Genomic DNA, 141,015 nt, shown 5'->3' on the forward strand with positions numbered 1-141,015 from the left:
CCCATTCCCTCCCTCCCCCACTCATCCAGTTTGACCCTCACTCTCACTCTTCTTCTCCCCCACAGCACTCCACCCAACCTCATCCCTCCCTGACTCACCTCAAGTCCCATTGACATAAACAAAAATGTCAGCACAACCCACTCCAACCGGTTTGGCTTAGATGTGCAGCCTGTCATGGGGACAGAGATTGGTTTAAGCGGATGCTTGGACACATGCAGATAATGAATATCCACAGTTATAATGTATACAGAGACAGTCCCATGTATGGGATCATGAACACATAGAGCTAAGATGGAGAGATAGATACAGTGTGTTATGGTTGTTTATGTCTCAGTTTTCTCCTGATTGAGAGCAGGTCCCATGTGTTATATGTGTCTGTCACCTCCCCTGAACCTGACACAAAGTGGAAGGTACGTGTGGAAGTAAGCACGCAGTGGATGCCATGCACACAAATACACATGCTAAAGATGCCACTGTGGCTTGAATTGTTCCCATTCTTAGGGCTCAGTATGTGGGTAGGAGGAGAGTAGGTAGTGAGGCTCGAGGGAAATGGGGATTCATTGTAGAAGAAAGAATTGGACCCAGAATACCAGGCATTGCTTTTTTCGTAATGGGGTCTAAACCCAGGAATACACTGAGCTATATCCCCAGTCCTTTCTATTTTTTATTTTGAGAGAAGGTCTCACTAAATTACCCAGGCTGGCCTTGAATTTATGATCCTCCTGTTTAGCATTCCAAGTTGGTGGGATTATAGGCCTGTGCTACCATGCCTGGCCAGGCACTGGTTTTGAAAATCTTCCCCAACTTATATTTTCTTCTAGTGTTTGCTTTGGAATGTGCCTTCTCCAGTCTTCATCCCTGAAGAAGGTAAGAAGGCCTAAGTATGAGGCATATTCTCCAGAAGCATGGCCCTTGTAAGATGTGCAGGATTGAGGGAATGAGGGGACAAAGAGTCTTAGAGATCCCCACCTCAATCAAAGTCCTGGGAGCTCTCTGACTCTGGTGCTCCCCCTCAGGCCTGGTAGCATCCTTTCCCCAATTCAAGGTTTCCTCTGGTGTTTACTAGAACCTGACCATTACCTTAATACAACTTCTGGAAAGTTCTGTTCCTCTTCAGTGCTCCATAAGGCAAGAGTTGGGGGTGAGTGATTAAGGGTCCCAATCAGGGGCTGAGATATCCTGACTGGTAGCATTTTGGAAGAAGGAATATATTGTGAATGGAAAGGGTGCAGGACACTGAATACCCAGCTTGTGATCTAACTGCTTTCTCACCCCATACCTCAGTTTCTACTATGGTTTCCTATACCTGGAGGGGTGAATCCGTGGGAAGTAAAGGAACTCCTCTGAAAGCATGTGATAGGATCCAAGGTGTGATAATTATAATTATAATACAGGATGCTCCCCCTCCCATTCCCCCTGGCTCTACTCCACCCCTGCCACACTGGATCTCAAAGCAGCATCAGGGTGGGGCTGTTCCCCTGGCACAGGTGGGGACCAGAGTCCTGAAGAGGGGAAGGGGTTTGCCAAGGTGGAGGTGGAAAGAAACTGGGGAGTTTTGGCATCGAGCCTGGCCTTTGAATCTGTTTCTGACCTGCAGGAAATAGCCCTTGAAAAAGAGATCACTGCCATGGTCATTGCTGAGAACAGGGATCCAGAGCCAGAGATGGGATCATAGTCCAGAGGCAGGATTAAAGTCCAGGTCACATCCCAGGTTCAACATGGTAACTATGGTGAGTTCGGATCTCCACTTTCTGACTCAACCTCACTACCTTCTCTATACTGACATTTATTTATTCAGAAATGCATGCCTTCAACAAAGATGCATTCAGTTCCCATTAAGTGCTATGAATTGTCCTGGTATGGATGACTGAGACAAGATTATAAAACAGGCTTGACTTTCAAGGAGTTCACAAACTACAACTCTCATCCTGTCCCTTCATTTAACATATTTACTAAATCCCTGGCACACAGCAGGCTTCAATCAATGTTTCTTGAACTAAAGCTTACAATTTAGTTCAGGAGATAAGATGTGCACAAATTATGAGCACATAAGCTATAATAAAGAGACTAACAGAGGATGAGAAAGAATAGAAGAGAGAAAGATTAATTTTGGGTGGGAGGAACTGAGAAGACTTCACGGGAGATGTGGCATTTAAGGTCAGTTTTGAGAGAGAAATAAGATTTGACAAGTAAGGGGCTAGGGGTGTAGCTCAGTAGTTGACTGCTCCCAGGTGCAAGGCTCTGGGTTCATCCTCTCTCCCTTCTAAAAAAAAAATAAATAAACAAACAAACTTTTTTTTGACAGGTAGAGTTGGTGGGATAGTGGTGGTAAATATTCTACATGAAATGACTCCTTTTCCTTACTGCTTCATGGTTCCTCCTTTCTGCCCCTCTCCAGGCAGAAGGACCCTTCTGTAAGATTTTAACTCACATTTTTTCTTCTTCCATGCCTAGCTCTTTATTTACCAGTTAAAAACTGTATGTGTGTGTATGTATGTATGTGTGTGTGTGTGTGTGTGTGTGTATATATATATATATATATATATATATATATATATATATATATATATGTATTTTCCCCCCAATCTGCCAGAATCTTGCTTCTCTCCTTCACTAAGTTTTCAGAGGGTTCAGAATGTGCTCCTTTCCTCTGGCTATCCTTGGTAGGTTAATAAGGTTTTGTTTCACATGGTGGTCACTTTTTTCCATCCAGAATATAAAACACATGGTCAGACAAGTATGAGTATACTTATCAGAGGACAGGGACAGAGTGTTTGAAATCAAGATGGTCCTTTCCAAGTCCAGACATGTGTCTTTCCCCATGACCATGGGGTAAAATAGGAAAAGTGGCCAGGCATGGTGGTGCATGTCTGTAATCCCAATTACTCCGAGGCTGATGCAGGAGGATTGAAAGTTCAAGGCCAACTTGGACAATTTAGCAAGATCTTGTATCAAAATAGAAATAAAAAGGCCTGGGGGAAGATAGTTCATTTGGTAGAATGCCTCTGGGTTCAGTCCTCAGTACCACCAAAATAAATAAATAAACAAACAAACAAACGGAAAATGGTCATAGAGAGGGTATTTTACAACTTTCTCTCAAGTTGTCCTGATATACTTTTGGAAATCCTAGCCTAGTCACAAGGTGTTAAAGCTGAGAAAAGGCCCTGAGAGGAAAGCCAGGAATCCATAGGGCTAATTCTTTGGTCAGTGCCTTGGCTCCTCCCATATAGGGATGAGGTCAGAGGGGACCACTTAAATTATTTCTCTGGGATCTCTCTCTCTTTCTCAAGAATTGATCCCATGGTCACTTTATCACTGAGCTAAATCTCCAATCCTTTTCAAATTTTAAGACAGGGTCTTAAAACTTGGTCTCACCAAGTTTCCCAGGCTGGCCTCAAACTTTGAATCCTCATGCCTCAGTCTCCCAAGTCACTAGGATTACAGGCGTGGTGCCACCACACCCAGCTCTCAAAGTGGGCAAATTAGATAGAGGTGTCTCAGCAAAACATGACACTAAGTTGTGTGTCCTCTGCCAAGTCCCTTCCCTTCTCTGGACCTCATCTGAAGAATGTTTTCTCATCTGAAGAATGAAATAAATTTATGGACCTGCAAGCCAGGATCCTTTTCTGTTCTGATATTTTTCTTCTCTGATTCTATAGCTTCAAAGCTGAGCCCCTCCAGGAGTTGGGGAACTGTCAATTTTGGGAACTGTCACTTTGGGGAACTGCTCCCAGCAGTCAGCAAGCCTGCCTGGGGTGTGAGATGCCACCCACAAGGGCCTTGCCCCTGTTCATCCTGGCTAGGCCCGCACCTCCACCCTAGTCCCTCCCTTCGCAGCCCCTTCTGTGCACTCACAGGTAAAGCCCGGAGCTGAGGATGGGACCCCACCGCCCCCACCCAGGTTCTTCCCTCCTATCCTCCCTCCCTGGCGCCCATTAGCTAGCCCAGGCCGTGGGGGCGGTGGCTGCTGAGTCTCCGTGCCAGGCCCAGCCCCCGGAGACGCACCTGTTCTGACCTGCTGAGCAGGTTCCCAGGTTTCTGCCGTCGTTGTTGGCCACAGCGTGGGAAGCAGCTCTGGGGGAGCTCTGAGCTCCCGATTACGGCTTCTCAGGGGTAGCCACGGCTAGGTGGGTAGAAGCGGGCTGGGTCTCCTAGTGGAGACCCAAGTCGGATAGGCAGGTGCATCAGTGCCTGGGGACTTTGTAGCTTCCTGTCGACTGGGTCGTGTGCCTTATCCAGCTCTAGACCCGGCTCCCAGGGAGAACTCGGTGGAACTTCAAAATCGCTGGGCAGGTCCTCCTTTCAACCAATGCCCCTGTCCCTGGGAGCCGAGATGTGGGGGCCTGAAGGTTGGCTGTTGCTGCTGTTCCTGGCATCATTTACAGGTAGGACTTACCTGATCCATCAGGACTCTTATTTCTGAGCCCAACCTGGCACAGGCATGCACACACAAACACATAAACACACATGCATGCATTCATACAAACATTCTCTTTCCTTGGACTTGGGACAGAAGAGCCCATCTCCAGCTGCCAGGAATGCCCCCAGAAGAACCAATGTAGCTCTCTGTCCCCTGGTGAGGTCACTGTGTCTGGGGTCCCTGATTACCTCTGCCAAAACCTTACCTAGGCCTGAGCTGTGTCTAGGGGAAATAGATATGGTGACTCAGTGCAGGTGGGCAGGGAGGTGGAACTGCTGAGGACCCTGATCACCCCAGGGCTTCCTGGAAGCTCTTTGGCCTATCCTCTAGACTCCAAAGCTGGGGCTGACTCAGAGCTCAGCTGTCTCAGCAATCATCAGGTGCAGGAAGCCTGATGTCCAGGGAGCATTTCTTTCTCCTTCTCTTGTCTTTGTGATATTCTAGGGTACCAGGATTGGGGTGTCTGTTGGGGGACTATAGAGAAGCTGAGCTATCTTTTCACTCTGGCCCCTCTCTTTCCCTCGGCACACATACTGTTAAGTGTCAGGGTGACAATAGTGGCTATTTAAAGGGCTTCAGGGTCTAGGATAGGGGACCTTCTAGATAGGGTGTGGTCTCCTTTTGTTCATTTCCTGTGCCCCTGTTTTCTCAGATGTCTTATGCTGTTCCTCACAGCATACAAATATAATATACATGCAGCAGATATGAATTATCAGAGTTTATAATATTCAGAGTGGGAGTGTGTGTCGTGCGTGTGCATGCGCAAATTGCGATACCATAGATTGTTCCCAGGGTAAGAGGTAACTGAGAAATCTTTGTACTTGGGAAGATGGGGCCCTACCTGGAGAGGGCAGTTGAATCCTCAGCCTTAAGAGTAGTAATGAGGGAGTCTCAGTTGTCCAAAAGCCTCTCTGGCTGTGATTCCCATTCCCAGCTCCAACTGATGCTCTATGGAGAAGGTTAAGGCCTGGATTGCTGGATTGGTAGGGTTGGGGGCTGCTCTGGCTTTGGTCTTATAATGGAAGGTCATTGGCCCAGCCTCCAATTTCAGAATACTGAGTTCCAACCCCTGCTGCTCCCCCATCCTTGTGTCTTAATTTGCAACTTCAAGACAACCTTCCTCACTTGCTCAGGCCAAGAGGGTGGGGCCTCATTGCTGGGGCTAGGGAACCCAGCAGGCACTTTCCTGTAGGATCTACCCACACCTAAAGAATGGAGTCATGCTGTCTCAGGACTTGGAAGGGATCAAAGAGATCTACCACTCCAACTCCCTCATTTTACAGATGGGAAAACTGAGAGAAATAGATAGGGAAATGAGATCTACAAGATTACTCAGTGTCAGAAATATAACCAGGGTTAGTATCTTGGTCTCCTGACTCCTTGTTCACTAAAGAAAAGTACAATCAAATGTACACTGGGTACAGCTGAGGTTCTAGATGCTGGAGAAGCACTGGTGAATAAGACATGACCCCTACCTTCCTTTCCACGACACACAGCTTAATGTTCTTTCAAAGAGAACCCCATCTAGTTGGGAAATTGCCCCTGTCCTCACCCAGTGCCTTGATGTGAGCTGCTCAGGATATGGTACCTAAGGAGACCACTCTGCTGCTGCTTCTATAACCTCCTCAGGGCTATTGTTAACGCTCAGGGCTGATGACTCAGAACCCCCTAGTCTTAGCCTGAAAGCAGGTGTTCCCTCTCCATTGCCATCCCCATTCTACCTCTTTTGTGTGTTGACATCTCCTTAGTGCCCCTAGGAGCCTGGAGGGCTTCATGTTTCTGAATTAACCTTGGATTGGGAAATCAGAAGCCTTGGATTCCGATCCCATTTCTGCTATTAATTTGCCGAGTGATCATGAGCAACTAAGAAACTTAAATTCAGTGGGCCTAGAGCTAGGAATGGATGATCTCTGCAGATCTTCCAATTCTGAAATGCAATGACTCTGTAATTGTCCAACTCTTAGCTGGAGGGTGGGGGGTGCTGGGGTGTTGGAAGAGTTGCCCAGTCTGACTATAAAAATAGAAGGGGCAAAGGGTCTTTGCTGCATCTCTACTGGGGACCTAGAGGACCTTTCCCTAGGATATTTTCTTAGCCTTACTGCAAATTTACGCCCCCTCCCCAACTCCTGGGCCTGTAGAGCTCTGAGCCCCAGGGCCCTGCCCCACCCTTGACAGGGAGAGGAGCCCAGGCTTGGGAGGCGCCTCCAACACCACAGCTCTTTGTCTTTCCTTAATGGGATGAGTTTCCGGGTGCGTTCCCTCCCTCCTCCTTCCCCCATCTCCTGTCTTGGTGTTAAGGGGCCCAAATCTGGGAGATACCCTTCAATAAACTCCAGGTCCCCACCTTTTGTCTGGACCCAGAGGGCCCTGTAGGACCAGAGAATGAATGATTCTTTGAATTCTGAGGTCTGTCTTCAGAGGGTTAGGATGAGTTCTCTGTCTGAGGTTAGTTTCCTAGAAAGGGAGGTGCCCTGTCTCTGCTTTTCTATTCCTGTTTACAAAGGGGGGCAGGCCCTTTCCTGTAGGATCTACCCAAACCCAGAGAAGCCAGAAAGGGAAGCTTGCTTCCCCACCCAAGTGGCAAGAACTGGGAGAATCCCAGGGAAGCCCTTGGCCCCAGTGACCTTGGTTCCACCCTAGAGTTTAAGGGGACTGGGCTAAGGAGACCCCAGCAACAGAGCTTAGAGTCCATGGTTTCATCTTCTGTATTCTAGCCTCAGAATCTTGGGGTACTCTGGGCAATGTGAATGGGAGTTAGCCACAGTGTAGAGCAAGCCCAGTGAGGAGAAAATGCCTGGGCTTTCTGGCCTCCAGAACTTGTCCTTGTACTGACCACAGAGTCTGGCAGAGAGAAGGGATGGAGGTTAAATTAAGAAACTTGAGTGAGGAGGGAAGGGGATAATGGAGACTTGGGGTCTTTGGGTCTAGATCTGGGATGGAGATATATATATATATATATATATATATATATATATATATATATATATATATATATTTGGTACTGGGGATTGAACCCAGGTTTGCTTTTGTTTGGGGGGGGGGTACCAGGGATTTAACTCAGGGACACTTGACAACTGAGCCACATCCCCAGCCCTGTTTTTTGTATTTTATTTAGAGACAGGGTCTCATTGAGTTGCTTTAGCACCTTGCTTTTGCTGAGGCTGGCTTTGAATTCATGATCCTCCTGTCTCAGCTGGGATTACAGGCATGCACCACTGTGCCCAGCATACCCCCAGCTTTTTTATTTTTTATCTCATTAAGTTACTAAGGTTTTGCTAAGTTGCTGAGGCTGGCCTCGAACTTGGGATGATAATAATCTAAAACAAGAGAAATTCAAAATGGTGAACTGTCCACTGTACCTCCTAGAAGAAGGATATAGAGAGGATGATTGGGATAGGATCCTTTTTACTGAAACAGGCAGCCAACAGGGAGCCCCCCAGCCTCAGGAGCGTTCTCTATAGTTTTCTGACTGCCCTCCATTTCCCTCTAAAACTGGTGTGTCTGGGGAGCTGGGGTGGAGGCTGTGAGTTGGGGTGGGGCAGAGCTGGCCTTGGCTGGGAGGGGGCAGAGGTGGGGGGGGCAAGGATCTCAGGAGTTTGAGAGAAGCCGAATTCTGGGTCTCCCACCCACAGTGTGGCTGTTGTGGTGACGCAGCAGGGCTCAGACTCTGGCTCCGGGGGGGTTTAGGGGACTTATCTGTGCTGGGAGCTGTGTCTGGGCCAGAGACAGCTGCCTCTAGGCCTGTCCTCTCCCATTGTTCTCCTCTCTCTGTGATTGGTGTGCCCCCCTCCCCAGACACTAATCTGCAGGTGGGCGCTTTGCCCGGGGTTGGGAAGCTCTCACTAAGCCAGGGGGCTTAGGACAATGGGGGGTAAGGAGGGAGGTAGATGGGCGGGAGTCTTCTTGTTTTCAAAGTTTCTTAGCACAAGGCCAAGGTTAAGGGGGAAGGGAGGACCAAGAGTGGCTTGCTGGATTGTTTATATCATCTGTCCTGGATCGGGGCTTCGGTGCTTCCCTCCCAGGTCTTTTCTACCAAACTCACCCACATTCTCCAGGTCTCTCTGGTGGAGCTAGAGTTGTGGGGTTAGGGCAGGGAAGAGTTAACAAAGAAGAATGAGACCCTAGACAGTTTGGACCCCTCCCTCTAGCCTCAGGCAGATCTCCCCCCTTCTCACCAAACCCACACCAGACAGCCCTTACCCCGGGGCCTGGGGCTGGAGCTGGTTTTTCAGGTGGTGGCAGCAGCAGAGCTCAGACAAGAGATTCCCAGGGAGAGGCCTCGCTGGGGGGCCAGAGGTGCTGAGGGAAGCCCAGGGGGCAACAAGGGTGAGAGTCCCTTTAGTAGGAACCTGAGGAACAAGGGAGAGGGAGCTTTTGTTTTGTTCTTGTTGGGAAGGCTTGGAGGTAATTTCCCAATACCTAGAGGGACAGTGACCTCATCTCTGGGTACCTTCAGCTTGAACCTGAGATGAATCTGTCCTCAAGTCTCAGGGTGAGGGGGGGCGGGGGGCAACACTTGAGACAGGTCACACAGCAAAGGCTTAGAATCACACACCGCTGACCAAGGGCAGCTGAGACAGATGCGGAAACCAAGATAAGCAACATCAAAATATTTACTATGTGTGCAGAGTTCTGCAGGACAGGAAAACCTGACAGGCATATAGGGTATGAGATGCACATGTAATGAATGGTGCACGCACATATGTTTGCTTGCCCACGAATGCAAAACTCTTCCCTCTGGGCATAGAAAAGTAACTATATAGAACCCCTTGAAGATAAGACATGAATACATATATGTGTGAAATACCCCCAAATTCATGAAAGGACATAACCTCACAGATGTGCGAGCTCTATAGAAAGATTGGCCAGGCAAAGTATTCGGACACAAAAGACTCACACTTAGCCAAATGTGGTGGTGTATGCTATAATCCCAGTGATTTGGGAAGCTGAAGCAGAAACTAAGTTTGAGGTCAGCCTGGGCAACTTTGTGAGAACCTGTCTCAAAATAAAAAAAGGTTTGAGGTATACATCAGTGGTAGAGTACCCCTGGGTTCAATCCCTAGTATTGAAAAGAAAAAAAATACTTTTTTCCCTTTTTCTCATAGACCCACCTCTAGGACCCCTGTGTGCACCCCTATTTGTTCCAACAGAGGATATTGATAAATATAGGCCCCTCATAAAGAAAAGATCTCTTCCCCAAAGATGCTGCTGTGGTTGGGTATGTGAGGTATCAGCCTCAGTTTCCCCTTTGATCAGAGGCCAGGCCTCACACAGAAAGGAAAGTTGGGATCTAGGCAAAACGTGGGGTGCAGCCAGCTAGCCCAAGCCAGGAATGGAGGACCTTGTCTGGGAGCGGGCGGGGTACACAGAGGGCAGGGCCCCAAAGAGGCCCGAAGGGGCCTGGCCAGGGGTGGGGGAGGCTGAGGGCAGGGATCCCGTCTGGCCAGTTGGGCCTGTTCTCTTCCTTGCGCAAGGTGGTGGTGGCTGTGGCTAGGCCTGCTGCTGTGTGGCGGCTTCTGAGTCACCAAGGCTCCTGACCAGCGTCCTGGTGCTCCTGGGAGGCAAGGAGGGGAGGGTCGGGGAGGAGTGCCCAGCTAGCTAGAGTCCACTAGCCTCAGCAAACAATTTGCAGCAGAAGGGTCTGTGGGCTTGGCCTGGCCTGGCCACCACATGCCCGCAGGGTGACCTCACCAGGCAGGCCGTGTGTCTCCTTGGGTCTGGTGACATCATCATGCTGACGCCAGGCAGGCACTGGGTGGGGAAGAGGAGGAGGCAGTCCTGGCCTGCCCTGGCCTGAGCTCCTGAGCTCCTGAGTCCATTAAGCCCAGGACAAGGACTCTAGGGCCCGAGTTCATTTTTTTTTTTTTTTCCCTTCTTTTGCAGCTTAGGGGATGGATGGAAGGTAGTTGGAGGAGAGAGTTGCCTCAGCCTGAGATGTTCCTATTAAATTGTGGATTTAGGACCATGGGAGGGTGGGTGCTGCAGGAGAGATCCAGAAGGGACTTTCTTGTTTCATTGGGTTTTCATTCTGCAAAGCTTGAGCTTGTTTTGGGGGGTGGAGCTCTTGGACTCACAGGTCTAAGGGACATGGAGGACTTGGGCTCATGTATGTGTTCTGCCCTAGAAGGTGATTTTTTGCGGGGTGGAATATGAGGGGGAAGATGATTGGCAGATACAGGGATGGGGATGGGATATATGCCATCTGACATCATCCCAGAAACGATCTTTAGAGAAAATTGAATGTTTCAATGGGGCAGGCCTTAGGATCCCTGTGACCTACATGGTCACCAGTATTTGAGGCAGAGAGTATTCCAGGGAGCCTCTATCCCAAGCCTGACCCCAGTTCTTCTTTTGCAGTCCTCCTTCTCTCTCCAGTGCCAGAAAGGAGGTGCCTGGGAGGGGTGCAGGTGGTTAGCTGGACTCCCAGGCTGGGCTGGGTGGGACCAAAATAAGCTTAGGCAGGTCAGGGCCCTGGTATCTGGCCCTTCAAGTCTGTCCCGTCTGGTCTGGGCCCTCCCAACTCCCAGCAGAGTCTTCCCTCCCTCTTCTCCTGCCAGCAGGACCGTAGGACCCCTTTTTCTGCCTCATTGGAAACCTCTCGTCCACTCAATGTTTCACTGTCTCCCTCCATGTCTGCCTCCCTTCCCTCTTCCTCTGTCTAGTCCAGAGGTGCTCCCTTTGTCTATGACCCAAATAACCAGCCAATCCTTATCCTGACTCCACCCCAAGGTTGCCATGACAATGCCCTCCCTGCCGGGACCAACCAAGGACTGTACTCATCCTACCCTTTCTTTCTCTGCCCTTGTCTCTCACTCATCCATTTTCCCATTCACTCATTCATCCAGTTGGTCAGTTAATAAACTTTCATCGAGCACCAGTTATGTGTCTGGCATGAAGACCACATGAACACAAAATCAGAAACCATATTTCCATATGTGATGTGTGGTCCAGTTTCTGCTCTGTAGGAGCTCAATCTGGTGGGGGAGGCAGACAAGAAAACAGCAAATGCAATCTATGGGATACAGTTAGGACAGGGGGAAAAGCGAAGAATTAGGAGAGTACGAAGGAAGGACATCCAAGGCTGCCTGGGGTAGGGCTGGGGAGGGACGACTCCAGGAGGAAGTGATGCCTAAGCAGAGTCTTAAAGCATGAGTAGGAGTCCTCCAGACAATGATGAGTAGGAGCTACCAGACACAGGGAGGAGGGCATTCCAGGCAGGGGTACAGTATGAGCAAAGGTGAGGATCAACAGGGTGTGTGGGGTGCTGGGCAGAAGCAGCGACTATAACTCGTTGGGAGTTGCTGGAATATACGTCTAAGTCAGGGAGCTCTTGCCACACCAGAGCACCCTTCTGACCCAGCCCTTGGTCCCGTGTTTCACATTTCATTCCACAACTCACACATTTATTTCTTCCCAACCATGAGCTTCTCCAGGCCCTGCCTCTTTCATAAGGTATTCATTCTGGAAATTCTGTTGTCATTGAGTCTCTCCTCTCCCTCATCTCTCTTTTTGGTCAATGATCAATCCAATCCCTGTCAAATTTCCCTCCAGGAACTGTTTGCTCTTTCCTGCCCCAGCAACACCATCCCAGGACAGCAGCTGTCTTTGGTCTGCCTACTCTCTGGTCCAACTGCACATCACCTCTTACCTTGCACTACTCACAGGGCTAAGGAACCTTCAGTGACTCCCCGTCTACTCTTGACCAAATCTAAATTCCTTTGCCTGGCATGGAAGGTTCTGGGCAATTTAGCCCCACCCTACCCCAGCCATATTTTCCACTCCTGTTCAACATACACACCCTAATTTAGGTTGGGTCCTCTCCTCTGCTTCCTGAAACCAGCCAGCCTTGCCACTACTTCTTCACTCACCTTGATCTTTTACTTGAAATGCCTTTCTAGGTCTCTCTCCCTGCTAATCCTATGCAACTCATCCATGAGGCCCTCCCCCATGACTCAAGCCCACAGTGACTGCCTCATCATACAACTGGCCTGCAACACACCACTAGGCACCAAATCAGAAACAATCATGGCATATTTCCATGAGTATCTCTTCTTCCTAAACAGACCTCTGGTTTCATGAGGGTAGGGAATGGATCTTTATTTGCAAGTTTATATGATGAATATCTGATTCCAAAGACTTCTTCAAGTGCTTCATACTGCTGCCCATCGATGTGCACAACACTACTCCTTCATCTCTGGTCCTAATTCTGCCTCACCAATCTGACCCTATTGCTATGTATCTGTCCTGACCTCATCTTTCTGGGCCTCTGACCTGGGCCGTGTCTTTGGTGACTTGCTCATTTTTGCCTCTGAGACTTGGTTCATGCCATTCCTCCCACTTGGAATACCTTCTACTCTCTGAGAATCCAGTTTCTCACCTTCAAGCCATGAAAAGAAAATTCCAAAGGGCCTCGCTGGATGAACTCTTCTCACCCTACCTGCTCCAGCCAGACACCAATGGTTCTGGACTCTTGCTGTGGCTCTCTGCCACACTTCCTGAAAGCATTCACTTTTACTTAGGTGGTAGGTTTAGTCTCCTGTGAAAGCTCGCTGGTGACTTTCCCTGTTTCTGTGTGCACAAATTCCATTTCCCTGAGGACTAGGAGCTCCCCGAGGGCAGGGGCTGGGTCTCTGGTCCTATTAAAGCCTCCCACCTTACAATTGCTCAGGATACAATCCTAGGCTACAAGAGGGTGTGAGTCTTCCATAAATTGTCTGTGTGGCCTTAGGCAAGTCACTTCCTCTCTCTGGGTCTCAGTTTCCTCATCTGTTAAATGGCGATAATAACGCCTACCTCTTGGGAATGTTTTGTGGATCTAATGAGGTAATGAACTGAATGCGCTTTGCAAGCATAAAATGCTCCAGGAGTTCCAGGAGTTCCGGCCGCTTTGGCTGTCATTATCATTATGATTGTGTTCCCTTGACTCTGGCTGCACCCCTAATCCTGTGTGCTCCTGTCTGCCTCCTGCAGGCCAGTGCCCCGCGGGTGTGCTGGAGACCACGGACTTGGTCACCGTTGTGCTGGGCCAGGACGCAAAGCTGCCCTGCTTCTACCGAGGGGAACCCGACGAGAAGGTGGGGCAGGTAGCATGGGCTCGGGTGGACGCGAACGAGGGTGCCCAGGAGCTGGCGCTACTGAACTCCAAATATGGGCTACACACAAGCTCAGCCTACGAGGGTCGCGTGGAACAACCACCCCCGCCACGGGACCCCCTGGACGGCTCAGTGCTCCTGCGCAACGCAGTGCAAGCAGATGAGGGCGAGTACGAGTGTCGGGTCAGCACCTTCCCTTCTGGCAGCTTCCAGGCGCGGCTGCGGCTCCGAGTGCTGGGTAAGTGGTTCCAGCTGGGCATGGCGGGGGCTGCTGTGTGTGTGCAGAAGCACCAGACGCCCAGACTCAGGGTCAAGGAGGGCAGAAGCTGGAGGCAGGAGGAATAGAGACGGGACCACAAAGACAGATGGGCCTGGGCTGGTGGCCAGGCCTATAATCCTAGCGACTTGGGAGGATGAGGCAGAGGGATGGAAAGTTCGAGGCCAGTCTGGGCAATTTAGTGAGATCTGTCTCAAAATTAAAAATAAAAGGGCTGGGGATGTAGTTCAGTGGTAGAGGGCTCCTGGGTTCAAGTCCCACAACAGGGGAGTGGGGACCAGTGATAGACAGGGCAACTGCGAAACAGGAATAAAAACATAGGATACTCTGGGGTGAGGGAGAACCATCCTTTTTATTCCTCCACCCAGTTCAGAAATTCTTTCCAAGTAACTCCCAAACCTGGGGAAGAATCCATTTTGGGGAAGTTCTTCCTTCTGATAACCTGAAATTGCCCTCTGTGTTATTTTGCCTGCTAGAGCAATGTAACACCTGGCCTTTCAAGGAATTGAAGACCGTTGTTAAGGACCTCCACCCAAATCTGCTCTTCTCCGAGCTACACTTACTGGTTCCTACCACCATTTCACTAAAGACACTGATTCAAAGCCTCCCTTGCCATCCTGGGCTCCATGGTTTTAAAATGTGAGGCCCAGATGTGGACAAGAGAGCCAGCTCTGGTATGGCCATGCATAACCAGGAGGAACCTTCAGTGAATGTGGTCTGAGAGCACAATTGCCTTTTAAACCACTATTGTGGGCACTTGTGGTCAACCTGGACCTATGGTCAGATTAAGTCTTTACCATTCTATGCTTGGGTTTTTAACATTTTGAAGCTAAAATTAAAGGTCTTTATATAGTTTTCCTTTATCCACATAGAAGGTAGTAACTCCAGCCTTGGTGTAGAAAATCTGAGTGTGAATCTAGACTTCATCACCTAAGACCTTGAGCAAGTCATTTAACTTCTCTGAGCTTTAGTTTCCTCACCTGAAAAATAAGGATGCTAATACCTATCTCATTCGCTAGTTGACAGAATTAAATGAGATAACATTTGTAAAGTGTTTAGCATAATAATTGACACACAGTAAGTATTTACTAAATGGTGGCTATTATTATTATTAGATAGTGTCTAGTTAGTTTTTAAATTACTTCATTATTTTTATTTAAAAAATGACCCATCTCATTGTAAAAAAATTCAAACAATGGAGAAAGATACAGTCACTTAAAATTCTACCACTTATCTGGTGTACTTGTTAGTGAAATAAGAGAAAAACTAGGGAGCTGAGTGTGGTGGCATATGCCCATAATTCTAATGAGTTGGAAGACTGAGGTAGGGGGATTATGAGTTTCAGGTTAGCCTGGTCAACTTAGTGAGAACCTGTCTCAAATTTTTTCCCTTCCTTTTTTTTTAAAAAATATATATATATTTTTAGTTGCAGTTGGGATCCAATACCTTTATTTTATTTATTTATTTTTATATGGTGCTGAGGATCGAACCCAGTGCCTTGCATGTGCTAGTTGAGTGCTCTACCACTGAGCCAGAACCCCAGCCCCTCAAAATTAAAAAAAAAAAAAATTAAAAAGGGACTGAGGATGTAGTTTAGTGCTATAGCACCCCTAGTTTCAATCCCCAGCACTGGGGTGGGGTAGAAAAGGAAAAAAGAAAAAGAAGACGAAGGAAGAGGGGGCGGGCAGCCTAAAGTTTGCAATGGTGCAAGACTACAGTGGGATGGAGTGGGGCTGGGGCCTCCTGAGAGGGCTTGTGCAGACCCGGGAACTCTGCCTTCATCCATCCACAGTGCCTCCCCTGCCCTCACTGATTCCTGGTCCACCGCTAGAAGAGGGCCAGGGCCTGACGTTGGCAGCCTCCTGCACAGCTGAGGGGAGCCCAGCCCCACAAGTGTCCTGGGACACAGAGGTCAAAGGCACACCATCCAGCCGCTCCTTCACGCACTCTCGCTCTGCTGCTGTCACTTCAGAGTTCCATCTGGTGCCTAGCCGTAGCATGAATGGGCAGCCACTTACCTGCGTGGTGTCTCACCCTGGCTTGCTCCAGGACCAAAGGATCACCCACACCCTCCAAGTGGCTTGTGAGTACTTAGATGCTTGGGTAGACAGGTCTCATGGGTTATAAAAGGGTTGGTGAGACACTGTGAGATCCCCCAAGTCCCTCCAGGCTGGCCAGCCTGGGTCCTGAGGCTATAATGTGTAAAAGTTGAAAGGTAGAAGACCTGGAGTCCAATGCCAGATAACGTTGGTGAATCACTGAGATCTCTCTGAGCTTGTGTCCTTATCTTTACAGAGGAGATTGCCTTGCTTTGCATCTTTGTTGGGAGAATCAAATATAAACATGGAATTGAAAGCACTTTGCAAAATATACATTTTAGGGTTTGGAGGCAGATTTGGGAAAGCTCTCGTTCTGTTTACCAGCTGTTATTTAATCTTGTTAGGCTTCATTTTCTTCATCAGTGAAATGAGTATAATTATACCAACTTTATGGGATTTTGATGAAAATTAGCAACCACGAAGCAAAGCATTTCACACAGAGCTCAAAGTATAGGAAAGCTCAGGAAACAGCAGAGACTGTATTCCCAGCAGTATACATCAAGTCTCTGGGCAGAGGTGGGAGGGACCATTTTCAGCTCCAGCTGCTCTTACATTTGGCACAAAGTAGGTCCTCAACAAATGTTTGTTAAAGAAATGATTGAACCAGGCACAGTGGCACATGCCTGTAATAACAGCAACTCAAGAGGCTGAGGCAGGAGGATCACAAGTTTGAGGCCAGCCTGGGCAACTCAGCAAGACCCTACCTCAAAATAAAAAAAAATAAAAATGAGCTGAGGATGTAGTTCAGTGGTAGAGCAGTCCTTGGTTCAAGCCTCAGTACTAAAAAAGAAAGAAAGGAAAGGATAAACTAGTATGATTGTAGGATTGTAGTATTGTTAAACCTTCAAAGACTCTAATAGCATTTATTGAGCAAGTGGCTAGCACTTTGCTAGGCACCTCGGGAGATCCAGAAAAAGTGTGACACTTGAGGAACTTATTGGCTCATAACTCAGGTAAAGCAATATAGACTCTGAGCTTAGGAGAGGGAACCATGTGGCCAGGAGCTGTGGGCCAAGTGTGGTGCAGCTAGGTTTGGAAGCACATGAGTAGGATGGAAAAAGTCAAGGGGAGGCTATTCCAGGCAGGGTGGGGCAGGGGGCAGGGCCCTTCTAGGAATCCCATGATTAAAGGCATCATTCCCATGCTTTTTCCTCCCACCTCCCATTCCAGTCCTTGCTGAGGCCTCTGTCAGGGGCCTTGAGGACCAAAAGCTGTGGCATGTTGGCAGAGAAGGAGCTATGCTCAAGTGCCTGAGTGAAGGACAGCCCCCTCCCTCATACAACTGGACACGGTAAGAGGACTTACCATGGTGAGGACTAGGCTTGGGGCTAGGGTCATCCCCTCCCAGGGCCAGCACATGCTCATTATGGGCTGGAATCATATATTCAAACTTATGATAAGCTAGGGCGCATGTTCAGACCTATACAAGAATATGCATGGTCACCAAATATTGTTGGCTTGTTCCAGGGCTTCTAGGATACATGGTCATTGGTAGAAAATAAAATGGATAAATTCTTGGCTCTTTTCCCCTAACTTTTAACTTGTGAAATACAGCATAATATTAGGGATAGGGCTGTAGCTCAGTGGTAGAGCACTTGCCTAGCATGCATGAGTCACTGGTTTCTATCTCTAGCACTGGAAAACACACACACACAAGCCCATGGTATTAAATATTAATATTTTATAAATTTAGGTGAGTGCATAAAGTGCATGAGATGAAGAAGACAGCTGGATGTAACTATTGTTACACCAACACTCATTCCTATCATTGCCACAATATTGCCAGTACCTCAAAAACACCCTCCCACTTTCTCCAGCTCCCTCAAGAGTCCTGGTTTTTATTCCAGGGTCTGAGATGTCCAGAGACCAGAAAGAGATAGCGTGCACACATGTGTGATACCATAACAGATATGTTCTCACATGTGGGCGTATGAGCGATGCATGCTTTGTGCCTGGCACTAGGTTTGCGTGCCCACTATGCATCACAGGTGTTGGAGCCCTCAGTCACATTTTCCAAGTACCCCTGAGCCCAACTAGGGCTGCAGTGTCCTATGGTGTGGACTTTATAGCATGTGTGCCTGGTACCCAGTGCTGGATGACGTGATACCTATGGGAGAATGTGGGATGGCACGCGTGTGGATCTTCCCTGAGTGTGTGTGGGGGGTGCCCGGGTCAGGCTGGGCGGCAGGGAGAGGGGCCTCTGCCTAGACCTGCCTAGGGGAGGGCGGGGCACCGTGGGAACAGCCGGCGGCTCTGGGTGACGTCATGGGGGAGGGGGGGTGAGAGCTGTCTGGACATGCTGGGTGGTGGCAGCCTCAACCCGCCCTAGAAGGCACCCTTCAGCTTTCCTATCCTCCAGGCTGGATGGGCCTCTGCCCAGTGGGGTACGAGCAGAAGGGGACACTCTTGGCTTTCCCCCACTGACCACTGAGCATAGTGGCATCTACGTCTGCCATGTTAGCAATGAGCTTTCCTCGAGGGATTCTCAGGTCACTGTGGATATTCTTGGTAAGCATGGGGGTGGGGAATGGTTGGAGAAGAGAAAAGGGACCTGGGCCTAGGGCAAGGGGAGGGTTGGGGGTAGTAACAGGAAGCAAAAGAAAGAATTGGGGAAAGTATTTATTTAGGGGGACAGGATGGTTTTTGCAGAGGGTCTAGCTGAGTGGGTGATTGTGGATGTGGTATATGAGGGTGGTGTGTGAGGGCATTGGGGTCATGGTGGTTCGAGGATATGGGCATGCACTTCAGACAATGGCCTGTCTCCAGCAGACCCTCAGGACCCAGGGCAACAGGTGGATCTAGTGTCAGCATCCGTGGTGGTGGTGGGTGTAATCGCTGCCCTCTTGTTCTGCCTTCTGGTGGTGGTGGTGATACTCATGTCCCGATACCATCGGCGCAAGGCCCAGCAGATGACCCAGAAATAGTGAGTACTGGCTCTCCTTGGTGGGTAGAATTAAGCTGGGAATGAAAAGGAAGCAAGCAGAAGGTGGGACAGAACAGAGGAAAGAAAGGAGACTGAGTAGCCAGACATCTGGGGAGCTTATGGACCAGAAGTGGACAGTCTTTAGGAGGTGAGAGGGGCTTGAGGGGCCTGGACCACAGCTGGGTGGTGGGAGCTGTTTGGCCTGAGTGAGGATCAGAGACATGCAACTATGTGCACTTGCTCACACACAGGGCACACATGCTCTGCTGCCACACTGCCACCTGCAGCCACACACTCATACCTGCAGGGCTGGCAGAGCATCCACACCATGCAGCCGGGTCTCACATAGACACCTAGCTAGGCTCACCTTGGGTGGCCTGTTGCTACCCTCAGTTCCTGACAAGGGGGTGTCTTTCCCAGTGAGGAGGAACTGACCCTGACCAGGGAGAACTCCATCCGGAGGCTGCACTCTCATCACACAGACCCCAGGAGCCAGGTGTGTGCCAAGGTGGGGTGTGTGCATAGGGGTGGCTTGTGTCTGGGTGTCTATGCAGACCAGGAGCACAGTCCTCCACCAGTCTGGCTGTGACTTGGCTGGGCTGGGCTGTGGATGGGGTTGGGGAGTGTCACTTCTTTGGGACTGGGAAGACTCCTTGTAAGGCCCCCTTCACCATTAGCCTGGGGGTTGCTCTGGGAATCTACCACTAGTTCTGGGTCCAGGGTGGGGTTGGGATGGCAGTGGGGAAATGAGGTTGTATCAGAGAGGGAATGGACCTGTGGGGTTGGGGGAAGGGTGATTAGGGAGGAGGCTGGTGGGAGGACAAGTGGTGAAAAGGCTGAGGGGAGGAGGCTGAGCTCTCTTTTAACTCCTCCCCCATGTCTGGGCCCTGCAGCCGGAGGAGAGTGTAGGGCTGAGAGCCGAGGGCCACCCCGATAGTCTCAAGGACAACAGTAGCTGCTCTGTGATGGTGAGGCCCCCGGCCCCACCGGTGTTCCCACCACTCTCCTCAGGCCCCTCTCCTGGCCCCAAATGTGGTGCGTTAGCAGTCCCCTTACCAGTCCCTCGCGCCTCAGCCCTGGCTCATATGTGGCCCAACCCCGAATCTGTGTTGTGCCTTCATACTCCCTCTCCCCTTCCCTTCCCCGTGCCTAACATTTGTTCCTGGCCCCTGATCTCAGAGCCCCTGTACCTGTGGGACAGTCGTTACCCCCGCTTTGCCTGACCTCTTATCCCACCGTGACCCAACCATCCCCCATTGTATCTGAATGCCCTGCTTTGGTTCCTGACTTGACCTCTGCCCTTGGTCTCCAGAGTGAAGAGCCAGAAGGCCGCAGTTACTCCACACTGACCACAGTGCGGGAGATTGAAACTCAGACCGAATTGCTATCTCCAGGCTCTGGAAGGGCAGAGGAAGAGGAAGATCGAGATGAAGGCATCAAACAGGCCATGAACCATTTTGTTCAGGAGAATGGGACCCTGCGGGCCAAGCCCACGGGCAATGGCATCTACATCAATGGTCGGGGACACCTGGTCTGACCCAGGTCTGCCTCCCTCCCCTAGGCCTGGCTCCTTCTGCTGACATGGGGGATTTTAACTCATCTCAGGGGGGCCTCCTTAAATGCCCCAATCTCTTGAGGAAGATGCTCCCCACCCCACTGACTGCTCCATGTTTTCCTCCAATCCTCCTGTTTATTGGGAGGGCTCCATTGGTTGAGTCTCTCCCACTGTGTGTGCAGGTCACTGTGTGTGTGTGATTTTGTGTTTGTGTGAGCATTCACGGTATGTGGAGGGATGATTGTCTATGGTTATATATTGTGCTGTCATGTTAAAGTCCAAGTGGACAGTGATGTGTGTGCCACAGGATTTGGGTGGCTGTGTGGGGAGTGATGTCAAGGTTTGGTTTATGTGTGATGTGACTGTGTGACCTCTGCCTGCAAATGCAGGTGTTTTCCTCAGACCCCAGAGCAGTATTAATGATGCAGAGGTTGGAGGTGAGAGGTGGAGACTATGGGTCAGATCCAGGTGTGCGGGCATAGCTGGAGCTGGAATCTGGCCTCTGAAGTGGGGGAGCTGGGTTCCCACCACTCTGGAGCCACCGGGCAAGTGTGAAGTGGCTGCCCAGGGGTCTGCCAGAGGTTTGAACTGTTACACGGAAGAAGCCCTCTGCCCTCTGGTGGCCTGTGGGCCTGCTGCATGTACATACTTTCTGTAAATAAACTCACAGGGAGCTTTCAGAGCGCTACTCCAGTTCCCGTGTAAGAGAAAGAGAAAAAAAAATTAAAAACCTTTTGATTTATCTGCATGTTTGTTACTGGGATTGCTTACTGGGAGGCCAGCCAAATTAGGAATTCAGCAAAGCTGGACCTCACTCAGACCCTACTCAGTGGGCTAATTTCTGTGATTGTGAAAGGTGATTCTAGGGCATCTTCACCTAGGCAGTCCCTGTAGAGGGAGCCTGACGGCTGGTGACATCTGGAATTGGGGTGTGAGCCTGGTGGCTACTGGCTAAGGGAGAACAAGAAAGTCTTCTTGATCCAAACAGCCCCTCACCTTTTCCCCTAGCCCCATTCCGTTTTTTTAGTTGTATTCACAGTTGTTTGTGGTCCCTTTTAGTATCCCACCCTGGAGTAGTGGAGAGAGGGTAGTTCTTATAGATGGGGGAGGGTGAATGTTCAGGTGAGGGGAAGGAGGCGCCAGGGGTGAGAATGACTCCTTTTCCCAGGGGTTTCTGGGTCGTTGATTCAGGGCTCTTTTGGCAGTTTCTCTGAGTGGGGTTTGGGGTTAGATGTTTATATTTATTTGGCCTCAAACCGAATAGCAAGATTTAGGGCTATGGATGTGGCTCAATGGTAGAGTAGCTTGCTTAGTATGCCTGAGACTGAGGGTTCAATTCTTAGCACTAAAAAAAATAAAGAGAGAGAGAGAGGCCGGGGGTGGGGTGGGGGGGGAAGAAGAGGGAGAGAGAATACTGAGAACTAGTGCCTGTGTGGCTTGAACTCTGCTGGATTTCTGGACCAAAGGAGAGGCTCCCAGCCTCTGTTAGCCCAGTTGGCCCAGGACTTTGTGGACCCCAAAGATCTGGTATCCTAGTATGTACATTTTGTGTAAATATGTGCATATTTGTACATAAAATGATATTCTGTTTTAAAATAAACAGATAAAACCTGTTCTGTCTGATTTCTGTCTTTTGCCTTGAACCATAAAAGCCCTCAGCGCTTGATCCCTGTGTCAGTACCAAGTAGGGCAGGAACCTGGATACCTGTAGCTGGGAGGGAAAGGGCAGAGAATGGCTTCCACAAGGCCTCCAATCATCTCTGAGGGTCCCCAGGTTGGAGAGTAGAGCTAAGAACCCCTTCTGGGAGAGTCAGTGTCTTAGTTCAAAAACCTTTCTTGTACTGGAGACTTAAAACAACAGTTGTGTAAAATAGACAGTGGTGTACCCTTTTGACAGATAAAGAAACTGAAACCCAAGTTAAATGAACTCCACAGACTGTTAGAGCTGAAAGGATAATTTAAAGATCATCTAGTCTGTGCCCTTTATTATCATATGTGTGGAAACTGAGACTCAGAGAAATAATGTGGCTTGGCTGAGGTGTGAGGCCTGTCAAAGTGGAGCCTGGGAATGCTCCCTCCTGGGTGTACTTCTCAGGCCCTGTACCACCTTCCTCCTAGGCAAACCTCAGGTCTCCACGATGGACCCAAGGATTCTGGTCTCTAGGGGTGTCAGTCACCTGCTCATGCCCTAGGCGCCATCACCCCACCCCAGGGCTCTGACGTCACCTCTCCTTGACCAATGGGTGAAGTTCCAGCAATGGGTGAGGATGTGAGTGTCAGCTACCTCCCCCACCCCAGGCCCTGTGGTTGCAAAGATGCTCTAACAGGAAGCGGGTTTGAGGAGCTGCACAGCTTCCTGCCCCCCCAACCCCCCTGCCAGAGCTGCTCAGAGCGAGGAGGGCGAGTGCCTGGCTGGGCCACGAGACACAGCTTTGTGCCAGGGTCCTGGCAACTTCCCCTTCCACAGCTACTTCCTTGTGGCTGGGGACCCAGAGGCGAGAGCTGCTGCCCGTTGCCCAGGCCACCCTCCACCTCCAGTTTGGAGCCCTGCCCCCCTGGGGCTGGGCCAAACCCAGTGGCCAGCTGGGATCCCATGGGGGACTGGTAGGGCAAAGGTCTTGGGGGACAGAGGTGGCTGGGACAGAGCCCTCCGGCCATGAAGTCTCGACAGAAAGGAAAGAAGAAAGGCAGTTCAAAGGAGCGAGTGTTTGGGTGTGACTTGCAGGAGCACCTGCAGCACTCAGGCCAGGAGGGTAAGGAGGCCAACTTGGAGATGTGGGTGGGTGGGTGGGAGGATAGGCAGCAAGCGTCTTCAACCTGAACTGGTCTGAAGGGAAGGAGCTGCTTCTGGGTGCTCCTAGAGAAGGGGGCGGCAGCCCAGGGTCATCACCCAAGACACCTATGAAGAGGGAAGACAGGAAATGTGAGGCAGAGAAGGCAAAGTGATGCCTTGGTGTAAAATTTCAGGGAGGATTAAACATTAGCACCAAAGGAGCAGTGAGAGGAGAGGACAGAGAGTTTGGAAAGTCAGGAGAGGTGGACAAAACAGAGATGAGAGGATGCCAACCAAGGACAGACAGGGTCAGAAGAGGAGTGGCGGAAGGGACAGTGGATGGTTTTGGGTCTGAATGAAAGGAGACAGGAGAAAGGCCCACAGAAAGTACGAAGAAAGCACTTGAGGAGGATTAGGGCCTCCTAACTGGAGAAGAGCATCCAGGGACAAGGACCTGGTCCTTTGAAATATTGTTGGGCCACAGGAGGGTATTGGGTGGGGATGGCCTCCTTTTTGGGGGGACTCCTTCTTTAGTCTTTGCAGTTCTCTGGTTTGCCCTGTACAAAGGAGAAACAGGTTCAAGGTGGAGGACAAGGGGAGAAGTGGCTGAAATGAGGAACACCAGAAGAGTGAGAGAGTTAGCTTCAGGCCTGCTTTGAAGCTGGGGTTGGAAGTTGCAAGGGAGGGTAGGTGTGGGGACTGTCGATGGGGCTCACCCATCTTCTTCTCTAAGTTTCCCTGGAGTAGGTTTGGAAGCCAGGAGGCCCAGGGATAACACTAGGATCACCTCTGTGCCTGGCATGAAGTAGCACTAAAAACCATTTCTTAACTTGAAGAAATAAACCAAGGTATACAGCTGCCCAGCCTGACTTACAGAGAAGGGCACGATTCTTTCCCCCTACCGCACCCCACCCCACCCCAATCTGTCATTTCCTCTTTGTCCCCTTCTCTGCTTTGGCTGTAGCCTCTGCAGTTGAGGGAGGGTGATGGTGGTTCCCAGCTCATTTCCTGCTCTTAGCCCCGCCCTTGTGTCCCCAGACACCTCCTTCCCCTTTTCTCCTCCCCAAAGGGCCCCAACTAACTTGGCCTTGGTTAAGGGAAAACCCAGGCCCCAAGGAGGAGTATTAAACAGCTGAGGCCCGCTTGTCTGCACCTTCCTCTTCTCATGGGGCAGAATGAGTACAGCAAAGCTCCCAGCGTTCTCCTTTGCAAGGATTCCCCTCTAGAGTGATGATTCTTGCCAAGGACCTCATAATTTAATTAGGCATGATGTTCTCCCAGCTCTCCGCAAACTCTCAGTATGACCTCCTCATCCTGCCACGGTCCTTTCCTGTGGTTCTCATCACCAATCCTATCTTGAAACACTGAACCCACAGAGAGCCTAGACCCCATTCCTGTAACCCTACTGGCCTCCATCTGCATTCCCAGCAGGGAAAGAGCAACTGTCCAGAGGGGATAAACATATAGCTTCTGCATTCGGATCTCAGGTGAATTCCAGAGCAGGTGAGAAGCACCTCAAGAGTAGAGAGATCTTGGGCACCAGAGAAGTAGTAGCAGCCCCTTCCGCTCCCTCAGCTCTTCGTGACATAGAGAGGTGAAAGGACAGCTGGGTGCGGTGGCACACGTCTGTAATCCTAGCTTGGAAAGCTGAAGTAGGATGATGGAGAGTTCAAAGCCAGCCTCAGCAAAAGGAGGCGTTAAGCAATTTAGTGAGACCCTGTCTCTAAATAAAACACAAAACTGAGCTGGGGATGTGGCTCAGTGGTCAAGTGCCCCTGAATTCAATCCCTGGTACCTGTTCTCTCCACTAAAAAAAAGTGGAATGACAGAAAGAAGCTGGCTTCTCAACAAAAGACCCGTCAAAAAATGATGGCCCAGACCAGGGAAATCTGCTTCTGGTGAATTGATCCACTCTCTGATGGTCTTGGTTTCCTCTCGTCTCAGCTCTCTCTCAGTTCTTTGCCCCCAAATGGGTTTCTTTATTCCCAACCTATATGCATTGAGTTTTTCCTTTTCCTAATCTTTATCTCTTTGGTACCTTGTTCAGATTTCAGATTTGCCAGGTCCCTAAGATTCAGGCCCTCTTCTTTGACACAACCCCCATATCCTTGATATCTCCATCCCTTTGACATCATCACCCCAATGTTATCTCTAACTTCTATCTCTGACCTCATCGCTGATCACAATCTCTTCAAGTCCCTCATCTCTCTGGCCCTGTATCTCCTCCCTCATCTCCTGACCCATTTCCTTTATGGCTCATAACTCCATAACTTCTTAGTTTCTTCTTCTTCTTCTTCTTTTTTTTTGGTAATGGGGATGGAACCCAGGACCTCCTTCCTGCAAGCTAGTCAAGCACTCTCCCACTGAGCTACATCCCAAGTCCACTCCTTAGTCTCTTGCATGCTCTTGGGGGCATTCTCTGAAGATTCAAAATCAACCAAGAAGAACAGGGTAGGAAAGACCTAGTTTGGCCATTGTTCATGTGAGAAGGACCTGGGGTTTAAGTGATAGTAGAGTAATTAACAGAGTAATTCATAAATACTCCATCCTGAAGGCATGGATGGTTAAAGGTAGGGCCGGTACTACAGTGAGGCCGGAGAGGTGATAAAGGCACTTAAGGAAGGAAGTGCTCCACTCTTAGGGGCAAGTGCCTCCGGTGCTTCATTCTTAAGGAGGTATCCACTCTCAGGACTGTGCAGGACCACTATCAGCACTTGCACTGTCTTGGATGAGCACTTCCTTAAATTTTGTACCCTCGATGATTCCATTGTCATATCCAATCCCTGGCTGTGGTGGGAAGGAGTCTGAAGGGTCTGAAAACCAGGTCATGTGAGGAGCGTTGAAAGATAATGGTTGATGGATTTATTGACCATTTCCTTCATCCCATATTTCTACCATACTTTGTTCCACAAAGAGCTTGGAATGACTTCCAAGACTCAACACAGGATAAATAAATACCTGAAGCATTTGGATTGAAGGGAAAACAAGAAGATCAGCACCCAGATATATGTATCAGCTGGTTCTATATGGTTCTTAGAGGTGGACTCTGAGCCTCCTCATGGCTAAAGACTTGCAAAGCCCATAAGAAAAAAGAATAGTTGGGCTAGGAGAAACACGGTTTTATTGTGTGTGTGTGTGTGTGTGATTTTTTTTGTATTTTTTTTTCTTACAGTGACAAGTTAGAAAGATTTCTATGAAAAGTCCTAGTTAATAGGATCCAATGTTTTTGTCATAGGCAATATTCTTTATTTTCAAGGGATGTTAATGATTCTTATAACTGATTAATTTATTGAGTCATTTAACAAACATCTATTGAGTTCCTATTCTGTTCATTACTGTGCTAGATACTGGGAAGATGCTCCCATTTTCCAGAATGCACAGATCCAAATAAACTAACAAAAACTAATTATAACAAAGTACAATAACCACTATAATACAGATATGAGCAAAGGACTGTAGGAACTGTACATATAAGAAAAGCGTTCAAAATTAGGGGTAATGTTTTGTTCTTATTTTGTCCTCCTAGGGATTGAACTCAGGGCCTCACATGTGCTAGAGCCCTACTATTAAGGTATACCCCCCAGGCCTGTGTTGTTTCTGAGACAGGGTCTAGCTATATTGCCTAGACTCGCCCAAATTTCTGGTCCCAAGTGATCCTCCTTAACTTTCTGAGTAGCTGGGATTACATGCATGTGCCATTATGGAGGTGGCTAGGAGGTGATTTTGAAATGTGTTTTAAGGGATGCATAGGTGTTTTCTGGACAGAGTCAGAGGGGAGGATATTTCCAGGAAGAGAATAACATAAGTGTCTTTGTCAATTTTGTATTACTATCACAAAATACCTGGGCTGGGAACTTACAAAGTAAAAAGGTCCATTTGTCTCATGATTATGGTGGCTGGAAGATTCAAACAGCATGGTGCCAGCATCTTGGTAAGGGCCCCCAAACTGTATCATAATATGGTAGAGAAGTGGAAAGGGAACTGGCTATATGCAGAAAGGCCAAGTGTGGGGGTGTCCTTGGTTATAACTGCCTTATAACTACCTGCTCTTTCTCTCTCTTTTTTTCCTTTTTGGAGCTGGGGATTGAACCCAGGGCTTTGTGCCCAAGGCAAGCACTCTACCAATTGAGGCCCTAAGAAACATAGCTAGACTAATCTCAAAATAAAAAATTAAGGGCTGGGATATAGTTCTGTTGAGAACTAATCCAGTCACACAAGACTTAACCCACTCCCAAGATACACTATTGATCCATTCATGAGAGTTGATTCCCCATGATTTAATTACCATTTGCTAGGTTCCACATTTTAAATGTTCCACCACCTCAAATGACAAGAGTGGAGACAAACCTTCTAGCATAAGACCCTTTGCATGACAAACCATATTTAAACCATAAGCAGTAATTACCAAGACTTTTAAATTTATTAGCAAAGGGCTGGATGATAGTGTTTATCATTGGATCTGAGAATGGAGAGGTGACTAGACCTAGTTTGTGAAAGGTCTTATATACCAGGCTGAAGAGTTCACATTTTATTCTGTATCCTAAGGTAAGCAATGGGTACTTGAGTGGGGTGGGGCAGGGTGCAGGTAGCAAGAGCAGTGAAGTGCTTTGGAAAGATAACTGGCTTCTAGTGCACATTAGACCGATAAACTGTTCATCACCACTTTCACGCAGATATACGTAAGAACCCACTATGAGAAGTGCAGAGCCAATTGAGGGGAACAGAGTGTCAAAAATAATTATAAGACCATATGACTAAAGCTATATTGAAAGCCCACACCAAGAGCTTATAGAGCTGCCAAGAAGAAAATAATTAGTTCTGCCTGGGTGGGAGGGGGCTTTTTAGGAGGAGGGTGGATCTTGTGGGATTGGGATTCAACAAAAGTCTCTTGAGGACCTATAACATCTGACACCATGCTAGAGAATATGAGGAATACAAAATGGATCATATGTAGATCTTGTCCTTAAGGAGTTACAGTATAGTGACAAGGTCACTGTTGAGAATTCAACTTACTATGCTTTTGGATTTGAATTCTGGCTTTATCTGGGTGCTGCTGGGTACTGGTTATTTCTTTGATCCTCAGTTTTCTTATCTGTAAAACAGGGAATAGAGGGCCTGATTTACAAGACCAAGTGACAGCACACATGAAGCAGAGCATTGCTTGACACACAATTGCTTCTCTCCTGCACTGGTCTATTAGAAACGTGGTCACTATTTCATGTACTTTCCTATGACAGAACTAATAACCCTGAACTTTCTTTGTTTTTTCAATATTTTATTAGTTGTTGATGGACATTTATTTATTTATATGTGGTGCTGAGAATTGAACCCAGTGCCTCACACATGCTAGGCAAGTGCTCTACCATTGAGCACAACCCCAGCCCCTAATCCTGAACTTTCTTACTATAAGGGATACTTCAGAATAATTTCCATCAAACTGGGGCATGTTGGTAGTCCAAGCTACTTGGGAGGCTGAGGCAGGAGGATGGCTTGAGTCCAGGAGTTTGAAGCAACATAGTAAGGTTCTGGTCTTCAAAAATAGATTAGATAGATAGATAGACAGATAGATAACAACAACAATCTTCATCAGCTCTGTTCCATTTTGTTTGGGACAACTAATGACCTTTCATCTTGTACAGAATGCCACATCAATGTACTTTCACCACCAGTCTTTTGCTTTCCCACCCCTACTAACCAGATTGCTGCCCCTTTAAAAATTCGGGAGCAGCATTTGTAATTACAAGAGAGAGAAATTTCAATTCAAAAAGGGTAGAAATGAAAGGAATAGGCAGTATGGAGAGGTGGTGAACTCTCCTTCACTGGAGGGGTGTATGCTGAGGCTCTGGACCAATGGGCTGAGGACTGTTGAGAGGTTGGCATGTTGGAGTTGAAGAATGTAGGATTTTGCTGACAAGCTTTAACTACATGAACTTTGCTTTTAATTTCCTCAAAACCCTTTCCCTGATGCTTCTGTTTCTTAACCCCACCCCCTTTACAATCTCTGGCCTCCTAGATTTTATTTATTTATTTAGTACAGGGAATTAAATTTTTTTATTTATTTAGTACAGGGAATTGTATCCAAGGGTCATTTACCACTGAGCTACATCCCTTGCCCTTTTAAATTTTTATTTTAAGATGGGATCTTGTTAAGTTGCCCAGGCTAGCCTCAAACTTTCAATCCTCCTGCCTCTGCCTCCTGAGTAGCTGGGATTACAACTTTCTGATTTTTCTTTCTCTGCCTATCTGTGTCCCCAGTGCCTCAGGTGTTAAAGAGCTGTGCAGAATTCGTGGAGGAGTATGGAGTGGTGGATGGGATCTACCGTCTCTCAGGGGTCTCCTCCAACATCCAGAAGCTCCGGTGAGTCAGAAAAGTAAAAGGGCTCTGTGGCCAGGAGGCCAGGGAGCCAGAGCCCCTGCAAAGAGCTGCTGGGGAGAGCAGAGAAGAGGGGTGAGGGAGAGTGGGGAGAAGGAAGCATAAATGCTAAGTACTGTTATAGGGAGAAGCTCTAAGGTATACACACACACACACACACAATTTCCCCTTCCACATAAATATACAATTCCTACATACACCCACTCAACTTTTTATAAGAATTTAGAGGGGCTGGGGTTGTGGCTCATCAGTAGATTTCTTGCTTAGCATATGTGAGGCACTGGGTTCAATCTTCAGTACCATATATAAATAAATAAAATAAAGGTGTTGTATTCATCTACAACTGATTTTTTAAAATTAGATATAATTAACATATCATCAAATTTACCATTTAAAAAGGTACATTTCAGCTGGATGCAATAGTGCATACCTGTAATCCCTGTGACTTGGGACACAGAGGCAGGAGGATCAGAAGTTCCAAGTCAGGCTAGGCAACTTAGCGAGCGAGACTCTGTCTCAAAGTAAAAAATAAAGAGGGCGGCAAATGTAGCTCAGTGGTAAAGTGCCTCTGGGTTCAATCCCCAGAACTAGAAAAAAAAAAAAAAGTACAATTCAGTGGTTTTTAGCGTATTCACAACATCTCATAACCATCTAATTCCAGAATATTTCATCATCCCTAAAAGAAACCTTATACCCATTGGCAGTCACACCACATTCACCCTTCACTGAGCCAGTAGCAACTTGCTTTCTGTCTCTATGGATTTGCTTCTATTGGACATTTTATATAAATAAAATGATTCATTATGTGTCTTTGTATGTCTGGTTCTTCAAGGTTTCAAGGTTCATGTATATGGTAGAATGTACCAGTGCTTCATTCCTTCATATGGTTGAACACTTTCCCATTGTGTGTGTGTGTGTGTGTGTGTGTGTTTTGGGGGGTGGTACTGGGGATTGAACTCTCAGGTGCTTAACCACTGAGATACATCCCCAGCCCTTTTTATTTTATTTATTTTTTTATTTTGAGAAAGGGTCTTGCTAAGTTGCTTAGGGCCTCACTAAGTTGCTGAGACTGGCCTCCAACTTGTGGTCCCCTGGCCTCAGCCTTCTGATCACTGGGATTATAGGCTTATACCATGTCCCATTGTATAGTTATCTCACATTTTCTTCATCAGCTCATATTTTTGACCATATGAATAATTCTGCAGTAAACATGTACAGTTTGGCATGGACATATGCTTTCGGTTCTTTTGAGTCTATAGTAATTTTGTGTTGAATTTTGTTTTCTGGTTTTGAACTGGGACTTGAACTCAGGGTTGCTTTACCACTGAGTTATAGTCCCAGTCCTTTTTATTTTATTTTTTTAAAATTTTTAGACAGGGTCTCACTATGTTGGTGAGAGTCTGGCTAAATTGCCCACCCTGACCTCAAACTTGCAATCCTCCTGCCTCAGCCTCCCAAATTGCTGGAATCACAGGTCTGCAACATCATGCCCTGCTCCATGTTGAACTTTTTAAATAACTGTTTTTATAGCAGATGTATCATTTTACATTCCCACCAACAAAGCACAAAAGTTCCAATTTCTCCACATCCCTGCCAACATTTGTTACTGTGTCTTTTTTATTATAATCATTTTGGTGGGTGTGAACTAATATTTCATTGTGATTATATTTGTATTTCCCTAGTAGCTCATGAGTTGATGTCTTTTCATATGCTTAGTGGCCATTTATATTTCTTCTTTGGAGAAATGGCTACCTAAAACTTGGTCTGTTTTTTTAAATTGTGTTATTTATTTATTTGTTTGTTTGCTTATTTATTTTTGTGTGGTATTTGGGATTGAACCCAGGTCTTCATATGTACTATGCAAACACTTTACCACTGGGCTACATCTTCAGCATGCTTTTTAAAAAAATTAATAACTTTATTTTACATATTTATGTAAAATAAAGTTATTAATTTAAAAAAAACTTTTATTTTATGTGATGCTGAGGTTCAGACCCAGTGCCTCACATGTGCTAGGCAAGTGCTCTACCATTGAGCCACAAACCCAGCCCTCCTTAGTCCATTTTATCTTTTATTTTGAAACAGGGTCTCACTGGTTTCACAGGCTGGCCTTGAACTTGCAATCCTCCTTCCTTGGCCTCCTGAGTAGCTGGGACTATAGGCCTGTGCCAATGTACCCAACTTCAGTTAATTGATCAATTATTTTTTATAAATTAATTTGGGTACTAGGGATTGAAGCAAGGGGCACTCTACCACTGAGATCATCCCTAGCCCTTTAAATTTATTTATTTATTTTTAAATTTTGAGACAGGGTCTCTCTAAATTACCCAGGCTAACTTTGAACTTATGATTTCTCCTATCTCCCTCTTGAATCACTGGGATTACAGCTGTGCACCATCATGCCCAACTTTGAGTTTTTAAAAAATCATTAAGCCAATCTTAGTGGTACATGCTGTAATCCCAGCAATTCCGGGGGCTGAGGCAGGAAAATTGTAAATTCAAGGATTGCCTGGGCAATTTAGCGAGACCTTGTCTCAAAATAAAAAATAAAAAGGGCTACAAATATAGCTCAGTGGTAAGGTGCCTTTGGATTCAATCACAGTACCAAATAAAATAAAATAAAATCTTGGATCCATAAGAATAATTTTTATGTTTTGAATACTAGACCTTTATCAGATAAAAGATTTGTAAATATTTTCTCCCATCTGTGGATGGTCTTCACTTTTTTTTTCCAGTGCTGGTGATGGTACCCAGGGTTCACTTTCTTTTTTTTTTTTTTTTTTTTTTTTTTTTAATTTTTTATTGTGGGTTGTTCAAAACATTACAAATTTCTTGACATATCATATTCCACACTTTGATTCAAGTGGGTTATGAACTCCCACCTTCACCCCATACACAGATTGCAGAATCACATCAGTTACACATCCATTGATTTACAAATTGCCATACTAGTGTCTGTTGTGCTCCACTGCCTTTCCCATCCTCCACCCTCCCCCCTCCCCACCTCTCCCCTCCCCTCCCCTCCTCTCTCTCTACCTCCTCCACTGTATAACCCTGAGGGTCTCCTTCCATTACCACTTTCTTTTTTTTTCTTTTTTGGTACCAGGGATTGAACTCAGGGACACTTGGCCACTGACCCACAACCCCAGCCTTATTTTGTATATTATTTAGAGGCAGGGTCTCACTGAGTTGCTTTAGCACCTCACTTTTGCTGAGGCTGGCTTTGAACTCATGATCCTCCTGCATCAGGCTCCCCAGCCACTGGGATTACAGGTGTGCACCACTGCACCATGTTTCTTTCTAACAGTTACACCCATTCATTTTTTTTTTTAGTTTTAGGTGGACACAATATCTTTATTTTATATTTATGTGGTGCTGAGAATCGAACCCAGTGCCTCACGCATGCTAGGCGAGCACGCTACCACTTGAACCACATCCCCAGCCCCCACACCCATTCATTTTTAACCAGGAGTACACAGTTAAGTCTACTACCCACATCTACTGACTCCTACGTACCCCTACATTGCTACTCACATACACTGTGACATCTGACTGTCCCTGTTCTTGCACAAATCCACTTACCCATCCACATACCTGTCTTCACCTCCCATCTACACATCAACATGTACTATATATACAGTGCCTCATACTTGCTGCTCCCCAACCTTCTTCCTCCTTGTCCCACAAATATTGACCCATGACCCTGCCTGGAGCTCATCTCTATAGCTTCCACCTCTCCCCACATTACCCCTCATCCCTACCACTCCTGACCACTCTGCACCTCCCCAGGCAGGAATTTGAGGCAGAACGGAAGCCAGACTTGCGGCGGGATGTTTATCTCCAGGACATTCACTGTGTCTCCTCCTTGTGCAAGGCCTATTTCAGAGAATTGCCAGATCCCCTGCTTACCTACCGGCTCTATGACAAGTTTGCTGTGAGTTGGGAGGCAGGGTGGGTGGAAGACAGGGCTCAGGGACATATGCTTTGTCTTCGGCATCCCAGTGTGTCATGAGCCAACCAGAGTCCTAGTGATCCAGAGTGACAGAGACCACAGTAGAGCATTTTTTTGGGGGGAAAAGATACTTTCTTTTCAAATCTCTGAGCTCCTGCTACTTCTGTCCTCCCCACCCTCTTCTCTTAATTCTCTCCTCCACTGTGCCTTTTCCCCAAGGCCTGTGGACTGCACATAGCATTGTGGTAAGACTTGGGGAGGTAGAGGTCACATTGTCAGAGCTGGAAGACCCTTGGAAAGCACCTACAACAGAGCTTCCCTATACTTAGGAGAAGAAGAACACTTTGTAGAAGTCAAAACTTCTTCAGGGATGTCCCTCCCTTTATTGTAATTGTATGTGGAACATCTTTTGAATGAGAAAACACATGATAAGAACATATTTCTGAATTGAGTAACACTTTAAAAATAAGCTGCACTTTATTGTGCCTAAAAACATCGAGAGACCCTGTTCAGGCCGCAACACCCTGCTCAGACCACACAGGATAGACTGGGTGACTGTGGGCCTTCCTCAACACCAGGACAACTCTGTAGTCCCTGGGGGCACACAGAGCATAGGACCATGGAAATATCCCCATGCCAGAGTTTTACTGATGAGAAGGTTGAGGCAGGAAGCAGTAGTGGTTTCCCAAGTTCTCAAAACTATTTAAGTAGCATAACCAAGATTCGGTTACTGTCTTTGTGGGCCTCAAATTCTGAGCTCTTTCTAGGATGTAAAGGTGCCTTGGTAAATTGGGGTGGGGGCAGTGTGTAGTGCAGCACAGCTTATTTCTGAGTTTGGCTTTCTGGGTCACTGACTATTGTTTCTTCCACCCTTCTCTCCGCATCAGGAGGCTGTGGCCGTGCAATTAGAGCCCGAGCGCTTGATCAAGATTCTAGAGGTGCTTCGAGAACTCCCTGTCCCAAACTGCAGGTGTGTGGGTCTCTACCCCCGATGCCCGGGGTCCTGACTTGCCCCTGACAGCCCACTCTCTCTCTCTATTAGAGCCTTGATTTGTCCCTCTCAGGTCCCAGGTGCCAGCTTTGAGCCCTGCCCTGGGTTCCCTGTGTGATCCCTACCCTCCTTTCTGCAGGACACTGGAGTTTCTTATGCGGCACTTGGTGCACATGGCTTCATTCAGCGCCCAGACCAACATGCACGCCCGCAACCTGGCCATCGTGTGGGCCCCCAACCTGCTGAGGTGGGCACACTGTGAGCAGCCTGTGGGGTTCCTGGGAGAGAATAGCTTCAGAGTGGCTGCTCCCAGGATTGGGTGTGGCTGTGTGTGGAAAGTAGAGTAGGGTGTGGAGTCTCAAGGAGGCCAGAGAGAAAGGACAGATCAGAATTACATTAGGTGGGTGGATGCAGTGGCGCACACCTGCAGTCCCAGCAGCTTGGGAGGCTGAGGCAGAAAGATTGCAAGTTCAAAAGCCAGCCTCAGCAACTTAGGGAGGCTCTAAGCAACTAGCAAGACCCTGTCTCAAAATAAAAACAATAAAAGGGGCTAGGGACATGGTTCAGGACATGGTTAAGAACCCCTGGGATCAATACCTGGTTCCACAAAACAACATCAACAAAAAATTTAAAAAATTAAAAAAAAAATTTACATTGAGTGGGATGGATCCCACCCATATAAGCCCCTTTTCTGAGATCAAGTAAAGTCCATAATGGCAAGACCTTTGTGTTTGTGTTTTCTTATACTATAGCGTTGAGTTTAGGGACTGAAATATGATAGGCCCTTGCCAAATGTTTATTAAGCAAATCTTAGAGACTATTGGAGAACTGGCCTGCTTATCACTATGGTACAAGGCATTATGAATTATAGTACTTCCTGTAGTTTGCCTTGTACCACAAGCAAGGAAGTATTCAAAGAAAGTAAGATTAAGGCCGGGCATGGTGGCACAGGCCTGTAATCTCAGCTACTTGGGAGACTGAACAGGAGGATTAATAGTTTGAGGCCAGACTGAGCAATTTAGCAAGACTCTATCTCAAAATAAATAATAAAGGACTGGGGATGTATTTCAATGGTAGAATACCCCCGGGTGCAATCCCTGGTACTGGGAAAGAAAGAGAAGGAAAAAAAAAAGAGAAAAAAATAAAGAAGGAAAAAAAGAAGGAAGAAAGTAGAGAATAGTTTTAAGTCTAAGAAGGCTTCCTGGAGGAAGTGGCATTTGATGCTTGAATCACCATATGGCTTAAGAGATGGAGATGGGGTTAGGGGAAAAAAGGGAGGGAGTATAAGGTATTTCACGGAGAATCTGGGTGGTAAAATATGGTGGCATTAGAGGAAGAATAACTCCACACCTTCATAGGTCTAAGGACATAGAGGCCTCAGGCTTCAATGGGACAGCAGCCTTCATGGAGGTGCGGGTACAATCCATCGTTGTCGAGTTCATCCTCACGCACGTGGACCAGCTCTTCGGGGGTGCTGCCCTTTCTGGTCAGTGTCCTTTCTGCCCACCATGTATCACCATTCTCTATCTAGTGAATGATGTCAGAGTTATTAAAAGTATTGAAGATCAACTATTTTGCCAGGCACAGGGGCACACACCTGTAATCCCAGTAGCTCAGGAGGCTGAGGCAGGAGGATTGTGAGTTCAAAGCCAGCTTCAGCAACGGCGAGGCACTAAACAACTCAGTGAGACCCTGTCTCTAAATAAAATACAAAATAGGACCAGGGATGTGGCTCAGTGGCCAAGTGCCCCTAAGTTTAATCCCTGGTACCTCCCCACACAAAAAAAGATCAATTAGTTCAGTTTTCCCATTTCGCAGGTGGGAAAAAAATGAATCTCTTAGAGAAATGTTGGTATTGGTCAGATGGAGAAGATCCTGAAGAGACGATAGTGCAGTTAGGATTTGAGCAACCCTCTTCTGTTGTTGGCCCAGGACATAGTTTGACCTCTGAACCACCATCCCGACTCCTAAAACTACTGATGGTTCATACTCACCCCGCAATCCACCAGGCCAATGTCCTGGGATTTCTTGGCCCTCTTTGTTCATGAGGACATCCTCTTGCATATCTTGCCATGAAAGAACTATATCCAGGGGCCTCTGAATATACCCCTACCCTGGTAGTTGGTTAGGGGAAATGAAGGGCTGGGTACTGAGGTCTCTCTTGGCTCTCTTCTTGGCTGGCCAATTATTTTTCTTTTCCTAGGTGGTGAAGTGGAAAGTGGATGGCAATGTCTTCCAGGGGCTCGGGCATCAGGTAGCCCCGAGGACCTCATGCCCAGGAGTCTACCCTACCACCTGCCTAGTGTCCTACAGGCTGGTGATGGACCCCCCCAGATTCGGCCCTACCATACTATTATTGAGATAGCAGAGCACAAGTAAGGCCTCCTCCCTGGGCCCTCCTCCTTTGTACTGGTCACCAGGTTTCCACCCCTGATTATGTCTCCATTATCTTTAGGAGGAAAGGGTCTTTGAAAGTCAGGAAGTGGAGGTCTATCTTCAACCTGGGTCGCTCTGGCCACGAGACAAAGCGTAAACTTCCACGGGGGACTGAGGACAGGGGTAAGTCTGGGGATTTTGAGGGAGCTCTGTCAAGGTTGTGTCAGGCACTGGCTCTATGCATGTACCTGTCTTGCAGAGGACAAATCCAATAAGGGGACACTGCGGCCAGCCAAAAGCATGGATTCACTGAGCGCTGCAGCTGGGGCCAGTGATGGTGAGTGTGGTTGTGCACTCTTGTGGGTGTACTTGTGTGTGCTGTGTGAGCAGCAGCACAGGCCTGAGTGCATCTATAAGTGTGGCCAACAGTATTCACTAATTAATGAGTGCCTGTATAGTGATAGATGTCAAGTTTACATGGTGAGCTTATTGCTTAATCTGTGGGTGTGCTCGTGAGTGTACTCAAAGGGACCATGTGAAGTGTGTGTGTTTGTGTATGTGTGTGTGTGTGTGTTAGTGATGACCATTGACTGTTATCTGCAGGAAGGGAAGGGAGTCCCTAGGTATATTTTGATGGGGCAACCTTTGACTCACTGGCTGGGTGGAGGGTTTGCAGTAGTGGCCAATGGAAGCTGGGCCTGGTACCTTCCAGATTTTTCTGCCTCTTAAAGTCCAAGAAAGCAGAGCATTCTCCAGAGTCTTCCAGAAGTGGCTAGGCCCCTTGGAGCTGAGACTGTTGCCTACCTGGCTTTCTTTCTCTTTCACAGAACCGGAGGGGCTGGTGGGTCCCAGCAGTCCCCGGCCAAGCCCACTGCTGTCTGAGAGCTTGGAGAATGATTCCATGGAGACGGTAGAGGGTGAACAGGAGCCTGAGGCAGAGGCACCAGGTAGCACAAACTCTGAGCCAGGCACACCACGAGCTGGACGGTCAGCCATTCGGGCTGGGGGCAGCAGCCGTGCAGAGCGCTGTGCTGGTGTCCACATCTCAGACCCCTACAATGTCAACCTCCCACTGCACATCACCTCCATCCTCAACGTGCCTCCAAACATCATCTCTAACGTATCCTTGGCCAGGCTCACCCGTGGTCTTGAGTGCCCTGCTCTACAGCCCCGGCCAACCCCTGCCTCTGGCCCTGGCCCTGGCCCTGGCCTTGGCCCTGGACCCCCAGGTAAGGACCCAGGGATTTTTCAGGATCAGAAAGGGGACTAGAACTTTAGGCTGAAGTTCTGATACTTAGGATTCACCTTGGAAAAGGCAGAGGCTTCAGCCCTTAGGTTGGTTGCCTTTGGCTGCCTCTGTGGATTTAGAGTTTAGGAATTCAGTAATATTATCAAGTTGTATGAAATCCATGGACAGGGTATCCCTGGAAGCCTTAAGACACTGATATACCCAAGAATGGAGGTCTGTGTTGGACACATAAAGCATGGATTTTAATACAAGTGTAGAAATATATGATAGATGATGGTAATGATCATAGTAACATTAATACTAACAGCTAACATTTATTAAGGGTTAATTATATATTAGGGTTGTGTTAGGTACCTTGTGGACATTAACTCCTTTGATTTCTCATTTATATCTAGGTATTATTGTTATCCTTATAGTAGTGATACCTGAGACTATGGTTAAGCAATTTGCAGTTGATTTAGGTAGCAAGAGGCAGGGCTGGGATTTGATCCTTGCTCTGAATCCACTTCCTAAGGTATCACTGATAAGAAGTCCTGAGGCAGCACAGGAGAGGGTAAGGACATGGGCTATAGAGTTAAGTAGATGTGGGTTCATATTTTTGCCATACTACTTATTAGCTATGTGATGTTGGACAAATAGTTTAATCTCTGAGACTCAGTTTCATCATATGTAAAAGAGGACAGTACCCTACGTAATTGTTTTGTACAGAAAGTAAGACAACATATCGTAAAACAGAAAGCAGTGCTTGGCACCTGGTAGGGGCTTAATATAGCTATAAGCCAATATCCCAGTAGTTAGGGATATTGGTCATAAATACTGTGAAGTGCCTCCATTGGGAGTTTCAAACTTCTACTATATCAATGCTAGGAAGATCCACATTGGAAATGGCCAGGGCTGTTCTTGAATTTTGTATTCCTGGAACTACCTCTTCCTCAACAGATGAGAAGTCGGAGGCAAGTCCAGCCCCCAGTCCCCCGGCTGACTCAGGCCCTGAGGACATGACTCCTGCCCTGGAGGATTCCCTGTCCCAGGAGGTGCAAGATTCCTTCTCCTTCCTAGAGGACTCAAGCAGCTCAGAGCCTGAGTGGGTGGGGGCGGAGGATGGGGAGGTGGCCAAGGCAGGAGCAGCAGGAGCAGCCTTCTCCCCTGGGGAGGACGACCCTGGGATGGGCTACCTGGAGGAGCTCCTGGGAGTTGGGCCTCAGGTAAGGAGGAACCATACTGGGGTTGGGGATGGTATGAAGTTCAGAGGGTGGACAGGGCTGCCTGGTCCTGAGTCACAATGTTGTGCCTACAGGTGGAGGAATTCTCTGTGGAGCCACCCCTCGATGACCTGTCTCTGGATGAGGCACAGTATGTCCTGGCTCCCAGCTGCTGTTCCCTGGATTCTTCTGGCCCCAGGCCTGAACTGGAGGAGGAAAATGGGGAAGAAGTCTTTTTGAGTGCTTATGATGACCTAAGTCCTCTTCTGAAACCTAATCCCCAAAACTGGGAGGGTGCAGGAAATCTGGAGGAAGAGGCAAAAGAGTGTGGAAGTCAAGATTCCGAAAAGGCTGAAGAAGAGCAGACATGCTGGGAAACTGGGAAAGACAAGAAGGCTGAGCCTGGAAGCACATTTGGCACCAGGGAAGAGGCTGAGGGGAGTCCAGAGACTGAGATGGAGGTTGATAAGGCTGGTGAGGAAGGAGAGGAGGCTGATGGAAGCCAAGAGATGATAAGTTTGGAAAAAGAGAGTGGGGAAGAGACAGAAGCCAAGGGAAAGAATTCTAAAGGTCAGAAAGAGGTTGAAAGTACCAAGGAAGCTAAGGGTGTGGAGGAACAAAGAGAAGAACAAGAGAAAGACAAGGAGAAGAAAAGAGAGATTGAGAGAGAAGAAGAGGCCAAGCAAGAAGGAGAGGGAGCCCCAGCAGAATCTGGAAGGGACTCAGAGAACAGGGATCAGGAACAACTGATTTCTGAGGGGAGCTGGGAAGTTGTACACAAACAGGAGGCTGAGGGAGGCAGAGAGGATGAAGTCAAAAGACAGAGGGGGAATGGGAACCACAAGGTAAGAGAAGACCAAAGACGTGGTGAAGATAGCAGAAGTTCAGAAGCATCAGTTGATGGAGGAGATGGGGAGGTTATTAGGGAGCGGGAGAGTGGGGACGGAGAGGCGGAGGGAGAACAGAAGGATGGAGGTGATCATTTAAAAGAAGGGACCCTCTTTGAAGGGCCAGTTATAGAATCTCTGGATGTTGATAGTACCAAAGAGGGCAACGCCCAGTCTTCTGAGATGGAACAGGCAGCCTTGCAGCCACCCCTGCTAGAGGGGATGGAGACTCAGGGACAGCCTTGTTCAGAAGGCTGTGATGTATGCCCCTGTGTCCTTAACTCAGCTGGAGGTGTGGGCATGCGCCTGGCTTCTACCCTGGTTCAGGTCCAACAGGTCCGCTCTGTGCCTGTAGTGCCCCCCAAACCACAGTTTGCCAAGACGCCCAGTGCAATGTGTAGCAAAATCCATGTGGCACCTGCAAATCCATGTCCAAGGCCTGGTCGGCTTGATGGGACACCGGGGGAAAGGGCTTGGGGGTCTCAAGCTTCCCGAGCCTCTTGGAGAAATGGAGGCAGTCTTTCCTTTGATGCTGCTGTGGCACTGGCTCGGGACCGCCAGAGGACTGAGGCTCAAGGAGTTCGTCGGACCCAGACCTGTACTGGGGGTGGGGATTATAGCATCATTCCCAGAAGCTCCCCCTGTAGCTTGGTCTCTGACCATTCCCCTCGGCCCCTTAGCTGTCTAGGACTCCCACCTGAAGGCTCTGAAGGGTCTGGGCCCCCAAGTCGGTTTAGTCTGCCCCCTAGAGAACCCCAGCTCCCTGACACCCTTACATCCCCCCAGCGTCGATCATATGCATTTGAAACACAGGCTAACCCTGGAAAAGGTAAGGGACTGTGATTAGAATCCGACCATTGGACAAAGGAGGCTAGTAAGTTATCTTGAATCCCTGGTATCCCTCACTAGCTGTCTCTTCTGCTGCCTGAGCAGCTATAGTACCCCACTCTATCATAGGCTTTGGTTCTCCAGCTACTCTCTTTAATGACTATGGGAGGCACTGCCTTGATGATTTTACCTGAGCTTGTCTCAGACAGAAAGCACTATCTCTTAGAAGAGAGTCCCAAGAAAGTAAGATCCTCCTCTCACAAAGTATGTCCACTGACCAAAGGAACATAGGGCATAGAGAAAACTTAGAGGCTTCTTAAAAGTGAAGAATGAAGGGGGAATTCCAGTCAAATGGCTGCCCTCTTCTGAGGCTATGTTCATGGAATCCCAGTGTAGAAGCAGGAAACACAAGGCCAGGTCAGAGCCTTCCATACACAAACACTTCTAGAATTGCCCATCCCTACTTTGCTCCTAGACCCTTGGTTACCTCCTAATCCTCTTGGTTCCATATTAGGAGGAAGCTATCCAAGCAACTCTCTGAAGTCCTCAGTGTTTGTTGGAAGCACTGGACCGGCTCTCAGCCTCCAATCACCTTGCAAGAGACAATCCTGTAAAGATCTCCTTGCCTGGGCTGGGGATGTGGCTCAAGCAGTAGCGCGCTCGCCTGGCATGCATGCGGCCTGGGTTTGATCCTCAGCACCACATACAAAGATGTTGTGTCCACCGATAACTAAAAACTAAATATTAAAATTCTCTCTTAAAAAAAAAAAGAAAGATGTATTCTTACATTAAAAAAAAAAAAAAATCTCCCTGCCCTTTTTTCCTTTGGAATAACTTCCTTCCATTTTAGGAAAGGGGAAAGTTGTCACTCAGGTCTAGGAATTGCATGTCCATACACTCTAGTAGGTGAATAAAATAAAAATTGTATTTTTACATTTAAAGAGTGTGAGGACTCTTATCTTTTTTTAAAGTCTTGGGCGATAGATATATTTTCACTTATTTGGTCAAACGTCTCTTTTTTTCTTGTTTGGGTGCTCCTCCTCAGCTGTTGTCATGGAGACCTGTGGCTGGAAACTAGAGCTGGGTTCATGGTGGTCAGGAAATGAGGAAGAGAAACTTACATTTACATAATATTCATTTTATGCCAGGAACTCGGCTAGATGTGTACTCCTAAAAATATTGCCTTTAATTTTATTTAATCCACATAACAATTCTGTAGAGTTGGTACTGGCAGTTGGTACTGGTACTCCATTTTTCCGATAAAGAAACTAAGGCTGGGGGAAAAAAGACAGTTAGTGTAGGTTATAAATGATTGGGTCAAAAAGATGGGGGCTGAGTCAGGAGGAAATAAAATGTTAATTCCTTCAAGACATTTCCCATCCTCCACCTATTCCCTAGGTGACCTGCCTCCAGGGAACTGTTCCTCCCTACAAGTTGTTGTTAATGAATGAAAGCCCCTCTGGGTAGCTCCCTCTCCGGCACTCCACCTTTGGCCCACCTCTGGTCACTAGTCAGGTATGCAGGACCTTTGGCATGCAGGATAGTGGGAGGAGAGGCCATGAGAACGAAGGAATTCTAAAATGTACTCAAGGGACCAGACACCTAGCTTTGGGGCCGGTTCTCTGCGGAGAAATCTGTTCTATTCTTTAAATAAAACTTGCTTTCTGTGCTTCTCTCGGTGTTTCCTGAGTGTTCAATTCAATATCTGGGGAAATAGGACTGAAGACCTGCTTGATGCTCATCGAGGACATCAAAACTAAAGCTCATTTTACGTCAAAATACTTGCCAAAGATGTCAGGTAATAAGTGGCAGGGATGGGTTTGTCTGGCTCCAGTTTCCATCATACTACACAACTCCAAATCCTTTTAAAGAGTACATCACGAATGAGAAGAATGGGAATCAAGATTATTCTCACAGTGTGAACCTCGAAAAACTCGAAACCCTGGAATGCCTGAGTGACTGCTGACGCTAATACAAAAAAGTATGCCAAGATTTACATATGTCCTGATACATCCTCATCTCCGGTTGGAAACACTTCGAAATGATGCCCTGATCCAAGATGGCCTCCCAAATAACCCCTGTGAAAGATGGCGCCTCCCTCCGACGTTCTTCCCTGGATCTCAGCTGGCCCCTCACTCCCATTCACTCTAACTTAAAAGGCCCTGCCTCGCACAAAATTGGAAGTACAAGTTAGTCAATTTTCTCTGATTATTTCCCAGAGTCGCTAGGATTTCAGCGAATCCTCCATAACATTACCTCTTTAGGACCCCATACACCTACGCAGCCCTCAGCCCTCACCAAGATGAAGGAACGGAAGTGGGGCGGCCCAGAGGCTAGGAGTAGGCTGGGCGGGTTGAGGAGACACTTCCGCCCCTCACTAACATGGCCGCAGGCGGGGAGTGCGCATGAGCAGCTGTCTATGGAGCTACCCGAGTGGGGAGAGCGAGAACGCTGTCGGGAGAAATCGGCGGCTGAAGCGGCCTTGGCGGGTGAGTGCAGGACCCCACAAGAGCCTGGAGATGGGGTGGACCAGCAGGGAGGGGCGGTTTTGGTTTTATTTCAGTTTATCAGGTTGGGGGACTCCCGGGGAGGAAGCCTTTGTTTTGGGGGAGGGGGCCGTGTCTGGTCCTGCTTTGTGGGCCGAATTGCTCCCCGCCCCAGGCACGCACGTCCCCGCCCTCCTGCGCTGCCCATCTGGGAGCCGCAGCTGCGGGTGCCAGGTCCCCGAGTCCCTGGCGCCCTTTCCTGCCTTCTCTGCCCAGGACCTGGGTCGCCGGGCGAGCGCCGCGGGTCTGGCCGTGTCACCGCGCGAATCCCCTGGCTCGCGCCCAGAGGGTGCTCAGCTCCGTAAGCGCCTACTGGTTGGTGGGCCTGCAGGGAAACGACTCGTTCTGTGGCAGCGTCTAGGCTCCTGAATTCTTTCGGGATTCTCCCCCACACCCTCTTTGTGTAAAGACTTAGCAAGGGCTCTTGATGGGCCCTCCTTGCCTGAGCGTGCAAGCCACAACGTCCTTTGCTGATTTCCGTGTCACATATTCTTAACGCTCAGGAAATGCTTCCGGATGTCCAACTAAGATTTGAATAAGTTGCCCGACCCCGGTGCTGTGTGCCCTCGGAGGCTGTCTCTGGCTGACAGCTGTAGGCGATTAGAGTGTTCTGCCCTCTCATTACCTGCTCCTGCAGTCAGCGCAGCAAACCTGAGAGAGAGGTACTTCCTCCCCAGTTTTGAGGTTGGAGACCTTGATGGTCCCAAAACACTTATGCTACTTCCCTTTAGGGACTGGGATCTCCTTGCAGCGTTACTTCTTACAGTTTCACTTTCAGTTCCTTTTTTTTTTTTTTTTAATTTTTTTTATTGTTGTTGTTGTTACTCTTTTCTTTGTACGCGAGCTTTTTATCCGCTACAGATTTTCCTGCGATAGGAAAGGTTGGAGGACCTTATGGATAGAGAATTTACAAAAATATTGCCCCTTTCGTGTTGGGATTATTTTTCTTCTTTGTACTGTGTAGCTGTTTCTGGAGGCATCTGTCTCCTCAGTCCTTTGTTTTTTTCTATCCTCTGGCTGGGTGTCAGGGTCCTAAGGCAGGCACCTTCTAGATGGATTCCTCCCCCATTGTGTTTTCTCCTTCGGAATCCTGAGCTTTGAGTTTTTTCTCTTTTTTGCTGAGGCTCAGTGGATATGGAGTTGTCATAGCAACATTTTAGCAACTGTGTTGCACTACCGGAAGGCTTGATGAATAAAATAGAGGAGGTTTGGATATGACATACTTGGGCTTTAGGACCTCTAACAGATGCTGTAAATCTGGACACCCCTAAACAAGAACCCTGTCAATGGAATGCTACCTAAGGGCCAAGTCTGGGTTTTTATTTACCTTTTTTTTTTTTGAGAGGGGTGGTGGTGCTGAGGATTGAACCCAGGGGTATTTTACCACTGACCTACATCCCCAGCCTTTTTATTTTATTTATTTATTTGGGGGCAAGGTCTAAGTTGCTTCTGGCCTCACTATGTTAATGAGACTGGCCTTGAATTTGGTGATCTTCCTCAACCTTCGCAATGAGTTGCTGGGAATGCACCACCACCTGGCTATCCCAGTCCTTTTTGTTATTTATATTAGACAGAATCTTGCTAAATTGCTGAGACTGGCCTTCAACGTGTTTTCCTCCTGCCCCAGCCTCACCAATGGCTGGGATTACGGGTGAGCACCACCATGCCTGGCCCATGTCTAGGTTGGTTTGTTTTTTGGTACTAAGGGGCACTTAATCACTGAGCTACATCCCCAGGCCTTTTTAATTTTTAATTTGGAGATAGGGTCTCACTAAGCTGCTTAGGGCCGCTGCTAAGTTGTTGAGGCTGACTTTGAACTCTTCATCTTCTTGCCTCAGCCTCCCCAGCCAGTGGGATTACAGGCCTGTGCCACCATACTGGGTTTTGTAGTTAGGGATGGTTTTCAAAGGGCAGTGGCTTCAGGTTTTACTTCCTAAATTTGAAGTTTCTTGCTATCTAGTCTGTCTGCGAGTTGTGAAGTATCAGTGTCCATGACTCTGTGTGTTTTATTTATTTATTTTATTTCTTATTTCTTGTACTGGTGATTAAACCCAGGGACACTTTACCACTGAGCTATGTCTCTAGCCCTTTAAAATTTTAATTTTGAGATTTTAAATTTTAATTTTGAGTCTCACTTAGTTGCTTAGGGCCTCACTAATTTGCTGAGGCTGGCCTCAAACTTGTGATCTTCCTGTCTCAGCCTCCTGAGTTGCTGGGATTACAGGCATGCTCCACTGGGTCTGGAGATCCTGGTTTTTTTTTTTTTTATAGTGATTGTCTAAACATGGCCCTTCCTAATCCCCATGAAGCTGCTGTTATGGCAGATCTTTATAGCTTTATTAGTAATCCATAATACCTTTACTAAGAATCCATTCAAATATATGTTTTCCAGAATAATTATCCCCTCTCCACCAGGTGCTGGAGTGATAATAGAGGGATGAGGAACACAATTTGTAGAGTTATTTTTTCCAATCACTACAGTTCAGTCCTCAGCTTCAGAATGGGGGAAGTCAGTTGTCCCTTGCAGATGATTGGGTTATTTTCTTGGCTTTGTCTTTGAGGATCTAGAACTAGGCAAGCTGTTCAGTTTCCCGGACTCACTGTGAACTTCATGATATCTACCAGGACTTAGCACTCAGGGAGATACGAAGACCTTCAAAAAGGGACCAGCTCCTCGGATGTACTCCCTCACAGAGAGATGAAGGGGTGAGTGAAGAAGAGGTAGGGTCTGATATGAGAGAGATGCAAAATGTCTAAGAGTACTGTCTCTGGAGGTCAGCCTGACCTGGATTCAAGTCCCAGCTCCATCTCCTACCAGCTGTGTGATTCAGTTTCCCCATCTATAAAATGGAAGTAATGGTACCTACCTCATAGTGCTCTTATTAGTATTAAATAAGCTCATGCATGTTAAGTGCTTAGCTTAGGAACTGTACATAGTAAACACTTAGACTAACTTGTATTCTAACCTAACCCATCTATTGGTAATACCAGTGAGTTTGGGAGTCATATGTTACTGTGCCAGTGAGCTTCTCATTCACTTCTTCCCTTTGTCCTTTCACCACAATCAGGCAGCAGAAAACAGCTGAAACAGAAGAGGGGACAGTGCAGATTCAGGAAGGTGAGTGTTACAACTAGGACCAAGACCAAGGTCATAGACTTTCTCCATCCCCCACTAGCCTATCTTCTGTATATCTTCTTCCTTTCTTTTCTTAAAAAAAAAAAAAAAATTTTGTAGTTGTTAATGGACCTTTATTTTATTCATTCATTTATATTCGGTGCTGAGAATTGTACCCAATACCTCACACATGCTAGGCAAGTGCTCTACCACTGAGCCACAATCTTCTATCTTCTTTCTTCTTAAGGACATTCAAGTAGAACAGAGGGAGAAAGGCAGTTAACTCACAGACTTTCCTTCATTCTTTTAATTCAGGTGCAGTGGCTACAGGGGAGGACCCAACCAGTGTGGCTATCGCTAGCATCCAGTCAGCTGCCACCTTCCCTGACCCCAACGTCAAGTACGTCTTCCGAACTGAGAATGGGGGCCAGGTAAGGGAGGGGGCCAGGTGGCTGCAGGTGTTACCTGGGGTTGGGGTTGAGGGAGGTAATCAAACATCTTGGGGAGACGTGACTTGGAGGAGGAGGTGAAAATGTAGACTCTTGGGGGTGGTGGTGATAAAAGGTCTAGAGGAGAAATTATTATAGGAAAGGGGAATGATGAAACCTCAGTATAGAGAAAGAAGAGAGGACAGCTGAATCTATGTCTCTGAAGGGTTTTTGTTTTGGGGCTTTGTCCAAGGGAAGCTTTATGAAGGATCCTGAGATTCCAAGTGCTTATTCTTCTGTCTTCCCTTCCTACCCTTCCCCCTTCCTCTCTGCTTCTAGGTGATGTACAGGGTGATCCAGGTGTCTGAGGGGCAGCTGGATGGCCAGACTGAGGGCACTGGAGCCATTAGTGGCTACCCTGCCACCCAATCCATGACCCAGGTACACGGGGATGGGCTGGGGATGGGCTAAATCTCTGAGTAATAAGAGGAAGAAGGGAACTAATAGATTGGAGGTGAAACCAGGAACAGTGAGACATCTCAGACTGCTTTGACTGAAGGCACTAGGCTTTCCCTTTCTAGATGTTTCGCCTTCCCTCTTCAAGGGATAAAGCTACAGAGTGGTATAGGGGGAAGAAATATCTGATTGTCACTGGACTCTGTTCTTTTGCTCCCCTTTCCAGGCGGTGATCCAGGGTGCTTTCACGAGTGATGATGCAGTTGATACAGAGGGGACAGCTGCCGAGACACATTATACTTACTTTCCCAGCACTGCCGTGGGTGATGGGGCAGGGGGCACCACATCGGGGAGTACAGCTGCTGTCGTTACTACCCAGGGCTCAGAGGCACTACTGGGGCAGGCAACCCCTCCCGGCACTGGTGAGATATTGCATGAGGATGCTAGATGGCAGGGCCAGGAAGGGCTGGGGGACATGGCTGGGGCAGTGGACCTTTATTCATAACCCTTAGTAAAGACTAAGACCTGGCCAGACAGAGAATTTGGGGCTGATCTGCTAGCAGGAAGGAGCATGTTCTTTTCAGAGAAGGGTCCCAGGGCCTTGTTGAACTTTCTAGTTCCAAGTCCTGGCAGAACCTGCCCCGCATCTTCACAGGTCAATTCTTTGTGATGATGTCACCACAAGAAGTATTACAGGGAGGAAGCCAGCGCTCAATTGCCCCCAGGACCCACCCTTATTCCCCGTGAGTGACCCATTTCTTCTCAGTTACCATGAATAGTCTTAATACCCACTGTAATTTGTATAAGTCCTTACCCCAAACTCAAATCTTATTTTTAAATTTCTTTTGTCCTTCCCTCACTCTGATCATCCTGCTCTGTTGTCAGGAAATCAGAAGCTCCCCGGACAACCCGGGATGAGAAACGCAGAGCTCAGCATAATGAAGGTAGGTGCTGTGTTCCAGATGTGAAGCCAGGAACTTGTCTAATTGGGCTAGGGACTTGCAAGGAAAGAAGGAATCAGTGCAAGTGCCAGAGTCCTGGGGCAACCCAGCAGACCTCTGTTATGCACTATAAACAAGTACAAGGGGCAGGTCCCCTAGTTTAGTATGTCTGATGCTATCTGAGGGGAGGAAGGGTTGGTCATTTTATCCTGGGGCTTGTGAGTGTTCACTGAGTCACTGTGTCCTCCACTTTGACCCACAGTGGAGCGCCGCCGCCGAGACAAGATCAACAACTGGATTGTGCAGCTGTCCAAGATCATCCCAGACTGCTCTATGGAGAGCACCAAGTCTGGCCAGGTCATGGAAGGACCCTGGTAGTGGATGGGAGGCCTGAATTCTGTCTCCTGGTATTATTTCCAGAAATAGTAGAGTGTGGGGCATACACTTTTCATTCACTCTTCATATCTTTCTCTAAGGTCCCTACATCCATGGGAGATGCTATATCACCATCCTGAGGGGAAAATAAAGTCCAAAGTGTGAATGTTGTTTTGGAAAGCATAATGCTAGATGTCTTAAATCCTAAGTCCTCATTTTGTTGACTTTGTCTTGCAGAGTAAAGGTGGAATTCTATCCAAAGCCTGTGATTATATCCAGGAGCTTCGGCAGAGTAACCACAGGTTGTCTGAAGAATTGCAGGGGTTAGATCAACTGCAGCTGGACAATGATGTACTTCGACAGCAGGTCAGACTCCTAATCCCAGTATTACCCACTAGGCCCCTATAGCCCACTGACCCAGTTTGGGACTCTGTACTTAATTCTCCATTGACAGCACTTCACATTTTCCTCCTCACCAGTGGATGTCTAATTTCAGGGGCTTGGTAGTGTCAACTTTTCTACCCATTTCCTTGACTGCCTTCTTTCCATGTTAGGTGGAAGACCTTAAAAACAAGAATCTGCTGCTACGAGCTCAATTGCGGCACCACGGATTAGAGGTCGTCATCAAGAATGACAGCAACTAACTATGGGGATTCAGGGGCTTTGGGCCCAAGAACTGCAGATAGCCCAGGAGCGACAGGCTTATCCCGTGTCCCTTTCCTTCACTGCCCACTTCTGGCATGGGACTCTGGGGAGTTCAAAAGGCGTGTCTTTGAACTGAGGGCCTGTGGTATGGCAGCCTGCAGTAGTGTGAAACACACATTGTGAACATGCACTGACAGCCTTGCCTACCCCTACCATGCAGCCCCTGGGTCCTCATGCTCCTCTTGCACAATGCATGTGCTGTCTCCAAGCTGGATACTGGACATACTAAACTGGGGGGCTTGCCCTGTGCTTAGAGTACTCAGCAGAGGGTCTGCTGACAAGTGATACTCTGGCTTGCCCCAGGACTCTGGCACTTCCGTTGGTTCTTCCTTTCCCCGGAACTGAGGTTCTAGATGTGGACCTGCCACTCTGGGGAACAGACTTAATGAAGAAATGGGGAAGGTTGCTTAGCAGTGTCTACTGTCCCACAAAGAAACTGGCCAACAAGCAGCTAAGGCCTGTGTAGAAGTCTCTGAAGCCAGGGAGAATAACAGGCAGGGGCCCACTTGGGGTCTTTCCCCTTGTGGGGGTGTTCCCCCCCCTTTTTTAAGATAAAATTGTTCGGAGCCACAGTTGTCTCTTTTTTCTCCTTTTGTGGGCCCCAAATCAAAAGGGAGGGGGCACATTACCCTTTGACCAATAAGGGCTGTGCCAACTTTAGGGTGGGGTGCCATTCCTATACTCATTACCCTGAGTTGTGTTACCTGTGCCAGATCGGGTGTTGTTTCCGGCTCACCCTGGCAATAGCAGATTTCTCCTGTGGGATGTTGAGAGGCACCACGAACAGGTGCTGTGGGGACTGTGCGGGAGGCGGTGCCTTGCTTCCGGTTCCGGTCTGGGCTCTGGGAGGAAGGGAGAGATGCTGCCCACGGCGAGGGGGCGGGCTGGGGCCACATTCCTGCAACTGGTAATCGCTGTCCGCACCATGGCTGGAGGTACCTGTGAGGGAGCCTGGGATGTCCAGTTCTATCTGTGGCCCTTGGGAGTGTGTGAGGCCCCCAGGGTGGAGGTGTATGTGGAGGGAGAAGTGAAGGGGCACCAGAGAGGTTAGGGTGCTGCTAGGGGAGGGGGTATTGAGGCACCCATTCTTCATAGTCCTCCTCTGAAGGTGCGTGTGCCCTCTTCTTCAGCGTCCACGGTCTCGGTCTCGCTTCCTGAACTCCGGTCACTCCTAACATCAGGCCGGGCCCGGCTCTTCGATGTGAGATCTCGGGAGGAGGCTGCAGCGGGAACCATCCCAGGGGCAGTCAACATCCCGGGTATGGGATTGGAGGAGACAGCCCAGAAGGGTCTTAGCTAGTGGGATCTCAGAATGGCGTGGGGAAGGCAAAATACAGAGGCGGGGTGAGGGGAATCCTACATTTCCCTAAGCTGCCCTCAGCTTCCCACAGAGAAGGGCTGATTGGAGGCGGATCCTGGCAGTGGAACTGGCCTATCCAGTTTGAGGGGAGAGCAGAGGGTAAGGAGAGGGGCAAACCAGCTTCTATATGCTTGACCTCCCTGAAGCTAGATGCCTAAGTCTACCTGCTCCTCCTGGCTGCACACACACACACACACACACACACACCCAGGATTCAGGAAGTGACTCTCACTCACAGGTCATTTGGCAAATTTCCTTAAGGGTAAGCTGTTTCTTGACTTTGACAGGGTGGGAGGTGGCCACCATATATTGGTTTGGGGCCTGGAGATTTTGTTCCATCACCAGCTCTTCTTGCCTGATTTCTGACCCTGAGAATCAAGACTTGCTTTCCATTTATTCTCTGGACTCCTCTCCCAGTGTCCGAGTTGGAAAGTGCCCTGCAGATGGAGCCAGCTGTATTCAAAGCATTGTACCGCACTGAGAAGCCAAAGCAAGAAGATGAGAATCTTGTTTTTTTCTGTCAAATGGGAAAACGGGGCTTCCAGGCCACACAGCTGGCCCGGCGCCTTGGATACACAGGGTATGGGCATGGGCAACGTGTGGCTTGCTAGCTGGGAAGTGATTGGGGACTGCCTATTGGGCCTGTCCTTCCCTTACCCCTCTTTGTTTCCACAGGGCTCGAAACTATGCTGGGGCCTATAAGGAATGGTTGGAGAAAGAGGGTTAGGCAGAACCCTTATCTCTCCCTCCCACCTTAACAAAGGGTGATGAAGGAGATGACTTGCTGGGCTAGGCAACTCCTTTTAGTGCTTTGCACACAGAAACATTAATAAAGAACATTTTATCAAGTATTGGAAGTACTTAATTTGTTAGGCAGGCAGAAAATGGGTCTGGCTGGGTGTGGTGGTACATGCCTGTAATACCAACTACTTGAGAGGCTAAGGCAGGAGAACTGCAAATTCAAAGCCAGTAGGCAATTTATTGAGATCCTGTGGTTTGAAAGAAAGAAAGAGTGACTGGGTTCAATCCCCAGTACAGTATGGCAAAAAAGAAAGAAAATGGTTCTAATATTAATCTACACCTCAATTCAGTGCTGGATCATTTATCTTTCCAGCATTTATTTACCTGGCCTTACCCCCAAATTCTAGCAGTTGCCTGGGTAACTATAATTCTCCTTCTAGAACAGTTGTTTTTAGGGTGTACATGGCCTAGAAACTTAAAAAAAAAAAAGCTTGGTCTGGGGGTAATGTCTTGTGCCTATGTCCCATCCTATCAGAAACCTGAGACAGTAGGACTATTTGAGCCCAGCAGGGCCACCCTGAACAACAGAGCAAGACCTCATCTAAAAAAAAAAAAAAAAAAAGGCCGGATGTGGTGGCTCATGCCTGTAATCCCAGTAGACGGCTGCTTGGGAGACTGAGATAGGAGGATCACCAGTTATTTGAAGTCAGCCTTAGCAAAACGAGGCCCTAAGCAACTCAGTGAGACCCTGTCTCTAAATAAAAAATAAAAATAGGGCTGGGGATGTGGCTCAGTGGTTGAGTGCCCCTGAGTTCATTCCTGGTATCCCCCTCCCACCCAAAATAAAATTGGGCCCAACCCCAGATTATGTTGGTGGGGTGGGACCTGGGCATTTGTGGATTTTTTTTTTTTTTTTTAGCTCCTCTGATGAATCTAATATGCAGTAAGAAACTAGTTATCACTGCTCTTTATACCAGAGGTCCACAAACTAATAACTCCAGCTATCCATATTGCTGTGATCATTCCTTTTTGAATTGTTTATGGCTACTTTTGTGCAAAACCGGCAGAATAATGACAGAAACTGTATATCCTTCAAAGCCTAAAATTTTTACTCTTAAGCCCTTTATAGGAAAAGTTTGCCTACTATTGCTCGTGAGCCCCAACATCACTTTCTTCAGACTTTGTTTTAGAGTTCAGGAAATGAAAAGCAATTCCAGGCCTTTGGGTAAAAGAGAATTGATGATACCCTTTATCCCTATATTTATGTGTCATATACGTGTTACAGATATGAGGAGCCCTTCCTTTGCCACCCCAAACAATTCCCTGATTTTTGTCAACGCTGTTCTGATTCCAACTAAATTTTGCTAAATTTAGTTGATTAAAAAACAAACAAACAAACAAACAAAAAACCTGAAATGGCAAATACTTACTGAAACTAAATTCAACACAATGCAGCAAGCATCTAACTTCCCTTTAATATGGTGCATATACTTTGATGCATATCTTTTGAGGCTTTTTTGGTTTTGTTTTGGTACTGGGGATTGAACCTAAGGGTACTTTACCACTGCATTCCATCTGCAGTCCTTTTATTTATTTTTAATTTTGAGACAGGATTTTGCTAAGTGGCTTTGAACTTGCAACCCTCCTGCCTCAGCTTCCTGAGTAGCTGGGATCACAGGCATGTGCCTCTGTGCCTGGCTCCTTGAGACCTTTCAATGGCAGAGTTTTTTTCCCCCTAAGTTTGATTTTTTAAAATTTTATTCTTTTATCTGTGGAAGAGAAGGTTGGGCCAGAGGTGGATTCAATTTTCTGTTTTTTCAAGTTTCTGAGAAAATTCCTTCCTACATTTCTTACATTCTTTGCTTTTTTTTTTTTTTTTTTCTCACCTTCTTTTCCTCTTCCCTTCTGCTTTCTGGATTATTGCCAGCCCTCCTACATCTTTTCTCTCACCGTCCACATTATAAAATCCTCATTCATCTGGACTCCCCAACTTCTCGGCCTCAGAGCTATCCTACTTTCTCCCTGAGCTAATCTGAGTTTAGCCAGACATTGTTGGGTCAGAAGTTAAAGTTGAAAGGGCAAATTGTGTCATTTATTCTTTCCTCAAATAACCAAATCCCTTTGGGAAGTTTCTCCTGTGGTCCAATTCCCTCTCTGAGTCATAACTATTCTTGTTTCTTTTTTCCCCTCCCTCAATCTTTGTGATAGATTATAGCATTTCCTCATTACTGTTATTACTGAGGCATAATTTATCTATAATAAAATGCACAGTTCTTAAGTGTTTAATTCATTGAGTTTGGGGTATGCTCCCTTGTAACCATTTCCCTAAATAAGATTTATTTACTTTTTAATATTTATTTTAGTTGTAGTTGGGCACAATACCTTTATTTTAATTATTTTATATGTGTGCTGACGATTGAACCCAGGGCCTCGAATGTGCAAGGCAAGCACTCTACCACTGAGCCACCACCCAGCCCACCCCTAAATAAGATTTAGAACACAGAAATCCCCAGGTTTTTTCCAGGTGCCCCTTCCAATCTCTCCCTTTCTCTCTTTTTAAGCAACCACTTTCTATCACTATAGATGAATTTTCTAGCACCCTTCCTGGCCTGCCAACATCTATCTTTTGCTTCTTTCTGTTTTATAGTTCAAAGTTAGAATCCTAGAAGTAAAGTGATCTGGCTTACTATATAACCATGCCCTCTGGTTTGATCATTGTTAAAAGAACATTCCTCTTTCTCCCTCATTAACTGTTTGGTTAATAACCCTAACAGGCAGTTCCAGGCCATTACCTTTAAAGTTCTCTTTCCCTTTCCTCATAACTACCTGTTTCAGCAGGTGAAGCTCCAGCATTAGGGCTCACCAGCTACATGCACTTAGCTTGCCTTCTTCTGCCTTCCTTTTCATACTAAATTGGACTTCCTCTTTCATCCTACTTTATACCAGGTTTGTGTTTACCATATGCATGTGTCATAATGTGTTCATCATATGTGTTATACTTTTTTTTTTTTTGAGTACTGAGAATTGAACTGGGTGCACTACTGCTGAGCTTCATCTTCAGTCTCTTTTTTTTATTTTGAGACAGAGTCTTGCTAAATTGCCCAGACTGGCCCCAAACTTGAAATCCCCCTTCCTCAGCCTCACAAGTAACTGGAATTACAGGTGTGCGCCACTGTGCCAAACTTTACATTACTATATTTTTGTTTGTTTGTTTGTTTCCCCTCCTAATTGGCTAGGCACTTCAAAAGTAGGGACTGGCTTTCATTTTCTTACCTCGGTGAATGTGAGTTTTCAGTAGGTGTTTGTTGAGCTTTATTAGCTTTTGACCTTCAGAACTTTCTAATTTCAGCCTTTTTGAAGCATCACTGCATAGCCAATCTTAAAATAACATTTTTATCTTATCAGTCAGAGTTGATAATATACAATAGGTCTTCTTTGCCTAGTGACTGGAGCACGTGTCTCAGCCTGGCCTTTTGAGCAATCTGTAGTCTAGATCTGGCATCAACCTTCATTTTCAAAGTAGCCTTCCAGTACTCGCTCTCATCAGGATTCCGACCCCCCCCCCCCAGTACTGGGGTTTGAATTCAGTGACACTCTATATTGAGCTATATCCCTAGCCCTTTTGATTTTTATTTCCACTCAGGGTCTTGCTAAATTGTCCAGGCTGTCCTCAAACTTGGCTGTCCGTCTTCCCCAGTAGGCGGGATTACAGGTGTGAATCACTACACTGGTTCAGGTGATTTCTAGGGGTGTGTGTGTGTGTGTGTGTGTGTGTGTGTTGCTGGGGATTAAATCAAGAGCTTCAGGAATCTTTTTGTCCTTAAGTAGACCTTCTTCCTTTCTAGATCAGACCTTCGCTCATCATTTCTGCTGTTTGGGAAACTTCCAGTCTTTTGTAACCTCTGAATTTCACAAGAATTAGAAGAATGTATTTGGCAGGAGATTTGCTGGTCTCATCAAGAGGGCTTTTAAACTCAAGGAGAAGGGAGAAAAATAGCAGATAAAATTATATAACTGGATTCCATGAAGAACACAAGATGCAGAATAGTAGACAAAGCACATACCTCTATTGTAGCATTTATCACACTATATTAATAATTTACATTCTCCTCTAGACTGAGTTCTTTGAGCAGAGGGGTTGTTTATTTTATTGTTATGGCCAACAATGAAACCAAAACCTCTCACATAGGAGATACTTAGTAGATGAATTTTCAGGGAGGCATTTAGTAATTCCCAGGGGAAAATGTGAGGTGAAAAGTTGGAAACGGTACTCATGAATGCCAGGATGTTACTATGGAAAGAGTAAAGATTCTGAGAGAGTTCTGAGTTCTAGTTCTGGCTTAGCCCAACTGAGGTGACTTTAAGATACTTTTAACTATTTCAACTCTCACTATTCTCATTTGTAAAATGGAACTTGTAAGGCTTTGCTGGATGTTGTGGTGTATGCCTGTTAGCTACTTGGGAGGAGGATCCCAAGTTTGAGGTCAGCCTCAGCAACTTTATGAGATCCTTAGCAACTTAACAAGACCCTGTCTCACAAAGAAAAAAAAAAAAAAGGACTGGAATGTAGCTCAGTAGTAAAGTGCTCCTGAGTTAATTCAATTCCTAGTACCAAAGAGACAGAAGTTTCCTTGGATTGTTGTGTTAATACCTATCATATAGAACATATGGATTTATAGTTATATATGAGAGTATATACAATACACACAAAGAGCTAAATGCAATAGCATAAATATCAATGAAATTTGATGGAAGATATCATGATTGGAAGTGTGAAAGTATGTCATAATAAAAGGAAAATATGTTTAATAAAAGATAATTTTGCACAATAGCACACACCTGTAATCTCAGCTACTCAGGAGACTGAGGCAGGAGGATCAAAAGTTCAAGGCCAGGGCTGGGGATGTGGCTAAAGCAGTAGCGCGCTCGCCTGGCATGCGTGTGGCCCAGGTTCGATCCTCAGCACCACATACAAACAAAGATGTTGTGTCCACCGATAACTAAAAAATAAATATTAAAATTCTCTCTCTCTCTAAAAAAAAAAAAAGTTCAAGGTCAGCCTGGGTAATTTATTGAGACCCTGTCCCAAAATAAAAACTTAAAGAGCTGGGGATGTAGGTCAGTGGTAGAGTGCCTGGTTAGCATGTTCAAGGCCTTGATTTTGATCTCCTTCAACAAAAAACAAAATGTGTTGAGACTTGATTTGTGGCCACCTTTTTTTTTTCGGGGGGCGGGGGGCGGGTATTAGGGATTGAACTCAGAGGCACTTGACCACTGAGCTACATCCCCAGCCCTATTTCATATTTTATTTAGAGACAGGTTCTCACTAAGTTGCTTACCATCTCGCTTTTGCTGAGGCTGATTTTGAACTCGGCGATCCTCCTGCCTCAGCCTCCCAAACCGCTGGGATTACAGGCATGCACCACCACACCGGCTCAATTTTTTTTTTTTTTTTTGTGGTGCTGGGTGGTAAGCGACTGATAGCCCATTTTTGTATGTATTTTGCTAGAGGGTCTCATTGAGTTGCTTAATGCCTTGCTTTTTGCTGAGGCTGGCTTTGAATTTTCAATCCTCCTACCTTAGCCTCCCAAACTGCTGGGATTACAGGTGTGTGCCCCCCACCCAGCTTGTGGCCACTTTTTTTAAATGGCCCATGAATGCTTGAAAAGAGAATATACTTTGCAGTTTTAGGTATTTTATATATGTTGTTCACATTTATTCTAATTTTTTTTGGTCTATCAGCTATTCAAGAAGGCATTCCAATTAAATATGTATGCTGCCAAAGCAAGCACTATTTAAAACAAATTTTTTTTTGCCCTTAATTTTTCCCCCCCATTTTGAGACTCACCAAGTTATTCTGGGTGGCCTGGAACTTGAGATCCTCCTGCCTCATCCTTCTGAATTGCTGGAATTACAGGCTTGTGCCACCATCCTGGCTACAATATAAATTTCAAATGGATCAAATATTAAATGAATGAAAACTACCAAGAAGAATTCTTTCATTGGGCTGGGGATATAGCTCAGTTGATAGAGTGCTTGCCTTGCATGCACAAAGCCCTGGGTTCAATCCCCAGCACCACCCCTCCCCCCCAAAAAAAAAAGAATTCCTTTATTACCTTAAAGTGGGTGAAAACATTTGTACAGAAGGTACAAAACAAAGAAGCCCAGAACATTCTTCATGATGCATGCAAACACAGGCATGTCCTCACACAAATATACCACATAAGTCAAAAGACAAACAGCAAGCTGGAGAAAAAAATTCAAGTCAGCACACATAGAGGGCTAATTCCTTGAACATATAAAGAGCAATTACAAATGGATAAGAAAAAGACAACTATCCCTCTTTGGTTTGGATATGGTTTGGGTGTCCCCCAATGGTCCATGTGTTGGAGACTTGGTCACCAGGGTGTCAGTATTGGGAGGTTCTGTTGGCCTTTAAAAGCTTGGATTCACTGGGGGCCCTCAAAGGAAATTAATTACAATATTTATCCTATGACCCCTTGGTAGTTCTGAGGAGAAGGCTATAGAAAAGGAGAAAGCTAGCCAGGTGCAGTGGCCCACACTTGTAATTCCAGGGGCTCATGAGTCCGAAGCAGAAGGATTGCAAGTTCCAGACTAGCCTTAGCAATTTAGCGAGGCCCTAAGCAACTCAGTGAGACCCTGTCTCAAAATTGAAAAAAAGTGAGGATGTGGCTCAGAGGTTAAGCACCCCTGGGTTTAATCCCTGTACCAATAAATAAATAAAATAATAATAATAAACAAAAGGACAAAGTCTAGGGCTGGGGAGTATATCTCAGTGGTGGAGCGCTTGTCTAGAGTGAGTGAGCCCCTGGGTTCCATCTCCAGCACTGGGGAGAAAAACAACAAACAACCCACCACAGTGGCACACTCCTCTAATCCCAGTTACTCCACAGGCAGAGCAGGAGTATCTTAAATTCCATACCAGCCTGGGCAACTTGGCAGACTCTGTCTCAAAATCAAGATCAAAAAGGGCTGGGATGAAATTCATTGGGAGAGCACCCCTGCCTGGGTTTAATCCCTATCACCAGTGGGGAAAAAAAGAAAAAAGTAGGCTATGTCAGGTATTTTGTGTAGTGACAACAAGCTGACGAAAAAATGTCCCAATAAATAAATGAGCAAAGCATATGAAAAGACAGTTCCCAGAATGCAAATTGTTCTTAAACCTAGGAAGATGTTTATCTCACACATAATGAGAGATATGCAAATTAAAACCAAACTGAGGTATCAATTGACATTTATTAGATTGGCAAAAAATTAATATTTGATAACAGTCTTTTGGCAAGATTGTGGGAAAAGAGGCATGCTAATAGATTTTGCAAATGTAAATGGAATAACCCCTAGAGGGCAATTTTTCAATATTAATTAAAATAATAAATGAGTATATTTGACCCAGCATTTATATTTCTGGAGCTTTATCCTACAAATAAGTTATAACCATTTGTGTGAAATATATGTGTTTATTGTATTATGTTAGCAAAAGATTGAAAGCAACAAGTGCAGGGCGCAGTGGCACACACCTGTAATCCCAGTGGCTGGGTAGGCTGAGGCAGGAGGATCAAGAGTTCAAAGCCAGCTTCAGCAAAAGTGAGGCACTAAGCAACTCAGTGAGACCCTGTCTCTAAATAAAATATAAAATAGGGCTGGCGATGTGGCTCAGTGGTCAAGTGCCTTGGTACTCGCTTCCCCCCCAAAAAAGAAAAAAAGTAACAAGTGTTTATAAGTTGAAACTGGCTAAATAAACATTATAAGCATACAATAGATTATTATGTGGTTGTGGAAAAAAAATGAGTAAGCTCTTGGTGTACTCATGAAAGATCTCTAAGACACTTTGTTAGGTGCAAACAATGTAGTATGCTATCTTTTTATATAAAGAAAGAGTGATATGACAGGGATATATACTTATAGTTGCTTGTTTTAGCACAAAGAAGCCCTGGAAGGACACAGAGAATAAAAAGTCATTCCCTTACAAATTTTTTAGCATCCTTGCTGCTCTCTCCAGCACTAGTTTAGGCAATTCCCAACTATTGTCAAGTCCAACTAAATGCTTACTACTGTCTCCTTGTGGTCACACAGCTAGTGTAAAGTTCACACTGGAGCTCTTTAAATTTATGTCCAAAATATCTGTAGGAACTTAACATTACTCACCACCTCTTTACTTTTTTTTTTTTTTTTTTTGGTACTGTGGATTGAACTCAAGGGAACTTTACCATGAATTACATCCCCAACCCTGGAGTCTTACTAAATTGCTGAGGCTGGCCTTAAATGTGCATCTCCTACCTCAGTCTCCCAAGTAGCTGGGATTATAGGTGTGTAGTACTATGCCCATCAGTAGATTCATCACCAATTCTAATACACTGGTCTAGAGTGTTCCTTTTCAGGCTCCACTTCTTCCTATTATTCAGATCTCCTAAACTTCCTCTTCCTCTGTATTCTCAGCTGATAACTTTCCTTTAATACTCCATTGAGAACAGAAGAAATTAGACTGACTTTCCAACATTTTCCCACCAACAAAGGTACTGATCACAGCACCTACTTCCTTTTAGTTATGGCATGTGGGTATTTCTGTTCTCTTTTAAGGCTCACCAGGAGCTCATCTCTTTTCTACTTGATCTTGGTACTGCAATTACCCTCTCTTCCAAAAAAAATCCACCATTAATTTATTCCTCCCTATTAAATTATTGCCATGAGTAATACAAGCATTTCCTTCTAAGCAAAAATACCTACCCTCCCTTCATCCAACATCCCCTTCAGCTGCTGCTCCTTTACTCTGCTGCTTTTAGCAAATCTCTACGGAACAATTTACAGTCACAGTCTTTGCTTTTTTTAATGAGGCATTCAGTTATGCCTTCCAAAATTTTCTATTTTGCAAACTCATCAGTCTGTATTTTAAAAATTTGCTTTTTTTGAAAGGTTAAAGAAAACAAATATCAATGACACTGAAATTTAAAAATTTACTAATTTAAACAATTTTATGGGAAAATAATTTTGAATATCAAATTATTTGCATGCTCTAAAATTATTTTTATGTTTTATAAATATATACACAAATGTTTAATATAGTAATAACTGGGGTGCATACTAATTGTATTTACTTTTTCCCATTTAATTTTTTACAGGGATACCAGGGATTGAACTCAGGGGTACTCGACCACTGAGCCACATCCCCAGTCCTATTTTGTATTTTATTTAGAGACAGGGTGTCACTGAGCTGCTTAGTGCCTCGCTTTTTGCTGAGGCTGGCTTTGAACTTGAGATCCTTCTGCCTTAGCTTCCCAAGCCCCTGGGATTACAGGTGTGTACCACCGCACCTGGCTCCCCATTTAATATTTATAATTAACATGATTTCATTTATGCTTGCCTTTTAATATTTCATTTTCAAAACAAATATGAAAGTGAATAAAGATAAATGCAATATATATTTTGGTTTAAAAACAGCTGTAGAAAGGTGGGGATATGGCTCAGTGGTACAGCATCTGCCTGGCATGTGTGAAGCCCTGGATTCTAGCCACAGCTGTCAAAGATCCTTTACATTTTTTTTTTTTTTTTTTTTTTTTGAGAGAGAGAGAGAGAGAGAGAATTTTAATATTTATTTTTTAGTTTTCGGCGGACACAACATCTTTGTTTGTATGTGGTGTTGAGGATCGAACCCCGGCCGCACGCGTGCCAGGCAAGCGCGCTACTGCTTGAGCCACATCCCCAGCCCCACATTTTTTTTTTTTTTTTTAATATTTTTCCTGTAGTGGGATTGAATGCAGAACTTAGCTGGTGTTATACAAATGTTCACCACAGAGCTGCATCTCCAGTCCTGCTCTTTACATTTAACTTCAAGTTCATCTCTTTTCAAAGACTTTAAATTCCTTTGAGAGTAAAGAAAAACTTTGCGTTTGGCAGGCACACAAATACTTGTTACAATTTACTAATACAAAGTTTCTCTTTGGGTTACATATTGTCTTGTTTCTTGTTTTGGTCTTGTGAGTAGATGGCAAACGATGAAGTCTATTTATTTGCATTTCCCTACAGCACCCAGTAGGTGCTTGATAAACATTGCTTTAAATTGGGTAGAACCAGAAATGGAAACTGGATCATGAGACATGGACAAAGGAGTGAAATGTAAAACATGGCAAAGATAAAAGACTCGCAAAAGTGTTTTTTTTTTTGTTTTTAATCCATCTTTTGGACAAAAGTGAGAACTTTCCACTTGCACACTTGCAATAAGTTTTTTCAGATTGCTCTCATCCCCCGCAACTGTGGTATACTTAACACGGTAAAAATCAAATCACTGTAAAATCGAAACCACAAATAGTGAAAATGCTGAGCAAGAATTTCAACTAAAAACGATTTAACAATATAAATATTAATAGAAAGCTTGGGTATCAACATAATCTACAGAAAAAGAGGAGGTTTAGGAGAGATGAGTGTGAAGTCACACCTCTGTAATCCCAGCCATGTGGGAGGCTGAGGCAGGCAGATCGTAAATTGGAAGCCAGACTGGACAATTTATCAAGACAATCAGAATGAAAATAAAAAGGACTGGGGGTGTGGCTCAGTGGAAAAGCAAGCCTGGGTTCAATTCCCAGTATTGGGGGGCAGGGAAGGAGGCTTAGTCAGCATCCAACCATTAGTTCATTAGTCACAACGAGAAGCTGAATAATTCTTAAAATGTAAGGTCTTGCTGACAGATGATATATGTATAAAGCACATATCCAGAGAGTTACCCAGAGATGTGTGTATATAGCATGTGTATATCAGTTTATTATCTTTTTTTTGGGGGGGGGGGCGTACCAGGGATTGAACCTAGGGGCGCTTAACCACTGTGCCAGACTGCCCTTTTTGTATTTTACGTTGAGACAGAGTCTCACTAAGTTGCTTAGGGTCTCTCTGAGTTGCTGAGGCAGGCTTTGAATTTGTGATCCTCCTGCTCAGCCTCCCAAACCGCTGGGATTACAGGTGTGCACCACCGCGCCTGGCTCTGGGTAGGCTTTGTGTGTATCTATTTAACGGTCTTCTTAAAGATAATATAATTATTTTTCCACTTTGGAGTTGAGTGCTCCCTTACCCTTTATTTTCTCTCTCCTCTCTCAAAGCCGGTGAATGCGCTATTCGGGTGAACAGAGGAACCCGGTTCTGGGATGTATCAAAGTTATCTTTCCACTTTCCCAGTTCTCCCCGCCCCACTATCATATTAATATGTGGTTTTCATTTGCCCAGGAATGGGACCAAAGTTTCTGCAGCACGAAGCAATTTACATTGACGTAAACATTAAAAAACAAAAACAAACAGAAACCCGAAAGGAGCCATTCTCCTGACTACCCCTGACAGACTACCTATCCTTGCCTCTTCCTTAGAGGTAACCTCTCGTCCTCTAGCTTCAACTAAGAGCCATCCAGTCAGGGAGTTCCTACTTCAGAAACGCTGCCCAATCAGGGGGCCCTTACCTGTAGCAGGTGAGGGATTCGTTTCCTTGCTTGACAATCTCCTCAGCCAATCAGAGCAGTTGGAGCAGGGACCCGAGCATTGCGGCCCCAGAGGGGAGTAATGGGCGGGGTTGCACCTGGCGACGGTGAATCACTCAACGGAGCGGCGGCTCTCTTCACCAATCAGAATGTGCAGGGGCGAGGCGCCGGCCAATCGGGTGTGGAGGGCAGGGCCGGGCGGGGCTCAACCTGGCGGCTGGAGTTTTTCCCTGAGCTGCGGATCCCAGAGCTGTGCGTTCCCGGGGCTCTTGCTGCTGCCGTCGTGTTGGGATTCTAATCGTGATGGGGACAAAGGCGAAAACCGGGGGAAAACAATTGCTTCTCTTTACAACGGCGATCCTGTGTAAGTTCCCAGAGTTTCGGGAGGAATTGGTGGGTCGGCCAGAGGTTGGGGGTAGGTGTTCCCCACGCCTCTTGCTTGCGGGGAGGGGTGGAGTTCAGAAACCTAATTTGCCTCACCCTCCAAGTTCTCTTCCACCCTCTTTTCCCCATCCCCCGCCTCCTGAGAGTGGCTGGCTTCCTTCCCTCACCTCGGAGGATTGTGACCCCTCCCCTTACACTGTGGGAAGGAGCTGCCCTTTCCCCCACACACCAAAAATAACCGGGTAGCCTGGCACCACTCTTCCCAGCCCTCACCTCGTGGCGAGGGCAGCCGGGAAGGGGGGGGGAGCACCCTTCCCACATACATCTACCCAGCCATCCCCTTCCACACGCACCTGGAAAGGGCCATCCTCTCTCCAACATCCACGAAAGACCAAGAGAAGCCATGAACGTCTAACCTCCTGATTCGCTTGGCTCCCTAAGGGCCTTAGGAGGAAGCTAATGGGGGTGGGTGGGGTGATAGTCTCCTTTCCTGCATTTTGCAGAAGGGGGTCTCTGGCGCTTCCTAAACCTTGGATTCCATGCTCTGGGAAAAGTGGGTGCAGAGTCTGAACAGGAAATGAAACTGAAATCTGAGATTTGCACAGCACGTTTCAGAATCCCTTTCTGGAATAACTACGGAGGAATCCTTAATAAGTGTTGACTGAGTGACTATTCCCAGGGGGAGGATGTGTCTTTGGTTGGCTGGCTTCTCAGAGAGCCAGAACTTTGCCCGCCCTCTGGCCGGGTATGAGTTTTTGTTTCCTTTGTAAACTCCCTTTCCTGAAGAACAATGAGGCTCACTTGCTGGGGCAGGCCTCTGTCTCTAGGTGTGCTGGTGTGGGGCTGAGTGTGTAGTTGGCGGTTTGTACCATAGTGAACCTGTGTCAGCACCTGTATGTTTATCTGTCTGATTTTTTTTTTTTTTTAATGCAGTGCTGGGGATCATCTCGGGGCCTTTGGCATGCTTATGTCTGATACTTGTGTGTCTCTGCATATACTTGTGGGTGATTATGTCAGTATTTGTTCTATATGACTCTGTTTACCCCCAAGATTCATGTTTTAGGAAGTGTAAAAGAAACCAACTAGTAAAATCAGTACTGATGTCATAAGGGTGATTATTTTGCTTAGAATATATTTTCTGCTCCAGATGGATAGACCCATTCCTTTATCCCTTATCACAAAAATATAAACCTTTAGGGTGGAATGGACCAGAGGCAATTTTAATTCTCTCCATTGTGCAAATAAGGAAATGGGTCTAAAAAGACAGGAAATGATTTTTTCAGGTTGATGAGGGGTGGAAAATGGGAACGGAACCAAAGCCTCCTAACTTGCTTCTCTTTATTCCACTCCTGGATCCAACATTTTAGGCATCCTATGGCCCAAGAACTGTCTGGGAATCTGCTTGAGAATCTACTGTCTTACTTACCTTTTAACAGTTCATTGCCACTAGGTTCTTCCTTGTCTTACTTTCTCTCTCTCTCTCTCTCTCTCTCTCTCTGTGGTCCTGGGGATTGAACCCATGGGCGCTTAACCACTGAGCCACATCCAGCCCTTTTTGTTTTTAATTTTGAGACAGGGTCTGGCTAAGTTGCTTAGGGCCTTGCTGAGTTACTGAGGCTGGCTTTGAACTTGAGATTCTCCTGCCCCAGTCTCCCAAGCCACTGGGGTTACAGATGTGTGGCACTATTCCTGGCTCACTTCTCTCTTTCATTCTACTCATCCATTTCCATTTTTCTTCAGTTTCCTTCCCCTCTCCTATTTTATATCTGCCCATATCTTAGAAATGTTAGTGATGCCTGTGTGCCAGGGATTAAACAAGAGGCACTCAACCACTGAGCCACATCCCCAGCCCTAGTTTGAATTTTATTTAGAAATAGGGTCTCACTGAGTTGTTTAGCTTCTTGCTTTTGCTGAGGCTGGCTTTGAACTCTCAATCCTACCCAGCTGCTGGTATTACAGGCGTGTGCTACTTTGCCCGGCTAAGTCTTTGCCAGCTCTTGAACTGTACAGGTACAAATCAAATCCAGAAGCTTCTTCTGGGTCAGTGACTATTGGTAACAGTTTTTGTCAGTGACAGTACAAATACAGTGACTGACAGTAGTTGTTAGGCTTATAAGTTTCCTGGAGCTCCTTCCTTCCTTTTCTCTCCCCCTAATTTCCTATATTATTTAGGATAGTCCACAATCATCACTGAAAGGATTGTGATAGCACTATTTTGGCTGAGAGTGTCTTCTGGGAATAAGTAACAGTGATTCGAAAGGAGCCCGTGTGATGTTGTATTAGCTTGATAGGCAGTGGGTCCTGGAACCCACTGGAGGAATGGACCTTGCAACTCTTCAATCAAGGTAGACCGGGGCAAGGGAAGTGATTTGGTTAGTGCAAATGAGGATGAAAATGAGAGCCAGGTCACCCCATCTGGGTTCTGCCTTGATTTCCTCCTCTCCCTTGTTTATGACCTTAGGCTAGTAGCTCAGTCTTCTCATCTGTAAAAAGGAGTAATATGTGTCCTGTCCTCATCATGAGGATCACTGGGGATAACAGCTATATTACTTGAACATGAAGGGATTATGGTTGAGTGGCTATTATGCCCTTTGGGTTTTGTGAGGAGGAAAGAATGCTGGGGACAGCATTCAAAGAAAGCAGGGAGATTTCAAATGGCAAGAGTCAGAAAACAGGGGCTTTTTTGGTTGGGTATGGTGGTGTGCACCTGTAACCCCAGTGACTTGGGAGGCTTGCAAGTTTGAGACCAGCCTGGGCAACTTAGTGAAGCCCTGTATTAAAATAAAGTAAAAAGGGCTGGGGATACAGCTCTGCAGTAGAATGCCCTTGGGTTCAATCTCCAGTACTGGGGGTGGGGGTGCGAGTGGGGTGGGGGTGTGTAGGTGGGTGGGGACTGGGCACATCTGCAATCCCAGTGACTCAGGAGGCTAAGGCAGATTGATTGTAAGTTTAGGTCAGCCTGGGCAACTGAGCTAGATCCTGTCTCACAATTAAAATAAACAAACAAACAAATTAATAAATAAGACTGAGAATGGCCAGGTGCATTGGCAAATTCCTATAATCCCAGCAACTGGAAAGGCTAAGGTAGGAGGATCACAAGTTCCAGACTGGCCTCAGCAACTCAGCAAGACCCTAAGCAGCTTAGCAAGACCCTGTCTCAAAATAAAAAAAATAAAAAAGGGCTGGGAATGTGGCTTCATAGTATAGCGCCCTGGGTTTAACCCCCGGGGGTGGGATGGGGGGGAAGTAGGGGCTCTTTCTTGGGCTTCTGGTCTGTGCCCTCCTGGGTGTTTGAAGCATGTATAGGTTACTCCTGTGTTCTCCCCTCCCCCAGGGCTGTTCCTCACAGCTCTGCCATCCGGAAGGAATAAGAAAGGGCAAAACAGCAGGGAGAGGGGATTGGGGTTGTGGTTCAGTTGTAGAGCACTTGCCTAGCATGTGTGAGGTGCTGGGTTCCATCCTCAGCACCACATATAAATAAAATAAAGGTTTTGTGTCAACTAAAAACAAACAAAAACCCAAAAGAGCAGGGAGGAGTCAAGTGAAGTCCTAAGATTGGCCTGGGGAACCTGGTGGAATGGAAGGCCTGACCCTACTGGAGTAGTGATCTGGAGACACACTGGGAGACCTGGGCTTGGGAAGAGTAAAATTGGTTACCCATAGTAATGGTTTCCCCTTCCCTAGAGAACCTGTACTGAGAAAAGGTTAGGCTATCTCCCAGGCAGGAAAGGAGTTTTAGCTTAGCAGGGTGATGATGGCCAGTGGATATGTCAACTTTTGATGTGATCACCTGGAGGAAAGTAAACCTGGGATGGAATCCTGACCCCTCCTCCCCCTATTCCAGTGTGGGGTTCTCACTGAGGTGTTCCTGGTGGTGGAACTGCTGGTCTGGGTCTGGGTCAGGGTCAATCTCCAAGTCTTTGCGCTTCCTGCTGATGTTTCTGACTCAAGCTCTTATAAACACTTGTTTCTTACTATTCAGGAACAGACTTAACTGTAGATCAGTGAGTCATTCCTACTTTCCCCTCCCTCTAAGGAAAGAATTGTTTCTTCAAACTAGAAACTAGTGAGTAATTTCAGTTTGAAGTAGGAAATGAGCGGTGGTATGATTCTAGCATGTTAGTTTTTCTTGGTTCTGGAATGCTTTTACCTTGTGATGTTTCTCTTTATCTCCTTTGTGATTAGGGCTTGTCTGGGGTCTCCAGCCTAGTATGAGGTAGAGATACTGTGATTTTAAAAATTATTTAAAGCTGTGGATGTAATGGCAGCGTAGTGGGCATAGTGGCACATACCAGTAATCCCAGTGACTTGGGACACTGAGGTAGGATTTCATGTTCAAAGTCAGCCTCAGCAATTTAGCAAGACCCTGTCTCAAAAAAGGGAGGCAGGGCTGGGGATGTAGCTCAGTGGTAAGGCACCCCTGGATTCAATCCCTAGTACTGCAAAATAAAAATAAAATAAATAAACAAAATTATTTAGAATGGATTAGTTGATTGGGGTTTGAGATTCAAAATGGTATCAAAGAGGTGGGGCATCTCATTTCCCACTGTTCTTATTCATCTCATAACCGCCCCCCTCAAGTTTCTTGTGTATTTTTCCAGTGTCTTTGTTATGCAGATATATGTATGTAAATATATATATATTTTCTCCCTTTGCTTACACAGGAAGAAGTATACTGTATGTACAATTGCATCTTGCCTTTTTTACTTAGTATATCCTGTAGGCTTTTCATACTGCTATTATAGGGATTGTGGTCTTGACTATGAATATTCACCCCACTCCCTCCCCACAGTCAGCTGGAGTTCAAGGCTCTCTTCTGTGGACATAGAAATGGCTGATCCCCTCCTAGAGATAGATGGAAGGGCTGCATGCATTCTGTGTGATAGGTTAGGAAATGATGGGTCTTGTTTTTCACATCTGTTGGTTTTGAGGAGAGACCCCTGGGGATCTCCGAACTCAAACCTGCTTCCTTTTCAGAGCCTCCGGAAAGACCTGGATGACTAGGACAAATGTAATTGAAGAAGAGGTTTCAGTGTTATGAAGCAGTTGTGGGAAGCAGTGTGAGTGGATGTATACTGGGGTTTTCCAGGCATTGAAAACCCAGAGTCCATCTGCCTGGGACTCCCAGATAAGCAGGGTTTCTGTCTAAAGTCCAGCTTGTGTTATTTGTTTCACAGTGTGGGGGTGGGACAGGAGGAAGCAGCTGGTTGACAGGAAGTTTGATGCCAGGCCCCTGGAGTGAGTCCTGGGCTGGCAGGCGTGACCTTCCCTTGCAATGGGAGATGGGGGTGGGGGGAGGTGGAGCTAAGCAGGTAGAACTGGAAAATCTGCGGAGAGAGGGCAAAAGGGAGTGATGGAGTGAAAGCTCTCCCATCTTCCACTGCCTTTGCCACTTTCTGCCATCCTCAGGGGGCTGAGCCAGCTCATCGATGTCACTGAAAGTGCAGCCAAGTATAGCCTGTTGTTGGAGTCACAGAGCCTTCCTTTGCCCCCGCATTCCTTATCTGTTCCACTCCAACCTCAGGAAGAGCCTTCCAGTTGTGGGTCTTCCCTAGCCCGGGGTTCCCCCTGGTTTTTACTGGGATGGCTGGTTCTTACAGGAGTTAGTTCAGCCTCTCTGGGTTTAGTGGGAGGGAGGAAAGGGCACGCTGGGATGGAAGCCCTAGGTCCAGGTTCAAATTTTTTTTGTGTTGCAGTGTCAAATGTATTTGTTAATCCAACAAACATTGATGTTTACTGTGTTGTGAGCATTGTACTAGCTAGAGATGGGGGGCGTATAACACCTGCTTCAAGAAGATCTAAGAGGGCTGGAGGCATTGGTAACAGCATATATTCAGTAAACTGTGGGTACACCATAGCTGGGGGTTTCTTTAGGTGCTTTAGCTCCTTTACAGCTGAAGAGTCCTCTGAGACTCAACCTAGATGGGAACTTTAGATGCATTCTTAGAGAAACTGGCTGGCTAGTTTCCCTTCTATTCATTCCTTACTTTTCTTCTTTCTTTCATTCATTCTTTCTTTTTTTGTTAATACAAACAAACTTATGGCACAAAAGCAAGTTGAGGAACATTCTAATAATTAATAGGTACATAGAGGAAACAAAGGGTTTCCTTGTAAAACAGTGGAAGGAAGTAGCATTTCTATTGTGGCTTGGACTTGCCATGTATAAGTCATCCTTGTTGACGGCATCTGTTCAGTGTCCAGAGATCTCCAACATTTCCTTCTCATTCCAATAGTGCTTCTGAGCACTTCAGGTAGCATTTCCCCTAGGCAATCACAGAGATAGGAGCTGGGGAGGGTGCAAAGGATCTTATCTGTCTCCAGGGAAGTACAGGCACATGGACTAAGAATACAGAGCAGAGTGTAGCAGGGGCTATCACCAGAGCATGAAGGGAATGGAGTAACTTTTTAAAGAGGTTCCCCCAACCCAGAACCCAGTACTGTGGATTGAGGGATTGAACCCAGAGGTACCACTGGGCTACAACTCCAGCACTTAAAAAAAAAAAAAAAAAAAAAAAAAATATATATATATATATATATATATATATATATATATATATATATATTACAGTGATACATACTCCCGTAGGAAAATGGGAAAATACAGAGGACTATGGAGAAGATATAACCACATGAAATTGTATTACCTAGAGTTAAACACTTATTACTGGTGTTTCATTTTAAGTCTAATATGAATTAATATTATATACCCATACTTTATGCCTGTAATCCCAACAGCTCAGGAGGCAGAGACAGGAGGATTGAAAGTTCTAGCCCAGTTTGAGGAGTTTAGTGTGACGCTGTCTCAAAAGAAAAAAGGCTGGGGATGTAGCTCAGTGGTAGAGTGGCCGTGAATCCCCAGTACCAGGAAATTTAAAAAAATTATTTAACTATTCACCTTTTGTGGGGCATACAGATATTTTTCCTTCTTTACTGTACTAAATAACATTAAATTGTCCATGTGTATTAATCTTTACACTTACCTTTGATTAGTTTCCTACACTATTTTCTTAGAAATTGGGAAAAGAGATTAATTTTGATTGTGGAAAGGCATATGGTTCAAGGAATATTTGAACAGGACCTTGAAAATGGATGGGATTTTCTTGCTTGTCCAGTGAAAATGCAGTGTAGCAAAATAGTTCTGGAGCCTCAGAGTTGAGCAGACTTAAGTCAAGACTCCTACCTTACTATTTGAAGCCATGTGAATTGAGGCATCTGTTTTTTTAAGTCTCAGTTTTCTTATCTGTAAAATGGGATCATAATGACAGTTTTTGTGAGAATTTAACGAGAAACTGCATATGAAGCACTAATTTTAATATGAGGGCTTAATACATCACTGTATTTCACTCCTGACGTTACTCTTGGCAGTCACAGGACCCTGTTCAGATTCAAGGGGAAGGAAATTAGACTCTACCTTGGTCACAAAGAAAGAAAAACATTTAAGAGGAGATAAATATATAGATAATTATGACCATTTTTGAAAGTACAAAGTTTTATTATTGTTGTTTATTATATTATTATATTGTTTATTATTATTGTTTATAGTGATTTCTAAGAATTATAGCAACACTACAGATTTATATAGTAGTCCCTTATAACCTTGATTTCACACTTTTTTTTTTTTTTGGTACTGTAAGTTAAATCTAGAGTACTTTACCACTGAGCTAAATCCCTATTTATTTCTTATTTTTAGACAGGATCTCAATTAAGTTGCTGAGTCTGGCCTCAGACTTGTGATTTTCCTGCTTCAACCTCCCTCGTACCTTGGATTACATTTCAGTTTGAAAATATTAAATGGAAAATTCGAGAAACAATTCACAAATTTCAAATTTTTTTTATTATAGTATATTATTATAATTCCTCTATTTTATTTTGAGTTATTATTAATCTTTTTTTGTTTCTAATTTATAAAATAAACTATCATAAGTATGTATGTACAGGAAAAAACAGTATATATGGGATTCAGTCCTATTCATGTCTTCAGGCATCCGTGGAATGTCTTGGAATGTATCCCTCAAGGATAAGGAGTGGTAAACACTACCAACACACTCCTGCCACCCCCATCTCTTTTTTTGTAGTGCTGGGGATTTAACTGTGAGCATTCTACTTCTGAGCCACATCCACATCCCCATCCCTTTAATTTTTTTTTTTTGAGACAGAATTCTTGCTAAATTGCCCAGACTGGCCTTGTATTTGTGATCCTCTTGCATTAACCTCCCAAACTTGTGATCCTCTTGCCTTAACCTCCCACGTAGCTAGGGTTATAGGTGTGTGCCCCTGTGCCTGGCTCCCAACCCTCTTTTGAAAACAAGTCTCTTATAAAAACCTGTAGGGATTGATTTCTCTGTTACTGTTTTGTGCTGATTTTGACCCACCTCCTCTCCTCTTTAAACTCCCTTTCCTCTTTCACATTCTCCTACCCTTGTGCTGTTTTATCCGCCTACTTTCCTGTTCTCAATCATAGAGTCTCCAGGCTACCTGTATTCTGGTTTCCTTCTGCCCTTTTTCTCCTTGAAATTTATCAGACACACATTCATGCTCCAGGATCTTGATGGTGTAGTGATCTCACATTTCTTGCTTATCTGCTACCTCATTTCACCAATAAATTTTAAAGTTTATTTGAACATTTGCTTCCTGGTATACCACTATTGGGATATTTTCTGTTATTTCCTCTCTCTCTCTTTGATACTATGCATTGAACCCAGGGCCTTATGCATGCTGGGCAAGTGCTCTGCCACTAAGCTACATCCCTCTCCCCTTTTGGCCATTCGTTTGCCTCTCCTTTATGACTTTGTTCCTTCTTGTGATCTCTCAGATTTTTTTTTTTTTCTTTTTTTGTGGTGCTGGGAATTGAACCCGGGGTACTCATCCCCAAACTCTTATTTTCTTATTTTGAGATAGGGTCTTACTAAGTTGTCCAGGCTTGGCTTGAACTTGCCTCAGCCTCCCAGATAGCTGAGATGACAGGCTTGTACCTCTGAGCCTGGCTGACTTCCTTTTTTTGAATTCTTTTTTCCTTTTCCCCTTTTCTCTAAATTATATTCTTGCTTATGACAGAAATATAGAACATAGAATATAAAAGCTGCCTGTGTTCTCATCTCTCAGATACTATGTACTATCAATCTTTTGGCGAGTTTTTTTTTTTAATTTATTTATATTTTTTAGTTGTAGTTGGACACAGTACCTTTATTTATTTTTATGTGGTGCTGAGGATTGAACTCAGAGCCCTGCACTTGCTAGACGAGTGCTCTACTGCTGAGCCACAACCCCAGCCCGTTTGGAGTGTATTGTTACAGTTTTTTTGTTTTTTGTTTTAGTGCAAGAAATTGAAGGGGGGTGGGGATGGGATGGGACAGGACAGGACCGGACATTTTGGGCTCTGTATTAACATTACCACTGAGCTATATCCCCAGTACTTTTTATTTTTTACTTTGAGACAGTTGCCCAGCCTGGCCTGAAACTTGTGATCCTCCTGCCTCGGTCTCCAGAGTCACTGGGATTACAGGTGAGGGCCACCATGCTTAGCTTCATCACGCCTTCTTAAATCAAGGCTGTGACACTTGTGACTCCATCAGAAGGTCAGACCCTTGCATTAGTCTGCTAGGGCTGTCATAGCAAAAGACCACCAGCTGGTGGCTTAACAAAAGTGACTTTTCTTACAGTTCTGAGACTAAAAGTATTGGTAGGATTGGTTTCCTCTGAGCTCTTTCTCCTTGATTTCCAGATGGTCCCCTCTTTTGTTGTCCTTCACGTGGTCATCCCTCTGGCAAGTTGTCTCTAACCTCCTCTTCTGATAAGGACACCAGTTAGATTAGATTGGGGTATGCCCTAGTGGCCTCATTTTAACTGAATTACCTCTTTAAATGACTCTATCTCCAAATAATCATATTTTTGAAGTATTGGGGGTTAGGACTTCAACATAAGAATTTAAGGGAAACAATTCAGTCCCTAATAATCATATACCATTTTGAAGTTTACCCCTGTAAAAGGATTAATGTTTTTGTTTTTTTTTTTTAAAGAGCAATGTTCCACAGGGCGTTTGGTGCATGCCCATAATACCAACAACTCAGGAGGCTGAGGAAGTAGAATTACAAGTTTGAGGTCAGCTTCATCGATTTAGTCAAACTCTTTGATTTATCCAGACTCTTTCTCAAAAACACAAACAAACAACAACAAAAACAAACAAACAAAAAGGGCTGGGGGTGTAGTTCAGTGGTCAGGTGCCCCAGGTTCAACTCCCAGTATATAAAAAAAAGCAAGTAATGTTCTGGCCAGGGGTCTCCTTTTCAGTTGATTTGGGTTTACTTGAGTTTTTGGGTTCCTTTTCTAGTGGTGAAAATGTTTGAAATGGATTCACTTCTTTTCCCCACTTACTTTTAAGTGAGCGTAGGAGGGCAGGAGTTCTCATTTGTGTTTTGAAATCCCAAGTCACTGAGCGTGATGAACTGTTTTTGCTGGCGCTGGTTTTACCTTTTGTGGCCAAGTGGCACTAACTCTCTACCCTGAGTTCTTTGTGGATCCCCCAACCCTCTCCTAATTTCCACCCTTTCCCTTTCCATCGATTTGTAACAGTCCCTGTTGGGGTGCCAGTCACAGGAGTTCTTCCCACCTTTTGCTGCCTTAGACCTTGCATTAGAAGACCTCTTGACACTTTTGGCTCTGCACACTTTCTCTGAAGGGTCTGTAGGTGTCTGAGTACAACCAACTTGGATGCAGGAACCAACCTTTACCATTGTAATAGCATATGCAGAGAACTTTGATTTTGTTCATAAGTGGTAAAGCAAATTTAAAACACTTTAAAAATATTTATTTTTGGCAATGGGAATTGAACCCAGGGATGTTTTACCACTGTGCTGCATCCCTAGACAGGGTCTGGCTAAGTTGCTGAGACTGACCTGAAACTTGGAATCCTCCTGCCTCAGCCTTCTGAGTAGCTGGGGGATTACAGGCATGTGCCACCATGCATACCCTAAAAACACTTTTAAAGTGATTTAAGATATAAAACTAGTTTTTAAAAAAGGTCTAATAGAGCCTTCATATTTTGAAAACTGGATAGTTTTTTTTAAAAAAAATTTATGCAAGGCTGGGTGCGGTGGCACATGCCTGTAATATCGGCCACTTGGGAGGCTGAGACAGGATGACTGCCAAATTGCCTTAGCAATTTAGTGAGACACTGTCTCAAAATAAATAAAAAGGATTGGAGGTGTAGCTTAGTGGTAAACTGCCCTTGAGTTTATCCCTAGTACTAGAAAAACAAAAACTATGCTAGAATTAAAAGTTTTAAAAGCTTTGGCCCAGAATCAGGTATTTCCCCCTCTCTTAATTTGGTCATACTCTATCTGCCAGTTTGAAAATTGAATTTATCCTTGTAGATCAACCTTAACAAGTAGATGTCACAGTTGATGATCTGCTAGGACCTAATTTTTTAATGCTCAGTAACTAGTGTTCAGCAAACATTTATTGAACGTCATCTTGTACAAGGAATTATGCTAAGAGTACTCAGAATAATAAATAATGTCTGGTCTCTGCTCTCTGGGGTTTACTGTCTGGTAGGGGAGAAATGTGTACACAGATGATGTCACAATAAATGTGGGGAGTGCTTTGACAGCATTTTGCATGGTATAATGAAAGCCCAGGAAAGGCTGTAAGCTGGCTATGGGGAGGATTGGGGTGTGGTAGATCACTTCTCAGAAAATAAAGTGGATGAGTAGGTGCCAGCCAGATGAAGAGGAGAGAAGGGCATTCCACATAGCAGAAATAGCATGAGCAAAGGCAGAGAGGTTGCAAAACAGCCCAGTCTTTGCTGGGAAGTGTAAGTGGTTTTGTATTGCTAGAAGGCAAAGCATAGCTGCAGAGTGGATGAGGAAAGTGATAAGCTTATCACGGGGCAAGTAGTGCTGGAACTTTCTTAGTGTGCAGAAAAATTTGGATTTTATAATATAGGCAGTGTGGAATCATCAAAAACTTGAAGCAAGCTGGGTGTAAGTAGTGGTGCACACCTACAATCCCAGTGACTTGTGGAGGTTGATGCAGGAAGATTACAAGCTTGAAGTTAGCATGGGCAACTTTCAAAATTCTGTCTCAAAATGAAAAATAAAAGGGACTGGGGATATAGCTCAGTGATAGTGTGCCCTTGGGTTCTACTACTACTACTACTACTACTACTACTACTACTACTAAAGCTTGAGGCAAGTGTCAGATTTGCATTGTTAGGCAAGTTGTGTAATATAGTATAGCATAGTCTTTGCAACTGGGTTGCATTGGTTTGAATCTGCCCTACCACTCACTGTTTGGCCTTCAGCAAGTTTAACTGCTCTGGGCTTCCATTTCCACATGTAGGATATAGGGGCAATAATAATACCCTTACCCACTTCTGAAGGTTGTTGAAAGGATTAAATGATAGTAAATGTCCTGTGCTTACAACAGTTCCTGGCATATACTAAGTGCTCCGTAACTGTTAGCTTTTCAACTGGCAGTGGAATGAAAGATGGATTTTCTATACATGGACCCTAAACTTAAGCATGCCAAAAATCTATTGATGCTTTTAACTTTGTGGCTTTTCTCATTGTGAACCTAAGAATAAATTAAGCTTCACAATGGAATGGATGAAATTTCCTTCTGTCTTGGTTTACCACAGCATCAGTGGGACATTTGTATGTGTGTGTACAGTGTGGCAAAAATAGGTCCAAGGTTAAGTGCAAGAGGGGAGCTTTGGTGAAACCAGGTAAAATATAAAATAGATGAGGAGAATGGGCAGGAAAATAGGCTGTCTTGATCTAGATGGGATTCCTTGAAGAAGAACCCCTATCCTTGCTGATGGTGTAGCAGGTTAACATGTAAAAACTTTTCAGTTACTGTTTATTATTTATTCATAGGTTTTGCTAAAGAAAACTTTGAAAGGGGCTGGGTTGAGGCTCAGTGGTAGAGCACTTGCCTGGCATGTGTGAGTCATTGGGTTCGATTCTCAACACCACATACAAATAAATAAATAAATAGAATAAAGGTCCACCAACAACTATATATATATATATATTTTAAAAGGAAAACTTTTAAGTTAGAAAGAAGTGCATATGGAAGGGCCTATAGATTCGATGATGATAATAATACATATTTGGAACTTCCTGTTGGTGAGACATTGTTCTAAGTTTATTTGTATTCGCTTGTTTAACCCTCTCTACAGTCCTTTGATGTAGAAACTGTTATTATCCCCATTTTACAGATGGGCAAACTGAGGCTCAGAGTGGCTAAGTGGCTTGCCCAGGTCATATAGTAACAGAGTGGGATTTCAACTTAGGCAGTCTAGTTCTAGAGACATGTTCAAGAATGAGAAGCGAATAGAAAAGGCATGGTGGTAAGACTGGGCTTGACTTGAATGATAGGCAGGCACATTAGACATTGACACAGTTGGTCCACAGTAGACAGGCAATCTTACATCAGAGGAAGGTGAGTGAACATTGAGGTGGAGGTCCCTGTCAGTCCCCAACTCCCTTGTACTAGGAATCAGTGTCTCACACAGAGAGGACAAGCCCTCTACTACAGAGCTATATCCTCAGCTTGTTTTGTTTTGCTATTGGGAATTGAACCCAAATTCTTGTACATGCTAGAGAAGCACTCTGCCACTGAGCTGTGTCCCCATCCATTTTTTTTTTTTTTAAAGAGAGAGTGAGAGAGGGGGAGAGAGAGAATTTTTTTTAAATATTTATTTATTTTTTAGTTATTGGTGGCCACAACATCTTTGTTTGTATGTGGTGCTGAGGATCGAACCCGGGCCGCACGCATGCCAGGCGAGCGCGCTACCGCTTGAGCCACATCCCCAGCCCCTCCCCATCCATTTTTATTTTATTTTTATATTTTGAGACATCTTGCTAAATTGCCCAGGATCAGGCTGGCCTTGAACTTCTAATCCTCCTCCCTCAGCCTCCTGAATGGGCCCTTTTTGTTTTTATTTTGAGACAGGGTCTCAATAAATTGCTTAGTGTCTTGCCAAGTTGCTGAGGCTGGCCTTGAACTCACGATTCACTTGCTTTGGTTTCCTAAGTTGCAGGGATTACAGGTATGTGCCATTGCACCCAGCTACTCTGTGTATTTTTAACAGACGAAAAGCCCAGAGCAGGTAATGGTAGTCAGGATTAATGAGAAGAAGCAGAATATGCCTGTAGCCCGATATATTTGTGTAAATGTGTGGTGTGATTCCTAAATGTGTTTTAGATCTGATGACCTCAGTGGACTCAAATAAGAACTTTAGCCAAAGTCAGAAGTGACAGGAATAACCATCAAATTCATATATTGTGATTTATGTGTGTGAGAGTGTGTGTGTGTGTGAGAGTGTGTGTTTGTGTGTGTGTGTGTGTGTGTGTGTGTGTCTATTTCAGAGGCTAGTTTTTAGTTTAATTAGATGCTGCTTGTTATTTGGGTGGTGTCACAGGTTGGGTTCCCAGGAAGCTGACTCTGAGATATCAATTATCATTCAAGACATTTATTAGGGAGTGCTCTTAGGATCCACACCTATGGAAAGGAAGGGAAGGAAGCAAAATTGGACAGAGGAGAAATTGAGTTTTGCTGTAGTTTCAAGGAGGCTTCAGTCTACTCACAGGGAGCTTTGGAGCAAGACATCAGTGATGCCTCGGGTTGGGGATTTGGGTGATAGAACCAGGGCTTTATGCTGCTTCTGCCTCTGGTAAGAGGCAGGTTGGACAAGGCCGTGTTCTGGCTATCCTCAAAGGCTCGGAGTCTTCTTTTGGCAGCACTCCCAGCAGCTGGGACAATAAGTCCTTCATTCCTTTCTTTTTCTTTTCTTTAATATACTGGGAATTGAACCCAGGGGCACTTTACCCCACTGAGCTGTTTTTATTTTTTATTTTGAGACAGAGTCTTACTTAGTTACCCAGGCTAGCCTTGAACTTGCAATCTTCCTGCCTCATTCTTCCTAGTCACTGGGATCACATGTCAGTACCTGGCAAGAATGTTCAAAGATAAAGAAAGATTTATTTGAATTTAAAAGATATGCTTGCATTGCACATTGTTATGAATTTATCTAAGAAGACAGGGCTCTAAGGCATAGTTGGTAAATTTGAGCTTTGAAAATGTGAATGACGGTCATTGTAGAAGTGGCAATTTGTGCCCCTTTTGTGAACCTGACCACCTCCCCCATTGATTATTGGCTTCCTTATTCCTTACTTCTTCCACCTGCATCCCATACCACCTTTTCTTTCTCCATTTGATTAGTAGGAGGTTCTAAGGAGGTCCTGTGAGCCCAGATCTAGCCCCAACCCCATCTCAGCATGGGCTGTGTGATCTTAGGCACGTTTCTTGTAATCTCTCAGTTCCTTGTGTAAAGTTGGAATAATAATACTTGTCCTGCCCATATATCATGCTTATTTCAAGGATCAAATGATGGCAATATATCTGAAAACACTTTAAAAGCACCCAATGCTCTACAAATGTCAAGTATTATTATTATCCTCATTATTGCTCCTCCCTACCTCGCCTCCAGCTTGCTGGCTTCCTTCCAGGATTGTCTTGACAAGTGGCTGCCATCCTTTGTGGAGGAGCTTTCTCTGAACCATGAAATGTCATTCTGGAAGCTGCCCTTGGACTAGTAGGAATTTAATTATATTATGGGGAGTTACAGAGGGAACCATTCAAAGAAAGAAAGAAAGAAATTGCATTTGAAAGAAATGCTTTATTTCCATTGATAGAAGAAGTATTGGCCTATAAACTCTCGCACACATACACATATATTCACATATATTGAAAGAAGATATTTGGGAAATTGGTCAAAGGATATAAGAGCTGAGCTGGGAGGAACTCAGCCCCATCAACTGGGTCTGTTCTTCCCTCTCCATGGTGTTCTCTCCCTTTCTGATGGGGCCTGTTTCTTTCCTTCTCAGGTCCCCTGGTGCTGGGCAAGGGTACAGTACACATATCTGAACCGGAAATTCGAGTTCCTGAGAATAACCGTGAGTGGGGCTGGGCTGTGGAGGGTGGGCAGGGAGGGTGTAAATATGAACAGGTATCAGATCCCCAGGGGCCAGGAGTACATGTAGCCCAGACTGTGGTTTGGGGTTGTTACCTACCTTCCACATGTTGATATTCCTTCCTCCTCTCATTTTGATTCTGTCTTGCAGCGGTCAAGTTGCCCTGCTCCTACTCTGGCTTCTCTTCTCCCCGTGTGGAGTGGAAGTTTGTCCAGGGTGACACCACCAGTCTGGTTTGCTATAACAACAAGATCACAGGTGAGTTGTTCCACCTCCTTCCTGATTACTGAGGTCGTGTAACAGTTGGCCCTGGCCTGGATTCCACGGGTGGGGCACACCCTGGGGCCCATCTCCGGGGCCTTCCCATTCCTCTTTCAGGAAGAAGAAGGTGCCTGTGTACCTTGTGTATCAGCTTCTCTTAGCTTCTGTTCACTCTGTCTGCCTCTGTTCCCTTCTCCTGGTAGCTTCCTATGAGGACCGTGTTACCTTCTCACCATCTGGCATCACCTTCCAATCTGTGACCCGGAAAGACAATGGGATGTACACTTGTATGGTCTCTGAGGAAGGTGGCAACAATTATGGGGAGGCCAGCATCCAGCTTATTGTGATTGGTATGTGTCTTCCACGTGGGCCTGGAATTAATGCTTCCTTAACCTCTAGCAGACTCTAATAAGATTGTGAGAGGCCTGTGGCTAGGGGTATTCAGAGTCATTAGGCTAACAAGGGGAGGGATGAGGGGTTAGGTGGAAACCAGGGGCATAATTGAGGGTAGCTATAGCTAATTGGATGGGGGTGTCATTATGATCTATTGATTATACTCAGGTAGCCAGCCCTGTGTTCAGTGCCTTCCCCCCACTTTTTTTGGATCGTCCATTCCGAACTTGGATTCAGTATAATTTCTTTTCTTTTTTCTTTTTTGGTACTGGGGCACTTAACCACTGAGCCACATCCCTAGCCCCCTCCCCCACCTTTTTTGGGTACTGAGGATTGAAATCAGGGACCCTCGACCACTAAGCCACATCCTATAGGGGCCATGCCTGAGCTATTTGAATAGTCTCTACTCGGCCTCAAGTAGATTTTGGTATTCAAGGAGATTTTGGTCTGGCATTGCAAGTCACTTTGTGGCTTTTAGCAAAGCATGAGGTGACCTCAGTCTTCAGTCTTCACCCAGCTAGAGAGGCTGCTCTGTAGCTTCGGACTTGGGCGTTACCCATTGGGCCACAGCCCTCCTACCTTATTTGGCAAAAGAACATTCCACTGAAATCCTTTGAATCCCCCTTGTATAAATAAAGCAAATGTGGGCTCTTTGCTCTCTTTCCTTCCAGTGTGAAAGCTGGACCTCTAAGGTCACAGAGCTGCCTCACCCTTGTTTTTCAAAATTGTTTCTGTGTCGTGTAATTTTTCTCCATATTTCTCAGCCAGCACATTTCAGGCAAGGGAAACCCAAAATTCATAGCCCACATAGGACACGGGAGAGAAATACAAGAATCAAGACAAGGGGCTGGAAATGGCTCACTTGGTAGAGTGCTTGCCTCACATACATAAGGCCCTGGGTTCAGTCCTCAGCACCACCAAAAAAAAAAAAAAGAAAAGAATTGTGACATCCCCACCCAATTTTGAATTTTATTTAGAGACCAGGGTCTCACTGAGTTGCTTAGTGCTCACTTTTGCTGAGGCTGGCTTTGACCTCGCGATCCTCCTGCCTCAGCCTCCCCTGGGATTGTAGGCATGTGTCACCATGCCTGGCTTGGATATGCATAATTTCTTTTCTTTATTATTTTTTATGATGATAATGGGGATTGAGTCCTGGTGTGCTAAACTACTGAGCTACATCCCCAGCATCCCCCCTCCTTTTTTTAAATTTTCTTACTTTGAGACAGGGTCTTGCAGAGTTGATGAGGCTGGCCTTGAACTTGATCCTCCTGCCTCAGCCTTCCGAGTTGCTGGGATTACATGTGTGCGCCACTGTAATAAACTTCAATGCCTTTTTCCCTTCTCTCCCTCCCCAGTGCCTCCATCTAAGCCTACAGTCAACATTCCCTCCTCTGCTACCATTGGAAACCGGGCAGTACTGACCTGCTCAGAACAAGATGGTTCCCCGCCCTCTGAATACATCTGGTTCAAGGATGGGATACAGATGCCTACAGATCCCAAGAACAACCGGGCCTTCATCAATTCTTCCTATACTCTGAATCAGAAGTCAGGGGAGTTGGTACGCAGAGGGTGGGAATGAAGATGTACAGGGAGGGCACTATTACACAACTGTTGATAGTGGGAAGGAGGAATAAGCAACAAGGTGAACTTGAAGTTTGGATCAGAAGACATAAAAGATCAGTACTTGATTTCTTTAGGTAGGAAGCCAGCTGGACATGGTGGTACACTCCTGTAATCCCAGCTGCTCCGGGGGCTGAGGCAGGAAGATCTCAGCCTGGGCAGCTTAGTGAGACCGTATCTCAAAAGAAAATAAAAAAGGCTAGGGATGTAGCTCAGTGGTAGAGTGCCCCTGGGCTCAATCCCCAACAGTGGGGGGAAGGTACAACAAGTCAATTTATTTTCTTCCCTCTAGGTCTTTGATCCTGTGACGGGCTCTGATACTGGAGAATACAGTTGTCAGGCACAGAATGGGTATGGGACACCCATGAAGTCAGAAGCTGTACGCATGGAAGCTGGTGAGTGAGAACGTGGCAGGGCTTGAGCTCAGATCTAGGCTGCTCTGCAACCTGCCATTGGCAGCCTTGTCACTGTCATGATTGAATGTCCATGTGCCTGACCTCTCCTTTGTATGTCACAGTGGAACTGAACGTGGGAGGCATTGTAGCAGCTGTCCTTGTGACACTGATTCTCCTTGGAGTCTTAATTTTTGGCATCTGGTTTGCCTATAGCCGAGGCTACTTTGACAGTAAGTATTTGCTTTCAGAGATTCTCCTTTGCACTGTCCCCAGTCCAGGGCATAGTTTGTGGGTACCGATGAAATTCAGACCCTGATACTGCACCCGTGTGTGCTGGGGCTCTCCCCTTCGGGAGCATAGATTATTTGACCTAACCTAGATCAAGTGTTGGGTACTAGTCCCCCACCTTCCTATGCCGTGCTGTATTCTATCTTGCTAATACTCCTTTTTTTCTCTTTCAGGAACAAAGAAAGGGTGAGTGAGTGCTGTCCCAGAGTTCCTCCAAGATTAAGAAAAGGATGCTTGTGGTTTGTCTGGGGGATGGGTTGGAGGTAGAGGTGACCAACTCTCAGAGGGAAGACAATTAGATTTTAGATTTCTTTTTCCTTCCTTCTTCCTTGCCTTTTGCCCCCCTCCCCCTTCCTTTCTTTTCTCTTTCCTGGGGATCGAACCCAGGGCCTTATGTATGCTAGGCAAGTGTTGCACCCCTGAGCTACATCCCCAGCCTGACAACTATATTTCTATCCCTGTTCACCCTGGGCTTGTCCTTTCTCCCTCTGCCTACACCTCTGTCCTGTGCTTTTGCAAAGTCTCAGTTCTGGCCTCTAAAATTGGCACAGAGAGGTTAATGAGCACCTAGGGGACTGAGCGTCTCTACCTTCTGGCTTGTCCACAGGACTTCAAGTAAGAAGGTGATTTACAGCCAGCCTACTGCTAGAAGTGAAGTGAGTATGCCTGCCCTGGGGAGGGGAGGGGTCCCTAGCCTGTGTTTATGTGTCTGGGGGTTTATTAGCTAAAGAAGACTTTTGAGTTGACCGGATTCTTTATTTCCCTAGGGGGAATTCAAACAGACTTCGTCATTCCTGGTGTGACCTGACCTGGCTCATCTCCTGTCCTCTGTGCTTGCCCCACTCAGGTGCTGCCAGACTCTGGTCCCTAGTGTCTAGTTTCACAGGATGCCTTATTTGTCTTCTAGACCCCACAGGACACCCCACTTTTATCTTCCTTAGAATGTAACTGTAATAACGTCAGCTACGTGCCCCTTTCTCTTTTCTATCCTCCCTACCTTTCCGACCACTGTTGAGTGGCCTGAGACTTGTGTAAATTTTAATTCCCTGTCCTAGCAGGGAGCAGGCAAGAATTCTGGGCATACCTCTGTTGATCTCCCTCGCTAAGTAGACAGCAAGAGTGGCATGGCTTCCAGGAATTCAAAATCACTACCTGGCCTTACTTATGGCCTTTGAATAAGGATCTTGAGCCTATTTCCTAGACTCTCTCCTGCCATAATGAGGACTGGTGCCAGCTGTTCTGGAGTGGGATCTGGAGAGCAGAGAAGCTGAAATGGTTGTTTGGTGACGACGTTCTCTTCCATCTCTGGAGCCCACTCTTCTGTTTTCCCACGAAAAGTGCCACTGGGATCCTCCTCGCTAAATCTTCCTCCTGAACACAAGCAGACTGACACTGTGTCTATAGGAAAGTGGGAGGGCATAGTGAACTTTCAGGGGACTTGGAGCGAAGACTTAAAACCACTGATTGAAAGAAAAGAAGGCTAGAGCTTTCTGTGCAAGCCATCACTCTTCCCTCAGCTGGAACAACTGGACAGACCCTTTAAAGATATCTGTAGAGCTGTGAGGATGTGCACGTATTATTTGTCTTGGCTCTTTGCTGAGCGTGTGTGTGTGTGTGTGTGTGTGTGTGTGTGTGTGTGGTCTTAGCTGTATGCTGAAATCAGGCGGAGTGTTGGAGGGCTTCCTAGCTCTTCTGTGAGATTGTGTTTCTGTGTGTTTGTATCAACCAGATGTTGCTGGAAATAAAAACTTGGTTTGTCAAAGCTTCTTTTTGTTGGGAGTGGGAGATATTAGATCTTTCAGGGTCCCTAGGCTCCTTCTTTGTACATAATGGAAAATGGCCTCAAAATCCTACCTCCTAGCACACTGGTGCCAATTCCTTGAGGCCTGTATTGCCTCCCTATGCTGCCCCTTCCTGGTTCTCAATTCAGGGCAGAGCTTCTGGATTTAAGATGATCATTCCAGACCCTTCCGTGGCCAGGACTTCCTCTCTGGAGGAGAGTACCTAGACTGAAGCTGATACTGTGCTCTATTGTTCTGCTTGGCCCAACTGGGAGGACAAAGTATCCAGCCTCCTGCCCAACTGGGTATTCATGGGCTTTCCTAAGTCTGTAGGGAAAAAGTGCTGCCCAGGGGGATTTCTCAGATCATTTGGAGAACCCCTTCTCAATAATAGCTTAAAGTAGTGACTATTACTTTATTTAGCAAGTGGGATTCAGGAGAAGGTATTCTGAAACAGGAGCAGGATCAAGCAGGGATAGGCCTAGTGGTCATCACTTTTCTTCTCCCCATTTGAACCCTTTTCTGCCCCCCAATCTGTTTATTAACTAGCAAGAGGGCAAAGAAAGGCTCTCCCAGGTTTTATTTTGCTTATTTCTACCTTCAGATTACACTAAGTGCCACTTTGTCATATTCTGTCTGATGATCTAAAAATCCCTAACAATTACATTTTCTACAAAGGATCTAAAGAGGAAAATGAAGTCATCAGTTAAGGGTCAGGTACCAATAAGAAAAAATTTCCAGAGGAAATAAAATCCAATTAGGCAATAAAAAATTACAAGACAGTTCAGTACATATGGAAATTTTTGAAGTATGGTTCAGTTCTGTGTCGAGGTTGGAGGACTTGGTGGGAGGAGTATAGAGGAAAGGCCTCAGCAAAAGCAGTGATTTGGGGGCTGGCTGATTTCTGTGGCTCAGTGGTAGAGCACTTGCCTAGAATGTGTGAGGCCCTGGGTTCGATCCTCAGCACTATATAAAAATAAATGAATAAAATAAAGGCACTGTGTCCATCTACAACTAAAAAAAATATTTAAACACACACACACAAACCTGGTGATTCGTGGCTCCTGTAGGTTTGAGGTAAATGTTTCCTGACTTAGTTGTCAGCCTTGGAATGTCTCTCTCCAGCTTACGAAAGTCCTTTGGAATTGGGAAACACTGTGTCTGCTTTCATTTTAGAAATTTAAATCTTATTTTTCTAATAAATATTTATTTTTTTCATGTCAAGTTTGTTTAAATCCAGAAGTTCTACATTAAGAAGAGAATTGTGACTCTTGGAGTAAGTTTGATATTCAGAATCTTCCTGATAGTACTGTTAACTGGGATTGGGGATATCCTTCCACACAGCTGGTGGTTAATATTTTAATTAATTATTTCTGGTGCTGGGGTTTGAATCCAGGGCCTTGTGCATGCGAGGCAAGCATTTACCTACTGAGCTATATTCCCAGCCCAACATTTTATTTATTTATCCCAGTGGCTCAGGAGGCTGAGGCAGGAGAAATGCAAGTTCAGAGCCAACCTCAGCAATTTAGCAAGGTCCAAAGCAATTTAACAGGACCTTGTCTCAAAAAGAAATGTGGGGGCAGGTGCTGGGGATGTGACTCCATGGTTAAGCCCCTCTGGGTTCAATTCCTGGTACAACAAACAACAACAACAAAGAAACAAAACTGTCCAGTTTTCAAAAAATAAAGACTCTAAGCAGGTGCAATGGTTCGTACTGGTAATCCCAGCAATTCCAGAGGTGGAGGCAGGAGAACCACAAGTTAAAGAATACTCTGGGCAACTTAGTGAGACCTTGTTTCAAAATAAAACATGAAAAGGGCTGGGGATGCAGCTCAGTGGTGGAGTGCCCTTGGGTTTAGTCCCCAATACTGCAAATAAAGAAAAAAAAAAAAAAAAAAAAAAAGAACAAAACAAATGCAGATGCTGGCTCCAGGAAGTCTAAGTTTCCTTTGATGTGATGAGGAGGGAGCAGAGGGGGAGGCACTCTTGGGAAAAGATGACCCCCTCACAGCACATGGATTTCCTGCTTTTAGTCTTACTGTTCCCCCTTTTCTTTTATAAAAGTTGTTATGTGTCCCTGAGCCCTCTGAAGATGGAGATTTGATAGGGTTGGGGATGTAGCTCAGCGGAAAAGTATTTGCCTAAGATATGCAATGCCTCAAGTTCAATCCCCAGTAAAAAAATAAAATAAAATGGGGATTTGAGACGGAAAAAGTCTTCTATTTTCCTCTGTACCACCTTTGAATAAAATGTTTTCCTCCATTAACTACTTTTTTTTTTTTAAAGAGAGAGGGAGAGAGAATTTTTTTTTTAATATTTATTTTTTAGTTATCGGCAGACACAACATCTTTGTTTTTGTACGTGGTGCTGAGGATCAAACCCAGGCCGCACGCATGCCAGGCGAGCGCGCTACCGCTTGAGCCACATCCCCAGCCCCAATATATATATATTTTAAAATTTTTTAGTTCTCGGCAGACACAACATCTTTGTTTGTATGTGGTGCTGAGCCCTCCATTAACTTCTGTATCCTGAGTTTTGTTTGAGTGGGAGCTGCAAAGCTTTTGATTCAGGTAACAGAAAGATACTTATTAAGTTGGGATGTCTAGTTATTTGCAATTTCATGAAGTTTGAAGTGTGGTACATGCTGCAATCCAAAAGAAAGGTGTTAGGATACTGGTTTTATTTTTGTTTTCATTTAGGAAAGCGGGGGCAGGAATTTTAATAGATAAGTAAAAGTTAATGCAAAGACACAAAATAGCTGTGAAGAGGACTTTTCTTGCAAACATGTACTACCAGCAGATAGAGCTAGATATCATTCTGGCATCTAAACAATGATGCTAGGTTACTTGCCTGATTTGCTGGCAATTAAGTATGGGGTTAAAAATAACATCACTTATCTGATTGGCAAAAATTCAAAAGCTTGACAATACACTCTATTGGCAAGGCTGTGGGGAAGCAAACAAGTGCTGTCATATATTGTTGGAAGGAAAACAAAAAGCTATAACCGATGAAGGGCAATTTGGCAATATCTTAATAAATGTACAATATGCATTTAACATTTGACCTGGCAACCTCATGTCTAGGAATTTACCCTGAAGATATACCCCTACCAATATACATATTGATATTCATATGCATAAAGTTGTTTGACTGCAACATTTATAATTACAAAATATTAGAAACTGTAAAAAATGTTCAAACATAGGAAATTGTTTCAAAAACTATGGTATGTTTTATCAGTGAAACACTGAATGTCTGTAAAAATAAAAAGAAAGATCTCTATAAACTAGTTTGAAATATTTCCCAGGGTATATTGTTAAATGTGAAATAGCAAAGCAACCTGTTTAATAAGAAAAGAGGGGCTGGGTGCCATGGTGAATCCCTGCAATCCCAGAGATTTGGGAGGCTAAGACAGGAGGATTGCAAGTTCAAAGCCAGCCTCAGCAACTTAGTGAGATCCTAGGTAATTTAGGGAGACCATGTCTCTACACAACAAACAAACATGTGGCTCAGCACTTAAGTACCCCTGGGGTCAATCCCAGGTACCAAAAAAAAAAAAAAAAGAGAGAGAGACATGTTGTAGTCTAACTTCCCTGTATCATTTTGTCTAGTTAAGACTTTTGGGGGCTGGGGATGTGGCTCAAACAGTAGCGCGCTCACCTGGCATGCGTGCGGCCTGGGTTCGATCCTCAGCACCACATACAAACAAAGATGTTGTGTCCGCTGAAAACTAAAAAAAATAAATATTAAAAATTCTCTCTCTCTCTCTTTAAAAAGAAAAAAAAAAAAGACTTTTGGAAGGGTGGGGCTGGAGTTGTGGCTCAGAGGTAGAGCACTGCCTAGCATGCCTGAGGCACTGGGTTTGATTCTCAGCACCACATAAATAAATAAAATAAAGATATTGTGTCCATCTAAAACTAAAAAATAAATATTAAAAAAAAGAGGGCTGGGGTTGTGGCTCAGAGGTAGATCACTCACCTAGCACTTGTGAGGCCCTGGGTTCGATCTTCAGCACCACATAAAAATAAAATAAAGATATTGTGTCCATCTACAACTAAAAAAAAAAAAAAAAAAAAGGTGCAATGCCATGTGCCCATAATCCCAGTTACTCACAAGGCTGAGGCAGGATGATCTCAAGTTTGAGCAAGTCCAGCCTGGGCAAATTAGCAAAAGTGTCTCAAAAATAAACATTTTAGGGCTGGGGTTGTGGCTCAATGGTAGAGTGCTTGCCTCACATGTGTGAGGCACTAGGTTCAATTCTCAGCACCGCATATAAATAAATGAATAAAATAAAGGTCCATCAACACTAAAAAATATATATTAAAAAAACATTTTATTATTATTAATACTTTGTTTTTTATACATTATTTAAAGAATAATTTTGGAAAAATTGACAAGGACTCAGATATGCTGGTACACACCTGATATTCCAGCTACAAAGTGCTGAAGATGAGCTCAGTTGTAAAGCTCTTGCTTATAATCATGAGGTCCTGGGTTCAATCCCCAGTCTCCAAACTAAAATAAAAACAAGGAAAACAAATGTGGATAACATAGAAGTGCTTCTAAAAGATTTCTACAATAGCACAAAGAAATTGGGGGTCAATCATACTTGAACATACTTAATGAAGTAGTAGTGAAAAGACAAATAGAACATAGCATGGTGTGCTAAAAGGTTTGAGGAGTGTGAAGAGGGGTTTCACCATGTGAAGGAACAGGCCATCTGGGTTTGTGAATTGGTGCTTAACTGGATGAGAAAGAAACCTTTTTCTTTTAAATTTTATTTTCAGTACTGGGGTGGGAACACAGGGGTGTTTGACCACCCCTCTACCTCTACCAGCCCTTTTTATTTTTTATGCTGAGATAGGATCTTGCTAAATTGCTGAGGCTAACCTCACACTTAAGAACCTCCTGCCTCAGCCTCCACAATTGCTGGGATTACAGATGTGTGCCATCATACCCAGCTACAAATCTCTATCTTTACATCTACAGTGGTGTAAGAATTAGAGCAAAATGCCCATCTGACTGAGGCCTAGAGGAAGAGTTATCTCCTTGAATGTTTGCATTCCAAAGAGATGGCTTTCAGGTCTTTGAGAAGACAAGTGATAGAAAATTTACTTCTCAAAGGGGAAGAGAAAGAATTTTAAAAATGTCAACCCTTCTGAAGTAATTACTCTATGAGGGAGCTTAGGGACTATGTCTATTACCAGGTTTTGGCTGGAACAAATGGAACACTTTCTTGGAAGCATTGAGCTTTTTCAAGCAAACCATTTTAAGGTGGAGTTGGGAGGGAACCTGGGGCCTGTGTAGGGATATGGTCTCAAATTGCTAGAAGTCATGCTAGAATTTGGTCAAGGAGACAGTCTTGCCAGGCATGGTGGTGCATGCCTGTAATCCAGGTGATTTAGGAGGCTGAGGCATAACAAGTTTGACACTAGCCTGTTCAATTTAGCGAGACTCTGTCTCAAAAATAAAAAGAACAGGGGATGTGGCTTAGTTGTAGTGCACCTCTGGGTTCAATAGTACTAGGTTAGGGGAAAAAAAAGTAGAGTCCTTGTCACTTGGTGCTTCTGGATTGTACAATCTCAATGCCTTAAAACAGGTGAGTTGGGGGGTGGATAGTGATAATAATTCATGTATCCAATTCCCTGCATCATCAATCAGCCAAGAGTAGGCACTGCTTTTAGATGCTTTGGGAAAGCAGTTTCACAAATTGTAAACCACACGGATTCAGGAGACTGGGGCTGGGAAGGAGGCTCAATGGGAAACAATATACTTAGGAAAACATTTAAAATGTGTGATTTTTTTGCTATCCAAATTCTTGTTATTAATTAAGGAAAAACTATGAGAGATTATTTCAAAATTGTGAAATTGACAAATACAGGCATCCTTTCAATGGAATTTTAGGCTCCCCAGGCTAGAGGACCCTTCTGTGGTTTTCTGATTCTCTAGGGGTCTATATGCTTCACTGTTATTGACTTTTTTCCTTTTTTATTGGGGATTTGTGGGAGACCGACCTTACACGTGACTGAGTCACACTCCCCAGCTGGGTGCTGAGGCACTCAGTCGCAGAAATGTGGCAGAGCTTTCCCCATCCTTCTTGGGTCCGAGGGTCCAGTCTTGTGCATGGGTGTGTCTTGCTACAGCCCCATGGGTGGAGCTACGCTCACCTGTTCCTTTGTAATAGAACCCCTTGTCCTGTTTAGGATAGAATCTTCCATGGAAGTGCCTTGTGTGTGTCCCCTCCTCTTACTGTGCCCTTGGGTGTGGCCTACCCAGGTGTCAGTCAACCTGCTGTCAGTGGACATCATGAAGATAGACTCAGCCCCCTGAAACCTGACCCCTGGCCTCATTTGAATAGCTTCTCCCCAATAAAACGGGTCATCTTGTCCCCTTGCTCTCTCTCTTTCCTAACCCTAACTCTTAAGGTCAGAGCCGGCACAGCGACCCCAAAGAAAAAGGTATTTGTGTCTCTTGTGTGGTTACTTTTGCGCAGCCCAGTCAGCCCAGTTTTCCTGGAGTGACCCCTGAGCCTTTTAGTTGAGAGAACAGAAACCCGGCAGGGATTGTTTCTGACAATTTTGCAACTCTGTTGAGAAATAAGTTAATTTATGGAAGGCTGACAGTGATGTAAATGATCCCAGTTCATAAAAATGCAAATGAATTTTGTCTAGTACACAACTGATTTCCTCTTTGTAGAAATTAAGATAATTCTAGAAATTAAATTTTGCTCTTTAGATTAATGAACCAATTAATTGTTAACATATTCTGTATTCATTTTATAGTGTCATTGGGTTAGGGTTAGGGTTAAAGGTTTGTTTTAATTGACAAATACTAATTGTATATATTTATGAAGTAAAAACTGATGTCTTTGAGGGGCTGAGGTTGTGGCTTAGCGGTGGAGTGCTTGCCTAGCACATGCGAGGTCCTGGGATTGATCCTCAGCACCACATAAAAATAAATAAATAACATAAAGGTATTGTGTTCAACTACAACTAAAAAATAAATATGAAAAAAAAAAAACAACTGGATGTCTTTGAGACATGAGAGAGAAAAACAGAGACCCCCTCATAGATATTCAGGAGAGAAGACATGTCTCCTAAGAAGGGTTTGAGGAGTTCCCAGACACAAGGGGAAATTTGACTCGGGAGCAGGATTCTTGGCATACATGACAGGACAGAAAAGACTTTCAGCTCGTGCCAAAGGCATAGGCAGAGGTTTATTTAGGGAGTAACACTTTCAGGGAGAATGTGGGCTATCTTGAGAGTGAGATGTCTCTCCTTGGGAGAGGCTTCAATATTTATAGAGAGGATGTAGTTAGGGGCTGAATTGCAGGTGGAGCCCCAATTTCCCTGCCCTTGCACATTTCCTTCATTTTACAAGGAGTCACAGGATTTCACTCCAGTTTTACAAGGGTCTGGGTCAAGGGCATGTCACTCAGGAGTTACAATTGTTCCTTTTTTTTTCCCATAGGGATGACTCATGGATGTTTGCTTTATCTCAAACAGAGACCGAGCTCTATGAGCAATGACAGTCATCCCTGTTCCTTTAATTAGATGAACAGAACCTCCTGTGTATGCTTGTAGCAGATCAACTAGAACAAAGACAGAATCAATATAAATGTCACCAGATTCAGACTTACACAATGTGCCCACAACTGATCTATTGCTTAGCCCCAAAGAAACATTCTGATCCCCAAATATCAAAGGATTGTAACAGGATTTGATTTTCAAAGAAACTTGCCTGAGAAACTGTATATATATTTTTCCCCCCAGGAAAACCATAAGAGTTCAACTGTGAATGTGTCACTTGTTTCTCTGATGGGCAAGAAGCACCTGTACCCTGTCTTTGGGAGTGTGTATGCTTTTGTTGTCCTTAAATAAATCTTTGTTTTCACCTTACTTTTTAAAATTATTAATATTTTTAGTTATAGATGGACATAATACCTTTGTTTACTTATTTTTTTTTTTAATGTGGTGCTGAGGAACGAACCAAGTGCCTCACATGTGCCATGCAAGCAATCTACCACTGAGCTACAACCCCAGACTTGTGCCTTACTTTTTTAGAAAAAAAAAAATATTTATTTCTTTAGAGACAGGGTCTTGCTAAATTGCCTGCTGGCCTCAAACTTGCAATCCTCCTGCCTCAGGCTCCCAAGTTACTGGGATTATAGATGTGCACCACTAGTCCTTTTGATGCATCCTGGAATCTTTTCAGTGGCATAAGAACCCCCAGGACCCAGTTGGGGTACCATTGCCTCCTTGGAAGGACCTCCTCTGAACCCTGTTGGGTGACTTCTTGATGCATTATAATTTGAAATAATACAATCAGAGCAATGTATCATTTCACGTCACCTCAAATACTGCCACCCTAACTATGTGCTGGAATAGAAGCCTTGAGCTTGCTAGGCAAGTACTCTACTCCTACTTATTTCTGTTAGGTCAACCAGGAATGAGTGAGCAGATAATGAAGGGCAACTGAAAACCGCTGGGAACCTTACCTGACAGAAAAGTACCTTGAAGATGGTGGTGGTGTTGGGGGTAGGCTAGGTACGTTAAAACCTCCCTTAGTCATAATTATATCCCTTAACAAAAATATTGTTTCAAGATCACGTCATAGACTACCAGGTGGACAAGACCCTCCCTTATCACAGAAATTATGTTACAAACCCCAATCACCCTGGCAACCAAAATATCAAGCCCTCACAAAGAAAGCTTGTGGAGGGCTATTCAGAGGGGGAGGAAATTGAGGCAAAAACAGGGGACTCAGTTTTCTTAAAAACTTCAACTCTAGCTGGGCACAGCTGCTCATACCTGTAATCCCAGCAGCTCATGAAGCTGAGGCAGGAGCATTGCAAGTTGGAGGCCAGCCTCAGCAATTTAGCCGGGGGCCCTAAGCAACTTAGACCCTGTCCCAAAATAAAAAATAAAAAGGGCTGGTAATATAGCTCAATGGCTCAGTGGTTGAGCACCCCAGGGTTGTTCAATCCCTGATTACCGCCCCCTCCAAAAAAAAAAAAAAAAAAGAAAGAAAGAAAGAAAAAGGACTTTGGAAGGGGTACTGAAACTTAAGCTTCTTTCTTTGGTACTAGGGATTTTTTAACATTGTGGTCCACTTTATGATTTTGAATGTAGCTCTTGCTGTTCGGTCACTGCAATTTTTATATTTTATTTTTGTTTAGTTGTAGATGAACACAATAGCTTTATTTATTTTTATATGGTGCTGAGGATGGAACCCAGTGCCTCACACATGCTAGGCAAGTGCTCTACCGCTGAGCCACAGCCCCAAGCCCCTGCAACTTATTTTTAAAATGGACATGTTTCTTTCTCTTCCTTTCTCCCTGCCCTTCCCTAATCTCAGGGGAAACAGAAGTACCTTTCTTCCCCATCATAGACAAGAGTTATCTGTCCTTGAGTACATACCATACCCACCATAGGCATGAAGTAATCCAGACTTTGCTAATGGCATCAGAAGATCTTAGAAATGACTATTTTATAAATTAACAAGTGAATTACCCCAATAGAGAACACAGAATGTAGCTTTGAATCACCTCTTTAAAAGCCTCCTGTTCCTGCTATCTGGCAGAGTCACAGCCTCTGGGACGGGACTCCGCTGTGTTTCTCCTTTGCTAGCAAAGCAATAAACCTTTTTTTCTTTTTCTCAAAACTGTGGCATCATTATTGGATTGGCATTGGAGACAAGGACTGAACTTTCGATAACAGATTGAATCCAGGAGGCTTAACCACCGAGCCACATCCCAGACCTTTTTATTTTATATTTTGAGACAGGTTCTCCCTATGTTGCTTAAATCCTCACTAAGTAGTTGAGAATGGCCTCAAATTTGTGACCATTTTACCTTAGCCCCAAGGTGTCTGGGATTATAGGCATGTACCATTGTGTCTGGCTACTTGAACTTCTTTAACCATTGCCAAAAGATAATTTTCAGAAAAAAAAAGGTGAAATAAAAAATTTACACAGATATAAAAAAAATGAACCTAGGTTGTGGGAGACCAACCTTGCACACGTGTCTGGGTCACATTCCCCAGCTGGGTGCTGAGGCCCTCAGTTGCAGAAATGTGGCAGAGCTTTCCCCACCCTTCTTGGGTTTGAGGGTAGGTGTCTCGTGCATGAGTGTGTCTTGCTACAGCCCCATGGGTGAAGCTATGCTCACCTGTTCCTTTGTAATATGACCCCTTGTCCTGTTTAGGATAGAATCTTCCATGGAAGTGCCTTGTGTGTGTCCCCTTCTCTTACTGTGCCCTTGGGTGTGGCCTACCCAGGTGTCAGTCAACCTGCTGACAGTGGACATCATGAAGATAGACTCAGCCCCCTGAAACCTGACCTCTTGTCTCATTTGAATGGCTTCTCCTCAATAAAAAGGGGTCAGCTCGTGCTGTCGCTCTCTCTCTTCCTGCGGATCCTTAAGGTTAGAGGAGCCCTCACAGTGACCCCAAAGAAAAAGGTATTTGTGTCTGTTGTGTGGTTATTTTGTCAGCCCAGTTAGCCCAGTTCAACTGGAGTGACCCCTGAGCCTTTTAGTCGCAAGAACAGAAACCTGGCACTAGGTTAAAGACTTTATTTTAGTTACATGAGCAAATTAGGTGGAGGTTATAAAGGGTTAAATGAGAAGAGAAAAAATATGGAGAGAAAAAATATTGAATTACAAATAGAGGCAAAAGTTGTTTGGGTGGGGGTATGGAAGGAGTGGAGGAGGTAATAGAATTTACATTAGTCACAGAATTTGTGTGTCAATTAACTTCAACTTGCAATACCTCAAAGAACAAAAGGCTTGGCAGGGTGCAGTGGCCTATGCCTGTAATCTCTGTGGTTCAGGGTGAGGCAGGAGGATCAAGAGTTCAAAGCCAGCCTCAGCAATTTAGGGAGGTCCTAAGCAATTTAGCAAGACCCTGTCTCAAATAAAAAATAAAAAGAACTGGGATGTGGATCAGTAGTTAGGTGCCTGCGAATTCAATTCCTGATTAGGGAAAAAAAAAAAAAAAAAGCTAGAATCTGATACCCTGAAATGATGTAGGCAATTCATGGAAATATACCTTTATTTCTATAAGAGCTTTAGAGTGCTCCCTTCCCCCAGGGATGTGTGTCTTTGGGACCTTGGGATTCTCCAGCCTCAGCCCTGGCCACTGGGATTACAGGTGTGGACCACCTTTCCTGCCTAAATGTGATGCCTTGATGTTTACACTGTAGAAAAATCAAACTCAGAGAAACACAGACCTGCTCTGTCTCCATTCCCCAAAGATGAAGCATTTAGATGTGAGGTCCCTGCAAGTGGCTTCAAGTCAGTTATTTAGGTTCCTTGGGCCCACTTCTCGCTGGCTGAGGCCTCGGATAGGATACTACACCACCTAATCTTCTTTCACCGGGGCCAAGTGTGGCATAAGGGCCACCAAGACTGAGGCCTTCTCCTTGAACCCAAGTTGGGGATGAACTGACACTTTTTTGGCAGGGTTGGGGGTGGGGACGGCAATAAAATAGCATTGCTTTGATATGGCAAAGGGGGACATCTAGTGGCTGCCTGAGCTCTTGGTTTCTTTTTTTTTTTTTAATTGGCTGCTCAAAACATTACAATGATCTTGACATATCATATTTCATACATTTGATTCAAGTGGGGTATTAATTCTTATTTTTACCACATGTACAGATTGCAGGATCACATTGGTTATACAGCCACGTTTATACATACTGCCATACTAGTGTCTGTTTCTTTTCCATGCAAGAAGACCTAATCTTGGAGGGGATTTAGTTCACAGGCCTCGCTAATTTTAAGGAGTGGTTTCCGCATCTGAGAGGAGAGACTGTCCCTCTGAGTCTTCAAGTCATGCAGAGAAACTGCTGGGGTAGAAAAGGGTGCGGAGAGGTTGCCAGATGCGCAGAAAAAGTGACAACGGGACCGCCCTGCGGTATTGAGCACCTCTTCCTGGGTTGGAGGTGTGTGTTTGGATTTGACTGTCATTCACCCCTCCAGTTACCTAACTCTGCAAGGAGAACCCAGGCTTCTCCAACTACTCATTTTTCACACTTCACCCCGCCCTCAATCCCACCTCCCTACTGCAGGAGAGTAGATCCTTGTCAGACCGGTTCGGAACTTTTGTGCCGCCAAACGAGTGCAGAGCTGAAAAGGCAGCAGGAAGTTAGGTATTTATGGGGAAGTTTACTTGAATCCGCATTCCAAAGAGCCTGGGAGGGGAAGAGCCCTTGGGGATGAAAGGTGCTGGCCAATGATCTATGGGTGAGGCGATGGGAGAAACTAAGGGAAAAGAGAAAGATTATGAGAGGTGTCAGCTGAGATTAAAGATTACTCTCCCTCAATGTCCTTTTGGAGGCAATATAGGGGGATTCCCACCCTCATTACTTTATGCTTATTTAGATTGTGATTTTTGGATATAATCCCTTCAGGGACCTTAATAACCTTACCAGTTTTGGAGCTTTTGTAAGTATAAAATGGTAATAAATATTAATAGTTAACACCATTGTTATGGTCTGAATTTTACTTCCCTCCAATTCATATTGTTACCGAAAGCTCTCTCGGTTGGTTTTTGTCCCCTGTGCCAATCCAATACTGAGAACACGGTTTTGAGAGAGAGGAAAAAAAAAGGTTTATTGCTTTGCTAGCAAGGGAGAAATACAGTGGAGTCCTGTCCCAGAGGCTGTGACTCTGCCCAGTAGCAGGAACAGGGGGCTTTTAAAGAGGTGATTCACAGGCTACATTCTGTGTTCTCCATTGGGGAAATTCACTTGTTAATTTGGAAGATAGTCATTTCTGAGATTGTTGGTGCCATCTGCAAAGTCTGGATCACTTCATGCCTATGGTGGGTATGTACTCAAGGACAGATAACTCTTGTCTATGATGGGAAGAAAGGTATCAATCCTGTTTCCACTGAGATTCAGGAAGGGTAATAGATTAGGGAGGAGAAGGGAGAGAGGAAGAGAAACATGTCTGTTTTAAAAATGAGTTGCTACTGGGTGTGTAGTGTACACCTGTGATCCCAGTGGCTCAGGAGGCTGAGGCAGGAGGATGTGAGTTCAAAGGCAGCCTCAGCAAAAGTGAGGTGCTAAAGCAACTCAGTGAAACCCTGTCTCTAAATAAAATACAAAATAGGACTGGGGATGTGGCTCAGTGGCTCAGTGCCTCTGAGTTTGATCCCCAGTACCCGCCCTACTCACCCCCCAAAATTGCAGTGGTAGATCAGCAAGGGCTATCTTCAAGGCATATGGTGGGCCACTGTTACATTCCTCTATTGTCAATTTCTACATTCCATTTCTATGCTGCTTCCTGCTAAAAGAGGGCAAAATTAGGGGAAGTAACCCAAAGTCCTTGTTGTCTATCAGGTGGGGCATGGACAGCTAAGGGTATTCGGCATCAGAACAGTCCAGAGGTCCACAGTGGCAGATGGGAGATGACAAGGCCTAATTAGGACAGGTATCATTGAAGCCAGAATTAGACAGGCAGCCAGTACAGATAGGTAAATGGAGTCAGGTTGGATCAAGGAGGCCAATTCTGAGAGAATCCGTGAAGGTGGAGACTGTCCCCAGGAGTATTAAATGTCAAATTCCTTCAGAGCCCTTCCTCCACCCTTATCAAGAACTAGCCCTTGCTCCAACCTGTTGCTAAGGTAACCTGTCCCAGGAATTGCCCCTCCCCACAGGGAGCTATAAATTTGTTTATTAATGTGTCCTGGGCTGCTGCATCCTGCCCTTCCCCCTTCAGCCCACCTGTTTCCTACCTTTTGGCCACCCCACCAAGCATTCCTGGGCCTAGTCATGTATGCTGGAAGGAGAGAGATAAGGGGAAGAGAGCAGGAGTACAAAGGAAGCCTAGGACCTATAAAAAGGCAGAACACCTCACTTCTGGGGATACCAGGATACCAGCTATGGCCCTCTTCTCCCTCCCAGGAGAAGTCTATGTTACCCCTTTTTAAATAAACCCTGCTTTATATGTTTGCCTTGGTGTGCTTCTCTAATGTTCTAACTTCTTCTCTAACTTCAACTTGTGAGGGAGCAGAACTTGTCACTGATAACCAATGGTATCATCATGATAAGCCAACAATAAACAAAACAGCAAAGCATTAGTGTTTTGTAAACAATTAGCACAAAAGCAGTTAGTATTTAAGCCAGTTTCTGAAAACCATGAGGACAGTAACTGAATCATATTGGTGAAAAACAGATCAAGATTATCAAGGTAGGAGGTTAGGAAGATTTGTAGGTCTGAGATCAGGCTCAAATTGAAATGAATAGAACCAAACTAACACCATTTTGCTTGACCTGACTCCATTGTTTGTTTGCTTAACATGTTTTCTTTTAAGCCTCCTGACAGCTGTAACTATGTTGACATTGTAGTAGGACCTTCCCTTGTTCCTGATGTATAACAAAATGACTCTGAAATGGGTAATCAAAACAATTCTCTCATGTAATAAAAATATCTGTCTCAACAGAGTCTTTCTGACCTTTATGTGCCTCAATTTTTCTTTGGTTTTTCCCTCTATAAACTCACTTCCAAAATTCAGGAGCTGGGAGTTCTTTGATATATTAGCCTGTTCCCAGCCATTTGCTTGGCATGCTCATTAAAAGATATTTTTCCCTTTCAATTTGGCTCAATATGCGTGGTGGTTTGTAATTCTTGTGTACTCCATAACAAAATCAACTCAGAATAAACTTGTGACTCTAGAGTCCTTTGTGATCATTATTATTAGGCACTCCTACACAAGAACTCTTCCTTTATAGCTTCCAGCTTTGCTTACTTTTGGTAGGGCTGACACAAGTGTACATCTTAAGTTACATTAAAAACCGTTGTTTTTCCTTTTAAGTGTTCATGTAGGACTATGCTTAGGCTATACTCTCCTGCCAAGTTGGTCAAAATTGGTCTTGTTCCTATCTACTCTTAAGATTCAGCTGAGATTCCTCAGAGGTCACTTTTGGGGATGTGTGTGAAGCCTCTTGTCTCCTTTAGTTTTCCTCTAGCAGAGGTGCCATCTGCCAGGATGGGTCAGAGTCTTATTGGCAGTACGTGACTTCTCTTGGAAGCATCAGGGACATTTTCCTCTCTAATAACCCTCCTCTTTGCAGAATGTGCACTGGTTGGCTTCCTTTTTTCTAGGGTCCTCTCAATCTCCCTGACTGGCAGATTGGGTTACTCACTGAAAGGAAAGTGAGAAAGCGGGAGATGGTCGAGTGAGAAATGAAAGACAGAGACCAGGCAGAGATACACAAAAGAGTTTCTTTGTCAGAGCTGACAAATAAAGGGACATCTCTCCACAGATGGAGAGAGGCAATATAGGCTTGGGTTTGTGACTTTTATAGGGCAGGCTCAGGAATCAGAGCCAGGAGGGTCCTAATACAGCCAGTTAAGTGTGGAGTTGGTATGAGGGAGTGGTGACCCTTTCTCAGAAAGACCCTTGGGTGGGAAAGTAAAACTTTTTCTTAAGATGGCAGCTGTCACTTAAGATGGCCATCCAGATGCTAAGCAAGGACCTTACACTCACCAGAGTTACAGGGCCCAAAGAAGGGTCCCATTGTTCTCTGGGCCTTGGCTGTCCTTAGAGGTTAAGGACCAAAATGTTGGCTGCTTTTTTTCCTTGGCCCTTTTGTTTCCTTGACTTTGGTCTAAGTTTTTGGTTTTAAAAATCCAGCAGGACAGTTTCACCAGTTTTAAAGTGGCTGTGAGTAATGGGTTATAACTTCAATATCTATAATTGTACAGTTACCCTTTTTATTTAATTGGGGTCAGTATTGTAAGGTCCTTGCTTAGATCTGGGTGGCCATCTTAAGTGACAGCCTCCATTTTAAGGCTTTCCCACCCAAGGGTCTTTCTGAGAAAGGCTCAACACTCCTTCATACTAGCTCTACCCCCCCCCCTTTTTTTTTAAAGAGAGAGTGAGAGAGGGAGAGAGAGAGAGAGAGAGAGAATTTTAATATTTATTTTTTAGTTATTGGCGGACACAACATCTTTGTTTTGTATGTGGTGCTGAGGATCGAACCCTGGCCGCACACATGCCAGGCGAGCGCGCTACCGCTTGAGCCACATCCCCAGCCCAAGCTCTACCCTTAATTGTCCACATTAGGATCCTCCCTACCTGGCTCTAATCCCTGAGCCTCCCCCATAAAAGTCTCAAACCCCAAGCCTGTGTTGCCTCTCTCTGTCTATGAAGAGATGGCCTTTATTTTTCAGCTCTGACAAATAACTCTGTGTGTATCTCTGCCTGGTCTCCCATCTTTCATTTCTCACTGGCCCGTTTCCCAGTTTCTCACTTTCCTTTCAAGTATTAGTACTGTAAGTCAGCATAATATCCTGTCTGTCCTATAGGTGATGGCTTATTGTCTCAAATTAATTCAGGTTATTTTATTAGAAGAAGTACCTCTGCAAAACACTAACAGGCAACAGTTATGAAGTTTACAAGGAAAATAAAAATGAAATTAACAGAGCAAAAACATTAAGTTTGTGTAATAGCTATGAACGAAGAAAAATGACTATTATAATCTCAAACCTTTACTTAGTTATATATTATGTTCTGTTTATTTTGAGGTCATAGTGATCTTTACAAAAAATGTATCTTTTTTATTTTTTTAATTTAGTTGTAGCTGGCCACAATATTTTATTTATTTATTTATTCATTTAATGCTGAGGAGAAAACCCAGTGCCTCCCACATGCTGGGCGAGTGCTCTACTGCTGAGCCACAACTCCTGTCCCCAAATTTATCTTTTGAACACAATTTTAAATAAGTTTAATTCTAACCTATTTCAGAGACATCCTAACATGGATGAGACAAGATGCAGAGCCTTAACTCAGGTGAGGCTGGCCTCTTTGAAGGAGGTGGATATTTACAATCCCTCAGGGGTAAAAGGAAACTCAGGACTCTGACATTTCACAATTTCTCTTTTGTGCCAAAGTTCCCCTGCCTGCCAAAAGTATCTGACAAAGTCCTTCCATCATATGGCCCTGCTTAAACCCTATAAAACTCAGACTCTTGTTGTAGCCTGTCACCATTTTCCTCTTGAAAATGTGCTCCTCTATTGATTAGTAAAGACTTGCTTATCTGTTGAGGTCTCTCTCCATTTCTTTTTCTTTTTGTATTCTTTTTCATTTGCTTCACTCTTTTTTATTTTATTTTATTTTTTGGTCATTGATGGACCTTTATTTTATTTGCTTATTTATATGTGGTGCTAGGAATTGAACCATGTGCCTCACATGTATGAGGCAAGCACTCAAGTACTGAGCTACAACTCCAGCCCCTGCTTCACTCTTGATACACCTTAAAAGTTGTTTTATTGGCTGGGTGGGATGGTGGATGCCTGTAATCCCAGCTGCTTGGGAGGCAGAGGCAGGAGGAGTGCAAGTTCAAAGCCAGCTTCAGCAATTTAGTGAGGCACTAAGCAACTCAAAGAGAACCTGTCTCTAAATAAATTACAAAATTGGGCTGGGGATGTGGCTCAGTGATCAAGTGCCCTGAGTTCAATTCCCAGTACCCCCCCTCCCCCCCAAAAAAATATTGTTTTATCTCAATCTGATTTTTGCCCCCTTTTTAAAGTATCACTCTGCAAAGTTCTCATGTATTATTTCCTGAGTCTCTGAATATCAGTTAATATAATATGACATTATACCTGAAACACATAATCAAACAGAAAGGCTAAGAGGGCTTTTAGCTTCCCTTTTGTGGGAAAGGTGGTAGACTGTTTTTATGTTCCACATTGTTAACCTTTGAACAAATTGGGCTCTCCTAATACCTTCTAAAAATGCATTTAAATTTCCATCCTAGTGTAATGAGTAATGCAAAATATTATATAAAATATTAGATGGCACAAATAAATACCAATCACTTTTATTATTTCTATATAAATCTCAAGGGGACTGTTACTACAGTCAATTTTAGTTTGGAGAACACCAACTTGGCAAAGTGGTCTCCTAAGCTTTACATTTAACTAAGTTTAACTTTCAGAGTACAATTTAGAATCCATAGGGTACAGTAACAATAATCACAGGTCTCTATGTGTTAACAAAAATCAAAGGATAAACTTAAATCTCTTATACATTTAGGAAACAGTGTTAATGATAAGAAATTGACTTAGTCAAAGGAAACAGATATAAGACTGATCTTCAAATGAGGATGTGACCTTTGTCAGATACAATGTGTAAAAGAGAGCACTTATTGATTATCTTGCCAGTAAACTACTTAAACTTTTATACAGCACTTAGACAAGTCTTAGATATTGTTCTCAGATGCATACATATACCTAGTTATATATATTTAGGGTGTCAACTATATTGTTATAAACTAAATAACAGTTGTTTGTTTAACTAGTTACAAAGTAATCACTTAAGACTTTAAAATGGGCACAAAATCCTAATTTCTTTATGTGGAAGACCAACCTTGCACATGACTGAGTTAACTCTCTTGCTGGGCAATGTGGTGTCAGGTGGCAGACATGCTGCTAGACTGTCCCGCTCTTCTAGGGTTTGAGTGACTGTCTTCATGCCCAGGTGTGTCTTCCTACATCCCTATGGGTGGAGCTATGCTCACCTGTTCCTTTGTAATATAACCCCTTGCCCTGTTTAGGATAGAATCTTCCATGGAAGTGCCTTGTGTGTGTCCCCTTCTCTTACTGTGCCCTTGGGTGTGGCCTACCCAGGTGTCAGTCAACCTGCTGACAGTGGACATCATGAAGATAGACTCAGTCCCCTGAAACCTGACCCCTTGCCTCACTTGAATAGCTTCTCCTCAATAAAAGGGGTCAACGAGTGCTCTCGCTCTCTCTCTTCCTATGAACCCTTAAGGTCAGAGGAGCCCTCACAGCGACCCCAAAGAAAAAGGTATTTGTGTCTCTTGTATGGTTATTTTGTGCAGCCCAGTTAGCCCAGTTTACCTGGAGTGACCCCTGAGCCTTTTAGTCATGAACAGAAACCCGGCACCTTTAAGACTTGGTTTCCTCAAGTAATTATAAAATTAAACAAATATAAGAAAATTATCTTAATAGATATGAGAAAATCAATCTTTCAAATTTTGCTTCATATCAGTACATTAAAGTTTAAGTAATTTTGACTGACTGTGCTCATTATAGTCCATTAAATCACAAACACAAACTTTTTGAGATTTACCTTCTGCAAACCTTCTGTGTCTTATTTAAACATTCACAACTTGGGCTGGGGATATAGTTTAGTTGGTAGAGTGCTTTCCTCACATGCCCTGGGTTCAATTCCCAGCACCACAAAGAAAAAAAAAATCACAATTTAGTTTACATCCTTAGTTTTGTCTTCTTTCATCTTGGACTTCAGCACAAGAATATTAGTTTATCAGACAAAATAATTTATCACCCAGAAACATTTCTTTTACCTTCTAATTTTCTGTACTAAAATATTTCTATATTTGTAACTTTTCCAGTTTCAGACCCTTTATTATATTCATATTCTGTGTTCTCTCTGATATGTGGATGTTGACTAAAAATGGGGGTGGGGGGTGTTGAGGTTCACCAGATAAAATAGGGGGGATGGGGGGAAAGAAAGGGTAATGGGAAAGATAGAATAAATTGGCAATAACTTTTCTATGATTATTTGTGAATATAGAAGCAGTGTAACTCCACATCATGTACAACCCCAAGAATGGGAAGTTATACTCCATGTATGTATGATATGTCAAAATACATTCTACTGTCATGTATAACTAAAAAGAATAAAAATAAAGTTGATAAATGAGTTGGTATCAAACTAAAAATTTCTTCACAGCAAAATAAGCAATCAAGAACACAAAGAAAGTCTATAGAATGAGAGAAAATCTTTGCCACCTGCCCCTCAGATAGACCATTAATCTCCACGAAATATAAAGAACTCAAAAAACTTAACACCAAAAAAAAAAAAAAACCCACAAAAAACAAAAACCAAACAAACAAACAAACAAAAAAAACACAAATAACCCAACTAATAAATGGGCAAAGGAACTGAATAGGCACTTCAACAAATTATAAAAAATGTTCAACATCTCTAGCAATTGGAGAAATGCAAATTAAAACTACACCAAGATTTCATCTTACTCCAGTCAGAATGACAATTATCAAGAATACGAGTAACAAGAAATGTTAATGAGGACATGGAGGAAAAGGTACCCTCATACATTTCTGGTAGGACTGCAAATTAGTGCAACCACTCTGGAAAGCAGTATGGAGAATCCTCAGAAAACTTGGAATGGAACATCATTTGACCCAGTTATCCCACTCCTTGATAGTGCTGCAATCACATCAATGTTTATAGCAGCTCAATTCACAATAGCTAAACTATAGAATCAAGCTATGTGCCCTTCAACAGATGAATGGATAAAGAAAATGTGGTATATATACACAATGGAATATTACTCAGCCATAAAGAAGAACAAAATTACTGCATTTGGATGGATGCATTGGATGGATGGAACTTGAGACTACCATGCTAAGTGAAATAAGCAAATTCCCAAAACCAAAGGCTGAATGTTCTCTCTGATATGCTTTTGTTGACTCACAATGTGGGGCAGTGGAGAAGGGGAGTTTCATTGGATTGGACAGGGTGGAGTGGGGGGAAGGGATGTGGGATGAGAATAGGAAAGAGTAGAGTGAATCAGACATAACTTTCCTATGTTCAAGAATGAATGCATGACCACATCATGTACAACCACAAAAATGGGAATTTATACTTCATGTTTATATAATATGTCAAAATACATTCTACTGTCATGTATAAATAGAACAAATAAAAAAATAAAAAATAATATTCTGAAATAATCCTTATGAATGTTTATCACTCACATCCCTCACAGATAAGAGAATGGGGTTCCCCTTCAGTGGAATGGGCTACCTAAGAAATAAAAGATAAGAAAAATAGAACAGTGAAATAACCACAGAACACAGAAGTAGCTTCAAAAGCAAGGGCAGGATGGGAAGCTGATCAGATGGGTCTAGCTTCTAACCATGAAAGGAGCCCATGTGTGATGTATTTATATCGGAAAACATCACTAAAACCGGTTAGAGGTGGGGGGGGGGGCAGGGGGCTAGGGATGTAGCTCAGTTGGTAGAGTGCTTGCTTTGCTTGCACAAGGCCCTGGGTTCAATCCCCAGCACCACCAAAAAAAGTCCTGGAGAAAAGAACAGACTCCAGGGCTTAGGGATTGAGATGGGGGCAGGTAGGCTGCTCAGTTCCTAATGGGTTTGTGGGACCTTTCTAACAGAGCAGAGGGGAAGGTCATATGCATCGGGTGGTCGGTCTCAGTGAGAGTGCCATGGGAAGTTCTCAATGCCAGGCCTATCCCCTCTCTGGCTACAACCCTGAATAAGTCCTCATGCATTTCATGGATGGCTTCCCACAAATGTTACCTGTGCGTTCAATTTACACAACAAATTCTATCCTGGGAAAGGGTTGGACAATCAGGTGTACAGAAACTGTTCCTTAATCGTTTTTTCTCTCAGGTTACATTTAAGGGGTTGGAACACAGGATATTTCTGAGCCTGACCCGTGTCTGTTATCATTATAAGGATGCCATCAACTTTAAGTGAGTTCCCTACTGTCAATTTGGGCCTTTTTCTTTTAATAGGCATATTGAGACAGGAGGACCTTTCTATCCTTTTCCTTGGGCTTCCTTTAGAATCCTTTTGCAGAGGCTGCCTACAAAACCTGGGTTGGCCTTAGTTTCTGGCACCCCCAGCACTGTTTTCTGGGTGCAGTTGTTCATTCTGCCAGTATCCCCAGGCATTTAGTTTGATGGGATACTATTATAGGAAGAATTGCTTTGCCCCAGAGATGGCTAGTCCCTGCTGAATGGGATGTCCTGTCAGATCTTAAAAGAGGAGTCTCACCAGTGACCTATGCTGACAAGATGAACTGGGTTCAAAAGAGCTGGCTGCAACATTTAGCTAAGAAAATGGTGAGAAAGCACAGAACACAGAAGAAATTTTCATATCGAGTACAGGACAGCTCTGAGACCTCGAGTGTCTTCTTCCATTCTGGAAGGCAAGAGAGCGGGTGCACATGGAATCACTTTATTTATAGGGAAAAGACAGTGAAGGATTTTTCGATAGAATATTCTACACTAAATAAGGTAGGGGATAAAGTTTCAAGGGGGATTGACCAATTCCATTGGGTAACACTCAAGTCCAGAGCTGAAGCAAACTTCTTTGCTGAGCAAAGGTGAAGGCAACTTGCTTCACCCAGTGCATGGCTTGCAATGCCAGACCGACACCCCCTTTGCTCAAGGCTGAGAGGGGATTCTTGGCTCATGGGCAGGTGGCCTCCCACAGGGGAGACTATTTCTGTCCCCAGGTCATAAAGTAACAGTGCTGGAATCTACTGTCACATCATTTGTGGCCAGCAGACTCTACCCTCCAGGGACTAAAGAGGCTGGAAGGCAGGGCAGAGGCCAGGTTCTCCTTTGGATATTTTTCTACTGCCCAGGCAGCTTTTCTGGGAGCTCCCCCACCCCCCAGCTTATTGGTAGTGTCTCTGATCCACAGTGAGATGATCTGCTGCTGCCTGGGGCCAGGCTGAGAAACAGTGCTGGGAGTGCCAGCACCAGGTTTAAAATATTTAAATGTTTTTTTCAACCCTTTCTTCTGGTGTCCTGCTATCCTTTCCCACCAGAGGCAGTGCCTTTTGGGCCTTCAACATAGTTCCTGAGTGTTCATACCCCTTAGCATGCAGCTGCATCAATGCCTTGTACATACAAAATCTTTTATATATTTTGTCTTTGACAGACCAACTTCAAGATTGTAATAATAATCCAGGAAAACCACTAAAAGACCAGATTGTGTTATATTAAACCATCTTTCTCTTAGACAAGATTTTCACTACTGGTGGCTCCTGTAGCCAAGACCTTTCTGCTCAAGAGACTACAGGAAAGATCAATTCAGCATAGCCCATGTCTTAAAGGGTCAGTAACATATTCAAAAAACAGACAGGAGAGGATCACCAAAACCCAGGCTGACAGATAGGAAACTTTAAAACAGACAGACCTGCACATACAAATTTCTTCCACTTATTCTACCTTTGACAGACCAACTTGCCACGATATGCAACTAAATCAGTCAGGGTCACTCCAGGTGAATTTGGGTTGGCACAAAATAATTACACACACACAGACAGAAAATACCTTTTTCTTTATGTTCTGTGATGGCTCTCGACCTTAGGGGTCCCTTGGAAAGAGAGAGCACCACCTGAATTCTTTATTCTTATATAGGGGGGACTGACAAAGGGAGGTTCCAAGGAATGTTCTTTCCAAAAAAGATCAGGGGTAGTATTACAAAGGAACAAGAAGGCAGCCCACTCCCATTGGGTAATGCCCACTCCTAATTGGCTGAGCAAAGTTGGGATCCACCTGCTTCCTGGTGAGGGAAGCCAGTCTCCACATTTCCATTGCTCGCAGCTAGGGGGCACTCAGCTTCTATGTGGCAGCTCCTGACACCAACTCCAAATGCAAGATTGTATAATAATCCAGAAAACTATTAAAAAACTATTTCAAAAAGCTATTCAGATTATTACAGTAAAACACCCCAGAAATGCTTACACCTATATGTGGCCCCTTTCTTCAACTTGCTTTACCTCTGACAGACCAACTCTAATTGCAAGATTGTAAAAAAGACACAGAGAGAGACAACCAGAGAGGATCCCCCAAACCATGGCCAAGAGTTGGAAATCTTTAAAACAGACCAACCAAGACCTTTCTCATGAGACTACCTATAGGGTCAATGTAGTATTGGTATGTCTTGAAAGGGGCAGTAACAGATACAAACAAAACAAAAACACAGACAATCAGAGGGATTTCCCAAACCCAAGACCAACAAACAAATGAGAACCTAGAACCTAGAACATACCAGAAGGGAGTAAATATCCCTAGGTGCTTGAGTCCTCCTTCACCTGGACTCCTATGCCAGTGGCACCAGAAATGTCCCCCAAAAGAGGGTGAAAAACCAGCTTCTCCCTCAGAGCAAAGCCTGTCCAAGGAAGGGGGCATGACCCTTGTCCTTGGAAAGACCCACAGAGCATTCCTAGGCAAATTCCCACTCTGTTAAGTTGTTTCATCTACAAATAACAGGAGAGATCTGCAGAGCCAGGTGTCCCTGACTCAGTCAGGCTAGGTGAGGACCCATAGCAACCTCCTAGCAACCACCAGTCAGCATGAGACAGGGAAAATACCTGGGATGCCAGATGACCCTCCAGTAGTTTATGGTGGCTGATAACATGTTGGGAAACCATGTAGTTCAGCATGTACCCCCCCTCGTGGCTTAAACCAATCATTTCAAATGAATCCCCCTCTTGTACTAACCAATCACCCCTACCCAACTTGTTCTGCCCAGTGAATGTGCTAATCAATGTTAAGAGTTGTTGTTTGATTTTCCCGCGGTGTGTGATGATTTTCTAAGAGATGCTATGATGTATGTGGGGTCCCTGCCTTCCCCAAAGAGTGTATAAAACTGCTGCAAACCCTGGGCTCGGGGCCTCTCAGTGTCACCAGTTGCTGTGTGCGTGGGAAGACCGAGCTAGCTCGCAATAAACACCTCTTTGCTATTTACATTGATCTTGGACTCTGGTGGTCTTTTGGGGGTCCCGAATTCGAGCATAACAGGAACCAGATGTTCCCACAAAGAGTAACCATGTTACCGCTATTTACCAGTGACGACTCCTTGCTTTCCCCAATGCTGAAGTATAACACCAGAGAAGCACACCAAGGCAAGTGGAGAGTGGAAAGTGGAAGGCTTTATTAAAAGACAGCAGAAAAGACCTCCTCCTGGAGGAAGAAGGGGAAGTCTTCCCTTTTTTATATCTAAGGTCTTCTTTTAATCCTCCCACACTCCTGTTCTTTTCCCCCTTTATCTTGCAGTGATAGAATGCAGGTGGGAAGGCCAAAAGGTGGGAGATAGGTGGACCATGTGGTGGGAGGAGTAATCTGGGCAGGAAGGGCCTGGGGTGGTTTAATTAGCACCTCCCAGTTTGCTGGGAGCTACTTCATTAACAATTCTTTAGGATGGGTTCTGGGCCTTGGGGACATTATCATTTCAATTTCCACAGGTGTTGTTCTGGTTTCCTGGACTCCATTCTCCATAATGGTCTCCATTTTCTTTATGGTACTTGATATCAGACCCGATTTACCTAACTACCTATCTTTAAATCTGGCTTCAACCAAATGTGTGGAATCAAGGATCTCAGCATGCACACTGGGAGACTTACCAGGTAGTCAAGGTTTTTGCGACTTTCCTGAATTCAGTTTCTTTTTTCTCAAAGTGAACCATGGTGGAGCAACCTGTACTGTTGAGGGAGAGAAGGTGGGAGTTCCCTGAAGCAAAAGGAGCTTCTGCAGCTGCTGGGATGGTCCCTTAGTGCCTCCCTTAACTCACAGGAAAGCACCCCCAGTTCCACCTGAGGCAAACTCACCCATCTCCCAACTCTCCTGCTGTTGGCTCTCAACAAGTTCACCAGCCCCATCAATCTTCAGCATGAAAGTGGGGTTTCTCGGAGAGCCAGGCCTGCCCAAGGAAGCTGGAGCAGGACACATGACTAAATCAGTCAGGGTCATTCCAGGTGAATGGGGCTGGCACAAAATAATCACACAAAGAGAAAATACCTTTTTCTTTGGGTTCTGTGATGGTTCTTCTGACCCAGCTCCCAAGTCAGGCAAGAAAGAGAGAGGGGCACGCCTCAAACCCAGGTTTTATTGGGGGAGGCTGTTCGAAAGAACATTCCATCCATATAAGGCAGAGGGGTAATGTTACAAGGGGCAGCCCACTCCCATTAGGTACCGCCCACTCCCAAAGCTGTGCTCCTCTGCAGAGCAGAGATGGGGATCCGCCTGCTTCCAGATCAGGGAAGCCAGTTTCCACATTTCCATCACTCAAAGCTTGGATCTTTTGGAGCTCCATCATCATATTCAAGATATTCAAAATAATAGAGCTGATTTTTTGGATCCTTCTTGTTGGGTGGAGAGCAGGCTGAACTGTGTTGTCTGCTGGGCAGGCTGAACAGATGTTGGCTGCAAGATAGCCCACGCACTCAAACCCCCCTCTATCTGGTCCTTTATCACCTGTTTGCCTCAAGTCTGAACATTCAACCCTGCTTAAGGCTGAACACTTAACCCCCCCTTGGGCCAACAAGGCAGCTTGCAGACCCAGAGGCCCCATTAGATTTGGGCTATAAAAACTCCCTCCTGCCAGGCCCCCTCTCTCTCCCTCTCTCTCTCTTGCTCTTTATCTTTCTTAAGCGCGCTCTCTGTCTCTCTCTTGCTCTTGCTCTCTCCCTGTTCATCTCTTCTCTTTTCTCTCTCTCTCTCTTTCCTTCTTTCCTTTCTCTTTGTTGCACTGCTGCAATAAAGATCTTTTGGTTGCTCTGAGTGTTGTGGTCACTTTCCTTTCACTTCTTCCTTAGCTAATCAAATACTAAAAGAATTAAATGGCTTTAACCTCGGAAACATTATTAAACTCTCTCGGCCTGGAACATCTTTGCATTGCTCTCTTTGCTGTTAATTCTTTTTTGTGTTGTAATTATAGGATAGCGAGTCTTCAAAGCAAGAATTTGGGGGCTCGAGAAAGTAAATCATGACCTGCTTTTCAAAGAAAGAAGGGGGAATATGTGGGAGGCCATCCTTGCACGTGATTGAGTTACCACCCCTGCTGGGTGTGAGGTGCTCACACACTAGGTGTTAGAGCTTTCCCCACCCTTCGTGGGCCAAAGGCTTGCCAGCATGGAGGTGTGCCTCACCACTGCCCTTGAAGATCCAATCATCTGACCTTGGAACACTGCCCCTCTTGACCTTCATTGGATGGGATTTTCCCCTGAATTTTCTGTTCCCCAATAAAAGCCCTCTCCCTGGCGTGTTCTCTCTCTCTCTCTCTCTCTCTCTCTCTCTCTCTCTCTTGCTAGCCTCTTCAGTAAACCTCTCTACTTCCCTGGGTAGCTTGAAGCTGGGGGTGCGAGGAGCCATCCTGGAGCTGGTTTAAAGGTAATTGGAGTCTCTGTCTTTAATTTAAACTCCCTTAGGATTTTCCCATGTGGCAGAACCGTTCATACTGTCTGTGCTGGCCACGGACTAAACTTATTTTTGTCTTCATAGGGACTCTGAGAAGTAGGCAGTTATTGTCCTGGTTTCACAGATGGAAATATGGAGGCTCCGATTAGCCAAGCAAGTTCATGTTTGCAAAACAAATAAGGACTGAAGTTGGTATACAGCACCAAGTATATTTACATTACGCTGGCTGTTTAAGAGGTTGTGAAAAACTTTGAGAGGGTAAATCCAGGTGTGCAGTGGGAGCGAAAGCCATACTGTAGAAGATGTGTAGGCAGGTGGAGGAGGCCACGGATTTGAGCGCTGTTGACTGTCAGCACTCCAGGTGTGATATGTCAAGCCTCAGCTGTACCTTCTCCAGGTACTTGTACCTGGTGAGCTGCTTCTCCCTATTCTCAGAGATGATTATAAGCCTTCACTCACACCCAGTTATAATTTAGATGTGACGTGTCCCCCAAAGCTCATGTGTGAGACAACGCAAGAAGGTTCAGAGGAGAAATGATTGGGCCGTGAGAGTCGTAATCCAATCAGTGACTAATCACCTGATAGGGATTAGCTGAGAGGTAACTGAAGTGGTGGGTTGTGGCTGGAGGAGGCGGGAATTGGGGTGTGGCTTTGGGTATATATTAGTATCTGGCAAGTGGAGACCTTGTTCTCTGCTTTCTGATCATAATGTGAGCTGCTTCCCTCTGCCATACTCTTTTGTCATGATGTCTTGCCTTACTCTGAACCTCAAGGAATGGAGTCTGCTGTCTATGGATTGAGACCTCTGAAACTGTGAGCCCCAAAATAAACCTGTCCTCTTTTACAATTTTTCTGGTTGGGTTCTTTAGTCACAGCAGCAAAAAAGCTGACCCTCTAATGAACCATTACAGCTCATCTTCCTTTTTTTATTTTTAGGACCAGAAATGAACCTCACGGCACTTAACCACTGAGCCATGGTCCCAGCCCTTTTTATTTTTACTAAGGCTAAGTTACTCAGAACCTCACTAAGTGCTGAGGCTGCCTTTGAACTTGCAATCCTCCTGTTTCAGCCTCCCTAGCTGCTGGGATTACAGGTGTGCGACACTGTGCCTGGCTCATCTTCTTTCCATTTTTTTTAACCATATGATTTATTTTCATTTTTTTAGTCATACATGACAGCAGAATGTATTTTGATGTATAATACATACATGGAATGTACATACATCAATCATATTGTCTATTCTGTTCTGCTGCCCTTCCTATCCCCCCTACCCCTCCCCTCCTCTCCCATCCTTTCTCTCTATCCAATCTAATGTGACACACTTTTTTTTTTCTTTTTTTCCCTCCATTTTTTTTATTTGCTCATTTTAGTTATACACGACAGTAGAATGCGTTTTGACATATAATACATACAACGACCATTCTTGTCATTGTGCATGGTATGGAGTTACACCAGTCGTGTATTCATATATGAACAAAGAAAAGTTATGTCAGGCTCATTTTACTGTCTTTCCCATCCCCCATCCTCCATCTCTTCCTCTCAGTCCCCACTGTCCAATCTGATGAATGTCCTCTCCCCCACTCCACACCTATTGTGAATCAGTATCTGCATATCAGAGAGAACATTCAGCATTTGTTTTTTTTGGGATTGGCTAATTTCACTTAGCATAATAGTCTCCAGTATCATTTGTTTACTGGCAAATGCCATAATTTTATTCTTCTCATAATTAATATTCCTTTGTGTATATGTACCACATATTGTTGATCCATTCATCTGTTGAAGGACATCTAGGTTGGATCCATAGCTTGGCTATTGTGAATTGAGCTGCTATGAACATTGATGTGGCCATGTAACTATAATATGCTGATTTTAAATCCTTTGGGTATTTTCCAAGGGGTGGAATAACTGGGTCAAATGGTGATTTCATTCCAAGTTTTCTGAAGAAACTCCATACTCCTTTCCAGAGTGGTTGCACCAATTTGCAGTCTCACCAGCAATGTGTGATGTTTCCCCCCACATCCTTGCCTGCATCTATTATTACTTGTATTCTTGATTATTGCCATTCTGACTGGAGTGAGATGAAATCTCAGTGGAGTTTTCATTTGCATTTCTCTACTTGCTAGTGATGTTGAACATTTTTTTTTTGTATATTTGTTGACTGATCATATTTCTTCTTCTGTCAAGTTTTTTGAGTTCTTTATCTATCCTGGAGATTATGCTCTATCTTAGGTGCAGATGGCAAAGATTTTCTTCCATTCTGCAGTCTCTCTATTCATATTCTTGATTGTTTCCTTTGCTGTAAAGAAGCTTTTTGGTTTGACACAATCCCATTCTTGATTTTACTTCTTGTGCTTTAGGAATCTTGCTGAGGAGTTCAGGTACTAAGCCATCATGATGGAGGTGTGGGCCTACTTTTTCTTCTAGTAGACACAGGGTCTCTAATCTAATGCCTAGATCCTTGGTCCACATTGAGTTAAATTTTGTTCTGGGTGAGATATATGGGTCTAATTTCATTTATTATATACGAATTTCTATTTTCACAGTACCATTTGTTGAATAGGCTGTCTTTTATCCAATGCATGTCTATGGAGACTTTGTCTAGTATAAGATAACTGAATTTATGTTGGTTTGTCTCTTTGTCTTCTATTCTGTACCATTGGGCTATGTGTCTGTTTTGGTGCCAATACCACACCATTTTTGTTACTATGGCTCTGTAGTATAGTTTAAGGTCTGGTATTATGATGCCTGCTGCTTACTGTTCTTCCTAAGGATTGCTTTGGCTATTTTGGGTCTCTTATTTTTCCAAATGAATTTCATGACTGCTTTTTCTATTTCTATGGAGAACATCATTGGAGCTTTAATAGGAATTACATTAAATCTGTATAGCACTTTTGGTAGTATGGCCATTTTGACAATGTTAATTTTGCCTATCCAAGAACAAGGGAGATCTTTCCATTTTCTAAGGTCTTCCTCAATTTCTTTCTTTAGTGTTCTGCAGTTTTTATTGTAGAGGTCTTTTGCCTCTTTTGATATATCAATTCCCAAATATTTTATTTTCTTTGAGGCTATTGGGAATGGGATAGTTTTCCTAATTTCTCTTTCAGTGGGTTCATCATGGATATAAAGAATGCAATTTATTTATGGGTATTAATTTTATATCCTGCTACTTTGCTGAATTTATTTGTGAGTTCTAGAAGTTTTATGGTGGAGATTTTTGAGTCTTTTAAATATAGAATCATATCATCAACAAATAAGGATAGTTTGAGTTCTTCTTTTCCTATTCATATTCCTTTAATTTCTTTCTTCTAATTGCTCTGGCTAGAGTTTCCTGAACCATGTTGATGAAGTGGTGAAAGAGGGCATCCTTGTCTTGTTTCAGTTTTTAGAGAGAGTGCTTCCAATTTTTCGCCATTTGGAATGATGTTGGCCTTGGGTTTAGAATATATAGCTTTTATAATGTTGAGATATGTTCCTCTTATCCCTAGTTTTTAAAAATTTTCTGAACATAAAGTGGTGCTATATTTTGTCAAAAGGGTTTTCTGCTTGTATTGAGATAATCATATGCTTCTTGCATTTAAGTCTATTGATATAATGAATTACATTTATTGATTTCCATATGTTGAACCAACTTTGCATCCCTGAGATGAACCCAACTTGATCATGGTGCAATATCTTTTAAATATGTTTCCATATGTGATTTGCCAGTATTTTATTAAAAATTTTTGCATGTATGTTCATCAGGGATATTGGTCTGAAGTTTTCTTTCCTTGATGTGTCTTTGTCTGGGTTTGTTAGCAGGTTGATAGTTAGCAAAACAGAATTTGTTTGGAAGGGTTCCCTACTTTTCTATTTTATAGAATATTTTGAAGGATTAACATTAGTTCTTCTGTGAAGGTCTTGTAGAATCAGCTGAGAATACATCTGCTCCTGGGCTTTTTTTTTTTCTTGGTAGGCTTTGGGTGGCATCATCCATTTCATTGCTTCAAATTGATCTGTTTATGTGTCCTCCTGATTTCATTTGTGTAGGTCATATGGTTCTAGAAATTTGTTAATGTCTTCAAGATTTTCTATTTTGTAAGAGTATAAATTTTCAAAATAGGTCCTGATTATCATGTGTATTTCAGTAGTGTCTATTGTGATGTTTCCATTTTCATTGCAAATTTTAGTAAGTTTTCTCTCTCTTTCTCTTGGCTAGGGTTTATCAATTTTATTGATTTTTTTTCAAAGAACCAACTTTTATATTCTCAATTTTTTTGGATTGTTTCTTTTTTTCAATTTCATTGATATCAGCTCTGATTTTAATTATTTCTCAACTTCTACTGATTTTAGTGCTGATTTGTTCTTTTTCTGGGGATTTGAGCTGTAATTTTAGGTTATTTATTTGTTGACTTTCTATTCTTTTAATGAATGAACTCAATACAATGAACTTTCCTTTTAGAACTGCCTTCATAGTGTCCCAGAGATTTTGATATATGTTGTATCACTATTCTAATTTTCATCTATAATTTTTAAAACTTTATCCCTGATTTCTCCTGCTATCCATTCATCATTCAATAGTGTATTATTTAGACTCCAGGTGTTAGAGTAGCTTCTATTTTTTATTCTATTGTTGATTTCTAATTTCATTCTTTTATGATCTGATAAGATGCAAGGTATTATGTCTATTTTTTTTTTTTTTTTTGTATTTGCTAAAAGTTGCTTTGTGGCCCAAGACATGGTCTCTTTTAGAGAAGGATCCATGTACTATTGAGAAGAAAGCATATTCAGTCACTGATTGATGAAATATTCTATATATGTCTATTTAGTTTGAATTATTGATCGTTCTTTTTTAGTTCAATAGCTTCTTTATTTAGTTTTTGTTTGGAATATCTATCCATTGGTGCAAGAGGTGTGGTAAAGTCACCGAGTGTTATCATGTTGTGGTCTATTTGCTTCTTGAAATTGAGAGGGTTTGTTTGGTGTACATAGATGCTCCATTGTTTGGGGCATAAACATTTACAATTGTTGTGTCTTGTTGATATATAATTCCGTTAAGCAGTATGAAATGTCCTGTTTGTCCCTTCTAATTAACTTTGGCTTGAAGTCCACTTTATCTTATATAAGGATAGAAATCCCCATTGTATATAAGATACATGTGAGTGATATATTTTTCCCATCCTTTCACCATCTGCCTGTGGATGTCGTTGCCTATGACATGAGTCCCTTGGAGACAGCATATTGACCTTGTTTTATAATCCAATCTGCCGTCTACATGTTTTGATTAATGAGTTAAGACCATATTATTGAGATATAATTTTTATTACTGGTAATTTTGGTTTATTTCTAGTTTTTAATTTGAATTAATTTCTCCATTTATTCACTGCTCTTTTAGTGTAGTTCCTCCCTTGTATTCATTTTTTTCATTTCTTCTTCATGAAATATCTTATTGAGAATGTTTTGTAGTGCAGGCTTTCTAGCCATGTTTATCATGAAAGGTCTTTATTTCATCATCAGTTCTGATGCTTAATTTTGTTGGATATAGTATTCTTGGTTGATATCCATTTTCTTGCAGAGGTTGGTATTATATTATTCCAAGACCTCCTTGCTTTGAGGGTCTGGCTGAGGCAAAAATCTGAGATCTACAATGGTTTCTTTCTAAATATTACCTGTCATTTTTCACTAGCAAAATTTGATCCTTATTCTGTATGTTAGGCATTTCCATAATAATGTGCCTTGGTGTGGGTCTGTTTCAATTTTTTATATTTGGGGTCCTATGAGCCTTCTGTATTTGATTTTCCATAGCATTCTTTAGGCTTGGGAAATTTTCTGATATTATTTCATTGAAAAGTGTGCATTCTTTTTATTTATATATCTGAGCCTTCATCTAACCCAATAAATTGTAAATTTGGTCTTTGCCGGGTTTTGTTCATGACTAAAACACTCAGGGGTCACTCCAGTTGAACTGGGCTAATTGGGCTGCATGAAATAACCATAGAAGAGACAGAAATACCTTTTTCTTTGGGGTCATTGGGATGGCTTCTCTGATCTTAAGGGTCCACAGGAAGAGAAAGAGGGATATAGCATGCGCTGACACATTTTATTGAGGAAAAGCCATTCAAATGAGGCAAAGGGTCAGGTTTCAAGGGGCCGAGTCTAGCTTCATGATGTCTGCTGTCAGCAGGTTGACTAACATCTAGGAAGGCCACACCCAAGGGCACAGTAAGAGAAGGGGACACATAAAAGGTGTTTCCATGGAACATTCTATCCCAAACAGGTCAAGGGGTAATATTACAAAGGAACAGGTGAGCATAGCTCCTCCCATGGGGATGTAGCAAGACACACCCATGCACAAGACACGACCCTCGGACCCAAGAAGGGTGGGGAAAGCTCTGCCACATTTCTTCGACTGAGCGCTTCAGCACCCAGACGGGGAATGCGACTCAGTCATGTGCAAGGTTGGTCTCCCACAGGTCTTTTTGGGTTATCCCATATTTCTTGGAAGTTCTATTCATGGTCTCTTAACATCTTTTCTTCATGGTCAACTTTGTTTCCAAGATTATATCTTTTGTCTTCATTGCCTGAAACTCTGTCTTCCAAGTAATCTAGTCTGTTGGTGATGCTTTTAATTAAATTTTTAATTTGGTCAATTGATTCCTTCATTTCAAAGATTTCTGCTTTTTTTTTTTTTCAGAATTTCTATCTCTTTTTGAAGTGATATTTCACTTCCTGTACTTTCTCTCTAATTTCACTTCTTATACCCTCCTTTGCTTCACAGATCAGTTTAACTATGTACATTCTAAACTCCTTCTCTGATATTTCTTCCACTGTGGTATTCTGTTATTAGAGTATCTTGGTTTGTTTGAGGTGATTTGTTCCCTTGCTTTTTCATGTTGTTTGTGTGTCTACTCATCTAACATATGGCTCTGATGCAGTAGAGTTTCTCCCCTGAAGGTTTCTAGTACCTCACTGTTTAGGGGGAAACAAATAACACCAACCAATGCAAACAATATACAGAATTAGACCAAATAGTTCCTACTGTAACAATGTTAATTATCACAATAAAAGGCAATGATGGGATTAGTTATTGCCTACAATAAAAAAAACAGCACATTTTCAAAAGAGTTTACAATTTCATAAGGTGAGAATAGGGAGAAAACATAAATGACATAGGATGTAACGGTTATGAGGGAGAAGGAGAGAAGATAGAAGTAAAAAATTGAAAGAGGAGTGGAAGAGAGAACATAGATATTGGCCATTAGCAGAAGAATAGAGAGAAAGAGAATCAAGGGAAATACGTAAGAGAAAAAAATATATGTATATAAATAAAATTTTTTTTTTTTTTTTATTTATTTATTTATTTTTTTTTAAATAAAAAATTTTTAAACTTGAAAAATAACAGAAGAAAAAAATTGTTTTAAAAGAGAAACTAAAATATACCTTCAAACATCCTAGTTTCTATAAAAGGGCTCTATAAAAAATAACTGGCTTTTAAAATGCTAGAAATGAGAAAAAAAATATGAATATGTATAAATGTTCACATACCATTAAGGTCAGAATTAAACAGAGAAAAGAAAAAAAAATAAGAGAGAAAATCTCAATGCAAAGTTAAAGAATTCTTCCCGTTAGAGTACAGAATGTTCTCAGATTCTCTTCTCAGTAGTTTTAGGTGGGGTCATCTGGAGCTGGTCATCTGGATTGCTGGAGTGGGAGAGGTAATCCTATAGGTGGGATTCCTGGAGGCAGGGTTTAGGTTTACGTAGGATCCAGGCTCTTCACTGAATATCAATTGGTCTGGGGATTTTAAACCTGTGCACCTTCAGGGCCCAGGAATTGCCAGAGCACTCTGGAAGACCGTACCCCAAGGATCTCCCCTGGATTCCACTTTTGTGGTGGAGTGGACTCAATTCTAAGTCCACTATGTCACCTCCCACCCCGATATTTCCTGGTCTTGGGTTCAGTCTCCAAACTCAATCTCTCCTGTCCCTGCCCTTCTGAATTCATGACCAGACACCTCACTTCCAGCCTGTCCTGCAAGCAGCCAAGTTGGAGGGGCAGGGGTAGAGCTGGGTGGGTTTTCATGACCAGTTGTTCCCTGTGTAAACCTCTCTCCACATTTGATTTTCTGCTGGTCACTTAAGTGCACTCTTTGTCGTGCAGCGAGTGTTAACTGCACCTGTATTTCAGGCCCATCCCAGGTTTGCCAGGAATTGGCTCCCTCAGGTGCCAGACCCCACACAGTGGCTGCAAAATCGTTGCTTCCCTTGTCTTCTGCAAGCTCTCTTGAGAGATGGCAGCTTTTTTCCCCCCGTACAAGGATATTGTGCATTTTAACCAGGCAATGTCCTTGATCTTTAAACACTCCATATCCAGACACATCTCAGGGCTCCTAAAAGTGCAGTTCCTTTAATTCCTTTATCCCTCCACTTTGCTCACAGAGGGAGTGCTCTGGCTAGGGCCTCCAAACCCTCCAAGTGTTTGGTGTAGAATTGTCCCTCTGTGGATTACTTCCTTATTTTATTATATTCAATCTTCAGAGTCCTTGATCTGCTTTGAATATCCAGTTATACATTCCAATAAAGCCCCCCCCCCCCCTTAAAATGCCTAACATTTAATCAAGGTCCAGTACTGATGTCATCCTGTCTCACCTGTACTGATAACCCAGTGGGGATGATTGGGTCACTTGGACCCCTTTGAACAAGGCCCTGAAGATGGGATCCCAGGAGGGTTAGCCACTACCCTGGAAGAGGCATCCTCAGAGGCCTGCCAGCCCCATCCTTCCCTAAGGAGAATACCCACCACCAAGGCTGTCAGACACCAGATATGGATATTGGGTGTCTCTTCCTTCTTTGCTGCACCCTCATCCACCCCACAAAGACTATTTTCTTCTTTAGGAGTTTCAGGTTGAAGATGCAAACTGAGCATCCATATGTAGGCATCACTGCCTACATGAAAAGAATTCATAAAAACACTTGTGGTTTAGATATGAGGTGTCTCTCCCCAAAGATCCTGCACTAATTCAGGGATATTCAGAGGTGAAATAATTGTATTATGGGCATTGTAACCCAATCAGTTCATCCTAATTTGACTGGGCAAGTAACTGGAGGCAGGTTGGGCATGGTGGAGAAGGGGGTCACTGGGAGTATGTCCTAGAAGTTCCTTGAGGCCCCAGCCCACTCTCTTCTCTCTCCGTTCCTCTTGTCTTTTCTCTCTCTCTACCTCCTTCCTGGCTGCCATGAGTAGAGTAACGCCCCTCCTCCACACCAAGATGTTCTGCCTCACCTGGGGCCCAGAGCAATGGACTTGATCCACCATGGACTGAGTCTCTGAAACCATGAGCCAAAATAAACGTTCCCTCCTCTAAGTTGTTCTTGATCAACATAGGGACACAGTGTCACGAAGCCAACCAACAAACATCAATGCATGAATTAATATGATTTATTTTTCTTTCCTTGGCTATTAGCAAGTGGTTTTCCATCCTTGGGACCGCATCCCTGGGAGAAGAGCTCTGGGTCCTGTAGTAGGAAGTTCTCAACGATAGAAGAGAAGCACAGCTGCCTCTGTTATCTCCCGGCTGCTGCTGTAACCAACATGAGTTCCATGTCCATTCCAGTCAAAAGCAGAGAAGTCTCCACATTGCCTGGGATTACCCTCTGGGAAGAATCCTCCTCCACCAATGCAGTGCTAGGAAACAAGGAGAGGAGGAGGTGGTGATGAGAGGGCTGCTGATGAGCCCAAAGGTAATAATGGCCAAATCCAGAGGGATCTGTGGTCCCCATCCATTCTCTATGGGCAGTGTTGATCTTCTCCCATAGACTTCTCAACCCTTAGCTTAGTGACACACCATCACCTCCTGACTTTCCTGCAACTTTTATGAACATCTGTTCTTGGATTCCCTGGCTGGACTCTTCCTTCACGAATTCCTTAAGTGCTGCTCCCTAGGAGGGGGCACATCTCCCTCTCCCGTATAGATTGTCTGACTCAGCAAGGAGGAAGGGAAGTTATGCTCCCCCCCACATGCTCACACCACACTCTTACACACACACACACATACACACACTTACATACACACAGCCTCATTCACAAGTGCCTTTGGTTGTGGGAAGCCATTCTCACGCATGACTGGGTGACTCCCGGTTTGGGTCTGAGGCTTCTGGCTGTGTCGGAATTTTCCTGGCCCTCTCCTGATGAGAGAACCCGTCCGTGTGGGGGTGTGACTGACCACTGACCCCGGGGGCCCAATCACTGACCCTGACCTTGGAGTGCAGTCCCCCCTCAACCTTCATTGGATGGAATTATCCCCTGAATTTCTTGTTCCCCAATAAAAGGCTACTCCCTGGCATGCTCCCTCTCTCTCTCTCCTGCTAGCCCTGAGTAATCCTTGCTGCCCTGCTGGGCGGTTAGAGGTTGGAGCCAGAGAGGGGAGCCGTCTCGGACCTGGCAATAGAAATAAGGTAACTGAGTCTGTGTGTTTTATTTCTATCTCTTCTAGCTAACTTTTATGCCAAGAACCTCATTAATGAAACCATTGCGCAGGCCGCATGGTGGAATTGGCGCCCACGAGGGGGGCATTCTAGATTAGTTAGATTGAGTGGGAGCGCGCTATAAAGATAAGGATAAAAATAAAGATAAAGGAAGTGGTGACAATTTAGAGTCACAAAAGTACCTGGAGATATTGAAGGAAAGAGACGTTAATTAAAATGGGAAATTCAACTTCTACGGATAAGGAAATGTATCTGACTATTTTAGACAGTATAATTAATCAGAAAGGAAAACAGATAAAGAAAACTCAGTTATTACAATTCTTAAAGATTGTAGGCGAATATTGTCCTTGGTTTTGTGAACAAGAGTCTCCACTTACATACACACAGCCTCATTCACAAGTGCCTTTGGTCCCCACAAAGACTCACAACTTCAGTGTTACATCCGGTGACCTTCATTCCGGCACACAAGGCATTGGCTGCTCTCTCATTATTAAATACTCTGAACTGGACAAATCCTGCAGTGAATTCCTCTGAAAATGAGATGCAGAAAAGAGCACTTAAGTCGGATGCCAGAAATAGCTTCCTTTAGGCTGCCCAGAGAGTGTGGATGCCAGGCTGAGGCTCAAGAGTGGAGGCCAGCACTACTGTGGTCAATGACTGGTGCATCCCAGCCCCAAACTTCACCAACCTTTTCCCAACCCCAGAACTCAAGAACTGGTTCTCAGAGAGGGTCTCTGTTCACCAGCGCTTGAATGGAGAAATTCAACAGTATTGGGAAATCACAAATAAACATGTAAAAAGGCTTGTTGCAGCAATTAGTTTCTCTCTCCATCTCTCTCTCTCTCTCTCTCTCTCTCTCTCTCTCTTTCTCCCTCCCTCCCTCTCCCTCTCCCACTCCCTCCCTTCCTCCGTCCCTCCCTTTCCCTCTCCCTCTCTCTGTCTCTATGAGACAAGGTCTCACTAAGTTGCCCAGGTTGGCTTCAAACTTTCAATCCTCCTGCTTCAGCCACCTGAGCATCTGGGATTATAGACAGACACTAGGATGTCCGGCTTCTCTTTCATTTAAAAATTTTAAATCCTAGATGTATTTACAACAACTTTGAACTTTATAAAATAGGGCTCAACCTAACAAAGGAGATGCCGCAAACTTAGATGAACATTAAATAAATATTTACCCCTCACAATAGAAGTAAAATTGTCTCACCATTTGCCCTGTATACATGAATCTTGGTCTCAATAAGTTGCTGAGGGGTTGATAATGGGTCGCTAGGAACAGAATCTGGAGCCAAGCTTCCCCAGCCCACATGCTGACTCTCCTGCCTGTGCACCGTGATCTCAGGTAGGTTCCTGAACCTCTCAGTGCTTCAGGTTTCTGATTCATAAAATGGGGGTCATAATAGTCCTTAAGGGTACTTGCACAAATTAAATGTAACAATACATGTAGCATTCATTGAAGAGAATGAGCTGTGTTAATAAGTAACCTCCTATCATAACTGAATTTATCATCTTTGCTATGAAGAGTTCAAGGAGCATTAAGAACTCACTCTGGCCATAGGGTGAGTAATACGCTGCAGTTTTCTGAGCATCGCCAAAATCGTAGACCACAGGTATCACCGGACCATTGTCAGTCCAACACTTTCCTATTCCATATTTCACTGGGTATTTCTACAAGAAACAACAACGACAAAATCATTGGATAAGGAAATAGTTTTGGTTTGGGGGGTTACAATCATTCATTAAGAGAAAGCAATGTTTTCTCAGTCAATGAGATTATTTCAAAACCAGGCAAAATAAGAATCTTTCCTTTTTGCTTTTCTCCTACAACCAGGCCAACTGGTGCCCTCCCTCTCTCCCTCTCTCTACCCCAAATCTTCTCTCTCCTGGGTCTCTTATCTTCTCTGGCTCAGAATTTATTTTTTCTTTATTAAATTTATTCTAATGTGTTATACATGATGGCAGAATGCAATTCATTTCATATTATACATATAGAGCACAATTTTTCAAGTTAGTGAAAATACACAAAGTATTTTCATACCATTCGTGTCTTCATACATGTTCTTAGGGAAATGATGTCTAACTATTCCACCATCATTCCTACCCACGAGCCCCTCCCTCCCCTTTGCCCTATCTAAGTTTCCTCCATTCCTCCCATGTTCCCCCCACATTGCCATTATGAGTCATCTGGCTCAGAATTTCTGAGGAAAGTGGGTCAGAAGCCATCAGCAAATTAGGATGAGGGGACATGAAAGGGCCATGGAAAGGTGCTTCCTGCCCAACCTCACACACCTGCCTCTCTCTACACCCAGGACAGCCAGTCCCAGCCCGCAGCCCTGTGTACCTGGTAGAGGCCAAACAGATTATGTTCCAGATGCTGGAAGAAGCCAGTTGTGGTGCGGTACCTCAGCAGAGAGCTGTTCCGCCAGTTCTGCATGGGGCTCTTGTTGGGCACATGCCAGATGCCCAGGTCTGCAGCCTGGATGTCATAGTAGCCAGGGTTCTGGAAAGCAACCAACACTGAGACTGACCAGCCCAGGTCCCACAGGGGCAATAGACACACATGGGCTCCCTCAGCTGAGCTGACAGCTCTGGGCTCCAGATGGACAGATGGCCAGCTGTGCTCACACACACCCACCTCCAGCAGGTCATGCCCCCCCACCACCCCACTGCCTCATGGCCTTGTGGGAGGAAGCTGGGATGCGAGGCATGCGACTGTTTCTCTCTTCTGCTCCAGCCCCATGTCCACAGCCTACCTCCCTACCCTCCCTCCTGCATGCTGTACCCAGCCACACTCAGGTCCTCACCCTTTCCCAGTGGCACCCACCTTGTAGTCGTCACTGGTGGCCGCCTCTGCAGACCCGAAGGTGTTGTAATTGGCCCAGTTGCCGTCCCCCTCTGGGTAGTCTGCTCTGTTGCCCTGCTGGCTGGACCACCGATCGCCCACCGTGCACTTCCCAGCCATGTTGTTCTCGTGCACACTGGCCACCAGGGTCCAGCCACCACCCGCAGAGGTCATGTCACAGAAGGTCTGGTAGACGACACCGTTCTTGGCCCGGAGGAAATACAGGCCATCTGTGGAGAGAACCAGCCCAGATCCTCCCTGTATGGGAGCTCATGCCATCTCAGTGCCATGACCAGGACAGCTCTGGGAACTAGAAACATGGCCTAAGGGCTCCTCTCCTGAGTCCTGTCACTATGCATCCCTGGGTGTAGTGGAACACCCCACGTTTGAATAACACAACCTACTGACTGAGGCAGAACACAGAATTATCCAAGCTCTCAGCAACGTTCCTCTCAGAATTAAGCACAGAATTTTCATATGACCCAGCAATTCCACTTCTAGTACATGCCCCAAAGAATTAAAAACAGGATTCAAACACTAAACATTTATTGCAGGATTAGTCACAGGACTCATAGAAATAACTGACGTACTCAACAGAAAAATAAAATAGTGTGTATACACACATCACATACAATCTATATTATGCATATATTGACATATGTATCTATATGCAATTAGTTATTCATGCTATATGTATAAACCTTGAAAACACTATGCTAAGTGGAAGTAACCAGATATAAAGTACAGTTACCTTATGATTCTACTTACATGAAGAAACTAAAATAGGCAAATTCATAGAGACAGAAAGTACAACAGCAGCTACATGGGCCTTAGGGAAGGCAGAATATGGGTTCATTCTATAAATTCATTATAGAATTTCTATTTGGGATAATGAAAATTTTCTTGAGATGTATAGTGGTGGTGGCTGCATAGCATTGAGAAAGTAATTCATGCCAATGAAGTGTACACTTAAAACTGGTTAAAATGACAAAGCTTATCCCATGTATAGTATATACTTTTTACCACATTCATTTAAACTAAAAAACAAAACAAAACAAAAACACTTGGGTGTGATGGCACACACCTGTAATCCCAGCAATTTAGAAGGATCAGGCCAGCCTCAGCAACATAGTCAGACCTTGTCCAAAAAGGTGAGGGGTAGGGTTTAGGATGTAGCTTAGTGGTAAAGTGCCCCAGGTTCAATCCCCAGTACTTTAAAAAAACAAAACAAAACTTTAAAAAGCTAAAAAAAAAAAAAAAAGAATTAAAAAAAAATTCACTGAAGACAAAATCCTGATAGGGCTCCTTACTTACCATTTGCACCAAAGTACTTCTCTTTGATTTCTTTGCAGCTTCTAGGCAGAGATGCAAACAATGAAGACCAGGTCCATTCCTCGGAAACAACATTGCCCACAGCTAGAGAATATGTAGAGTTTCATTCTCTTTGCTGCTCTGACACAAAACCCAGCCTTCCCTTGCCACTATTCCCCAACTCACTCCACCTCTGTGGCAGAGCCTCGCTGCCTGGGTTGAAAGACCCTGAGCTATCCAGCATCATCCATCAGCCCATCTGAGCCAGCATCCAGCACAGGTTTACCTCCCTCCCTCCACACAACCTCGTGCTGGGCCACGCCCTGCCCTGGGCACCGGGCATTTCAAAGAAATTCAACATCCCCAGGAACTTACCTCTAGAGGGAGTTGCCAAAACCAACAGAAAATTTTATTAAAAGGAATGAAGGATAAGCTCAGGAGAACAAGAGAAAGGCTCTGAGATGAGAATAGAGAAGTCTGAAGGGATCCAGGGGGTGGTCTGGGGTAGGATGACTTAGTGACAGAGGCTTTCTAGTTCTGGTGACACTACAGTGTACTCTGAGAGAATAGACATGATTTATCAGTTGGAAGAAAGAAAAAAAAAAAAGAGAGAATTCAAGGCAAAGACAAAAACATGTCCAAAGACCTGGAGAAAAGAATAAAGCAAAGCCCGGCTTGAGGAGGAAATACAGGTAGCTTAAGGTGGTTGAGGCAGAGGGTGAGGATGGCAGAGCTGAGACTCTAGCCAGGAGACCAGCAGGGGCATACAATGAAGAACCTTGTACACGAGTGTCAACTCTGCAAACCAGTCTAAAAGTCTGGAGGGATGGATGTATCACAAACTTTCAAGTCAGAGGGATGCAGGCCTAAGTAGCTCAGGCTTCCAGGGGAGAGTCCTTGGGTTCTACTTGCCACACCTGAGTCTCAGTTTCCTTCTGCCTCAGATGAAGCTAATAAATAGTATTTTTGTAAAGATCAAGTGAGATACTATGTAGAAACATGCTTTTCTCAGCCAGGCACGGGGGTAAACACCTGTGATCTGGGTGACTTAGTGAGACCCTATCTCAAAATAAAAAATAATAAAACATGCTGGTGTTGTGGGTCAGTGGTAGAGGGCCCTGGGTTCAATCCACAGTACTCTGGAAAGAAACAGGTGTTTGTCTTTTAAAAATGAATAGATAAATAACAATTAAAAGAAATACATATTTAAAAATGCCATTGCTATTCTTATAGAGAGAAGACTATAAAGAGAACATTCCCTGGGCACAGGGTATACCACACAATTACCAAGGTCACTGCAGGCCATGTTAGTGGGAAATAGTGAAGAGAGGACACTTTTCTTACAAGGGTCCCCTCAGGACCACACAGAGACAAAGAACCAGACCCAGGATATGTCATATCTTAGCAATACTCTCACTGCTAGAGACCAGATCCCTCCAGAGGCCAGAAATCAGCCCTTAGACTACATCCAAGGTGGCCTCTGTGCATCTCAAAGACGTCATCTCTGGCTCAGGAGAGTCTCCTTCCTGGAAGCAACCCTGCATAGTGTGTTTTCTTTGAAAGCTGTGTGCAGGTGAGCTGGGGGACTGGGCCCCTGACAGGGAGACTCACCAGCACTGCATCCTCTGCTGGCCACAATGAGAAACAGAAAGAAGCCGAGTTGGGTCATGGTAGTCTAAAAAAAAGCAAGATGAAAGTCACTGTCTTGATTGTCTTTTTTTCTTTATCCCTATCCCCACTTCTTCTAATCCTACAAACACTCAAAGTTCCCTTGCCTTTTTTTTTTTTTTTAAACTCCACACATCTCTAGAAACTAAACCAGACCTGAGCTAAAATAAGGGCTCCCCAAACTCACAGAAAGCAAACTCCTCTGCCAACACAGGGCCAGGAGCTGAAGTTGCCAGCTGAGTGGAGACTGGATCTTTCTCTGCAGAGGCTCCTAATGGGAGATGAGATCTGAGCCCTTTATGGAGAAAGCACAGGGGCACAGCCCAGGTCTCCAGACTCACCCTCCCCTGGCATGATGCCCAAGGAGGTGAGGCCTCTGGTTATGACAGGAAAGATATTCAGTGATGATGATGGAATTAGCAGGACAAATAGTCAAGCTCATTTCCTAGCATTGTTCCTAGATTTGTGGATTTCATGGCCCTGTGTATTTAAAAAAAAAATAGGGGAGACTCTCAAGAGTTGATGTTGATTTTGGGTTTTCTTTGTGCCTTTCTTTCCTGCTAAGTAAAAACTTTTTCTCCTATTAAATATCTAGTATCATCATCATTTCATAGAAAAAGGAAACTTTAACAATGAAAGAGGAAAGGTACCATTTCAGAATCAGTATAAGTCTTTAGCTCCAATAAATGTAGTTCCATACAAAGTTTTGTTATTTGGTTGTTAATTTTCTCATTTTGCCACAAACTAGTGAAACTTTACTACACATTGAACTTGGGATTAAATCCGTTAAAAAAACCAAAAAACCTTTGATGCGTCAAAGCTCCTATATCATTCCTGTCCCAATGTTATCCAAATCCCATCAGCTTATAATAGAAGTGATCGGCTCCTCCTCAGTGACATCACATCCCTAATTCATTACAGTACTGATAACATTGCAACCCATAGGAAAAGATTGTGAACCTCTGTTTGATTAAGCTACTATTTTTTTATCTTTTTAAGTCCAAAGTATAGATTTGCACAAAACACTCATAGATATTGAGAAAATAAAATAAAACAGTGCCCATGAAGGAATGCCCACTTCTGCCCCTCTCCCCTCTGTACTGCCTGCAGTGGTACCAGCAGTCTCCTGCTCAGCATTATCACCAGTCTCAGACCTCTCATGAAGTCCAAGGTCATCAAAAAGAGGAACAAGAAGCTCATTCAGCTCTAGTCAGGCTGATATGTCAAAAGTATAACCAATAGAAACCCAGGGATAGTCACAACTGGGTACCGAGAAGATTCGAGGGTCACAGATTGATCCCAACATTGGCTATGGGAGCAACAAGGAAGTAAAGCCCATGCTACTCAGTGGCTTCTGGAAGTTCCTGGTCCCCAATGTCAAGGAGCTGGAAATGCTGCTGATGAGCAACGAGTCTTACCGTGCTGAGATTGCTCACAGTATTTCCACCAAGACCCTCAAAGCCATCATGAAAAAAGAAACCCTACTGGCCCTCAGAGTCACCAGTTCCAATGCCAGGCTGCACAGTGAAGAAAATGAATAGGAGACTCATGTGTGTATTTCATTTGTACTTAAATAAACCCAGAAAAACTGCACACACACACAGAGAAAATATATACTTTTAGTATTTTTCTTATTAATTCTCGGATGTATTTTTTCATATTTTGACATCTTTAGTATCACTTTGCATCCCATCTTTAGTAGTACACACATCATGGAACAGTCTACAATTGATTGATTGAACCTAAGAGTCTAGGAAAATGGTAGGCCTGTTTGAGGGATTGCTAAGAGCCACAGCCAAGTAATATGATGCATGGCATTTTTGGTTGAAAGGTGACGCCAGCTAGCCATTGAGATGATATGATTATGTTAAGATTTGCATTCATATGGATATTGGACTCCTGCTGTTCACCTCAGCCTGCTACGGGACTCCTGGAGAGTTCCCATTGGTTGGGGAAGTAGGAGGGAATTCTGGAGGAGGAACTTCCTGTTGGGATCTGGGAGAACGCCGAGTGGGTCAGTCGGCAATCTTCCCCGGGAGGATACGGGGGCATTGGCGGCAGTTTCAAAAATAAAGTTTGTTCCTGCTTGAGTGGCTCGTGATTTTGTGCCCAGCCAGACTGCGGCAAGGGATATTATCCCTTCTAACCATCAGCATCCATCAGTGACTGTGTCCCACTGATTGTACCTCCTACTTCCTCTGCACTCGGTTCCCAATGCCACTTCCCCTAAATCCCACAATGAAGTGGCTTAAAACAACAGCAGCCATTTCTTTTGCTTATGCATCTGCAATTTGAGTGTGGCTTGTTTCTGTTGCACATCAGCTGAAACATCTTAGTGTCTTCTCTTATGTTCACTCACTTATAAATAGACTGTCACGATGGGATTTTAGGGTTGAACTATTCAGACATCTGGAAGCAACAGAGAGCCCATAGCTGGTGGCCAGGGAGGTTGTGTGGATGCTGGACACTTGCTCTCTCCAGTCTTTCTCTTCCCCACTTTGGGTCTTATTTGTATTTTAGCTCAACTTCCTGCATCACTGAATTTCCATATGCTGCAGAAAACAGGAATCAGAGGAGTTAAGAGGATAACTCTAGGACCAGTGAGGACTATTTTAACATTGGCAATGACACGTTGAGGGCAGAGGAGAAAAATAGCAGGAGATAGCAATGGCAGCCAAATGCACTTTCCACTTGCACTACAACCTATGCTGGGCTACAGAAGGGGGCTGGTTTGAGGCTAGGTTGTATGAAGTGATGAGCTGAAAGTTATTGGGAGGTGAGGGAGTGCTGATAGGTATAGAAAATAATTCGAGTATTTGCCTAGGCATGCACAAGGCCCTGGGTTCAATCCCCAGCACTGCAAAAACAAAGAAAAGAAGGAAAGATGATGGTTTTGATAAAATATTGCATTTGATGAACTTAAGATTCATCATCAATGGCCAGTGCATATCAAAATAATTTAAAATGAACCTGAGACAGAAAATTGACAGTATGTACGTGCACCAAGAGAAGCATGTGGAAGAAAGTTCCTCCAGTGCCACCTCACTCCAGCCCTGCATCTATCTGTCTCTAGTGAGTTAGTTATACTTTGTTATTTTTAAAAAAGAAAGGTTTGTTGTACACACACACACACACACATACACAGAGTTTAATGAATTACCACTAGGCAAATATCTGTATCATTATCATCCTGTTCAAGAAATAGAACTATCAGCACCCCAAAAGCTTCCCATATGTTCCTTCCAGATTATAAACCTGTATCTTCTCCCTAAAAGTCATCAGTTGCCAAACTATTATGGTAATCAGATTCAGTGTCCTTGTCACACTGTCAAAGCTATCATAGATTTATAGCTTAAGGTGGTGGCCCACACCTTCTGTAGTCACAGCTACTGGTGGGGGAGTGTTAAACCAAGAGGAGTTCCAGTTGGAGGTCAACCTGGGAAATTTAATGAGACCCTGTCTCAAACTATATTGGCTGATGCCCTGCATCTCTCAAAGCCTTCAGCCTTACAATGGTAATTTCTGTTCATAAATTTTGGTTAGAACAAGTTGCATAGTTTTGCTTAACTTCATAGAAAAAGTGCAGCTCTTTCTATTGAGGATTGAACCTAGGGTATTCTGGGCAAGTACTCTACTATTGAGTTACATCCTTAGCCTTTTAAATTTTATTCTGAGACAGGGTCTTACTAAGTTGCTGAGGTTGGCCTTGAACTTGTGATCCTCTTGCATCGGCCTCCCAAGCAGCTAGGATTACATGTGCCTGGTGGTTATTCTTTAGAGTTGTAACAAGTAGCGGAGATATATGATAGCCAGGTCAGTCCTCAACCTCTCCGTCCCTGCTCCTCTTCCAGCCTGCCTTCCATTTATTTATTTATTTATTTGCCCCGTGTGGGGTATTGAGTCCAGTGGTACTTAACCACTGAGCTAAATCTTCAGCTCTATTTATTTATTTGTGGGACTGGGTCTTGCTAAATTGCTTTTAGGACCTCACCAAGTTGCTGAGGCCGGCTTTGAACTTGTGATCCTCCTGCCTCTGCCTACTCTTCCTTTCCTTTATAATGCAATAGATACTTATAACCCGTGACATAACCCAAGATCTAAAACGTTATCAGTCACCTACAACTACCCCAGTGCTCCTTTGTATCACTCCACCTCATTTCCCCATCAGGTGTTGCCATAATGTCAATTTGTGTTTATTGTTTTATCGCTTAAGTTACTTTTATTGACCACACATATATGCAACATATTGCATATGTGAATAAATGTCTTTTCAAATTTCTTTATTTTTGAATTATATAAAACTACTATTACATATATGTAATAGTAGTTTTATATAATAAAACTACTGGGGCATATTTTTTCTGGGGCATATTTTTCCCTGTGACATTAAACAACTAGTTGTCCTCTAAAGCTGTTGCAAAGTCACCCATTCATTTTCATTGCTATTGCTATTCCATGGTATGAATTTTTCATGATTTGGTTTTCTACTATCCAATGATTGGGCATTAATTTTGATTCTAGTGGTTTTTCTTTTTTCAATTAAGCACAATACTTCTATAAGCATCATTGTGTGTGTTTCTAGGTGCAGCTTTTTGTTGCTATGACTGAGAACTGAAAAGAACATCTTAAAGGAGGAAAAGTTTATTTGGACTTAAAGTTTCAGTCCATGGTCCGTAGGCTCCATTCCTCTGGGCCTGAGGCATAACATCATGGCAGAGGGGTGTGGAAGAGGAAAGATGCTCAGCTCACAGCAGCCAGGATGTCTAGGTAGGGGAAGAAAGGTAATCCCGTTTCCCCTGAGATTACGGAAGGGGAGAGATTAGGAAGGAGAAGAGCAAAACACATGTCCATTTTAAAAATTAGTTGCAGTAGCAAAGCAGCAAGGGCTATATTCAAAGCATAAAATGGACCACTGTTACAATATATGGAAGTTCCAGGCCCCCTGTATCTCCAAATGTGACTTTACTTGGGGACAGGGCCCTTTAAAGATATAATTAAGATTAAATGAGGTCATCGTGGTGGGTGCTAATCCAAGAGGAGGTTGGGGCACATATACAGACTAAGGGTCAACAATGTGAGGGTACCACAGTAGGGTGCCCATCCACAAACCAGGAAACAGGCCTCAGCAGAAACTAAACCACCAACATTGGGATCTTGGACTTCTGGCATCCAGAACTGTGAGAAAATAAATTTCAGCTAAGTCACTCAGTCTTTTGCATTTTGTTCTGGCAGCACTAGCAAACTGACGTCGCTGCATTTAAGGATGATGGCCATTAAGCATATTTTTAACTTGTACAAGAAAAATTATTTGTGTGTTACTGCATTCATCCCTGACAGTGTTTTACTCATAGCAGGATCTTACTTTACCCATAGCCTCTGGTCCCCCTTTGAATCTCTGAATCCTGTTTTACAGTCAGATCCTGCAGGGGATCATCCTGTTCTTGAAGACTATAAGGCTTTTTTCCCATCAAAATCTCCTGCAGTTCGCATTCCTACTAGGTTGGTCTCATGGTAGTTGAGAGTTAGGTGGCAGTTTGTTGTGTTAGGTCCCTGGAGTGCCTGTTTTTATTAGGCAAAAGAGAAAGCAGAAAGCAGGAAATAACAAGCAGAATTTATGTTGAGGATCCATTTTACGTTTATTAATTTGTAGCAAAATAAAAAATCAAAAAACACAAACCAAATCCAAAACATAAAGCCACTCTATCACTCAGGCAGGAAACTTTTGGGAAACAGGTAAATTAATGGACCACTGGTTGTCAAAACCTTTTCTGAAGCACATAATAGCAGCATATTTCGATAGCCATAAAATCATTCACTCCATGAAGTTCAGCAATTCCTCTCTTGGGAACAAACCCTAAGGAAATAACTAAAAAGAAACAAAAGGTTATGTATATAAATATAAAAGATATTCATTGTAGCATGATTTGTAAGAGTATAAGTTTTCTTTCTTTCTTTTTTTTTTTTAGAGAGAGAGAATTTTTTTAATACTTATTTTTTAGTTTTCGGCACACACAACATCTTTGTTTGTATGTGGTGCTGAGGATCGAACCTGGGCTGCACGCATGCCAGGCGAGCGCACTACCGCTTGAGCCACATCCCCAGCCCCGAGTATAAGTTTTCAACAACAAGGAAATTGTTAAGTTAGAGCATGTAAACCAATGGAATACTATGCAGCTATTAAAATGATAATACTTTTTTTTCCTCACCATGCAACCTGCTTTAGTGCCAACAGCCTACAAGCACAGAGGCCAGGCAATGGTTTGGGAGCACAGTTTGTTCTGGTAGGAGACACTATGAGAGGTAAAAAAAAATTCCAGGTAAAAATGATGATTATGAAGAATGTGTAGAAACATGAAAAATGTTTTATGATTTTGGGGCACATATCAAGAAAAAGCAGAATGCAAAATTACATTCATTTTATGAATACAGCTATGTAAAAAAATGTCATGTAGTCAAAAATGGACGGAGGATTGGAACTAAAAACAATTTAAAAATATTTACTTATGCCTGTAATCCTAGAGATTTGGGAGACTCAGGCAAGAGGATTACAAGTTTGAGACCAGCCTCAGCAACTAGTGAGGCCCTAAGCAATTTGGAGAGTCCCCATCTCAAAAACTAAAAAGTGTTAGGGGTGTGATTCAGTGGTTAAGCGCCCCTGGGTTCAATCCCCAGCACTAAAACAAAAAACAAAAAACAAAACAACAACAACAACAACAACAACAAAAAACAAAACAAAAAAACAAAACTATATCTATATCTATCTATCTATACATCTTTACTTATTTGTTTTTGTGGTACTGGGATTTAAACCTAGGCAAATGCTTTACTGCTGAGCTACACACCCAACTCCAAAACAATTCTCTTAGGATAGTAAGTCTATACATTTTTTAAAAAGAAATTTTATTTAAAGTATATATTTTACATATATATTTTGTTTTTTATTTTGAGACAGGGTCTCTGTCAGTTGCTGAGGCTGGCCTTGAACTTGTGATCCTTCTTCCTCAACCTCCCAAGTCACCGGGATTACAGGTGTATGCTACCAGGCATGGCTCAGACATAAATTCTTAAATAACAAAGTTCTTAAGTTTTGTTTCAGGAAAAGCTTCTAGAACCCACCTAAGGATAGTATGAAACTGGCTTTTCAGGATGGACATTTGCGGGGCACAGTGTACCTACTGTAATCTCAGTGATGCTGGAGGATCCCAAATTTCAGGTCAGTTTGGGCAATTTAGTGAGATCCTGTCTGTGAGAAATAGAAACTTCCGTGGTCCATTTTTAAAATATAGTATTTAGCCTTAATTGGGATGTAAAATACAATTGTAGCTATTTTGAGATCCAATTGTAGCCATTTTTTTTCTGTGTGTAACTGTTTATTCAATCCACCATAGATCAAAAGTATTCTAGAAAAAAAATTGTGCTCAGACATTTTTTCCTTGTACATAAGGGGCTTGAACAGCCATGAATGTGCACATCCCCAGGAGTCCTCCTAGACCCTGTTCTCCATAGACACTGAAGGTCAGCCGACTATCCCTAGGGTCCTGCCCAGACCCCATCCTCCTGACACTGAGGGACAGCCGACTATTTTTTCTTCACAGTGTTTCAAGGAAACCCCAGCTGGGGAAATGGTGGTGCTGGTTCTCTTCTTCTCCCTCAGTCTCCAGCTCCTTCTTTGCAGCAGAGAACACTCAAGCAGAACATGCTGGAAGAATGGAAAATGAAGGCTCAATCTGGGTTTGCAGGCTTTCACTGGGTTCCATCTAGTCTGTCCCTGTTAAGTGGAAAAGACCTTCAGGTTCTGGTGACAACCGACCCAATCCCACTGCCTTTCATTCCATCCTGTGAAGAACAGCAATTAATTACACATTGATTCTTTTCATGCTTTGAACTAAATTGAGATGAAGGAATGTTTACATGTATGTTGAGAGCCACAGCTGAAGCAGCCCCAGCAAACTTGCAGCTGATTGGCTCCTCTGCTGTGATGCTCATTGGGCTGTTTCCCCGCCCTTTCAGACCACGGAGCTGCTCAATGGGGGGCTCTTTTGGCTCTGCACACGCGACCCAGCCAATTGGCCTCAAGAGATGGAGGAGGGGGTGTTGAGAGGCTCCCTGGAAGCAGGTGGTGGCAGTTGGGCTCTGAGGGAATTCCTGAAGAGCTTGTGTGGTGTGGCATGTGTTCTAAAAATAAAGTCCGTTTCTGCTTGACAAGTGGCTGTGAATTGTGCCCAGCCAGACTGCGGCATTGAACTAAATTGAGATGAAGGAATGTTTACATGTACACAAAAAATGCAAATGTGAACAATCATGCCGAAAAAAAAGGGGTTAAAACTTTTTTGGTTTGTGCAAAAATGATTATAATAATAATAATAAATTATTATGCAAATTATGCGCACCAGGAAGAGATGGAAGGGAACAACACAAAAAGCCACCAAATGAGGTGAACATTCCCATGTGACTTATTTTCTAGTCACCTTTCCAGTTTTGTTTTCTAATATCACCGTATTTCCCTCACGAAAATTACTTCTTATTCATTGAACAGAATATAGGTCCTAAAATTAAGGCCTAATATTATATGTGGCCCTGACATCTGGGGAAACTTTAAAGGACTCAAATTACTTAATCCTAAATCCCTTTCCATCCTGCCGCTGCAGAGCTGGTCTCCTGGCCAGGCACTTCCTCTCATTCTCAGGCAGCCTCTGCAGAATGATTCCAGCAAACCAGTTGCATCTTCCGGTGGGTACAGGGTCACTTGGCCCTCTTCACACTAGGAGGTTGCCTTTGGACCCTGCTGGAGGGTCCAGAGATGACTCTCCTGTGAGTCATCCCCTTAATGAGTCACCTGTGGCCCCCAAACAGCCTGTGTAGCCTGTCAGTATCCTGTATACCTCTCTGGCCTAAGGAAAGGTGATCACAAGCTGCTGTGGGCTCTTTTGTGTGGTACCTGGTGCTGAGTGCTTAGTTCTTCTCATAACCTTTCCCCCGACAGGTGACTGGGAGGGCATTAAAGCAAATCTGGGAGACTTTAAGAAAGCCCTGTTACTTGTTCAAGGAGGTCTAAGAACCCAAGGTAGACCAAAAAGACACCCTGTCTAAAGTTCAAATTCACCCAGCCAGTCCTTTGTGCTGTGACTGAGATTTTCAGGTCCTGCTTTCCCAGGATATCAGGCTGCTCAGAGTCTGTAAGTGTTACCATCTATTTCTGTGTAGCAGTGCTCCCCAAAACTTTGTTATGTAAAACAACACACACTTATCTTGGGTTTCATGGCTCAGAAATTCAGGCATGGCTGAGCTCTCTGCTCCATGGTCTCTCCCGAGCCCTGGGCTTCTTACAGCATGCAATGAAGATAAGAGCCAAGCTTCAGTATTCCTGATCCAGTGGCCCATTCATTGGTTGCTGGAAACACTCTGAACCCTGCAGAGTGTTTGTCTGAGGCCCAGGGTCTTTGCTGTGCTTGGTCAAATCTTCCTTCAGACCCTGGTGGGGTTGCTCTCCCCCCGAGATTCATGTGAGAAGGACAGAGGGTCCCCTGGAGCAGGGCAGTCAAAGTGTGATTGTGCAGCATGGCTCTGTGGCTCTTCTTGGCCTCTCTGTGCAGCCTTCTCTCCTCCTGGGGACAGGCAGGGCCTCTTCTGAAATGGGGGTCTTGTGATCTACTACCAGACAAGGGAAATCAGAGCGTTTGTTTGTGGCCAGCTCCAAGACAAAGAAGGGGGGATTTGTTTGATTTGGGGGAAGGGGCTCCAGTTCCCATGAACTGCCTTGAAAAACAGAAATTCAGAATTCTAGTTTCTCGAGCTTTCCTGAGGGGTTGAGTGGGGGCAGGAGGATAGAGGAAAAGAAAGACATCAGAGGCTGCTTCTGTTTCCAAAGTGCCATGCTTCGGGGTGCCAATTTCAGAGCCCCAACAGTGTGAATGTCAAGAGGCAGGGTCGTGGGCATTTCTCTCAAGAGCTGTCCACCCTCCTGGGCTTGATAACTAGACGGGCACAGTAGGGCATCAAAGATGCTGCTTCCTATTCCGAAGGGCAGGCCTCTTGCTGGAAGGCAGTGCCCCCCAAGACCCTATTTCCAGACTCTCCCTGGGGGCTACACAGCCGACCTTACCCATGGTGAGAGCAGCAGTGACAGGGTCCACCTCAGCTTCCCACACTTGCTTGCTCCTTTTCTCCATCTTGATCATCCTGCCCACGTTGGAGGCCAGTGGTGAACCAGCAATCCAGCTGCAAAATCAGGAACTGTGCAGAGGCCCAGTAAAGCTCTGCACTCAGTCCCTCCCAGAGTGACAATGGCAGAATTATGGCATATTATATCACAGGAGCCTAAGGAGACTTGGCTTCTGATGGACACCAATGCTCAATGGTTCATGGCTCACTCTCAGAAGTCCTGACAGGTGTGTGAAGCTGGCTCTCTAGTGAGCATGGGATCCAAACAGCACAGCCTTGTTCAGAGAAGGCCATCTCTCCTGCTTCCTGCTCCAATTTTCTTGGCATCTGTCCCTGGCAGAAGAGCAGAACCTCACTCTACTCACGTCTTCTTGCCCTGGCCAGCTCCCCCATCCAGGCCAACATGTCACCATTTCCTGGCTTTCAGGATGCTTAGGGTTCCCCCTATAGTTTTTTTCAGCTCCTGTATAGCACAGAAACCTGGAAGCATAGAAATGGATTCAAAGAATCCAACTGTAGCCATTTTAACTGTAACCCTTCCCTTTGCTCACCCAATTTTAAAATTTGCCAATCTTGGAGATTGTAACCCCAAGCTCCTCCTATCAGAGCAAGGGGTAGTACGATGTTAGGGATAAAAACAGGCGAATGGCCAGCCCAAGTGTGCTTGCCTGCTGGATCCTCTCTGGTAACCTGCCCTTCTGCAGAAGTAAAGTTTGCCGAACTACTTCTGAGCATGCGTTTGATTCCTTGCAGCACCCAGGTATTACTAACATGTCTCAGAATAAAAAATAAAGGGACTGAGGATGTAGTGGATGGAGTACCACTAGGTTTAGTCCCCATTGTTGCAAACAACAACAACAACAAAAATACAAAAACACATGTGCAGAAGAAGCCTGGTACTCTGTCCATGACCTTTTGACCTCACAAACTCAAAACTCCCCAGGCAGCCAGATGTGGTGGGGCACACCTGTAATCCCAGCCACTTGGGAGGCTGAGGCAGGGGGATCGAGAGTTCAAACCCAGCCTCAGCAACTTATAGAGGCCCTAAACAATTCAGGAAGACCCTGTTTCTAACAAAATAAAAAAAAAAGGGCTGGGGATTTGGCTCAGTGGTTAAGTGCCCCTGGGTTCAATCCAATTCAATTCAAAAGAAGAAAAAAATCCTAAAAATAAAAAATCCCCCATGCAACCTGTGAAGAAACATAATAGCCATTTACATGCATGCAAAAGACCCTCAAACTCCCCTTCTTGCCATCTAATAAACAAGCTACTTCTTCCTTCTTATAAACTCCCCCACTGGCAATTGATCAAGGAGGCAGATTTGAGATTATAGCTCCTGGTCTCTTTGCTGACTGGTTGTGCAATAAAGCCTTCTCTCCTCCCTCGCCCCCAGTATCAAGGGTTGAACCCAGGGCCTACAAGCGGGCTGGGCAAGCACTCAACAACGGAGCCACATGACCAGCCCCAGTAAAGCCTTTTCTTTTTGTAAGAACCTGATGCCATAGTCTAACAGTGGCCATTCCTTTGGGAGCTTCCCTTTGTAAATTTGCTTATTCCCGCTTTGCCTGATGTTCTAAATTCTAGAGAAAAGCTGCACCTAAATGATTAAACTGTAAATTGCTAAATAATCTTTCTCTATATTTACAGAACCTAGAACATCTGTTGTCCTTCAGATAACATCAGAATATGTAACACCCCTTTAGTCTTTCATTCTCTGCATCAACTAACACAAAATGTGTAAATTGCTGTGATGTTTAACTTGGGGGTGGAGGAGGATAATATGTTTGTCTAAAGAATTACAGCTCTAGGAGTCAGGGTCAATTGCAAGTTTCTGGCCACAAAATGAAGAAAAAAATCCATGCCCTGGATGGTGAAGACCCCACCAGGCAGTGCCCTTCCTGCCCGTTGCCCCCTGTATCTCCTCTCCCTCTCCACTGAAGCCCTTTTGCTTACCTGAGCTCCCAGGTGGCCTTTTCGGGGGATGATAGTCCCCTTCATCTACTCAGGATTCCAGCTGATTTCCTTAACAAACAACTCTCACCTCCCAGGAGTATTTGCTTTTAAATCATGAGCAATCAGACTTGGGTCTTGGTAACTGTTAGGAAGAATTTAACACAGGCAACACCATTTTGAAACTTAGAATAAGTCATCTCAAGGTCACTCTGACTCAACCTGACCCTAAAACCCAAACAATACTCCAAAGGAAATGCTTATCTGGGTCTGAAGTCCTGAAAACACCTGATTCAACATGGAACAGTGACTACCTCAAAGAGTGGAGGTGCGACCAAAAGGATCCTTCCTGCTGACCCCTAGCAACAGCCTGGCCTAACTGCAGAATTCCCCCACTCCCTCATGCCACTAGAGGGACCCCAGGCTGTAATTGGAAAGTGGGTCTCAGTCTCCACTGGGCCCACCTCCGTAGTTTATCCTGAATAAACAAACCTTTCCTCTCTCTTTATCTCCTTAATTCTGTTCTTTCCTTACAGTAGCAATAGCTTTAGCTTATGGTTGTGGGGGAGGGGCAGCAATACCAGAGTTGATCTGATCTGATAACAGCCACAAGGGACTATTGGGCAGTGGTGTATACAGTGGGGCTGCTTCATGGCCCCCGTGGGAAGTAATGGGCTGACATGACACTATCACTATGCTACTCAGAACTGCATGCATTTTATTTATTTACTTTTTTGATTTTATTATTTTATTTTATTCTAAGTATAAAAATTAGTGTCTTCTTTATTTTTAAAAATTTTTATTTGTTCTTTTTAGTTACATATGACAAAAGAATGTACTTTGACATAATATCCATACATGGAGTATAACTTCACATTCTTTTCCCATTCTGTGGTTGGACATGATGTGGAGTTACACTGGTTGTGTATTCCTATATGACCATAGGAAAGTAATGTGTGTGATTCACTCTACTGTCTTTACTGTTCCCAATGTCCCTCTCTTTCCTTTATTCCCCTTTAATCCTCTTTGTCTAATTCAAAGTACCTCTATCCCTCTGCCCCCTTATTGTGTTAGCATCTGCATCTCAGAGAGAACATTTGGCCTTTAGTTTTTCTGGGGTTGGCTTAATTCACTTAGCATGATAGTCTCCAGTTCCATTGATTTACCAGCAAATTCCATAATTTCATTTTTCTTTATGGCTGATTAAAGTTCCACTGTGTAAATATACCACATTTTCTTTATCCATTCATTTGTTGAAGGGCAGCTACCCTAACTTAGCTATTGAACAACACAAATTTGTGTTCCAGTACTAGTCAATACCTAGGGAAGTTCATTGTTCTGGGCAGTGAGATAAAGAATACTCTAAAGGATGTGATATGGAAAGAAGTAGAGAGAGGAAAGTGGCCACTTCCCTT

The 141,015-nt window shown here is 44.4% G+C and overlaps 6 protein-coding genes, 1 long non-coding RNA gene and 1 pseudogene across 14 annotated transcripts; 6 read left to right on the forward strand and 2 right to left on the reverse strand.

Annotated features, from left to right (window-relative positions):
* Positions 1-4,309: 4,309 nt before the first annotated feature.
* Positions 4,310-20,348, forward strand: Nectin4 (nectin cell adhesion molecule 4). The gene is made up of 9 exons (XM_027950798.2): positions 4,310-4,385; positions 13,391-13,750; positions 15,582-15,872; positions 17,059-17,179; positions 18,248-18,396; positions 18,658-18,811; positions 19,232-19,307; positions 19,705-19,779; positions 20,124-20,348. Exons 1-9 carry the CDS (start codon positions 4,310-4,312, stop codon positions 20,346-20,348), a joined length of 1,527 nt encoding a protein of 508 aa, XP_027806599.1.
* Positions 20,349-22,740: 2,392 nt separating this feature from the next.
* Positions 22,741-41,938, forward strand: Arhgap30 (Rho GTPase activating protein 30). Of its 3 annotated transcripts, none has more exons than XM_027950801.2 (12): positions 22,741-23,119; positions 29,395-29,497; positions 33,302-33,446; positions 34,352-34,434; positions 34,595-34,702; positions 35,814-35,941; positions 36,659-36,830; positions 36,911-37,014; positions 37,091-37,168; positions 37,659-38,060; positions 39,020-39,285; positions 39,378-41,938. In XM_027950801.2, exons 1-12 carry the CDS (start codon positions 23,023-23,025, stop codon positions 41,010-41,012), a joined length of 3,321 nt encoding a protein of 1,106 aa, XP_027806602.1. In that variant the 5' UTR covers positions 22,741-23,022; the 3' UTR covers positions 41,013-41,938. The 3 variants fall into 3 exon arrangements, with proteins under 3 accessions (XP_027806602.1, XP_027806603.1, XP_071474352.1); XM_027950802.2 differs by having other exon boundaries at positions 39,020-39,114; XM_071618251.1 differs by lacking the exon at positions 22,741-23,119 and having other exon boundaries at positions 29,415-29,497; positions 33,306-33,446.
* Positions 41,939-43,360: 1,422 nt separating this feature from the next.
* Positions 43,361-50,135, forward strand: Usf1 (upstream transcription factor 1). 6 transcript variants are annotated; one of them, XM_027950708.2, is made up of 12 exons: positions 43,361-43,486; positions 44,047-44,205; positions 46,169-46,249; positions 46,612-46,661; positions 46,974-47,089; positions 47,426-47,527; positions 47,769-47,964; positions 48,198-48,285; positions 48,428-48,486; positions 48,746-48,840; positions 49,096-49,224; positions 49,413-50,135. In XM_027950708.2, the coding sequence occupies exons 3-12, from the start codon at positions 46,242-46,244 to the stop codon at positions 49,500-49,502; spliced, it is 933 nt and encodes a 310-aa protein (XP_027806509.1). In that variant the 5' UTR covers positions 43,361-43,486; positions 44,047-44,205; positions 46,169-46,241; the 3' UTR covers positions 49,503-50,135. The 6 variants fall into 6 exon arrangements, with proteins under 6 accessions (XP_027806509.1, XP_027806506.1, XP_027806507.1 ...); XM_027950705.2 differs by lacking the exon at positions 44,047-44,205 and having other exon boundaries at positions 46,105-46,249; XM_027950706.2 differs by lacking the exon at positions 44,047-44,205 and having other exon boundaries at positions 46,112-46,249.
* A 94-nt stretch (positions 50,136-50,229) lies between these two features.
* Positions 50,230-63,231, reverse strand: LOC139707287 (uncharacterized). The gene is made up of 3 exons (XR_011708930.1): positions 63,121-63,231; positions 57,513-57,600; positions 50,230-50,502 (listed from the first exon to the last, which is right to left on the reverse strand). It is a non-coding gene; the product is annotated as an uncharacterized lncRNA (long non-coding RNA).
* Tstd1 (thiosulfate sulfurtransferase like domain containing 1) lies at positions 50,520-51,774 on the forward strand. The gene is made up of 4 exons (XM_027950760.2): positions 50,520-50,552; positions 50,615-50,822; positions 51,341-51,503; positions 51,599-51,774. The coding sequence occupies exons 1-4, from the start codon at positions 50,520-50,522 to the stop codon at positions 51,648-51,650; spliced, it is 456 nt and encodes a 151-aa protein (XP_027806561.2). The 3' UTR covers positions 51,651-51,774.
* Positions 63,232-63,419: 188 nt separating the features above from the next.
* Positions 63,420-84,215, forward strand: F11r (F11 receptor). Its single transcript, XM_027950725.3, has 10 exons — positions 63,420-63,502; positions 79,410-79,478; positions 79,647-79,754; positions 79,961-80,107; positions 81,506-81,708; positions 82,063-82,165; positions 82,288-82,395; positions 82,627-82,639; positions 83,061-83,109; positions 83,221-84,215. The coding sequence occupies exons 1-10, from the start codon at positions 63,442-63,444 to the stop codon at positions 83,254-83,256; spliced, it is 897 nt and encodes a 298-aa protein (XP_027806526.1). The 5' UTR covers positions 63,420-63,441; the 3' UTR covers positions 83,257-84,215.
* A 36,503-nt stretch (positions 84,216-120,718) lies between these two features.
* LOC139707481 (intelectin-1a-like) lies at positions 120,719-127,770 on the reverse strand. Its single transcript, XM_071618783.1, has 8 exons — positions 127,677-127,770; positions 127,433-127,496; positions 125,825-125,926; positions 124,493-124,740; positions 124,010-124,168; positions 123,216-123,336; positions 122,098-122,201; positions 120,719-120,871 (listed from the first exon to the last, which is right to left on the reverse strand). Exons 2-8 carry the CDS (start codon positions 127,488-127,490, stop codon positions 120,719-120,721), a joined length of 945 nt encoding a protein of 314 aa, XP_071474884.1. The 5' UTR covers positions 127,491-127,496; positions 127,677-127,770.
* A 351-nt stretch (positions 127,771-128,121) lies between these two features.
* LOC114082587 (large ribosomal subunit protein eL32-like) lies at positions 128,122-129,030 on the forward strand (annotated as a pseudogene).
* The last annotated feature ends 11,985 nt before the right edge of the window (positions 129,031-141,015 follow it).

The sequence above is a fragment of the Marmota flaviventris genome, chromosome 10, assembly GCF_047511675.1.
Source record: "Marmota flaviventris isolate mMarFla1 chromosome 10, mMarFla1.hap1, whole genome shotgun sequence".
NCBI classification, from domain to species: Eukaryota; Metazoa; Chordata; class Mammalia; order Rodentia; family Sciuridae; genus Marmota; species Marmota flaviventris.

Excerpts from the sequence above, each read along its gene's own strand:
- LOC139707481 (XM_071618783.1), bottom strand. The coding sequence starts at position 127,490 with ATGACCCAACTCGGCTTCTTTCTGTTTCTCATTGTGGCCAGCAGAGGA. Across the intron at positions 124,741-125,824 it reads GAAGTACTTTGGTGCAAATG|ATGGCCTGTATTTCCTCCGG; the intron begins GTAAGTAAGGAG and ends TTCTCTCCACAG. Across the intron at positions 120,872-122,097 it reads CCGGATGTAACACTGAAGTT|CACTGCATTGGTGGAGGAGG; the intron begins GTGAGTCTTTGT and ends CTTGTTTCCTAG.
- Nectin4 (XM_027950798.2), top strand. The coding sequence starts at position 4,310 with ATGCCCCTGTCCCTGGGAGCCGAGATGTGGGGGCCTGAAGGTTGGCTG. Across the intron at positions 13,751-15,581 it reads GCTGCGGCTCCGAGTGCTGG|TGCCTCCCCTGCCCTCACTG; the intron begins GTAAGTGGTTCC and ends ATCCATCCACAG. Across the intron at positions 17,180-18,247 it reads CCCTCATACAACTGGACACG|GCTGGATGGGCCTCTGCCCA; the intron begins GTAAGAGGACTT and ends CCTATCCTCCAG.
- Usf1 (XM_027950708.2), top strand. Across the intron at positions 47,965-48,197 it reads GGCAACCCCTCCCGGCACTG|GTCAATTCTTTGTGATGATG; the intron begins GTGAGATATTGC and ends GCATCTTCACAG. Across the intron at positions 48,487-48,745 it reads CAGAGCTCAGCATAATGAAG|TGGAGCGCCGCCGCCGAGAC; the intron begins GTAGGTGCTGTG and ends TTTGACCCACAG.
- Tstd1 (XM_027950760.2), top strand. The coding sequence starts at position 50,520 with ATGTCCAGTTCTATCTGTGGCCCTTGGGAGTGT. Across the intron at positions 50,553-50,614 it reads TCTGTGGCCCTTGGGAGTGT|GGTGCTGCTAGGGGAGGGGG; the intron begins GTGAGGCCCCCA and ends CAGAGAGGTTAG. Across the intron at positions 50,823-51,340 it reads AGGGGCAGTCAACATCCCGG|TGTCCGAGTTGGAAAGTGCC; the intron begins GTATGGGATTGG and ends CTCCTCTCCCAG.
- F11r (XM_027950725.3), top strand. The coding sequence starts at position 63,442 with ATGGGGACAAAGGCGAAAACCGGGGGAAAACAATTGCTTCTCTTTACA. Across the intron at positions 79,755-79,960 it reads CTATAACAACAAGATCACAG|CTTCCTATGAGGACCGTGTT; the intron begins GTGAGTTGTTCC and ends TTCTCCTGGTAG. Across the intron at positions 80,108-81,505 it reads CATCCAGCTTATTGTGATTG|TGCCTCCATCTAAGCCTACA; the intron begins GTATGTGTCTTC and ends CTCCCTCCCCAG.
- Arhgap30 (XM_027950801.2), top strand. The coding sequence starts at position 23,023 with ATGAAGTCTCGACAGAAAGGAAAGAAGAAAGGCAGTTCAAAGGAGCGA. Across the intron at positions 29,498-33,301 it reads TCCAACATCCAGAAGCTCCG|GCAGGAATTTGAGGCAGAAC; the intron begins GTGAGTCAGAAA and ends GCACCTCCCCAG. Across the intron at positions 34,703-35,813 it reads TGGGCCCCCAACCTGCTGAG|GTCTAAGGACATAGAGGCCT; the intron begins GTGGGCACACTG and ends ACACCTTCATAG.